The sequence below is a fragment of the Nelumbo lutea genome, chromosome 8 (genome assembly GCF_056320005.1).
Source record: "Nelumbo lutea isolate HS-2025 chromosome 8, American lotus-T2T, whole genome shotgun sequence".
Taxonomy (NCBI): Eukaryota; Viridiplantae; Streptophyta; class Magnoliopsida; order Proteales; family Nelumbonaceae; genus Nelumbo; species Nelumbo lutea.
The window spans coordinates 36,362,683-36,506,861 of NC_142691.1; the positions used below are offsets into that span (position 1 = coordinate 36,362,683).

Sequence of the window (144,179 nt, forward strand, 5' to 3'; positions counted from 1 at the left end):
TATATGACGCCCCTATCATCTTATGAAGCAATCCAACCAACTACATTAGCAAATGGATAGCCCAATTTTATGGTGCATCCCCACCCACCAAAATAGCCAACTTTCATACTAATGTTGGAAGGCCTTTAGAGAATTCATCATATGAAATTTTCTATCACATGCACTTATATTTATTGGAGGGAATGAAAAGAATAACCCCTAAATCTAATTTAGGTCATACCAAAATGGCACCCACTGACTTTCTTAAAGTTAGATTCAAAGTGGGCCCAAAATGGCTAGGGTTCTAGGGTGTTCCTCTTGGGGAGAAACTGAAGTGGGCACCACTGAGAATGGAGAACCATGGTAATGATGTGCATTCAGCCATGATGTTCAAAACATCCACTATTGAATTAACATGGGTTAAGTGCTTATGGCCCATGTACATGGCACATCACATCACATACATCACATGTATGAAAAACCACAATTGATCCATTCAATTAAATAACTGTAAAACCCAAAATTAAAATTTAAAACCTTTTCATCCCATTTAAAGCCCATTATATTATCAAATAATACTATCTAGGTATATGGGCCAAACTGCAAAGAGCAGTTCGGCCCATATAGCATTTATGCTGAATTGGGGTAAAGCAGTTTTAACAAAGTAAAACTGGGTTTTGTAGAGGTGGGCTGAATTGCATCTTTCAATTAGCCATTAAACCCTCGGCCCATTAAGGGAATTTTAGGGCTATGAACAGTCCCATTGAACCAAATATTTGGTCCAACCAGTTTGGACCAATTTGGGTAAAATGGATCAAGGGTTTGGTGTTTAATTCAATATCCAATTCTAGAAGATGATATGAAATTAAATATGGCTAATAATCATAAAATAAATAAAATAGTGGATTGTTCATGTGGATCCAAACTTGCAAGAAAAAGATTAGTCGCAGCTTGCAGATTTGATTTCTGCAAATCGCAAATTGCAGATTTCTCATCTGTGCAAGTCTCTTCTCTTCCATGTGAACCAACTTCTTCTTCCAACGATATAAAATAGAAAAAGCCTAATTTCTCTATTAATTTACATCAGAATCATATCCTATACATTCCGTCTAAAAATAAATAAAAAAAAATTATTTACAAACCAAGAATGAATAGAATACAACAGTTGCGCAAATTCATTGTGCCAATAAAAGATTTTGATCTCCACCGCACGAACAACCCAAAATCTAAGAAATATAAATAGAACAATTGTAAATTTAATGCAGATTAATAAAGATTTAATTTTTCAGATCATTCGCCCAATACTGGGAACCTATTTCCCAGCAAAACAGCAAACTGCGCAAATCGGATAGAATGATTTCTACCGATTTGCGCATATCAGATCTGGTTTATTTTTGGTTCAAAAATTGAACCTGACTCTTATACCACTAAAGGGAAGGGAGATCCATTGAATGGATGGCCGAACCATGCAGAAAGGTCGGGCGAAATTTTAAAAAATTTCTCTCCCCCTTCCCAGGATTCCAATTCCCAGATTTAGAAAACTATATTTTCAAGTTTTGTTCTTGAATCCAAAACCGGACCAGGTCTAAAAGCAAAGAAGGGAAGTGAGGGATGCATCTGATACAAAGTAATAGTAACTCCCAACACAGGTATTCACGCCCAAAGAAAAGACCAAAACCCGCCTCCACTAAAGATGACATAGTGTATAGTAAGGCGGGATCAGTAGGATGTTTCTTTAACAAGAATCGAGCAAGGGCTAGTAAGCACGACTTCAAATTGTTTCTTCTACCAAGAAACAATATCAAGAACCTTTTTTGATTAGATCCACAAGTGAAGATCGAACTGAGTAGGGGCGGCAAAAACAGGGGAAGAATTCTGCAATTCGCTGTTGTGAAAATCTGAGGAATTTGCCCATATATTATAGCCTTCTTGGATTAGTCTCCTAATCTAATTAGGAGAGAATTTCCTAATCGAAATCTTATATTTGGATCATGGCTCTTAAATGGATAAGACTTATCTTATCCTTCAGCTAATTCCAATCAGTTTAAAAATTGAATCCGCCCCCTTTTAATTAACTAACTTAAGCCCAGTTCGAATTGGGCCATAGGCCCATTAAACTTATGTGCTCACTTACTCTTTAATTTGCTGTCAACTTGACTCTCTTTGTATGGCATGGGACCCTAACATTGGTTCAATCCTTCTGCCTTCTTTCTTGCACATTACCAATCTCATAGCAAAGGGACCACTCTTTGAACTTTGACCCTAAAAACCGAATAGCACTGACGGCCAAGAGTTTTTTTAGGAAAGATACCTTTCCAATATCATAGATGGACCCTTTAATTTATCCACTTTAAGTTTTTCACAGAAGTGCTAACTCCTCGGTGACCCGGTTATTTGAGCTTTAGATAGGCTTTCCAGGTACAGTACATGCACGATTTCATGTTATCTATTAATCAAATGATGAGTGGGACCTGTTTGGAATAATATCAAATGGACCCCTAAGTCTGTTCTTCATCCATCCTATCACTACCCACTGCAGAGAACACTTGCATACAGTAGAGATGTCCACATATGCATCAAAACCCGCATTCAGTAGTGGACCTAGCACTAAGACTAAGGTGGAATCATGCCAGCACTAATAAAGTCTTCTAACCTTGTTGATGGGAACACTCTGAATTACCTTGGGTAGAACATCCCCATTAACCTTATTGTTGCTGTCATTACCGAAATTATTCTTGATTGGTGTACGACCATGATCATATCAATATACGCAATGGTTGTACTCTACCTGTTTCAAGAATTTCTATTCGGTATCCCCTCGTCTCCTGATTTGAATATATGCTATTAGTGTGATTACGAAACAGGGAAGCCTTAAAAAAAAATACGATGCGACGGCAAGACGTTGCAGGGAAGCCTGTCGGGTGAAGAAGAAGATGGGAGGCGGGTCAGTTCTGACCCTTTTTCGCAAAATCTAAATATTATGCGGTGGTTGCTATTAATAGCGACTGACATTGTTGTCTGTTGAGAAAGCATGTGATTTAAATAATATTAATGAGCTAATGTTATCAAACCATGCGAATCAAATAATATTTCAATTAATAACGATACAATTGTGAGACCATTAATTAGAAGAGATGAATAATCATTAAATAATATTAACAACCATATAAATTAAATAATACGCACAATATGGCAGATTAGAAGAGATGAATATGAATTTTGGCAACATAAACATCCTTGGCATTATTTACAGGTTATATCAACGATTAGATTTAATCTTCATAATTGATAATATTAAATATTATGTTTAGTAATTAAATACCATAGTATTATAATATCATAACACTAAAAATTATATTGTTTTACACTTTATGTCTTAGTTACTAAATTTAGTTGTTTCAGAAATTAAAATTTTCGGTAATTATAATACTACTGAAAATAGCTACTGAATTCAAAAAATAAGTTACTAAATGCTGAGATTGGAATAATTGTTAAAAAGATAATAAATAAAATATTATTATTATGAAAAATACCATTCAGAATTTCAGAATTAGGGAAGTTCTACATCTATTAAATTCAGTGAAGAGTAAACCTGTTCATGGGCCGGGTCGGGCCGGGCCTTTACTCATCATTAATGGAAATACGCTATGCCCGAGCCCGACCAACGGGCCTATAACTTGGGCCCGAGCCCAGCCCTGATAAAAAGCCCGAAGCCTGACCTAATAAAAAAATTACAATTTTCCCTATTTAAATTAGAATTAAAAATTCAAATGTTTTTTTTTTCTCTATTTAAATGGACAATGGGCCTACAAGATGGTTTTTTTTCACTTTCTTTTATGTTTTAAAACACAGTTTTACATTCTTAAATCAAAAAAAAAAAATTATTCAAATAGACATTAATCACATAACCCTTTTTAAGTCTAATTTTAGGTCTGATCGGGCTATAAACATGTTCAAGCCCATCCAGGAGCTGGGCCGGGCCGGGCTGGCCCATATGAACAGGTCTAGTGAAGAGTCCATTTGATATTATTGTTAGATTAATAAATCCTGTTGTGCAATCGAGCAAAACGGGGATTAATTTGCTTTTATGATGATAATCTAGTGTTTCAAGAGCGCAGAGCACTGGTGCTTCTTGAAGCTAGATGTAAAATGTTTAAAATATTCAAAAAGTAAAAGATTCAATTTAAATCAAGAAAAATGTTAAAAATGAATTAATTAAAAAAAATGCAAACTTTACCTAGAGGAAAATGGTAAGATCCAATTGGACCTTGCTGTTCGGTTTCAAAACATTGTTTTATCTATGTGATTCAGTGGAATTCCTATTTGTCAGATTCTGGAAATCTGCTTTACTTATTTTCTTGCTTATCTTGCTTATTGATATTACGGTCTAGTATTGTTATTTGCTGTTTCAATCTCTGTTGATAATACACCCGACGTTAGTAACTCTATGCCATCACCCGCCTATGACTATAATGAGTGGGTCTAACCCAAACCCGACTTTGACCAATCCAAAATTCAAATGATTAGTTCAATTAACCGGGTTAGTGTAGTTCATTGTTATTTAATATATATTCTTTTTTAATAAACGGGAATTATCGTTATTTTCTTTTGTTGTGATCATTAATAAAAATTATTAATTTCGTTTTGTTAAATATCGAACACGTCCGCACCTTAGCATTTTTTTAAGAGGCATTTATATATATAAAAAAAAAAAAAATTCCCAGACCTTGTTTTCCAGATTTCCGATTTATTTTCCTTTCTCCTTCTCTTGGTTATGAAAATGGTTGGTAACGGGTTTTAGTTGATTTCACCAAACTATAAAAATCTGGTTTTAATCGGTTTTATCCTGTTTGAATGGTTGCTTATTCCAAACGAGCCATCGAAGCACACTATTTGAAAAATGGTATTAAAATCTGGGACATTTGCTATATTCATTTGTAATTTGTAAGCTTGTTTTGCACGCCATCATCATTTCTTGTTTTCTCTTAAAACATATTTTTCTTGGAACCGGAAAATATATGTATTCCGAGCACAACCTTCATCATTTTCTCAATAAAAACTAGCCTCATATGAATTTTGTTCATCATTTTGAACGGTAGCATATTCGACTCCACTCTTTGGTAGGTGTCAACTTACAGTATATTAGACCCGACACCCTAAATATGTAAATTTGGCTCTTGTTGCTTACCCAAAACCGTGTGGGATTTGAAAACATGCTTTGGCATTTTAACAAAGAATTGTTTTCTTTTTTTCTTTTTCTTCTTCTAAAATCATTCCCAAAACACACTATTTTAGCATGGTGTCTCTGTCACATAGTTATTTTCAAAGTATACTTTCAATATTGACTCTTAAAATATATTATTTGGTTTTAAAGTTGTGTCTTATCGTATTTATCAAGAATATGTTTTCAAATAAGACCCTTTTTACTCTGTAGTTAAGATATGACTTTGAATTTTGAAATGAATTTTAAACAAGCGATTACCCATTCATCACATATCTTGCGATTCACTAACAAGCTTCTTGCAGCATTGCATAAAAATCTTGATCAACAACATAGCCCATTCATTGCAGGCCTAGTTTACAAGGCCCGGGCACTACCTCTAGGCTGACACCCTAGTTGTACAAAGCCCCGGACACCCCAGGAAATCTGGCACCCCGGGTACACATACAAAGCCTTGGACACCCTAGGCACCTCAACAATAAGCCCTGGCACCCCAAGCATCCATACAAAGCCTTGGACACCCGAAGCAATCTGGCACCCCGGGCACACATACAAAGCCCTGGACACCCTGGGCACCTCAACGATAAGCCCTGACACCCCAGGCATCCATACAAAGCCCCAGAGACCCCAAGCAATCTGGCACCCCGGGCACCTCAACGATAAGCCCCGGCACCCTAGGCATCCATACAAAGCCCCGGACACCCCAAGCAATTTGTTACCTCGGGCACACATACAAAGCCCTGGACACCTCGGGCATCTCAGTAAACCCCAGCACCCCAGGCATAGATAAAGCCCTAGCAACCCTAGGCACAGAGAAAGACCTAGCAACCCCAGGCACAAATAAAGCCCTAGCAACCCCAGGCACAGAGAAAGACCTGGCAACCCCAGGCATATACAAAATCCTAGCAACCCCAAGCATAACCATACCTCCACGCAATCATTGGGGGGCTTCGTCGATAGCAGGTATGACTCCTATGTAATTTATAAATACAGATACTCTGTCTAACTGCGATGAGCTAAGGGAAGACAAACTCCACCTGTCTCACACAACTGACAACAATACTTTGTTAAGGAACAACACTAATTCCGACCATCGCTACCTCACTCCCACATGAAGGTTCTGGTTTCCCTCTCATACGCTAACCAAAATCTTACCCCGAAAGGCAACCAATGCCTGATGCTCATAATCAACCTTTGGGTTAGTCACTTCCCAAATAGGGTTGCAATGAAACCATAACTTCTGCTAACTATTTATATTTATATTGACTGAACTCCAACTGTATCCCCTGTGGAGGGCCCCCGTTGACAACGTTGTGATATCGAGATAACTCCTCTCTATGAACACATTAAATATTTACTCGTTTATGAAACTTTATCACACATAATGGTATCTCATATATTGGAATAACATTGCTCGATCCGCGATAAAATTCACTATGTCTATGCCAATACTTAATTACGATAGAGTCTAATGGGCTCTTAACCCAGAAATACTTAATCATACCACCTTGACATTTTCTACAAACCCGTGAAGCACTTTCCAACATTAGCGAACGCCCACAACTTTCTTTCTCAACAACGTTTAACACTTGCGTTGAGCCTCCAAACTAAGGAGCACGCACGATTTCTTTTTTAGTTTGCAATTAATTGTTGATTACACTCGTAGTGATGTTTGATTATGATTAACTCTTATAATACTTGCGAAAAATAATTGCAACGGAGTGCACAAAGCGACCAACTTAAAATGATTTGATTACCACTCGACATTTGCAAATCACAACAAAAATTCACATACAACACAACTTTCTCGATAGAAGACATTCTATCAAGATACAAGGGGACTACGCCCACCAAAGCAGCAATGAGATCAACCGTAGCCACTCCCTCCCTTCCTACCAATAGTCAAGGGGACCAAAAATCCAAAAACACCACCCGGCCATTGCCACGAAAAAGGCAATACATATTACAATCCCATATGCTCCCTTGCTTTCCCCTCCCTTGTCAATAGCCATGGGGGGCTGAAACACGGAAACTCAGCACTAGCTTGCTCATTGCTAGGAATGCGCATCTCGCACAGCAATTCCCAATGTCTTTTACTAATTTCCTTCATGTTAATGGTCAGGGGGCTGAAACACACAAATAAAGCATAGCATTGACCATTGGCAAAAAGAAAATCACCAAAAGATAGGGGGCTAAACTATGGAATGTAGGGAGTCCCCATCGCAGACACAAAATGCATCTCACTTACACAAAATCACAAAATAGGGAAAATTCCAAGACCCAACGCATGCAAACCAACTCACACCAAGATCTAAAAACAAATATGAAAGCAAATGCTTATCAATAAGCTCCCACTTACCGATAAGCAAGGGGGCTAATGTAGGCACATAGTAGTCACTAAGAGCCCCCGAGTACAAAAAGTGTCAAACCAACACTACATGGACGCTTACAATGAATCCAGAACCCATAGCACGATTGCAATGAGTGCATCACAAATCTGCGATTGCGATGATCTCATACTTGGGACAGGTCACAATGAACTTCGGATAGCACGAATCTGTGATAAAGCTAAGACACACATGGGTTTGTGATGAACCTGAACACGCATAAAGCTGCGATGAACCCGACACCATTATAGAACCACGGAATTATGGTAAAACAGGAATATACATGCATCGGTTACACTATGTCTTTAAGTTATGCATATAGGTTCAATAAAATACACCCACCAAATGATGATGTCACCCACGCGACGTCAATATAACTGAGTCACATACGGAGAGAATCCGGAAGGGATAGGATTCTCTAATAATGATCCCTTAATAGTCAAACTAAAGGAAATATCTCCTTCCCTAACAAAAAGGATTCCCTTTCCTAACAAGAAAGAATTTCTTCCTTTATAACCTTAACTTTCTCTCTATAAGAGGGAGAGAACAATCCTTCCCTAGAGAGACAACACAATATGCAACTTTGAGCTAGGGTTTCTTATAATGGGATTCTCCCTTCTCTCTTCTCTTCTCCTCTCTTTTCCACTTCTCTTTCTTTCTTGCCGCCACCTCCAAACTTCAGAGACTGACCGACTAATAGGAGTCTGGTTATTGAGAAATCAGGTATAACATGGATGAACTAAGTTTGGTGGCAAACTAAATTTACAAAAATTTTCTAACGCAACCCAAAAACGGATTTCTCAGTAACCAAACAAGATTTAAAACCCACATTAAAACTGATCATACTTGATACAGAGACCACAAAATGCAGCTCCTAGAGTGGTAGTTCACGCCCAATATCAGTCCAAAAATTAGCATCCTATTGAAGATGGCGTGGTGTGTGTGAAGTCAATTCAACAACACAATTTTAGCAAAAACCGGTCTCCAACTTACTTGGATTGAAGTGGGCATGTGAACATGATGTAGCATGATGTTTTTCTTGCAAAAACACAATGGATGACTAGTAAAAATCAGTCTCCATGCTAGATCAAATTAGGGTTTCTGGGAGGTAAGGGAGAAGAGGAGAGAACAAGAGAGTGGAAAGAATTAGCTCAATTGAACTCTCCCATCTTTCTCCTTTATATAAAGCACTCTCCTAATCTAATTAGGAGTTGGTCCAAATCAAATTTGGACTAGGACTCTATCTTTAACTGAAAAGCATCATCCTCTAAAAATGATATGTGCTCCATACCTAGATCCATGCCCATTTCCAACCCAAGTCACATGGCAATTTAAGTTGTCATGTGATCATTTTACTAATCATATAAGTAATGGCCCTTAGTTCCATTTTATCTAATGGTTCACATCCCAATGTGTTGTATGGCCAACTTGGGCCTAAATATTGTATGGTGTGGGACTCAAAAGGTCTCACAGAAGTCCATAAGGGTTTAGCCCTACCTCTAAAAGATGTTAGGTTGAATTCATTGTTCAAGATAGTGAACCCTAGACCCAATCAACTTGAGCTCAGTTTGGGCCCAACATTTATATCTAAATAATCATTGGATTCAACCACCCTATGAAGACCAAAGGATAGTAGACTTATGTAAGAAAAGTCACATCAAGTAATCATCTATATAATGGTCTCTTAAACCTAACCTCTCAACCCATAATCATGATAACACTACCCACAGGGAAGGACCTCTTCCCTGACTACAAAACAGAGTGTCACACTCTACTCGGATCTAAACTTTTTACAAACCTTTTTCATAAAATATAATATAATATATAGTATAATTTGCAAATTAGATTTCAAATAGAGTTGAAATCTACTACCAACAATTTAGGTCTTGTTTGGCAATGTTCTCACTTGTTCCTATTCTTTTAGAAATTCCTATGCTAGAACAAGAATTTTATTTCTTGTTTCTCGGGAACAACAAAAAAATTTGGTAAATTACTTTTGAGAATGTATTTTTGTTCTACAAAAATAGAAATAGTGTTTGGATAATAAAATTATTCCTTAACATCAGTTTTACAAATCCATCCACATTATGCATAAAATTAACCATATAAAACATGTGTCATGTCATTACGATGTCTCCATGTTGTCACCACCTAATCCTTAATTACTTGAGGATCAAAACAAAACATACAATGAAAAAAAAAAACAAAATCCCAACATGCTATGATGTAATATTTGTTTAATTTTTTCTTATTATTTTGAAGATGGGAGTGGATTTTGGAGATGAAGGTGAGGGGATGGAGGCTAGGTGATCTAAATTAGCACTCTAATCACTTCTTGAGACAAGATCTGTGCTGAGTAGGAGATGTTTCACCAAATTGACATATAGTAGCCTGAGTTCATGAAGATAACAACAAAGGAGGATATGCATTTAGAAAGAAAAAACATCACATGGAAAAAGTTTAGGGTGAAAAAACAAATCATACAAAGTTATAAATGCAAACAAAGAAAAAATCTTTACCTGTGTATGAGATTTTGACTAGAAAATGGTCATCAAAGATGATAAACTAGTCATTTGCCATTGGTCCTTGACACATAGTGGGTTTGTAGCGAGAACACTGAGAACAAATGAAGAAAATTGCTTGAGGACTAGGGCTTGCAAGGGTGGAGAGTTTATGCCATCAATGCGAAATGATAGTGTTGCCCCTTCTCTCATGTGGGAAGGGCGAATATGTGTTCGTAAATAAACTAGGAATGTCGATTTGTCACTCCCAAAGAATACGTTTTTTAGGCATTGTCCTCATTGGGAATGACTTGTTTCTCACGTTTTTTTTTTTTTTGGCTAAACATGTTTCTATTCGATGGGAGCACTAGGAATGAGAGAAAAGTTCTTGCAGAATGTTGCCAAACAGGCCCTTAGGAATGGGAGAGTGTAAAGCATGTTATTCAACCACTAGTTGTGTTTGGGGTATAACTCTAGCAGTTGAGACAAACTGCTTCACTAGTTTGGCAACACATAAGTGTCAAGCTTGTCAGGATAAACTCTCTAAGTCTATTTAATGGGTGAGAACATTCTAAACTAACACAAGTATCGTAAGTGTCCAATTTAAGGGGTAATTCACTAAAAACATACCAAACATAGAACAATAATGTACTTTATTCATTCACTAATAATGTTTTATGTACATCAATCTTATTTGAGCTAATGGCATAAACTGCTTAACAGCTCCCACTTGCACTTAGGTCCAATCGGGCATTAACCTCAGTCCCATACTACCCATGTGTCATTCAAACACTTTATGTGTTAGTGGCTTAACTAATGAATCTACAACATTTTCCATTGATGCAACCTTTTGAATCTAGATATCTCCTTTACCAATAATCTCCTGTAGAATATGATACTTCCTTTGGATGTGCTTTGACTTCGAATGGTCTCTTGGCTCTTTAGCTTGAGTAATGGCTCTAATGTTGCATGTTGAATGAATTCCTTCTTGGAGTCCTACATATTGAATCTTTTGATAATCTTGTCAACATAAGTAGAGTGGAACAATCCAATTAATCTCTTTGATCTATCTCTACATAGTCAAAGCCCCAAGATGTAAGAAGGTTCTCCAAGATCTTTCATTGAGAATTATTGTGAAAGCCATCATAATAAACATTAATGTGTTTGATATTTGTTTGTTATACATCTACATTCATTGCAAATCATCTTAGAATGTTAAGAACCTATTGTCCTATAAGCGAGGGCTAATACACAAAGGCCATTAGGACTTAACACCTAATGGTTCTTGTGAAAAGATTATGATGTAGGCGCTTTTGGCAAGCTTATAGCATGTCGACACGTGGCATAGCATAGAGCCAATCAACACATCTGGTTGGCGGAGGTCGGCACCCAGCGCGGGACCAATGGCGCAACCACATGCAGCGAGCTAGGATGACCACCCTATCAGGGCCAGATCACATCCTAACTATTCGCATGTGTCTGCTATTAGGTGACCTCAAGTATTAGGGTATAACTCCCCCAAGGTAAAGGATCTGAAACTAGAGCTGACACTCCCATTCTCCCCATCTCTCATGCTCTCTATCTTTATGGCGACCTTGTTCGCCTTATCTGCTACGCCCTCACTAACTTGGTTGTCGGAGTCCCCGCCTCAGGTTATCACTTGGGGCCTCTGACGTTACCTTCCTCACAAGTACTCGGCCTCAACCGACCTCGGGCAGACTCCACTAGCCCTCGATCGTAGTGCACTTCGAGCTCCTCTAGCCCACGGCCTCGGTACACCCTCGAATCCATCCACTAGCCAGCCTGTCCAAGAAGCTAAGCAAATTTACTATGCTATCCTCGGCCAATCCGAGCATCGATAGCTTCTAACCAATTACTAACATAAGAAGCCTATTGATCCAATGGGTGGAGGTTTTAAGATTGGTGACTATTTTGCAACCTTCAGTCTAGGAGTCAAACCCAACCCTGATGCATTGCATAGTGTATATTAGTTCATGTCATCCATCTTTGTTTTGTCAGTTGTTCCTTTTTTTATTTTCTTTAGAGGGGCCTAAATTAAAATAAAAATTTAATAAAATAGTAGAAAATAAAGTAAAAACAAATTCCAACCCAACCCTAGTTGGCCTTAGGAACCATAATCAATTCAAGACCAAGATGCACACTGAATCTCAGATACAAGCCTAGACCCATATGCAACACCTAGAGTCAGACTTAAACCTAGATCCTAGATGCAAACTTAGATTTAGATCTGGCCCATGACCAAAACTTAGATCCACATCCCATATTCACACCTAAACCTAGATCCATATCCCAGATACCTATACAAATCCAAATCAAAACTCATATCTAGGTTTAAACCCAAACCCATATCCAAACATAGATCCATATCCCAAATGCCTATATAGATCCAAATTCAAACCTAGATCCATATCTAAATCTAAACCCAATTCCAAGCTTAGATCTAGATTCCAAATACCTATTGTTAGATAGTATACGCCCTACCTCTAATTAGATTGATGTACATAAATATTTATCAGTAAAATGAATAAAGTACATTATTATTTTATAATCTTATCGGTGTATTTTCTATGAATTACTCCTTAAATTTGACACTTGTGGGACTTGTATTAGTTTATCATGTTCTCAATCATTGGATAGACTTGGGGAGTTTATCTTGACAAGGAAAATACTAGTGTGCTGTTGAACTGGTGCAACAGTTTGTCTTAGTTGCTAGGGTTAGACCCTAAGCACAACCAATGGTTGTTTAGAAGAAACACTAAACCTAGACCATTTTCTACTTATGCCCTGAACATTGGAGATAGATGGGAAAATTGAAAAGTTGCACTCAACCCCAAACTTGAATATGATACTAAATTGGATAAAGGACTGTGATACCTTTGATGCACCAAGTAGTGAGATCCATTAAGGGTTAAATATCAAGGCATGATGGGCTAGTTTAGGAAGTTATCGGAGTGGGTGATCATAGTGATATGATTGGCTCATTTGTCAAACAAAGTGAATATTAGGGTTTACAATCTCTCTGATGTAAACCTAAATTACTAGTAGCGGATTTCAACTACATATGAAATTTGATTTACAAAATGTATTTATATGCTATATTATTATTTTATGAAAAATGTTTTCAAAAGGTTTTAATCCCATGATCCATCTGAGTAGAGAGTTTGACACTGCATTTTGTAGTCAAGGATGAGACCATTATCCGAGCAGAAAGTGTCATAGGATCCATCGGGTTATATATATATAACCATAGTGTACTCTCTATTTATCTAACCATAGTGTACTAGTGGAGGGGCCTTGCTTCGTAGGGGTTGGAATGCAACCGTCAACCTGTTGATATGATGATTCGGTGCTTGGCCAAAAATCGTTCAACAATTCATTGACTCGAACGGTCAAATCATTGACCCATTGACCAGTAAAATGGTTTTTGGCTATTTTTTATTTTTTAATTGATAATTATCTAGGCAATTGGTTCCGTTTTATCCTAATCTTGGTCCCTAGCAAAAAATCTTTGAATCGGTCAATGGCCCATTGACTCGGGTGGTCGAACCATTGACCCATTCAATGATTTTTTATTGTTTTTTATTTTTTATTTTTAATTTTTGTTGTTAGAACTGGCCATCCGTTCAAACTGAATAGTCAAACAGTTGACCCAAAATCCAATGGCCAGAACAATTCCATTTTCAAGCAAAGTAGAAGACCCAAGGCCGTGTCCAAGTTCAACATCGCCTATCACCACAACCATAGGGAAAAGCGAGTGCCACCCAAGCTGCCTAGGGACCACTTTCGCACCATCCCTCAGACTGAATCATGTAGGAGCCTTGTGAGTCACCCTTGGGGAAATATTCATGGGAACCAACACCCCAACAATCCAAACCATCATTTTGACCCTTACCTGGGCCAAACCTACCAAATAACCAAGTCGAATCAGCCATTAACATACCTTGAGGCCGCCAGGAAAGGACTTATCCCTAGGAAACCCCAATAGAGTAGGCCAACCCAACCATGCTACAAGACTATACACCTCGGCCTTGGACGACAGCAGGTTCGGGAGCAGCAGAAGAACCTTCCTTCTGTAGTAGTGACTCTAAGGGACCAGTCGAAGCCGATCTCCGAGGACGTAGATCGAATTAAGTGGGGGAGAATGTCATGAGTGACTCCTTTGCCACGCCATCAAGCACCTACCATGAGCCATCAGAGTGCCAACCGCGTGCCTTCAAGGTGTCAGCATGTGTGTCATGGGTGGGCTACGCATGTATTTTGTAAGGGGGGACCACCAATGGCGTTATTGTAAATACATAGTATGAATTTTCATTCTTTTGATGTTTCTTACTGTCACTCCCACAAAAGCTTAACGTACTCTTTGAGGGGAGGTAGGTAGTCAAGTGAGTTCATGAGCATGTAAGGTTAAGCACGAGATCCCTTCGACACTGTACTGTGTTTGTGCTTACCTGATTAATGCAATACAAGTTACCTTTCGTCTAATCTGTGTGCATTTTGTTGCCTGGTGTGTGTTGTTGCTTGCTTTCGTAGGCTTTCTCGACCCCATCGAGCGCCGCATGGGGCCTCGTTGATTAACCCTCAAGTCATATGAGTCACACGCTCGAATGACATAACACGTATGGTATTGCTTAATGGACCTTACACACTCATTTTTTTGCCTGTAATTTTTGTTGTCAGAACAGGTCATCTGTTTTTTTATTTTTTAATTGGGAACCACCCAAGCAACCAATTCCATTTTACCCCAATTTCGGTACTTGGCCAAAAACCATTGAATCGTCAACGACCCATTGACCCAAGTGGTCGAACCGTCAACCTGTTGATTTGTTCAATGTTTTTTTGCCTTTTTTATTTTTAAAATTTTTGTTGTCAGAACGGGCCGTCTATTTGAACTGGACTATCGAACCGACGACCCGAAAGCCGGTGTCCAGAACGGGTCCATTTTTGGGTCGTATGAGTCACACGCTCGAATGACATAAGATCATGGTTTTTAAAACGGACCTAAAGACCAAACTGGTCAGGGTCCGGTTACCAGGTCGAACGTCGGACCGTTCGAACTGAATGGTGGACCCGTTTTGACAAAAAAATAAAAAAAATTGGTCCAAGTCGTTTGAACGGTTTGATATCTAGTTATTAACAATATTTATAACATATATATATATATATATATATATATATATTTGTATAATTATATATATCTAATTATCTAACAATATTTATATAATTAATAGGAAATGGGACCCGAGCGGTCGAACCATCGCCCCGTTAACTCGTAAAATGGTTTTTTGCCATTTTTATTTTTTTAATTGGGAACTATCCAGGCAACCGATTTTGTTTTATCCTAATCTCAGTCCTTGGCAAAAAATCGTTGAATCGGTCAATAACCCATTGACCCAAGCAATCAAACCATTGACCTGTTGAGTGGTTTTTGATCATTTTTTTTTATTTTTTTTATTTTTGTTGTCAGAATAGGCCATCCGTTCAAACTGAATAGTCGAACCATTGACCAAAAAACTAGTGGCCATAATGATTATGTTTTCAGGTCGTATGAGTCACACGCTCAAATAACATAACATGTATTTTACTTCTTAATGGACCTCACACACTCAATTTTTACTTGTGATTTTTGTTGTTAGAACGGGTCATCCGTATTTTTAGTTTTTTTTTTTTTTTAATTGGGAACCATCTAGACAACCAGTTCCGTTTTACCCCAATACTAGTTTGATATCTAGTTATTATATATTTATATAATTAGATTCTATTTCCTACACGGAGAGAGTGCCCCAATTCAATTTATATGTGTGTGTGTGTGGGTGGGTGCCATATAGGCGGGGTGCTTTATTGATTTAAATATTTATTTTAAAAATGTTATTTTAAATATTTATTATTTTTTTTTGGTTGGGCATTTCATCAATGTTTCAAGTAATATGTCATAAAATTTACTTTGCACACCTCATAAAAATATGCCACATAACCATTTTAGTTCAAGGGCATTGGGGGAAATGAGAATTTAAAGTTTCCATCGACACCTTATGTACAAAATCCAAGCATTTCTGTTTTTTAGTATTTATTTGATAACATTGAAATCAAACAATGGTTTCATGCACAATGGCGATGTTTTTTCAATAAACCCCCACGAAACCAAATATAGCTAATGTACTTACATGGATAAATAATCAATCGTCTCCTTCTTGATCTCATTGTATAAAACCAAGTTTGTAACATCACTAGTGCTCCTAAACATTGTAGAAACAGAACCACAATAAAAGGAAGCTAACATTTCCATCTTGTAAATCTTTCTCCAATAGTCAAGGGGTATGGTTAAAAGTGAACCTTATTCTATTAAAACCAAAAAAATTGAACCAAAATTTTTGATTTTGGTTTGCTTATTTTGGTCCTTGTTAATTCGATTTGGTTACTTCAGTTTTTGAAAATTTCAATTTCATTTTCGGTGTTCAAAATTAGAAAGTCAGTTAACTCAAAAACTAAATTAATTGAGTTTCATCATATAACATGTAATATATAAGATATAATATAATATATTTATATATATTAAGGTTCCTTTCTCAAGCTTGTTACAAAGTTGTCACTTGTCAGGTCTGCATCATCTAGACCAATTAGGGAGTCACCAGTAGTGGTGTCAATAGGTTGGGTCCAACCCGGTGGACCCAAACCAATTGGGCCAATTCTGGTTTCAAGAATTGGAATCAATGGATTGATTCTAGGTCCTGATTGATTATTATCGGTTAAGAGTTCCACTTAGTCCTGAACTAATTCAGACCCACCCAATGGATCCTTGTTCCGAGGGAAGAAGGGCAAATTAAGGGCAAATTTGGAATTTCAAAATTTTTGTGTGATTTCAGCATTTTCATTTACGGAAAAGTATAGAAACACACGATGTAGAATTCCAACCCCCCATACAACCAGCCCTCTGCCCCTATAAACCACATCTACCCGTGAATTTGGCATCAATTCACAGTGAGGATGCATTCCCTTTCAACATCTCAGGGTGTGCTATGGTGTCAGATATTTCATGTGAGGAACTTAACAGAAATTGTCAGAAACTACAGTGAAGTTATCAGTAATTTACTGCTCATTTCGTATAAAGTCTTTTTTAGAAGCCGTGCAAACCGCAAAGTGTCGAAAAATCCATTGTCGCCTTTGCAGGGATTTTATACCTTGCTCTCTGCAAGTCGGTTCTCGGCAATGGAGCCGTGGATTTGAACCCCCCGGACTTCTTAGTTGTTGTGTCTTGTATCCATGGACTCTCTGCTTCGTGGGGCTATTGTGAGACCGCCTTGCCTTAAATGTACTACGCCTGTCGAGTTGTCAGCATTTCCACAGGGTATGGTTTTTGAAAATCTAAGCCGAGTTTCAATTTCAACCACTCTATTTCATCTGGGCATCTCTTACTTCTGTCAAATTCTTTGGTTTGGATGTTTGGATGAAGTATAACTTACCCGAGCAAATTTGTTTAGTGAGCTGTCCTTCAGTTCTTTCAAGTTTCAAAAATTAATTTTTAATTGTTTAATCTCATTGAAATAAATATCTGCAACAGTTTTACAATTTAGGTGTACTTTTGGTCATTTTCAAATTGGTCTTCTTGAACCTTGTAAAATCGAATATCTGCTACTTTATCCCATTTCATCTTCTTCTTCTTTCCAAGCACGAGCTTTTTGGGATGCTTAAACTAGCATGAAGCCAATATCAACCTTGAACTGTCTGCATGCTTTTTGATGCCTTGTTTATAGATTTGGGTGTTAAACTAATCTCAGTTTTTGCACTTTATACCAATCTCACGAAAATGGATGTTTAAGCTAGGGAAATTGTGGCTCTGTCTGGTTAGGCTGTCTGGGCTTTTGAAAGACATTGAGTCTTAGAAAGATCTTTTATTGTTTGGTTAGGTGTTTTTTGAAAACCAAAAGGCAGTGGAAATTGTAGCACAAGAAAGGCGAAAAACAGAAAGCTTAAATTGAAGCTTCATTCCAATTTCTAGATTTGAGTTCCACTCTAAAACCTGAAAATCATTCTGACTTTGTGAATTGTATTTAAAGTCAACTAGAAGACACCCTTTGGTCATTTTCCTTTATTGCAAGACCAAAGGCGGTGGTTTGGAGAGCAAGGTCATCAAACAGCCTTTCCAAGCTTTTTCTTATCTTTGGAAGCCTTACAGATCTTTTGAGTTTTTGTGCTATGAAAACCTTTCTAGTTTCTACAAAGCCTAACCAAATACCACCTGTAATTATGATGCAGATTCAAGTGGGAATATTATTACTTACTCAGAAATTAATGTTTTTGGTATTTAGACAATAAAATTGAATATTTACTTTTATCTAGTTGTCTTTCTCTTTACAATCATGGCTTTATTTCTCTTTGTTTTTTTTTTGTTGTTCATAGGTAGAAAAGGATGGAGGCACGATATATTAAAAGGAAATCCTACATGTAAGATATATTTTTATTGTTTGCAATTTGTATATTTACTTATTCTTTTCCCGTTTTGTAATTTATGTCCTGAAAATGGTTTAACCATCTAATTCTGGTATAAGAATTTTCTGTTTTCCATGGAAGAACTGGTTTATTTGGAATATTTCTTCTGACTCAATTCTTGATGGATTACAATGGGATGTTTTAACATAATCAGAAATTGCAAACCAATATGCAATTTGAAGAAAAAAGAGAAAATCACTTTAGTAATCAGTAGAAGAATATGGAGAAGAGAATTTATCAAAAAAAAAAAAAAGAATATGGAGAAGAGATAAATCAGTCCTCAAAGTTCAGTTTCTTGTTAACCATCGGAACCTTACAGTCATGTTTCTTGTAAACCATTTAACTTTCTTTAGGAGGTCCCTAAAGCACCAAACAACCGAATCCCAAGCCATCTCTCAAAACCAAGTTGATTTGCTAGTTGAATCCCTTGTATAACAGCTAGTAATTCAACCCTATTAGAATCTCCTATTCCCACTGGGCCCGAGAATAAGGCTATAATGTTGCTGCCCTTATCTCTCAAAACCTCTCATATGGTAGACAAGCCAGGGTTACCTTGACTACTACCATCAAAGTTCAGTTTAACAAAACCTTTAGGAGGATGAACCCAAGCTACAATAGCACTCCTTATGAGATGATCTACTAGCCATTGCTGGCCAAAACCTCTAAGTGTCATTAAAGAAACAGGACTGGAATGAATTTTCAACCAGTGTATTACCGTTGTCAAGATACAGCCCTTGACTTCTTATAGGCTTGTTTACCTTTCTTGGAATATCCTGGAATTCCTTTCCTCCCAGATTGTCCATAGTGAAGCTACTCTAATCTCCATTTTTGTAGGCCATATAAATGCTAATGACTCAAACAATAAACTTACTTCTATTGGTAGATTCCACTTGCACCTAAACAAAACAAAAATCCAATTCCAACTAGCAACAACAAAAGGGCAGGATATTAGCAAGTGATAGCAATCCTCACCATTAGACTTTCAAAGAATGCACCAATTTAGAGATAAGCACAGAAAAGTATTTTCTTCTGCAAATTGTCCGAAGTATTAATTTTCCCATGGAATACTTCCCAGCAAGAGCCGTAGAAGTCTTAAAACTCTACAAAACGTAAATATTAATTACCTAAACTACTCAACTTGGTTGTTGGGTACAACTAAGGAACTAAAATACACCAATTCATCGTCATCATCCAAGCCTTACCCAACTATATGGGGTTGACTACATGAATCCTATTTCACCATTATGTTCTATTTTATTCCTTGTTCGTTGTTAAATAATTAGTGCTTAAATTATTTCTTGCTACTTCAACCCATGAATCCTATTTCTGCATTCTAAGGCTGCATTTGGCATTCCTTATTTTAAGGACTAATCTCTTTTTGCAGTAAAAAACTCGGTGTCCATAGGGGCATTTTAACTGCAAAAAGGTGAGCAACCTAAGTGGTGTTCGCCCATAGATAAGATTCTAGATGCACCCCCCCCCCCTCCCCCCATTTTATCCATCTTGCTCTAATTCTTTGGGCAACAGCCTCCTCAGTCTCTCCCTTGTTGTGAATTGTTGTTGAACCAAGGTACTGGAAAATCAGATCCAGTTATAGAATTCGCTGAAAAGCTGGGATGAAGAGTCCAACAAATATTAAGATCTATAGTGGGAAAGTCGAAGTAGATTTTCACAACCTCTTGTTGTAACCATGCTTTCCTTTTATTAATGAAATCATTTATGCATTGCTGATAAAAAAAAGTTGAAGTAGAAGGTAAGGTGAGGAAGAGGAAAAAAGTGAAGTGGAAAAGCTGAGGATTGATGTGGAGGGTGATAGGGACTTCAGTACAAGAAGGGAAAGGAGGTGACTTCTTGGAAGAGCAAGGAAGAGATTCTTAACAGGTGGGCTGGAAATTTGTTGAGAATGAGGATTATTAGGTGGAATGTAAGGGGGTTGGGTAGTACTAGGAAGAGATCCTTAATAAAGGAGGTGATTGGGAAAGAAAAATCTAATGTAGTTATAATCCAAGAGTCTAAGTTGGCAAACTTACAATAGATGGGCTAGGAGTTTGTGAAGATCTAGGGGGATCAGTTGGGCCCTAACACCTTCTTGGGGATCATTGGGTGGTATTGTGACTCTTTGGAGGAATGATGTGATGGAAGGAGTAGAGGAGCTTATTGGTAAGTTTACAGTGTCCATTAAATTCTGGAAAGTGGAGGATGGTTTTGTATGGGTCTTAACAAACATTTATGGCCCTAATGGATACAAGGAGAGAAATGAAATGTGGGAAAAATTGAATGATATTAGAGGTTTATGGGGAGGGCCTTGGTGCCTTGTTGGTGATTTTAATGTCATGAGGTTTATAGAAGATTCCGACAATCCTAGACAATGGTTAACCACTAATATGAGGAAGCTTAATCATTTCATCAGCTCCTTTGAGCTTAAAGATATTCCTCTTCTCCATGGTAATTTTACTTGGTCCAATCTTTAGAGTAACCCAATTTTCTCCAAGATGGATAGATTCCTTTTTTCATTGGATTGGGAAGACAACTGAGAGTGTTACTGTCGAGAGCTTTACCTAGAGTAACCTTTGACCATTGGACAATTACTCTTTATAAGTATGAGATGGAGGTAGGGGTCCTGCCTCCTTTATGTTTGAGAAAATTTGCCTTTGTCATCCTAGTTTTGTTTAGAAGTTGAAGGGGATTGGTGGCAAGAAAGCAGGTCTAGAGTTAGGTGGAAGGGTATGAAATTTCATAAAAAAGTTGCAATTGTTAAAAAAAAATTAAAGAGTGGAACATTGAACAGTTTGGGAGACTTGAAGTAAGGAAGCAAAAGTGATAAACCAAATTGAAGATTTGGATTTGAAAGAGGGCCAAGTCACTTTTGAGGAAAGAGATAATCGGAAAGATGATTCCCGAGGAAACAACTAGAAGATATTTTGTTTAAAGAGGAGATTAGGTGGAGGCAAAAGTCAAGACATAAATGGGTCAAAGAGGGAGATAGGACCCCTAAGTTTTTCCATGTTTTGGCAAATGGAAGGAGGAAGAACTTTGCCTCTAAACTGTAGCTGGATGGAGTGACTACTACTCAACATGATGAGGTTGCTAAGGCCTTTGTGGATCATTTTAAATATATTTTTAGAAGGCCCATAAATAGTAGGGTATGGCTTAATGGTCTGGCTTGGCCTTGTTTGTCAGATAATCTTAAAGACTATATTGGGAGGAAATTTGATATTGGTCTTCAATAAATTCATTAAGGAGATGAAAAGAACTGGAAAAAAGAACTGGTTTGCAAATTGGATTTGGAGAAGGCTTATGACTTGGTAGACTGGTCCTTTTTGATAGAGGTTTTGAAATGTTGTGGGTTTGGGGACAGGTGGTGTAAGTGGATGATGGGATGTCTAAGTACTTGTCAATAGTACTTTGTGTTGGTGAATGGAACCATGGTGGATTTCCTCCTTGCTATTTGAGGGATCAGATAAGGTAACCCACTCTTTCCCTTTCTTTTTATTCTCATTGCCGATGCTCTTAGTATATTAATTTCTAAGGCAAATTCTAGACAATTAGTGAGAGGTTGGAGAATTGATAGGGATGATGTGCCAATTACTCACCTGCAGTTTGCTGATGATACGATTCTGTTCTATAAGGGAGGAGATTTGAGATGGATAAGGAATCCGAAACTATCTATACAGCTCTTTGAACAAATATCAAATATTCCAATGTCAAAGTGAACTTTGATAAGAGTTCTGTAGCAGGGATCAACTTATTGGAAAGTAAACTATTGGAGTCTACAACTATTTTGGGGTGTGTTGTTTCTCATTTGCCCATGAAATATTTAGAATTACCCCTTGGAGACAACCCAAAAAATCTGAGTTTTTGGAACCCAATGCTGGAGAGATTCTCTAAACGGCTTGCTTGTTGGAAAAAAAGGATATCTCTCGTTAGGTGGCAGGACTACGCTAATCAAATCTATGCTAGGGAATCTCCTAGTTTACTTTTTGTCAGTGTTTAAGGCCCCTGGTAGTGTGGCTAAGAGGTTGGAGAAGATGATGAGGGATTTTTTGTGGGATTTAGTGTGTAAAAGATTTGGTGGGCTTGGCATCAGGAATATTCAGAATAGGAATGGGGGCTCTTTAAGGAAAATGGTTATGGAGAATGCCCTTAGATAGGGATAACTGTATAAGTTGTGGGCAAAATTTGTTTTGAGTATACATGGGCTGTTGACAAATGGTTGGGATGCGAGTCTATCAACAAGAGCAAACCGTGCTTCTCCTTTGAATGCCATTCATGATATTTTGCTATCCTTCATCAATCATGTCTGGTATGACCATTGTTCCGGGGAACACATTAATTTTTGAGAACATATGTGGGTTGGGAACTCCTCCTTCATTGCTCGTTCCAATTCAGTTTTGGGGTTGATTGGAATTTGAGTTTCAAAAGAGGTATTAGGGATAGGGAACTTAATAGTGTTTTATCCTTGCTTGAAATCCTGGATGGATGTGTTTGGACCATGCTAAACATGATACAAGAATTTGGACCCTTTTTTCCTCTGGTTCCTTCTCTTGTGCTTCTTTTTTTTTTGGGCTGTTAGAACTGTTATTAGTTTTGTTATTTGGTACTGTAGGGGCACTGTTGTAGCTTTCTATCTATTTTTTTTTTTTATAATGTTTAGGTCGCCCTAGTATAAATACAATAGCTGGCGCCACCAGCCCAACTTTTTGACCTCCAAACTTGTCTTCTCTCTTCTCTCTCTCTCTCTCTCTCTGTCTCTCTGTCTCTCTTCTTCTCTTCTACTGTTTTTCTTCCAAGATTACATGGTATCAGAGCATTGGTTTTGGCGTTATAGACAGTCCAATCAAAGTTATTTCTTTAAATTTTCTTTTTTTTGGCATCAAACCATGAAAGTAGTGCATCGGCTGATCTGTAAGTAGTTTCTGTCTTTTTTTTTCTTGGTCGTGTGCGAAGAAATCACCTGTAAGAAGGGTGAACAGATGCTGTGAAGTTTCTTTCAGTTCCATGTGGATCATGTGATCCTTTTTGTACCCAGGTTGGTGGGTTGTGTAAGTCTGGATGACCTGTTTCTGTATCTGCAGTAACAACATATTTGGGCATTGTCCTTGATGATAGTAGTAACTATGTGCCCATAGAGGAGGTGTGTTTGATGTTCGTAGAGCCTATCCAGACCTTCTTGATCTGTTTTCTGTCATTGTTTAGTTTCCGAATCAGTTCCAGAGGTGTTTTAGTACCTGTGTTGAGTGTGAACAGTGGTGAATTTTTTTAGGCTGTTTATACAAGGCTGAGTGGTTTGGTGATTGTTACTTCTCCTTTTTGTTTGCTGGATGTGTGGCTGAACTGTAGAAAGTCCTTGTTACCATGTCGTTTGAGGATTCAACCACTTCCGATGTGTCTGCTAGCCATGGTGGAGTGAGTGGGGGCTACATAAATGGAAAAATTAGGGAGTTGGAAGTCTAGGAGTGCAAAACATGATAAATTGAACCAGGAGAATGGCATGGTGATGCCATGGCTTAGAGTTACTGTTAAAAGACTGTTATTTATCTAAGTATAGTACCGCAGGGGTACTCTTGTACTTTCCTCCTTTTATTTTTTATGTTCTGTCACCCTAGTATATATACCAAAAGCTGGTGCCACCAGCAGTACTTTTTGCTCTCAGTCCTCTCTTCTCTCTTCCTCCATTCTTCTCTCCTGCATAACATGGTATCAGAGCAGGACTATCAGATCTGAAAGGAGAAGTCGAGTGAACAGTTTTCTTCGCATCAAATTTCTAGATCTGCCGCCCTCATCTACTGATGGGCTGATTGAAGATCTCATGCACTGAAGTAACTTTTCTCCTTCTCATTTTTTTTTTTTTTTTTCAGGTCGTGTGCCAGAGCAGAACCTGTACTAGGTCTGCTGGTTGGATATAAGGTGATAAGCACTTCTTTCATTCCTTTTTTGTGGGGTCGACTGATCCTTGTAAAAAACTGTAGGTCGTGAAGACCTTTTGTGTGCTGCAATAGTAGCTTTTATGGTGAATTGAAGGTCAGAGAGTGACTTGTACTTGCTGTAACAGCTTTCTTGTTGATGCGTAGGTCAAGAGATGACCTGTATGCATTGTGACAGCACCAGTGTTGATTCTGTAGGTCAAGGGATGACCTGTTAGTGCTGTAACAACACCTGTGTTTTATAGAAAAGAGTTGTGTTTCCTAAGAAAAAGGGGGTTTCCTCTCTCCCTCAGTGTTAGACCTTTTTTTTAAGGTTTTGTACCTACTTTAAGAGTGTTTTTGAATCTGTAATCATGAGTGGTGAAGATTCTGTTACATCCATTGTTTCCTCGATGCTGAATGGAATGAGTGGGGGTGTGGACCTATCTTTTCCCATGGCTATATTCTTGTTGATGGCTTAGATTATTTAGAGTGGTCAAGAGGGATCAATTTGTACATCACTGCAAGGGGAAAGATAAGTTGTATAAATGGGAGAATCAAAGAACCCAATTCTGGGAGTGCTGAATATGACAGCATGGTCATGTCTTGGCTTTTAGTGTCTAAGCAACCTCAAATAAGGAATTTTATGTGGGCTGAAACGACAAATGAGATCTGGGAACAAGCAAAATCAACCTATTTTGAACTGCGTCACTATGCAAAAATCTACCAGTTACAAGCAGAATCGTCCACATGTAAACAGGGGGAGAGGTGTCTATCTGTGTACTACTTAGACTTGACCTCTGTCTGGAAGGAGTTAGATCATTATCAGAGTGTGGATTGGAAGTGTGATGAAGATGCAAAATTGTACAAAAAACTTGTTTCTCAATAGAGAGTGTCTGCTTTCCTACATAGTTTGAACCTTGCATATGAATCTATCAGAGTCCAGATAGGTAACAAGGATCTTCCATCCATCCAAGAAGTTTATGCTCTTGTACAATAAGAAGAAAGAAGAAGAAATTTGATGAACAATTGTAGAGGGGATGCAGTCGTGTTGGTAGTGAAAGGGAGTGTTACTACTGGTGGGTGGTATACCTTTAAGAAGGGGGGTTTTCAAAAAAAGGTGGATCACAAGGACAAACTGTGGTGTATTCATTGCCAGAAACTCCGACACACCCGAAACACATGCTGGGATCTTGATGGAAAAACGAAATGGGATCAAGATCTGAATAAGAAGCAAGGTTCAGATATGAATAAAAAGTCAGGACAGCAAGGTACAAGAAAACACACTATGGAAAATATGGATACTCAGGAGAATCAGCCCCCCATTATTACTGTGACTTAAACACATGCCTCTAGATCTAACACAAGGAAGGATATTATTAATTCCTTCCGTGACCATTTAGAGCTTTATGGTAGAGCAATTTGTCAGATGGATACTCCTCCCTCAACTTCATTTGCATCTACATTAGGTAACTCTGCCACAACTTTCCATGTAGCATCTCATACCCCGGACACTCCTTTGGTCATTGATTCTGGAGCATCTAAACACATGATTGGTAAGTTCTCTTACTTTCAAACCTATCACCTCCTTTATAGAAGAGACAAGGTGAGGCTAGCTGATGGATCATAGTCTACCATAGCTGGCTGGTCAAGGAACCATTTTTCTTCCCTTTCGCCTTACCCTGTATAATGTTTTACATGTCCCAAAATTTCCCATTAATTTGTTCTCTGTTAGTAGTATTACTAATTCTTTAAATTGCTTAGTGACATTTTTCCCTTCTCACTGTGTAATCCAGGATCTGGCCTTGGGAAAGATGATTGGTAGAGGATGTATGGTGGATGGGCTTTACATGCTGGAGAATAAGGCTTGTTTTCAAGTCATAGAGTCAAAGAGTCAGTCTTGTAAGAGTCAGGTCTACTTATGGCACAGTCGTCTTGGTCATTTATCTTTCGAGTATTTAAAAATTGTGTTTCCAAAGTTGTTTAAGTTAGTATCAATGTCAGAATTTACTTTTCAAACTTGTCAGTTGAGTAAGCAATGTAGAACTCATTTTTCTTCAAAGAATAATAAATCTTAATTTCCTTTCCACATTGTTCATTCTGATGTTTGGGGCCTTGCTACTTTACCATCTGAGAGTGGCTACAAGTATTTTCTTATCCTTATTGATGATTACTCCAGATATACATGGGCATATCCCATGCGGACCAGGGATGAAGTACCTAATATTATCCAAGATTTTCAGCGGATGATCTTCACCCAATTTCAAACTGAAATCCAAAATTTCAATCGAGCAATGCCAAAGAATATTTTCATAGTGATCTTACGGATTTTTTTGCTTCGTGTGGCTCACTTCACCGTAGCTTTTGTGCCCGAACACCATGACAAAATGGTGTTGTTGAAAGAAAGAACCGACTTCTTGAAGTGGCCCAGGGGTTACTTTTTCATATGAATGTCCCGAAATGTTTTTGACTTTAGCTGTCCTTTGTGCTATTTATCTCATGAACCGCATGCCCTCTCGTTGGTTAGAGTGCAAAGCCCTACTACAGCTTCTTTTGCCTAAAGCTCCTCTTCTTTCTATTCCTCATGTGTTTGATTGTCATTGTTTTGTTCAAAATTTGTCACCCACTTGTGGAAAATTAGATCCTCGTGCCATTCGTTGCATTTTCTTGGGGTATTCCTTCACTCAGAAGGGATACCGATGCTTTTATCCTGTTTCTCATAAATTTTGTCTCTATGGATGTATCGTTTTTTGAGAGTGAGCCTTTCTTCCCTGTTTTTCCTCAAGGGGAGTGTAGGAATGAGGTGAAACTAGTTCAACTCCCTCCTTCCTGATCCTCCTCCCTTTTGTATTTTCTTTCGTCGTCACAAAGGCCAACCATGTTCAAGAGCAGTGGGGCACCTTGAAGCTGTACCACCAATGCCATCTGACTCTCCGAGGCTGGACCATACTCATTCAGGTACATTGGTTCCTGTTGATGTTCCTGACCTTATTGCTATTGATACTTCTGTTGCTAATGACCTTGACCTTCTTATTGCTCATCGGAAAGGTGTTGAATCTTGTACCACTAAACACCTAATTTCGCACTTTGTTTTCTATGAAGACATTTCACCCTCCTTTCGAGCCTTTTTCTCTTCCATTGACAGTGTCCCTATCCCTAAGAATGTGGCAGAAGCTCTTCTGGTACCTGAATGAACAGATGTTATGAAGGAAGATATTAATGCATTATATAAAAATGGCACATGGGAACTAGTAGATCTTCTTGAGGGAAAGGATCCAGTTGGATGTAAATGGGTTTTCATGGTTAAACACAGGGCTGATCGCACCGTGGAACGGTGTAAAGCTCGTCTAGTGGCAAAAGGGTTTTTATAAGTGTATGGAGTAGATTATGCATAAACTTTTGCACCTGTTGCTAAGATGAAATCCATTAGAGTCCTTTTCTCCCTAGCTGCTAATTTTGACTGGGATTTTCATCAGCTTGACATCAAGAATGCCTTTCTGAATGGTGACCTTGAAGAGGAAGTATACATGGTAAACCTCCTGGTTTTCGGGCTCAAGGTAATGAATAGAAAGTGTGCAGGTTAAATAAATCATTATATGGGTTGAAACAATCACCAAGAGCTTGGTTCAACAGGTTCCATGTAGCAGTACAAAGAGGATACAAGCAGTGTCAGTCTGATTACACATTGTTTGTGAAGAGAAGGGAAGGGAAAATTGCAGCACTGGTAGTATATGTTGATGATATAGTTATCATTGGTGATTGGAAGGATGAAATTCAGAAGTTGAAGAATTTTCTTGCTACCCAGTTTGAAGCGAAAGGTCTAGGTCCTCTAAGGTACTTTCTTGGGATTGAAGTGGCCCACTCACAAAGGGGTATCTTCATTTCCAAAGAAAGTATGTCCTAAATCCAAGATACAAGAAAACTAGGAGTGAAGCCAGTTGATTCCCCTATCGATCCTAACCACAGACTAGGTGACTGTCAAGGTGAACCCATCAAGGATGTGAAATTGTTCTAGAGACTTGTAGGAAGATTGTTATATCTTTCTATTACTCGACCGGACATAGCTTATGCAGTGAGTGTTCTTAGCTAGTTCATGCATGCCCCCAAGACTATCCATCTTGAAGTAGTAGAAAGAGTTCTCAGATATCTTAAGAAGTTCCCAGGTGTAGGCTTGTTGTTCCAAAAACATGGACATTTGAAAGTTGAAGTGTATACTGATGCAGATTGGGCAGGACCCCTGAATGACAGAAAGTCAACCAGTGGCTATTGTGCCTTCATAGGAGGTAACTTAGTTATCTGGAGAAGCAAAAAGCAGAATGTGGTAGCTAGATCTAGTGTTGAAGCTGAATATTGGGCAATGTTTCATGGAGTGGCTAAAAAAATTTGTTGAGTGAGTTGGGTTTTCCAGTTAACGGACCTATGGCACTATTCTGTGATAACAAAGCAGCCATAAACATTGCTGCTAATCCAATGTTGCATGGTAGAACTAAACACATCGAAGTCGACAAACACTTTATCAGAGAAAAGGTTGTCATAGGGGAAGTGTGTACTCCTTATGTTAGCTCTGAAGATCAGCTTGCAAACATCTTTACAAAAGGGTTACACCACACACGACATCATGATTTATGTGACAAGTTGGGCATGATTGACATCTTTGTCCCAACTTGAGGGAGAGTGTTAAAGACTGTTATTTATTTAAGTATAGTACCACAGGGTACTCTTGTACTCTTTTCTTATTTTTTATGTTCTGTCGCCCTAGTATAAATACCAAAAGCTGGCACCGCCACTAATACTTTTTGCTCTCAGTCCTCTCTTCTCTCTTTCTTCTCTCTTCCTCCATTCTTCTTTCCTGCATAACAGTTTCTATGTTGCCACAAGTGAGGAAAAGCTTTATATGGGCAAAGACAACCTGTGAAATTTGGGAGCAAGCTAAATCTACATATTTGGAAGAAAGACATTATGCAAAAATCTACCAATTGAAAGTTTAATCCTCGACTTGTATTACAAGGGGGAGAGGAGTCTCCCAATTTATTACTCAGATTTGACATCTATCCGGATGGTGTTGGGTTACTACCTAAATATGGAATGGAAATGTGATGCGGATGCCAAGGCCTACAAATCTCTAATTTCTCATCATTGAGTTTTTGCTTTCCTCTTAGTGCTGAATCCTATCTATGAATCCATTAGTAGGGTACAAATTTTAGGAAGTAGAGATCTTCCTTTAGTTCAAGAAGTTATGGCTTGGTGTAGTCAGAAGAAAGTATGAGAAATGTGATGAAATCCTCTGAGGGGGATCAAATTGCTTTGGTAGTTAAGGGGGTTACAAATGTAGGTAGTGGAAGTTCCATTAAGAAGGGTATTTCCCAGAAGAGAGTAAACAATAAAGATAAGCTTAGGTGCACCCATTGTTAGCGGTTCAGGCATACTAGAGACACTTGTTGGGGTCTCCATGGGAAGCCTAAGTGGGCTCAGGACTTAAATAAGAAATCAGAACAAAACAAGAAGCCTAACTATCAAGTTTAGAAGAAGTATAATTCAACAAACATGGCCTCTTAAGACCACCAGTCTATAGGTTCACAAGGAAGACATCACCAATTCATTCCATGATTATCTTGAGTTGTATCGTAGATCACTTTGTTAGATGAATTTTGGTACTATCCCCTTGAGTTCATTTGCGTTTACATTAGGTACTTTTGCCACAACTTTCCATGTGTTTTTTCATTCTTTATATTCTCCCTGGATTATAGATTTTGGAGCCTCAAACCATATGACAAGTAAGTTTAGTTGTTTTCAGTCTTATCATCTTCTATCTAGCAGGGATGAGGTGAGACTAACTGATGGATTGCTTTCCACCATAGCTGGTCAATGAACTATATCCCTTCCGTTGGCCTTGCTCTTGTATATCATTTTCCCCCATAGCTGATGGATCATTTTCTAATGTCTTACATGTTCCAAAATTGCATATAATCTTGTTTTCCATTAGTAGTATTACAAATTTGTTAAACTGCTTTGTAACCTTTTTTCCCTCTTGTATAATATAGGATTTGGCCTCGAAGAAGATAATTAGTAGAGGTAGTATGGTGGATGGTCTATGCATGATAGAGAATAAAGTTAGTCTTGTTGTCACAGAGACTAAGAGTCAATCTATCAAGAGTCAAGCCTATTTGTGGCATAGTCGTTTGGGTCACTTATCTTTTGAGTCATTAAAAATCTTATTTCCAAAGTTGTTGAAGTCAATGTTAGTGTTTGAATTCATATGTCAAACTTGTTAATTGAGCAAACATTGTAGAAATCATTTTTCTTCAAGAAATAATAAATCTGGATTTCTTTTTCATATTGTTTATTCTGATGTTTGGGGCCCTATTACCTTACCTTCCGAGATTGGATATAAGTATTTCATTTGACTTATTGATGACTACTCTAGATATACATGGGTGTATCCAATGTGATCTAGAGATGAATTGCCAAAAACCGTATAAGATTTTCAACATATGATATTCACCCAACTTCTGACTAAAATCCAAAATTTTTAATTCAACATTGCTATAGAGTATTTACATAGCAACCTCACAAATTTTTTTTCTTTGTGTGGATCCCTTCATCACAGTTCTTGTGCCAAAACTCCCTAACAAAATGGCATTGCTGAAGCCATCTTCTTGAAGTTGCTCGTGGATTACTACTACATACGAATGTTCCAAAATGCTTTTCGGTGGATGCTATTTTATGTGCTGCATACCTCATTAACCGAATGCCATCCCGATTGTTGGAGTACAAGGCCCCAGGTCACCTCTTGTTTCCAAAAGCTTCCTTCGTTTCTATCCCTATCCTTGTGTTTGATTGTTGTTTTATTGAGTTGTAAAACTAAGGTTTCAAGAGAGAGGAAGAAGAGAAGAGAAGAAGAAGAAGAGGAAGAAGAGAGCAAGTGTTGAGAGGTGTGTTGTTCACTATTCACACCTACAAAAGATTACTTTATAATTTGAGAAAATAATAATTACAAGAGGGCCCCTATATGGGTGCCCAAATACCGAGAGAGTATAAGAAAGGAGAAAAAAACCAAAAACACCCCTGTCTAGCCATTCTCAATATTCCCTCTCAAGTTGAGCATATATGTCAATCATGTCCAGCTTGGCAAGGTTCTTAGCAAACTTTGGATGGTGAACACCTTTAGTGAGGCAATCAGTTAGTTGGCTTTCTGACCTTACAAAAGGAAGGCAAATCTCTCCGCTATCAATTCTCTCTAATAAAGCGTCTATCCGCCTCAATATGTTTTGTACAATCATGTTGGACAAGATTGTAAGCAATATTTATGGCTGCTTGATTGTCACAATATAGTCTCGTTGGAACATTTGCTTGGATGACCATCTCAGTCAATAAGGTCTTCAACCAGAGTAGTTCAGACACTCCTTGAGCCATTTCCCTGTACTCTGCCTCAACAATATAACGAGCAACCATAGATTGTTTCTTACTTCTCCAGGAAACTACATTGCCTCCAATTGAGGCACAATAACCAGATGTCGATCTTCTATCATCGATGGACCCTGCCCAATCAGCATCTATGTAAGCTTCAATCTTTAGATGGCTGTGGTTGGAATATAGCATCCCTTTGCCAGCGCATCCTTTCAGGTAGGCTAAAATTTTGTTAACTGCCTGCATATGAGATGTCTTGGGCTCATGCATATATTAGCTAACCACTCCAACAACATAGGAAATGTCAGGTCTAGTCAAACAAAGATACAAAATGCATCCCACCAATCTCTGATATACCCCCTTGTCTAGAAGAACTCCTTCAGTAGAGTTCAACTTGTGGTTGGGATCATTTGGAGTTTCTACAGGCTTATACCCTAATTTCCCAACCTCGTGAAGCAAATCAAGTACATATTTCCTTTGTTATAGAAAAATTCCCTTCTTGGATCTTGCAACTTCAATGCCAAGAAAGTATCAGAGATCACCAAGATCCTTAATCTCAAATTCAGAAGCAAGGAATGACATTAACTGAGAGATACCTGTGATATAATTACCTGTCACAACAATATCATCAACTGGGAGATACCTGTGATATCATCACCTGTCACAACAATATCATCAACATATACTATCAACATTGTTACTCTACCATCAACTCTTCTAATAAATAAGGTGTGGTCAACCTGAGATTGAGAAAAACCAATCTTTAAGATGGCATTCCTAAACCTGTCAAACCATGCTCTTGGAGATTGTTTTAGCCCATACAAAGACTTTTTCAAGCAGTACACTGTCCCATCACTGTAAGGAAAACTTACCCTAGGTGGTAAGTCCATATACACTTCCTCTATTAAGTCCCCATTAAGGAAGACATTCTTTACATCCATTTGATATAAAGGCCACGAGTAATAGGCGGCAAGAGACATGATCACACGAATAGAGTCCATTTTAGCAACTGGAGCAAAGGTTTCCAGATAATCAATGCCATAAGTCTGAGTGTATCTTTTGGCTACAAGCCAATCTTTGTATCTTTCAATTGAGCCATTTGCCTTGTGCTTAACAGTATAAACCCACTTACACCCAATAGGAATCTTATCTTTGGGGCAAGGAACAACCTCCCAAGTCTAGTTCTTTATTAGGGCCTCAATTTCTTGGTTCATAGCATCCTTCTAGTGGGGGCACTGCATTGCCTTTGTAACACTGCGAGGGATGGAAACAGAAGAGATAGTAGAAATATAGGCACAATAGGAAGGTGAAAGAGCATCATAAGACACATAGTTAGTGATAGGATACTCGCTAGTTGTCCTCTTCCCTTTTTGAATGGCAATAGGAAGATCATGGTTAGAATCAATAATAGGACTGCCAGGAGTTTCAAGATTACCTGAGTCCAGGGAATCAGATTATGATGGGCATTTTGCTTAAGGAGCCACCTTCTTATTGCGCCTGATGAAAAACTACTGCCATCTTCCCTTTTTGAATGGCAATAGGAAGATCATGGTTAGAATCAATAATAGGACTGCCAGGAGTTTCAAGATTACCTGAGTCCAGGGAATCAGATTATGATGGGCATTTTGCTTAAGGAGCCACCTTCTTATTGCGCCTGATGAAAAACTACTGCCATTACTGAGGTCGATTCATAGGAGGAGAAGGAATAGAGGTAGGAAGGGGGAGGAATAGAGGTAGGAACAGGTAGGCAGAAGGGAGTCCGATCTTCACTTGCATTCTCCCCCTGAAGAGAAGGATAGGGTGATTAGAAAAAGGAAGTGAATTCCAGAAAGGTAACATTTTTAGAGACATATCTCTTGCTAGAGAGAGCATTAAAGCATCTATAGCCTTTCTGGACTAGAGAGTAACCAAGGAATATACACTTAACTGATTTAGGATCAAACTTGCGTCGGGAAGGACTCATATCAGGGAAGAGTAGTTGATGAGGAGAATGAAGGTTAAGGACCCTTGATGGAAGTACAACTGTTTCAACAGCATCACCCCAAAAATGAGTTGGAACAATAAGCCTCGAGCAATTTCAACCACATGCCTATTTTTTCTTTCAGCCACCCCATTTTGTTGTGGTGTATGATGACATGAACTTTGGTGAATAATGCCCCTGTCTTCAAGAAATCTATACAAGTGATGTTCAAAGTATTCCTTGGCATTATCAGATCTTATTATCTTAAATTTTTTTTTCAAATTGTCTTATGCGTATTGCTTACAATAGCAAGTGCACTAGCCGATCAAGTAATAAAGTGATGAGTAGAGTATCGTTCCCACGAGGATTTATACAACAATTACTAGTAATAAATCACTCAATTGTTATCTGATAAACCGAAATATTAACCTAATCAAAATCTGAATTCCTAACTAGCAAACTATCCTAATTAATTCGGATCAAACACCTTTCATGCAATCAAGAAAACAAGCTGTATGAGAACACTACAAATTCGGTCCAACAATCAATTCTCAAGGTTATTCAATTGAATTGGGATTCAGCCATGGTTTGGTGAAACCCTAATTACATGAACAACCTCTCTCGAGCGCATGCTCATTCTATCCATGAGTGATGATTCTTATATCTCTATCAATAATCTAATCCCCATGCATGCATTAAGATCAAGAATTCGAAGGGCATCATTTCAGATTTGAATGAACACCAACCGAATCATACAAGTTATCTCTAAATTGTATTAAATTCGGTTCTTGATTAGCAGATTAGATTATCTAAACTCTTTCTCAAGCAATTTAGACATTCCAAGATTCAAGAACAATTCGGCCACAACTATAGCAAATTATCTAAACTCTTTCTCAAGCAATTTAGACAGTCCAAGATTCAAGATCAATTCGGCCAAGCTATTCTAACATTTAAAACCCTAATCAAGAAACATCAAGATTGAATCCAATCAATCGAATAACCCTAGAGAACTAAATATAGATCTGAATTCTCATGAAACATTGTCCAATTACTAACAAGAAAGAGAAATTAATGGAAAAAATTGAATGAAACCTTAGCTGAATTCACTAAGAAATTATGGGATTTTATTAGAGAACTGGCAGACAATAAATTTTTTTGTAGCTGGGGCACATGTAGAACAAAGTCAAGAGAAAGGTTATTAGTGATTTTGACTTCACCCTGACCCGAGATTAGGGTTTGAGACTATTAACAACAGTAATCTTGCCCTTCCATGGGGTTAAATTATATGAGGTAAAATGTGAAGGCATACCAATCATATGGGCATTGGCCCCAGAGTTTACAATCCATGGGCTAAAGGAGGTGGAACAAGCAAGTACAGTACCTGTCTTGGCAATATGAACTAGGTAGATTACTAAGTCTAGAACCGGGTGAGGAGGATGTACCGCCCTTTTCTAGCTGCAACAATATACTCCTGAGTTTGTCCATCATATCAGAGGAGTCAATCACATCCAAGGGCTGAGCATCATTACCAACTGTAGCCAAGTGAGCATTGCCCTTCTTCTTGGTTTTGTACTTCTCCGAGTTTAGATGAGGATTGAGCTTCCAACACTTTTCTTTAGTGTGTCTTGGCTTCTTGCAGTACTCACAAATAATATCCTCGACCTTCTTTGTAATGGGATGTTTGCTAGTGTTTTGCTTGTGTTGTGATGAAAGGCAAAATGATCACTCATAGAGGATTGCATCAAGGTAGTTCTTCAGCTTTCTCCCCTTTGTATAAGAGAGTAAGTAGTAGCAAGAGAGACAACACCTGCACTAAGAATGTGTTGCTTGGTGAAATCAAACTCTGGGTTTAAGCTTGCCAAAAAGTCGAAGACTCTATTCTCCTCTATGTACTTCCGATACTGCTCACCATTTTCAGGGTCCTTCCAAACTAAAGATTTCAAGTGATCCATTTCTTCTTAGATAGACTGTAGAGAAGAGAAATACATAGAAACGGATCTCTCCCCTTTACACATACTACAAGCTTCCCTTCAAAGTTGATACACTTTAACAGTATTGTTAACTTGGGAATAAGTAGCAACCACCTTATCCCAGATATCTTTGGCAGATGGAAGAAATATGTAATTTCGGGCAATATGAGGTTGTATTGACAAATCATCCATGACATAACAAGGGAGTTGTCCTGTTCCCACCTTGCAAATTTCGAGTTTTCAGGACTCGGCTTCACTTCCCTTCCTGTGATGAATTCCAGTTTACCCCTCCCAGTAATGGTAAGTTTAGCAGTTTGAACCACTCTAAAAAATTAATTCTATCCAGTTTAACAATAGTTATCATACCATTGGAACTATCTGCAGTTCTCGAGAGCACACAGGGAACCATATGAAAATCCTTAGATGATTCCATATTCTAACAAGACACCTTTTCTTTTTTTTTGATGAATAATAATAAGTTTATTGATTCAGAAGCAACTTAGAGTGAGTTCATACATCATCCCAGTGAGAGGCGCGAGCTGTAGCCCCTCCTTAAAACTTACAAGTAAACTAGGAAAGAAAAACAAGAATCACAACTGAGCAATAATTCTTCCCTATTTACCCCTTGCTTAGCTAACACATTTGACAAGGTATTTGCTGATCTCCCCACCCACTGTACAATGACCAACATATTCCTTGTCAACCAACTAAATTTCTTCATTTCATTCTTGTATCGCCACATAGCCTCTTCAGAATTTTTCAACCAACCCACCACCACTTTGGAATCCCCCTCGATTATTAGTTGTTGTACCCCCAGCTGGTTTGCAAATTGGACCCCTTGTACAACAGCTAAAAGTTCTGCCCTGATGGAATTCCCAATTCCCAAAGGACTTGAGTAGAGCAACAAAATCTCTCCCTTCTCATTTCTCAAAGCATCCCCACTCCAGATAATCTTGGATTACCCATGTTGCTTCCATCAAAGTTCAACTTAATTGAGCCTTGGAGGAGACCAGCTTGTAATTGATTTGTCCTTTAAAGATGAACACCTTGCTACTGCTGACCAATTTCTCCAAATGTCATTAAAGGAGAAATGATGAAAGATTTCCAAGGTCTTCAGCCAATGTATTGCCCTGTTTAACACAGTCTTTCAAATCTTGGCTGTTCCTTTCCTTATCTTGAAAAATTCTGAGATTCCTCTCTTCCCAAAGAGTCCAAGTCAAGGCAGCACAAGCACATCTCCACATAATTCTCCCTATTTTTGTAGGCCAATAAAAGGTAGAATGGTTGAAGAGCATGTGAACTTCTGCGGGTAGACTCCAACTACCCCCAAACAACGAAAGTAGCCAAGTTCAAAGGTCTGTAGAAAAGGGACAAGATACTAATAGATGGTAACAATCCTCATCGTGAGCTCTACAGAGGATACACCAATTAGGAGAAATACAGAGAAAATGTCTTCTCCTTTGTAGGTTGTCTAAAGTGTTTACTTTCCCATGGAAAACTTCTCAACAAAAAGCCATAATTTTTGGGGGGACTGGCCTTCACCAAATTTCTTTTGACGGAAAGGGTTGGTGAGTAGAAAGATGAGAGATGGACTTGAAAAAAGAAGCACAAGTGAAGGTTCCATTGGGTCTAGGAGTCCAAACCCTCTTATCTGGCTTGGAGGGATCCAAACAAACTTGATTAAGACACCCAAGCAAAAAGGAAAGAGACTCAATTTCAGCATCCCAAAGTCCTCTACGAAAACCAAAATCCCAAGTAGGATCTAAGGGTGTTCCCAAGGGTGAAACAAATTTTGAGACCACTTCTTTTTTGTACAAAGAAATAGAAAAAAGCGAGGGGAACAAATCCTTTAACGGTGAGTCTCCTACCCAAATATCCTCCCAAAAAAGGATAGAGTTTCCAGAACAAACTTCATACCTAATAAAATTGAGGAATTGAGGAAGGGTGTTGTGAATAGCCTTCCAAGGTGCTGCTAGGTTAGCTTGCCTTGATACACCAGCAGCCCATCCATTCTCTGACCTCCCATGAATGCTTCCCACCACCTCATGCCACAATCTCTCTCTTTCCAAAGGCCATCTCCACAACCATTTCCCTAATAGAGCTTGATTCTTTCTAGTTACCCTCCCAATTCCCAAACCCCCCTCTTCTTTAATTCTGCACATAATTTCCCAATTAACCAAGTGATCATTTTTCTCTTGTCCCGGCTCCCGTAAGAAGTCTCTCATCAACTTCTCTAGCTTCCTAGACACCTTTTCACCAACCAAAAAGGACCCCCGACACTTTAATCGAGGTTCCAAACCCAAAAACCAGGTTACCAAACGGTTAAGAACCAAAGGAAGCCCGAAAAAACTAGGTTGGCGGAAAAATAGGAGAGAAAAATCTCCCAAAAATCACATAGTGCTCAGAAAATTATGGGACCACTTCCCATCAATCCCAAATTGAAAAACGACCTAAATGGTCTAGGTTTTACAACAGAAAAATATCATTAAACCTGTTGTACATGGCTTGACTTTAGATATGGAATTTTTGTAATTTTTTCCTTAAAAAATCCACCAAAAATCATAGAAGCTTCATATGATGACAAGAGTCATTCCAAAATTTTTCTAAAATCAGGGAAAATCAAACTGTGCTGGTTTCATAGATTGCCGCCGGCACCTGTACGAACTGCTGACATCATCCGATAGCTTTCTGACGTTAGCAGTTTGCCTTTGGGTAGGAGATCAGTAGAGAGCAACTCCTAGATGCTTCTACCTGCTTTGATACCAAGTTGTAGAAACTAGGGTTTCAAGAGAGAGGAAGAAGAGGAAGAAGAGAAGAGAAGAAGAAGAGGAAGAAGAGAGCAAGTGTCGAGAGGTGTGTGTTATTCACTATTCACACCCTCAAAAGATTACTTTATAATTTGATAAAATAATAATTACAAGAAGGCCCCTATATGGGTGCCCAAATACTAAGGGAGTATAAGAAATGAGAAAAAAACCAAAAACACCCCTATCTAGCCATTCTCAACATATTGCAAGACTTATTTCTCACTCGTCGTAAGCTTGATCCTTGTACTATTCCCTATGCTTTCTTGGGTTACCCTTCTCAAAAGGGTTGCTGTTGTTTTGATCCTTTCTCTAGGAAGTATTATGTCTCAATGGATGTGTCCTTTTTTTGAAAATGAGCCCTTTTTCTCTATTTCTCCTTAGGGGGGTGTAGTGTTGAGGAAAAACAAGTTTAGGATCAGCTCCCTCCTCTCCCTAATCCTCCTTCATTCCGTGCATTCCTTTGTCGTCGAAGGGCCAGCCAAGTTCAAGAGCTATGGAGCAACTTGGAACTGTACCACCAAATTCATCAGATTCACCAGGGATAGGTCCTACCTAACTAGGTACTCTTATTCCCATTGATGTGTCTGATCCGATTACTATTGACTCTTCTATTGCTGATGACCTAGACGTCCTATTGCACAAAGAAATGGAGTTAGTTCCTTCACCACTAAGCACCGTATTTCCCATTTTGTTTCCTATGAGAGCATTTCATCTTTTTGTTCTTTTCTCTCCTTCATTGATGGTATCCTCTCCCCTAAGAATGTGGCAGAAGCTCTTTTAGTACCTGAATGGACAAATGCAATGAAAGAGGAGATCAATGCTTTGGATAAAAATGGTACATGGGAGTTGGTGGGCCTTCTTGAAGGAAAGGGACCCGTAAGGTAACTGGATGTTTACAATGAAAAAAATAGAGCCAATGGTACCATGGAAAGGTATAAAACTTGATTAGTGGAAGAAGGTTTTACTAAAGTATATGTGGTTGATTATGTAGAGACTTTTGTCTTGGTTGGTAAGATGAATTTTATCAAAGTCCTCCTTTCTCTGGCTTTAAACCTTGATTAAAGTCTTCATCAATTGGATTTCAAAAATGCATTCTTGTATGGTGACATTGAAGAAGTGTAGAAGGTATAATCCCTAGGCTTTTGTGCTTGAGGCCGTGAGCAAAAAAGTGTGTAGACTAGAGTAATCCTTGTATGGGCTAAAACAATCACCAAGGGCTTGGTTCAACAAGTTTTATTTAGTTGTGCAACAAATAGGTTACAAAGTACAAATAATGCCAAATAGATCATACTTATTTGTTAAAAAAAGGGGAAGGGAAAATTGCAGCCTGATAGTATATGTTGATGACATAGTAATTATTTGTGACTAGAAAATTGAAATTTAAAAGTTAAAGGAGTTTTTAGCCATTCAGTTTGGGGTGAAAGGTCTAGGTCCCTTGTGGTATTTTCTTGGAATTGAAGTTGCCTATTCACTAAAGGGGATCTTCATTTCTCAAAGAAAATACATTCTAGATCTGTTATAGTATTCAAGAAAGTTAGCGGTGAAGTTAACTGACTCTCCCATTGAGCCAAATCACAAGTTGGGTGACTGTTGTGGTGAGACTATCAAAGATGTGAAGCAATTCCAGAGACTTGTAGGAAAGCTTCTATACTTGTCCATGACTTGACCAGACATTGCATATCCGCAGGTGTTCTTAATTAATTTCTAGGGGCTAGTTTACTGTTCCAGAAACATGGGCATTTGAAAGTTGAGGTGTATATAGATGATGACTAGGCTGGAGAAGTTGATCACAGAAAGTCCACTAGTGGTTGGTTATTGTACCTTGAGGGTTAGTCACATTGAGAAGTAAGAAACAAAATGTTGTGGCTAGGTTCAACGTTGGAGCAAAGTACAGGGCAATGTCCCATGGAGTGGTTGAGGTTATGTGAATTAAAACTTTGTTGGGTGAGTTGGATTTCTCTGTTGATAGCCCCATGTCCTTGTACTGTGATAACAAGGATGCCATCAATATTGTAGCTAATCCAGTTCTCCATGATAGAACTAAACACATTGAAGTGGACAAACACTTTATTAGGGCGAAACTTGTTAGTGAGGAAGTGTGTATCCCTACGTTAGTTCTAAAGAGCAACTAGTTGGGCATGATTTACATCTATGTCCCAACTTGAGGGGGAGTGTAAGAACTATTATTAGTTTTATTGTTCAGTGCTGTAGGGGCACTGTTGTAATTTTCTATTACCTTTTATGATGTTTGGGTTGTCCTAGTATAAAAACAATAGCTTGCGCTGCCAACCCAACTTTTTGACCTCCAAACTTGTTTTCTCTCTTAGGGGTGAGTGAGAAAAAAAAACCAAAAAACTGAATAAAAACGAAAATTCCAGTTAACCGAACTGGTTGGTTTGGTATTTTTAAAAAATCGAAGGTACCGGTTTGGTTTCGGTTAACCAATATAGAAAATTGACGATTAACCTTATCGACTGGTATACATATATTTTTATATATTATATGTATCATAGTGTATATTATACATATTTTTCATATATATTTTATATATTATAAATTAATCAATATGCATTATATAAAAACATATTTTTATAATATATAATATATTATTTATTATTTAAAATATAATATTTTATATATATTCTAGTTTTCCTATTATATATTTATATATATACTATAAATATAAACAAGTAGAAAAACTAACGAATTGAATTGACGGTTAACCGAACCGGTCAGTTGGTTAACCAATCGGCTTCAATTCAATTTCGGTTACCAACTTTCCAGAAACTAGTATTATTGGTTTGGTTAACCAAATTGTGAGCACCCCTATTCTCTCTTCCCTTCCTCTTCTCTCTCTCTCTTTCTCTCTCTTTCTCCTTCTCTTCAGTTGTTTTTCTTCCAAGATTATAAGTGCTTTAACATTGTTTGGATCCAACAATGGTCAACCATTTCTTGTTAAGGAGGTATGGTGTAAGCCTCTTCCTCTAAAGATTGGTGCTTTTGTTGGGAAGCTTTCCGTGGAAGAATTAACACCTATGATTTGCTTTAGAGAAAGAGAACTAATTGGTGTGTATTATGCAAAGCTAATGGTGAGACTATTGAGTTTTGGGCTGATATTACTTGTTTTATTTACATAGCATAGTTAGGGAGTTATTGAGCCTTAGGCCCATTAGTTTATGTTTTAAGTTAAGAGTGCTTATTTAGCTTTTACAAGTAGCCGACTTACTAAGGGCATACTTGTCTTTGTAACCTCTTTTATTTTGTGAGTATATAATTTAATTGAAGGGGCGGCCAGACCTAATTTTGGCTTCTCCCATTCTCTTCTATCTCTGTTCTCTTTCTTTCTTTGCAGAAACCTTATATTCTCTTTCTTTTCTTATTTCTTTTACAGTTTTTATATCAAAACAGGTCTTCCAAACTTTTCTACTTTGTATCAAAGCAAGTTTAATGACTTTTTGAGCTGTTCCGTCATGCAACCCTAGATTAGCCGATTGCATGGTGAAGTAAAGGGCTGATCGAAGACTTTAGGTAAGCTTAGTTTTTGGATTTTTTGGTGGATTTGCAATTCCTTGTAGCTGGTCTAGGGTTTACCACCAAAATCAGGAAAACCTGGAGAAAGGGGTAGAGTCCTAATTTAGTAGGACTCCTCAATTTTGACCTAGGAAGTGGCACTCTAGTTTTCTAGGGATCCTTGAGGTTTTTTGAAGGGGGCGGTTCAAGTCCTAGCCTTTTTGGAGGCCTCTGGAGGGGAGCGGTAACCTCTTCTTTCTCTTCTCTCGCTTCTATAGAAAAGACAATCTTTGGAGGGAGGGGTTTCTAGGGTACTGGGAAGGTGTATGTGGTTTCTAAAGGCGATAAATTCCTTTCTTTTCATCTCAAATTGATTTCCTAGTTTGTTCTGGGAGTTTGGAGGGCTGTGGAGTTGAAAACAAAATTGTAGGTGAAATGGGACTAGGGGGAGGAGGTGTGGAGTTCTCTTTGGGGTTGAGACCATCACTACAGTCATGGTCACAATCTGCAAAGATGGCCATTGGTGCTCGTGGGAAATTTGGATATATCACCGATGAGAAAAGAAACCTGAAGCTAACTACTCCCGGTGGGTACAGGAAAACTACATGGTGATGATTTGGTTGTGCAATTCCATGTTACCCCATATAAGAATTTTTTATGGGCTAACATAGCTAAGGAGATTTGGGATAGAATAGCATAAACTTATTCACAAGATGAGAATGTTGCTAGAGCCTATCAGTTGAGAAGCTAGGTGATTGCTACTAGGCAGGGAGATAAGTCTGTTGCTATTTATTTTTCAGCCCTCAAAACCTTGTAGTAGGAGATGGATCATTTGGAGATTGTGGTTTGGGAAAGTAGCAAAGATGCAACAACTTATAAGAAATTGGTAGAGAAGAATAAGGTTTTTGAGTTTCTAGCAGGACTTAACCCTGAGTATGACATTGCACAGTAGCATATTCTTTCCTGAGACGGTATAACTCTCTCTCGGGCATATGCTTTTGTGTTTGGAGAGGAGAGTAGGAGGAATATGATGATGAGGAACCTAGGCCTTGAGTAGTATCAACTATGGTTAACACAGTAAAGCCTAAGTTGAGTGGGGACAAGGGTGGAAATGAACCGAGGAAGGAGGACAAGAAGGATCTGATCTGTGACTACTTTAAGAAACCTAAACATACCAAAGATACCTACTGGGTGGCAAACAACAAAGAGGAGATAAAGAATAAAATATTCAAAAAAGATAAAAAATGTTATTAAAGTTTTGGTATTTCCAATTAGGATTAAGTGAAGTGATTATCTTAAAAGAAATAAATGATAGTATGTAGTAGGGGCTATACAACTATATGCATATAGACAAATCAGTGTATGATGTCATATATATAACATATATTTCTATATAATATGTACTATAGAGTCGGGTTGCCTGAGGGGTTAACCCTAACCCAACCTGAAGTAAAGTCGGGTTCATAAATTTCAACCCTAACCCTAACTTGAGCATCAACCCGACCCAACCCAACCCAACCCAACCTGACTTTTTCGGGTTGGGTTTAGGCCAACTCGGCCCAAGATGCAGCCTTAATGCAAGAAATCAAAAGGGATATTGTAGTTATGATCCATTCTCTGGGAGCTGGTATGTTACTATGGGTGTCACCTTTTTTGAGTCCACACCTCTTTTCTCGGGAGCTTCCTCTCAGGGGAGAAAGGAATGCAAGAATTTTCATGGATAAGGAGAGAATTAAAGAAGGCATCATTGAAACTATTACAATTAGGGTGGCCCATTGGCTGCAACGTTTGGATTCCTTTTCTTCTTTCTTAATGAATGATATCATTTCAAATTGGAAGGAAGCGGCAAATTCTGCCTTAGTGAAGAATATCCCTGTTCCTAATTGGTCTCCTCTAGTAAGAGGATTTGTTAAACTTAGCTTTGATGGTAGTAGCTTGGCTAACCTAGGATTGTTAGAAATTGGAGGAGTGTTTATGGATGAAGAGGGCAAAATATAGGCTTTTTGTTCTAGCCCAATTGGAGTAGGTGTTTCCTTGAGAGCTGAAATTTTGGCACTAATTAAACGGGTAAAGAGGGCAAGGTCTTTAAACATTGGAAAATTAATTATTAGAAGGGATTCTAAATTGGTTGTGGGATGGCTGTTAAATGAGGAGGCAAACCTGTGGACTTTTAACAATGAAAGGAAGAAATTCAAATGGTTAACACAAAAGTATGAAAGTGAGAGTTCAATGGGTCAAAAGAAGTGCAAATTCTTTTGCTGAAGCTCTTGCTAAGGGGTGGGAAAAAGTCTTGTTGGGTTGGGGAGAGATGAGAGGGTTTATCTCTCTCTGCATTTGTTTCTTCATTATACTCTTGTAACCTGTTTCAATTTTTAATGAATTTTCAGTTATTGATAAGAAAAAGGTACTGGAAAAGGTCACATTGAGTTATCTCTTGGTCTCCAGTCCTAAGTGTACCATGATTTAGATCCTATTATTATTAAAATTGCATATTATATATTATGTTTTAATTCTACTTATCTTAAACCTCTTGTTTCTAAGGTATATGTCCATAAACTTAAATTTGCATTTAATCCTTCATTGGTTTCATCAATAAAAACAATGCCATCAGAAAACAACATGCACCACGAGACCTCCTGAATATGTTTAGTCAATTCATCTATGACGAGTGCAAATAAATAAGGATTGGGTACTGAACCTTGGTGAAGACCCATCCGAACTGTGAAATGTGATGTCCCTCTACTCTCCCACAGGTGTTCTAACATTTGTTGATCAAACTTTATCAGCTAGACTCTTCAAAATACCCTTATATTGAAGAAACAAGAAAAAGACAAAACTGGCCTCAAGTCTCCCTAACTGAAAGAAATTGATATTGGACTTTCTAGGTTCCTTTGAATGATTTCATTTCTCATCCTTTCTAGTTTTTCTACTTATCCATTTCAATATTTGCATTTCTGCCACATTATTATTTGGACATGTTGTTTCCTGACAGCCCAATACCTTGCTTCATTCAACATTGTTGGCCTTACAACTGTTTTACAGTACTTTCCTTTTGTTCTAAGTGGTTTTCACCTATTACTTCAGATGCACCCCTCCATTTTACCCATCCTACTCTATTTCTATAGGTGACATCCTCCTTAATCTTCCTTTCATGGATTATTGAACCAAGGTAATGGAAGAGTCAAGGTTGAGTTACCTTTTGGTCTCCAATCCTAAGCATGTCCTCACTAGCACTCCTCATGATCATATGCCTTGTTCGAACTAGGGGTTGGCTACATGAATCTTGTTTCATCATTCTGTTCTATTTAATGCCATATCCATCGTTAAATTATGGGTGCTTATACCATTTCTTATTACTTCCAACATATTACTAGAAGTTCAGGACTGTTATCAGTCTTGAACCCTAATGAATCTCAGGATCGAAGATAAGCAGAAAGAAAGAGGAGAGAAGAGAAAGAGGGAGAAGAAGCAATAGAACACAAGGGTTGAAAGGAGGAGCAGAAGCTTCATGTTCTGCCGCCGCCACTTTAATTAATATTTATAGGTTATGCTCATTACATGGAAAGGACAGATCTGCCCTTAGTCTTTACATAACAAATAGAGTAAAACAAAGACTGAAATAAATAACAATTGAAACAACTAAATGACCAATAGCTAACCCTAGGCAGACTAGAATATCTTCTACCCTACGAACACAGTGGGACCGTAGCTGTGGGGTCCACATCAGTGTTCTCTACACTCCCCCTCAAGTTGGGAATAAATGTTTATCATTCCCAACTTGGATAGATCTGCCTCTACCTTCTTCCGTGATACAGCTTTAGTGAGGATATCTGCCAGTTGCATATTGGAGGTGATGTATGGGAGACATACTTCTTGTGATGAAACCCTCTCTCGTACAAAGTGTCGATCAACTTCAATATGTTTAGTCCTGTCATGCTGCACTGGGTTGTGTGCTATATTAATAGCCGCTTGATTATCACAATACAACATCAGGGGCTTCTCATACTCAACACCCAACTCCTCAAGTAGTGATCTCAGCCAAAGAATTTCAGCCACTCCATTAGCCATTGACCTATACTCAGCTTCAACACTGGATCGAGAGACAACACTTTGTTTCTTACTCCGCCAAGAAACTAGGTTACCTCCCACAAGAGCGCAATATCCAGAGGTAGACCTTCTGTCATCAACACTCCTAGCCCAATCGGCATCTGTATAGACTTCCACCTTCATGTGGTCATTGTTCTTGAACAATATACCTCTACCCGGGCATCTCTTCAAATATGCTAGTATTCTTTCTGCTACTAGAAGGTGCGTGGTTCTAGGAGAATGCATGTACTGACTGATAACACTAACGGCATAACTGATGTCTGGTCGGGTAAGGCATAGATATAGGAGCTTTCCCACTAACCGCTGGAACATAACTTTGTCTTCAAGCAGCTCCCCACTCTCTGCATTAATCCTGTGGTTTTGTTCAATAGGTGTATCTACAGGTTTGACACCTAGCTTTCCAGTTTCAGCCAAGAGATCTAACACATATTTCCTCTGAGAGACAAAGATCCCCTGCTTAGATCTAGCAACCTCAATACCCAAAAAATACCGTAGTGTACCCAGATCTTTCACCTCAAACTCTTGATGAAGAAGCTGTTTGAGGGACTCAATCTCATGGTTGTCGTTTCCTGTGACCACAATATCATCAACATAAACTGCAAGTAGTGTCAGTGACGACTCCACCCTCTTGATGAATAATGTATGATCTGACTGGGCCTGTACATAACTGAACTTCCCAAGGGCTAGTCTGAATCTGTCGAACCAAGCTCTAGGTGACTGCTTCAAACCATACAAAGCCTTATTGAGTCGACAAACTTTCTTACCTGCCTCTGTATCATAGAATCCAGGAGGCAACTGCATGTAGACCTCTGTATCATAGACATCCATTTGGTACAAAGGTCAAGTGTAGCTTGCTGCAAGAGATAATAGAACCCGAATGGTGGTCATCTTGGCTACTGGGGCAAATGTCTCCAAGTAATCTATACCATAAGTTTGAGTGAACCCCTTTGCAACTAGCCGAGCTTTGTACCTCTCAATGGAACCATCCGCATTATGCTTCACAGTAAATACTCACCTGCATCCAACTGGTTTCTTTCCTTTGGGCAAGTCAACTAGCTCCCAGGTATTATTTTTCAACAGGGCATCCATTTCAACTTGCATTGCACCTCTCCACTCCGGGACTGATAGGGCTTCTTGCACTGTTCTCGGAATAGGGACATCAGCAATAGAGGTGAGATAGGACCTGTAGGAGGGAGATAGGTGATCATAGGACAAAAGCTGGGAGATGCAGTGGGTTGTAGATGTGGTGCAATGCCGTTTTCCTTTACGGAGGGCAATGGGAAGGTCAAGGTCATCTGTAGAGGGTGAGGTAGCAACAATGGAAGGAGTCTCTGTGGGCCCTGTGACTGTAATATCTGGACTTGGAGCCGCAGAAGAGATTGTAGCTGGCTGGGACTGCTGATGACTAGGATCAATCTGCCTGCTTCGCCTATGATAGACTCTCAACTCCCGATCCCTTTGACCACCCTCGCTACTACAACCCTCATCATCAATAACCCTGTCCTCACTGCACTCCTCCTCCCCCTGAAGAAAAAGACCCAAATCTCCACGCTCACTACTCTCCCCCTGAGGAGAGACCCGAGAATAGTAGGGTGTCTCCTCAAAGAAAGTGACATCCATGGATACAAACTTCTTCCCTGAGACAGGATCATAACAACAATAACCCTTTTGAGTTTGTGCATAACCAAGAAAGATGCATTTAGAGGCCTTGGGTTGAAACTTGGAGTGATTGGGACCAAGAAGCTGAACAAAACAGGTACAACCAAATGTCTTGAGGGGAATAGTGAACAACTCCTCATTGGGGTATAGAAGGGAAAAAGGAGGTTTCATATCAAGAACCCGAGAAGGAATCCGATTAATAAGATATACCGCCGTAAGGATAGCATCACCCCAGAAGCGAATAGGGACGTTGGAGGTAAACATAATACTTCTAGCCACCTCCAAGATGTGCCTATTCTTCCTCTCTGCAACCCCATTCTGCTGAGGTGTATGAGGACACGTGCTCTGGTGGATAACCCCATGATTAAGGAGGTACGATGCCAATGGCTTAGCAAAGTATTCCTTTGCATTATCAGATCTAAGTACTTTTATCCTGGCATCAAATTGTGTTAGGATCATTTGGTGGAAGTTTTGGGTCAGGACAGACACCTCATCTCGTGATCGCATAAGATAAACCCATGAAAAACGGGTGTGGTCATCAACAAATAGCAAAAAATACCTGTACCCCCCCATAGAAGGAATGTGATATGGCCCCCAAACATCAGTATGCACAATATCAAAAGAACTATTACTCCTTTTATTACTCAATGAATAAGAGTTTCTACAATGTTTAGCCACTCACAACTTTCACACTTCAACTGAGATGACTCAACAGACTCAAACAAAGTAGGAAACAAACTCTTCATGGACCGAAAAGATAAATGACCCAATTGGTTATGCCACAACCTAACCGGACTCACAACTTGAGAAACAAGTAACTTCTTATCCACTGACTCTTCCCGACGAGAACTCTCCCCGAGCAGATAGATCCCATTCGTCTCACAACCAGTCCCAATCACCTTCTTCGTCTCCATGTCCTGAAAAACACATCGGTCAGGAAAGAAAGTTACTGAGCAGTTCAAATGTTTGGTAATGCTACTGACGGAAAAGAGGTTAGTATCCAGTTTAGGAACATGCAAGACAGAGGACAAGGATATAGTATATGACAGTTTGATGTCACCCTTGCCAGAAATAGGGACAAGAGAGCCATCAGCTATAGATACTTTATCCCTACCAGAAGATAAGTGATAAGTAGTAAACAGAGAGGGCAAGCTGGTCATATGGTCAGATGCACCTGAATCTATTACCCAACACGGTTCAGTAGTACCTGGAGCGGAGGCATAGTAGGCTGAGGCTCGAGTACCTGAGTGTGCAAAAGCCGATGTAGCTGGAGCTGATGATGACTGCGGTAACTGAGCTGAACTGCCAACTTCCTTCTCCAATTGTATTAGAGTTGCCCGAACTGCAGCTAAGGTCTCTAATGGTGTGCCTCTGGTGCCAGATGAGGATGCTGAATCAGTAGTCATAGCCACATGAGCATTACTCCTTTTATTTCTCAACTTTGCCGGGACCAAATGTGGATGCAACTTCCAACATGTTACTTTTGTGTGTTTAGGTTTCATGCAATGCTCACACACCACATCCCTTTTATCTTCCTTCTTTCTGTCCCTCTCTGAATCACCCTCTGTTTTGGGTTTGACAGCTACCAAGGCAGGTGTAAGCGGCTGAGGTTGCATCATGACTTTCCTCCTGGTCTCTTCACTGTGCACTAAGGAGTATGCTTGAGAGAGGGTCACACTATCTCTGGTCAAGGTCTGCTGCCTCACAATATCATATTCTGAATTCAGTCCTGCCAGAAACTCAAACACTCTGTTTGTCTCAATGTGCTTTCTATGTATCTGAGCATCTTTGGGACTCTCCCACTCAAGAGTCTCTAAGTGATCAATCTCATGCCACAGGGACTTCAAGTTAGAGAAATAGACCGACACCGGTTTCTCTCATTGTTTAAGGGCATTCACCTCACATTTCAACTCATATGCTCTGGCAACATTAAGGGGTTGGGAGTAAGTCTCTTTCATCACATTCCATATCTCCTTGGCTGTCTTTGCCCATAAGTAATTTCGGTTGATATGGGGCTGCATTGAATTACAGAGCCATGTCATAACCAAGTAGTTTTCTTGGACCCACTTGGTATACATAGGGTCTCCCTTGGAAGGTTCTGCTACTTCTCCCAAGAGATACCCTACTTTGCCCCTTCCCCCAATAGCCATCATGGCTGATTGGGCCCATTCCAAGTAGTTTGATCCATCAAACTTTACAGTTGTAATCTAAAAACCTGTCTCAGAACCACCACCATAAATACTGTTCCCAAAACTGCCTTCTGCCTGATTCTTAAGCTCCATTTCAGTCAAGAACCAGAAGTATCAAAGATTATGGTTACTACAGTCAAAACCAGCACTAGAAGTCCCAACAACAGTCACAAAATCAGTAGAGAACCAATCTGTGCTCACGATAGATGTGCATGAAATATATATAAGACTGATCTGAAATCAATAACCACACACAACAGCAACAGTCCGAACTGTTTTCACCCCTTCAAAAGTGTTTGAAACCCCAAAAGAAGACTGAAACACAGTTTGAAGGGCAATCTGATATGCTGAAGCCAAATCGAGGTTTTAATCAGTCCTAAGAGCCTTACGGATAAGGTTTGTATTAGGGTTAATATGAAACCCTAAAACTGATCAATGTTGAGGAGAATTCTAGGGTTTGCCGCAGGAATAAGATCACAAGTTTCGGCCTAATACTAGGGTTTGCTGTAGGGATAAGACAAAACCCTAGAGAAACCCTAGAGAATAGAGAGATAAAACCCTAGAGTAGTTCGGCCACCCTTACTGGATAGGTCCAACCTATCTTTTCTGATGTTACTTCTCTCAGAAAGTAAAAAACTTACAGTAGAATGCAGTTCGCTGCCTACCAAGGTTACCCGAACCCTAGCCTTCTCTGATTCTTCCTGATTACCAACTTGCTACAACTGTGATACTTCTTCAAACAGCTACTAATCCTCTGGAGATCTCCAAGAACCAGTCAACAAACTCTGCTTTCTCAGTCTTCCAGCCTTAGATGGTTCTCATGTGGTCGGCTGGACTAGACTCACATGAGAGAACTTGGCTCTGATACCAACTAGAAGTTCAGGACTGTTATCAGTCTTGAACCCTAATGAATCTCAGGATCGAAGATAAGCAGAAAGAAAGAGGAGAGAAGAGAAAGAGGGAGAAGAAGCAGTAGAACACAAGGGTTGAAAGGAGGAGCAGAAGCTTCATGTTCTGCCGCCGCCACTTTAATTAATATTTATAGGTTATGCTCATTACATGGAAAGGACAGATCTGCCCTTAGTCTTTACATAACAAATAGAGTAAAACAAATACTGAAATAAATAACAACTGAAACAACTAAATGACCAATAGCTAACCCTAGGCAGACTAGAATATCTTCTACCCTACGAACACAGTGGGACCTTAGCTGTGGGGCCCACATCAGTGTTCTCTACAATATTTTTTGGTCTGCCCTATCTCTTCTAGCTCCTTCAACTTGTAACTGATCACTTTTTTCTAATAGATGCTGTGGTCTTCTATGCATGACCAAACCATCATAATCTACTTCATTTTTAACCTTGTCCTTTCTATTTTTACCACTCATCCATCTAAGCATTCACATTTCTGCTACACTCATTTTTTGGACATGTTTCTTAACTGCCTAACACTTTGCTCCATACAACACTGCTGGCCTAACAACTGTTTTATAGAGTTTTCCTTTTAGCCAAATTGGTATTTGCCTATCATTATAAGACTTTGGGTGCACCCCTCGGTTTTGCTGATCTTGCTGCAATTCTATGGGTGGCATCCTCCTCAATCTTTCATTTGTTATAAATTATCGATCCAAGGTAGCGGATGATGTCATTTTATCTCTTGGTTTCCAATCTTAAGTGTATCCTGGTTCACACTCCTAATATCATTAAGTTTACATTACATGTATTCTATTTTAGTCCTTGTTTTAAAATTTCTTGTTTCTAAGGCATTTGTTTGTATTTTTGTGAATTAATCTATGAAAGATCTTGAATAAATTGACAATGGTTCCAAATGTGATTAAGTTCTTCATCTACTAGGATATAGGGTTCACTTCTATTCACATTGTTTGTATGGATGCTAAAATCACTTGTATGGATGATGATGTTAGCAGAGCATTTGCTTGGCCAGTGGTGCTCTTTAGTTCTTTGATGGATGTAGTGTTTCCTCATATTGGGTTAATTTGTATAGTAGAGAGAAGAGATAGAGCAAGAGACAGGGAGAAGAGAAAAGGATAGAAGAGATAAATGTTTCTTGGGAATGAATGAGTTGGCTAATTATGCTCAACTCTGTTTATTAAATAGGTGGGTTATGAGTTTTGAGAGAAGACAATAATGCTCTTACAAGTTACAACTTATGCCTTACACTTCTAGTAGATACGAGTCCTTGTAATGGAGCCACCTTTCAATGAGCCCTGTATATGAGATCATGCATAACTAAAAATGGGTTCTTATTATCCAGTATTCTAATCCATTCACATTTCTTGGTCATCAAAAAAATTATGGAAAAGGATGGAGGGAATAAAATCGATGGTTCACATTGTTGTTTTGGCTTTTAGCATGTTAAAAACTGCAAGTGGACCAAACAAATTGTGGCTCTTTGTATTTCTTCCTTTTCTTATTTGTTATCAAGTGGCTGTTTGATGATGGATAAGGTGGATGAACTAAATGAGTTATTGCTTTTAGTGAACAAGTCATTAAGTAGGTTTTTAGCTCTATAATGACTGGATGGGACCTTGGATTAATCTCTATACCTCTAGATAATTTATTATGTGACTATTTTATCCACTTAAAGACAAAGCAATAAATCATTCAGTTTAGCCACTTAAACCATTATCAAGTAGCCCCTAAGTCCTTTTGTTCTATATCCTATATTTTTTTCCAATATACTTTTATTGGGGAACTTATTGAGTATTTTCGTAAGTTTTCATTGTTGCATCTAATACCATTTCTTTCTTGGGCTTTGATAGATTCTCTTGTATCTGCTGAAGATTCAAATTGCAGGTCATTGAACATCATAAAGAAATACAGCATTGTAAGGTCACAAGCATATCATGTGAACCGTTTTGCTGGAAGCTTAAGGCAACAATCAACATTTAGTTGGATACTTGACAAGCAGTTTTCTGTGAGTGCTTCCTCTGAACATCCTTTAGAATCCAAGCCTGAAGCCAAGGGCACTTGGAAGTCCATACAAACATCCTTAGATGCTTTTTACAGGTTTTCTCGACCCCACACAGTTATTGGTACAGTTAAGTACAAATTAAATTACATGATATATTTATTGTATCTACTCTTCTACCACTCTCTAAGTGTGGATTTTATTTACAAGCTAGACGCATTGGAATTATCATAATATCATTAGTCTTTATTTCCATGGAAAAGAAAAACAGGCTTATAGAACTTGTTGATTAGCAGGTAATTGGCATTATCTCAGTTTCTCTACTAGCTATCCAGAGCTTGTCAGATTTGTCTCCATTGTTTTTCATGGGGTTATTGGAGGTATGCTTAAAATGTAATGATCAACTTAACTTATTTATTCACCAGAGATTTATTTTAATATCCTTTTTTGTGCTTTCTGTTTTTACAGGCAATCATTGCTGCAGTTTGTATGAATATTTATATTGTTGGTTTAAATCAATTGTTTGACATAGAGATAGACAAGGTAGCTAAAGTTGTTCCTTTGTTCTACTCATTTATTTATTCTTTCATTTAATATCCTATTTGCTACATTTTGACTAGGGCTGTCAATGGACTTCGAAAGTCCAATACCTGGTTCAATATCTGATCCAATTATCCTGGATTTTGGATGTTAAAACTTGCATTTGATTAATAAATGGATTGGAGCTGATTAAAATCTGAGTCTGATTAAAAATTATTATTATATATATGTAGTATAATTATGTATATATAATTTTATGAAGTTCATAACTAATAAATTTAATATTTTATATTTATATGCATTTATTATCTATGTATTAATTAAAAGTAATTAGTTTTTTTGAACTCTTTTTAATTTTTTTGTCATTTTAAGCATAATAAGGTGAATGCAGATTGAATCTGAATCTGATCTGAGTTCAACATATTGGATTTTTCGGATCCATAAAATTGATAAGCAGATTGGATGTGGACGTAGCTGGATTCGATCTGATCTGGTCACAGCCCTAATTTTGATCACACAGTGAATGAGACATGAAATTCTACTGTTAGGATGGTGAGCCAATAAAATGAGGGTAGGGTGCATTGTACACACGAATGACATTGATACATGGATTGGATCCACCATGTTGTGGTCCCTAAAACTAAAGCTTCCCAAAATCTTGGTTGGTTTTTATTAACTCACCCAACTCTATATGTGGCTTGTCTTTGGGAAATTTTCTTTTGGAGCCGCCTAATGAATCCATTAGATTTTATCATACGTGTCTTTGTTTTATAGGTTATTCTTTTAGGCTAGCTATTTTCATGCATTCAATTCTCATAATTCCTACCTGTTTGTTTTACAATATTCACTGTTTACTTTGCTAATTTGGTATTAAATAAATAATTCATTCTTTCTTTCAGGTTAACAAGCCATATCTTCCGCTTGCATCTGGGGAATATTCTGTTGGAATGGGTGTTGGAATAGTTACATCTTTTGCTCTTATGGTATTTTGGATTCAAAGTTGTTTTATTGAGAAATTTGAGCTGAAAATTAATGCCTCAAATGCACAATTGGTGATATAGTCCTTTAACCTTGTATTACATGGTAGAGCATGCAGAGTGTCCAAGAGTACAAAATAAGCACTCAATACTTTCCTAGAAAGCATTTGAATTTGAATGCACCTAACCACACAAAACCCCCAAAAGAAAATTGTAATAAAAGTTGTAGGCAGAAAAAGAAAAAAACAAAAATTAAAAACCAAATGTGAATAAGTGAACTATTGAAGTGAGCTTTCTCAGTGTTTTCTTACCATTTTCTATAAGCTTTCTTGATAAAAGTACATCAACCTACAGTATTAGAAACCAATTCCTGTTGACATGCAGCATACAGAAGATACAATAATTTATGGGTTAGTTATTTGGGTGTTTACACCAATTGGAAAGTTGAAAGAGTCTGAAGTTTCAATGGAACCGAGAAGCCAAGATACAATCTTCCATTGTTTCAAGCCCTTAGAATCATATTCATATGGATTCTCTGTTGTGCCATCAACATACCCCTGAAGACCATTCCCTTCAAAGAACTGAAAGTGTAACTTCCAGAATGCATAATTAGTTCCATCAAACTTCACTGGAAAAATTGTCTCTTTCTCCAAGGCCATTTCATCAGATAGGTTCGAGATAAGCCAAAGAAATATGAGGGAACAAGGCAGCCACTCTATCAAACAGGTATAAACAAGATCACTTAACACTGAAGGGATCTATACCCAAACACGAAAGCAGCTAGATCAAATGTGATGACAGGTGACAGTCCATAAAAGTTAAGTTTACTGGATTGTCGAACAAAGAAAGGAGGAGAACACCCCTCAAATCCAATCCAAATCAGATCAAGAAATGATATGAGTGATAAGATCTGACCTGGGTGATTTCAGATCTAAAGTTTCAAGCTGATTGATTCAGTCAATCAAGAGAACGAAGAGAAACCTTAGGACCGAATGCAATTTCCCAGAAAAAAGGTGAAAAGTTGTGCTGATCAAAGAAGCCTTCAGCAAGATCCAAACCTGATGTAGATAGGTTGGTCCAAAAGTCTTTCAATCTCCCTCAAACTCAAGAATTAGTTCTCAATCAAGAACAGATTGGAAAGGCCCGCTCTGATACCATGTCAACTGAGTTTGAACCAGAGAAAGACAAATTATGAAAGGGTGTGTTCAGTAGCCCACACACCCTAAGAAAGATATCTTATATATGTTTTCTATACAAGGAGAAAGGACCATGATGTCCCTCTCTTACAAGAAAGAATAAAAAGAATTCAGTGTAAATATGTTACAGCATAAAAAGGTACTCCCAAAAGCTGAAAAGGGAAAGAATAAATAAGACTGAAATATTCAGTCTCTACATTTCTTAGAGAGTGGAGCAGTGTAAGCAGTAAGCATACTTTTCAAGGCTCCAAGGTAAGGGTAGGTGACAGGGGGGTGCCTTGCTTCCTAGGCAATGTTTTTAGGAACTAGGAATCATCTTTTACTTGTAATTTATTAAATAGAAAAAAAACTAAGAGAAGTCAGAGAAGAGAAGAGAGAAGAGAGGAAGAGAAGAGAAGAGATTTGAGAGCCAAAAAGTTGTGCTGGCAGCACAAGCTTTTGTATTTATATTAGGGCGGCCATAAAATAAACAAAAAATACAATAGTACCCCTATGGTATTAAATTGAACATAAAACAGTCTTTTAACACTCCCCCTCAAGTTGGGACATAGATGTCAATCATGCCCAATCTATCACATAAATCATTATGTTGCAAGTGATGTAAGCTCTTTGTGAATATGTCTGCAAATAGATCTTTGGAACTGACATAGGGTGTACATACTTTCCCATTGAAAACTTTCTTTGATAAAGTGCTTGTGTACCTCAATGTGCTCGGTTCTATCATGTAGAATTGGGTTGGTAGTAATGTTGATGGCAGCCTAGTTATCACAACATAGATTCATAGGTCCATCAACAGTAAATCCCAGTTTACTCAACAAATTTTTTAACTACATAATCTCAGCCACTCCATGAGACATTGGCCCTATATTCAGCTTCAGCACTAGACCTATAATCTCTTCCATGTGATTAGATTCCCTCCCAAAACGGTACAATAGCCACTAGTAGATTTCTTGTCATCTAGTGATCTTGCCCATTCTACATCCATATACACTTCAACCATCAAATGCCCATGCTTTTGAAACAACAAATCAGCACCTAGAAATTTCTTAACATATATGAGAATTCTTTTAGCTACACTTCAAGGTGGGTGGTCTTAGGGGCATGCATGAATTGACTAAGAACACTCATAGCATAAGCAATGTTTGGCTGTGTCATAGACAAATATAATAGCCTTCCTACAAGCCTTTGAAACTGCTTCACATCCTTAACAAACTCACTTTGACAATCGCGTAATTTGTGATTTGGATCAATAAGGGAATTGGCTGGTTTCACTCCTAATTTTCCTGCATCTTGTAACAGATCTAGGATATATTTTCTTTGAAATGAAGATTCCCTTTTGTGAGCGGGCATAGATCTTCAAACTAAGTAGCAAAGAACTCCTTCAGCTTTTGAATTTCATCTTTCCAGTCACTAGTGATAACTACATCCTCAACAAATTAGGGTTGCAATTTTACTTCCCCTTTTTTCACAAATAAGGTATGGTCATATTCACACTACTTATAGCTCCTCTACTGTACAACTACACGAACTCTACTGAAATAGGACATTGGTGATTGTTTTAGGCCGTATAAGGACTTCTTCAACCTACACACTTTTTATTCATTGCCTTGAGCATGGAAACCAGGATGTTGTATCATGTACACTTCTTTTTCAAAATCATCATTTAGGAAGACATTCTTGATATCTAGTTGATGAAGATCACAGTCAAAATTAGCAACTAAAGAATAATGGACTTTGATAGGGTTCATCTTAGCAACTGGTGCAAAAGTCTCTACATAATCTACTCCATACACTTGAGTAAACCCTTTTGCCACTAATCAAGCTTTATACCGTTCCACTGTGTTGTCTGCTCTATGTTTTACTGTAAAAATACACTTACATCCAACTAGTTCCTTCCCTTTAGGAAGATCCACCAATTCTCACATGCCATTTTTATGTAAAGCATTGATCTCTTCTTTTATTGCATCTGTACATTCAAGAACTAAAAGAGCTTCTACCACACTTTTAGGAATAGGAACATTGTCAATGAAAGAAAAGCATAGAAAGAAGGTGTGACGTTCTCATAAGAAAAAAAAGTGGGAAGTGAGATGCTTGGTTGTGCAAGACCTAACCCCCTTCCTTTGAGGAATAGGAAGGTCTAGGTGATTAGCAACAGAGGTATCAATAGCAATAGGATCACATCAATGGGAACAAGGGTATCTGGTTGGGTAGGATCCACCCTTGGGGAATCTAATGGCATTGGTGGTACAACTTCTAGATGCTCCACGGCTCTTGAACCTGGTTGGCCCTTGTGGTGGTGAAAGAAAACATGGAAGGGAGGATCGGGAAGAGGAGGGAGCTGAACCTGAACTTGTTTCACCTCATTCCTACACTCCCCTTGAGGAAAAATAGGATATAAAGACTCACCCTCGAAGAGACATCTATAGAAACATAATATTTCTGAGAGACAGGATCAAAACACTGGTACCCCTTTTGAAGCGTGGGGTACCCCTAGAAAATACTTGGAATAGCATGAGGATGTAGTTTACCATGAGTTGGAGACAAGTTTTCAACAAAATAGTGGCAACCAAACACATGCATGAGAATAGGAAATAAGGGAGCATCGAGAAACTAGAGCTGATGTGGGGCTTTGCACTCTAGTCATCGAGATGACATGCAGTTGATAAGATATGTAGCACATAAGACAACCTCTAGCCATAAACGTTTTGGGACATTCATATAAATTACTAATCCCCGAGGCAATTCAAAAAAAGATGACAATTCTTTCTTTCAGCAACTAGGGTGTTTAGGCACATGAGCTATGATGAAGATATCTACATGAAGCAAAGAACTCTGTGAGGTCATTATGAAAATATTCTTTGGCATTACTGGATTGGAAGACTTGGATTTCAGTTTGAAATTGAGTGAAAATCATGCTTTGGAAATCTTCTACAATTTTTGGCACTTCATCTATGATTCACATCCATATGTATTTGGTATAATCATCAATAAGTATAATGAAATACTTGTAGCTAGTCTCAGAGGGTGATGTAATAGGGCCCTAAACATCAGAATGAACAATAGGAAAGGGAAATTCAGATTTATTAAGAAAAATGAATTATACAATGTTTACTCAATTGATAAGTTTGACATATAAACTCTGATACTAACATCGACTTAAAAAACTTTGGAAACAAAATTTTTAAGTACTCAAGATAAATGGCCAAGACGATTGTGCCATAAATAGGCTTTTTTTTTAATCAACAAATAGGACTTTTATTATTAACAGAGAGATATTGAATTACAATAGATATAGGCTGCATCACTGCATTAACCCAATCTACAAACGCATAAAAACGGTTACAGTTTTGCCCAGTACAAGGTAGTTCTATTTGCCCCCTGTTTCGCTAGGGTATCCGCCAACCCATTTGTAGTCCTTTTGACCCAACCAAACTGAGAGTTGAACCTCCTTGCAAGTATGTCAATTTTTCTATAGATAAATTTGAGCTTCCAGGGTGCTGATGTGATGTGTTTAGCCCAAGAAATGACCAGTAGTGAGTCTCCTTCTATTTCCAAATCTGTTGTTCCGAACTTCCAATCTGTTCAGCTAGCTTTAAACCATAGTTGTCTAGGTGGCGCCTAGGCGACAAGGCGCCCTTTGAGGCTTGCCTCAACTAATCGCCTAGCAGTTTTGTACTATGTATTGTAAAATACTTTTTTATTCTTTATTTTTTGACATTATAATTATAAAATAGCTACTATTAAACTAAAATACTCATTTTATGTGTTTATACACTAATTTGTTTTTATTATTTTCTTATTTGTTAGGATTTAATCAATACAAACATTGCTAAATGATGTATTGAACCCTCAAAGACTTTAAAATCTGAACCAATAAGTAAGGAAGAACTTAAAATTTTGTCTAATCAACACATTTTTCTTTTTTTCTTTTTCTATAACAAAAATAAGGGTTCAGACCCTATATTTTTTGAATTTTCTTTTCCTTCTTTTTTTTTTTCTTCTCATGAATATGTTGATTTTCTATACTTTAACATGAACTCTATACTTTTGTTATGAAATTATGAATAATTATTAAGGAAATATGGCTATGGTACCTAGGGAACTACCCTAGGATCTATAAGGCGCCCCCCTAACGCCCAGCCTCGCTTTGGCGCCTTGAAAACTATGCTTTAAACCTTGAAATAGAGCTAGGGATTTAGCATATATTGAGTCACCAATACCTATTGGTCCTGAGAAGAGTGCCACAACTTCTCCTAGATGATTTCTAATCACACCTCCTATGCCTGCCCTTCCCGGGTTACCAAAGGAACTCCCATCAAAGTTTAGTTTTAGTTTGTTCAGTGCAGGTGGCTTCCATTCCGCTCTCACAACTTCTTTGGGTACATCTGTTTGTGCTACTTCAGTCCAGTTTCTTAGAATGTCATTTGTGGAGAGGTTTTTGAATAGTTCGATGGTCATCACCCAATGTGCAGTTCTGATTTTTATGGCTTTAGTGACTTCCTCCTTTGATTTACTTTTTTCATAGAAGAGTCTGGTTTCTTTCCTCCCATATAGTCCATACCACAACAACTCTTGCTGCCTTCCATAAGAACTTTCCTCTTTTCTTCTGTTGCCTTAGGAAGGAGGGGCTGAATAGGCTTACCACATCTTATGGGGGAGCCCATCTGCATCCAAGGAGAGAACAAACAATTTCTCAAATTCAAGAAACAAATGAGCAGGATAAGAGTAAGTGGGGTAGGGTTTCACCACAATCCTTACAAAGGACACACACATGAGAGACATTGTTTGGCCTTCTTTTCTGTAGCACATCACAAGTGTTTACCTTCCCTAGGAACACTTCCCAATAGAAGGCTTGTACTTTAGGAGGGATCGCTTTACAACAGATTTCTCTCACTAGGAAGTTCACCCCCAAAGGATTAGAGTGAGTGAACAAGCTGAAGAAAGAGGCATGTTATTTAGTAGCTTCAGTAGTTCGAACCAGTAGAGAGTGAAGAAGAAAAGAAGAAGAAGAAGAACTGCCCCAGCTTAAGTATGGATTAGGGGTTCTAATTATTGTACAATGACTAAACTGCCCCCACTTAAGTATGGGACATGATGTCTACAAGAGTGATATTAGAACTGCCACATAAGCACATAACTTAAACTGAATGAAATGACTAATCTACCCTTATTTGGCTAACTCTAATGCTCCCCCTCAAGCTAGAGAATATGTCATATAATCCTAGCTTGTTACATATACATGGTTCACTTTCTAGTAAGAACTTTCTTCCTCACAAAGTGGCAATCAATCTCTATGTACTTTGTTCTCTCATGAAAAACAGGATAAGGTGAGATGTGAATTGCATCTTGATTATCACAGTACAATCTCATAGGTCTGTCCATTGAGAATCCAATTTCTTGTAGGAAGGTTCCTCAGCCATACTAATTCACATGTAGTGTGTGCCATGGTTGTGTGTTTGGCTTTAGCACTACTCCTTGCTGTTGGAAAGGGATGATGAGGATTATTCCTTGTGGAATCCGAGTCAGAATCTTTCCTGTTTTTTAGTTATTTATTTTCTTATTTAGGCTATGATTATTTTCCTTTTTTAGGTTGTGATTTAGTTTCCTTTTTTTCTTTAGTCTAAATTAGTGGGTTAGTTTCCTAGAATAGCTCCTAGATTGATTCTTAGAAGTTGTATATATTTGTACAGATCTTCTCAATGAAATTAGAGCAGAAATCTTCAAACATTTGTTTCTGTTTTCATGGTATCAGAGCCTACGACGATGTCTGGAACGAGCCATTCTTCATCAATAGTGGACTCGACAGCAGTAGATTCAACCATGAATGCATTGAGATCCCTTGGAACCTCCTTCACCACCTCTGACATAAGCCATTCTCTGTAGATTACCCAACACAAATTAAATGGGTTCAATTTTCGTGAATGGTTTCAATCCATTTTGTTAGTGATTCGAGGAAAAGGAAAAGTGGGTTACCTTACTGGTGAAATCCCTCCTCTAGCAAGTAGTGATGCGAGTTACAAGACATGGGAAGCTAAAAATTCCATTGTCATGGCGTGGTTAATCAATTCCATGGAGCCGCAAATAGGACCCACGTATCTGTTTTACAAGAATGCTCACAAAATATGGAAAGCTGTTCAGGAGATGTATTAAGATCTTGGAAACACGTCTCAATGTTTTGAAATTCGTTCTCTCCTGCAGAACATGAGGCAGGGATCAATGTCAATAACAGAGTACTACAACAGGTTGATTGATCTATGGCAGGAAATGGATTTGTTTTATACAAATCCATGGAAGTCTACTGATAATGGAGTACTATACAATCAAGTCCTTGAGAAAGATCGAGTATTTGATTTTCTTCAAGGACTCAATAAAGACTTGGATGAAGTACGAGGTCGTATTCTTGGAATCTGTTAGAATGCTCGAGTCAGGGGTATTTTGGTCATTTTGGTGTATCTTATTGAAAGTGAAATGTCTATTGTATCTGAGTTTAAGTTATGTGTCCCATCTTCTATGAGGGACAAAATTGTTTTCTTGTAACTCAAGTTTTTCATGAATAAAAGTCAAGTGGATCGGCTAGGAGAGGTACTTTGTACATCCTCTCTTCTAGTCTGGCCGAACACTCTTCTCTCCTTCTTCTTCTTCTTTTTCTTTTCTTTCTTCTTTCTTCTTCTCTACTTTGACCTAGAAACAACTAGGGTTTATTCACAGGGTATCAGAACGTTAAGGTCTGGTGTTCATTTTCTTGTTGCTGTCTTCTTCCTGGGTTCGCCGCCAGCTTCATAGTAGGTTTCATCATCCTACAGTTGATCCGATTGAAGACTCGATAAAGGGCTGAAAAGGAGTTGTTGTTTTGAGGGCCTGGAGGTGAGAATGCCTCTGGCCGGTGCTGTGGTGGTCGTTGAAGTGGTATACTAGACCCTCTATTCAGTGTACGAAGAGGGCTGGTCGTATACAGGTATGGACACTGCTGTCGTGTGTTCAGAAATGGACTGTGAATGCTGATTTTTTTTTGTGTGCTTCGAAAGTTAGTTGTTATGGTGCTGGGTGAAACTGATACACATATCAATCATGTCTTTTTTTTGTGTTTTCTTGCTCACATGTGTGCTAAAAGAAGAGTGGTAGACTACTAATGTCCACGACAGCAGTGGTGTGGTGTTGATTGTGTTGTGGTGGCTGACATATCTATGTTTTTAAATGCTTAAAAGTGAACCCCTAGACCTTGTGTAATCAGTTCTGTAGTTTGCAGAACAAGTGTTCGATGAAATGACTGAGTAATTTCAGCAGTGGTGTGTTGGTGGTAAATGGTCCTACAGTGTGCAGTCCAAGTGTTTGATGTGTTGACTGAATGATTTCAGCTTTAGAGAGTAGTGTGTAATGTGCAGTTGAAGAAAGTGATTGGTGGAGGGCATGAAGCCGGTGGTTTGTATTACCTTGATGGTGGTGGCCCTCCAGTGGCTTTTCAGTCGTCTCTTACTCTTCTCCAATGGCACTGCAGACTTGGTTATCCCTCTCTCAAGGCTTTGAAGTTGCTAGTTCCTTCCTTGAGTCATCTTTCATCATTAGATTGTGAGTCATGTCAGTTGGGAAAACATCATCGAGTCTCATTTAGTCCAAGAACTGATAGTCGTGTATCAAGTCCTTTTGTTTTAGTTCATTCTGATGTATAGGGTCCAGTTAAAGTGGTGTCATACAATGGGTTTAAGTATTTTGTAATCTTTGTTGATGACTTTTCAAGGATGACATGGATCTATCTTATGAAAGACCCTAGTGAATTGTTCTCTATTTTTCAGAAATTTCATGCTGAAATACACACTCAGTTTGGTGTTCATATGAAAATACTTCGCTCCGATAATGCCAAAGAATACATCTCCTCATTATTTCAGCAATACCTAGAACATCATGGAATAATTCATCAAACTTCTTGTGCCTACACCCCACAACAAAACGGTGTAGCTGAACGGAAAAATAGACATCTTCTTGAAACTGCTCGGTCCTTGATGATCAATATGCATGTCCCAAGGCATTTTTGGAGTGATGCTGTTCTTACATCCTGTTTTTTGATAAATCGGATGCCCATGTCAATCATTGGAAGTCAATCCCCGTTCTCTGTGTTGTTCCCCACTTTGTCTCCCTTTCATCTCACCCCAAGAGTCTTTGGCTGTGTTTGTTTTGTTCAGCACTTGGGGCCTGGATTAGACAAGCTAGATGCTCGGGCTACGAAGTGTATTTTTCTTGGCTACTCAAGGACTCAGAAAGGGTACAAGTGTTATAACCCTAAGTTTCATAAATCGTTTGTGTGCCCTGATGTCACCTTCTTTGAATCAGTTCATTTTTTCTCCAATGCCGGGGTCTCTTCTTCTCCCTCTGTGGTTCCTCTTCCTGTTCCGGTTGTGGACCCCCTTCCTGTAGCTCCCACTTCTACTGCAGATGCACATCATATGCCGGTTACTACAGAGAGGTTGCCAATTACTCAAGTGTATACTCGTAGAAGTGTTTCGGCTCCTCCTCCACTTTATCACCCGTCGACAGATCTTGCTACTGCTCCTTCTCCCTCAGATCTTCATCTCTCTATTGCTTTGCGGAAAGGTAAACGTACTTGTACTTCTCATCCCATTTCAGACTATGTTTACACTGCTCACCTTTCTGCTTCCCATTGCAAATTTATATCATTACTCTCATCGGTTCCCATTCCCAAGACTGTACAGGAAGCCCTTGCCTCTCCAGGGTGGCGGCAAGCCATGGAAGAAGAACTCTCTGCTCTACAACATAATCATATGTGGGAACTCATCACCCTTCCTCCTGGTAAGGACACTGTTGGGTGTAAATGGGTCTATACAGTGAAGCATCTTCCTGATGGCAGTGTAGAACGATTGAAGGCACGGTTAGTGGCCAAGGGCTATTCTTAGTTATATGGTGTGGACTATATGGAGACATTCTCTCCTGTGGCTAAAATTGGTTCAGTTTGGGTGTTGATCTCATTGGCTACTATGTATGATTGGCCTCTCCTACAACTTGACATAAAAAATGCCTTCCTACATGGTGATCTTGTTGAGGAGGTGTATATGGAGCAACCACCAGGGTTTGTTGCTCAGGGGGAGGCTGGTAAGGTGTGCAGGCTCAAAAAGGCAATCTATGGATTGAAACAATCTCATCGTGGATGGTTCGACAAGTTCAGTGAAGTGGTGAAGGCCTTTGGGATGAAACAGTGTCAGGTTGATCATTCCGTGTTTAGCTATAACTCGAAAGATGGAAAAATCTTGCTAGTCGTGTATGTGGATGATATTGTCATAACTGGAAGTGACAGCAATGGAATTGACAGGTTGAAAAAATTCTTACAAGACCACTTCAATACGAAAGATCTGGGGAAGCTAAAGTATTTCTTCGGAATAGAAGTTGCGAGTTCAAAACAGGGGATCAACCTATGTCAGAGGAAATATGTTCTTGATCTATTTGAAGAAACATGGTTGTTAGGTGTTAAACCAGCAAAGACTCCAATGGAACTCAATGCCAAGTTAAGTGTGGATGTAGGTGAAGAGTTTGATGATCCTGGAAGATATAGAAGGTTGGTGGGAAAGTTGAACTACCTGACCATTACCCGACCAGATATATCAATTGTTGTGAGTGTGGTGAGCCAGTTTATGCAACATCCCCGGGTTCCTCACTGGGAAGCTGTTCTAAGAATTGTTAGGTACCTAAAGGGTGCTCCAGGTCATGGTTTGTTATACCAAAAAGGACCTCTTGAGATAGTAGGGTACACAGATGCTGATTGGGTTGGTTCTATATCAGATAGGAGGTCAACTACAGGGTATTGTACCTTCTTGGGTGGCAATCTTGTAACTTGGAAGAGCAAGAAGCAAACAGTGGTGGCAAGAAGTAGTGCGGAAGCAGAGTACAAGGCTATGGCCCATACCACATGTGAAATAGTATGGCTGAAGAACCTATTACAGGAGATGGGTTTCTCAATTGACAAACCCATGAAACTATACTGTGATAACCAAGCTGCTGTTCACATCTCATCCAATCCTATCTTCCATGAAAGAACTAAACATATTGAGGTGGATTGTCACTTTGTGAGAGAAAGTGATAAGTGGGGTAATAACTACATCTCATGTGAGCTCAGGAAATCAGTGGGCAGATATCTTCACAAAAGGATTGTCTCGGGGAAGAATAGATTACATTTGTAACAAGCTGGGACTATATGATATATACTCTCCAACTTGAGGGGGAGTGTTAGAATGCTCGAGTCAGGGGTATTTTGGTCATTTTGTGTATCTTATTGAAAGTGAAATGTCTATTGTGTTTGAGTTTATGTTATGTGTCTCATCTTCTATGAGGGACAAAATTGTCTTTCTTGTAACTCAAGTTTTTCATGAATAAAAGTCAAGTGGGTCGGCTAGGAGAGGTACTTTGTACATCCTCTCTTCTAGTCTGGCCGAATACTCTTCTCCTCTCCTTCTTCTTTCACTTTTCTTTACCTGAAAACAACTAGGGTTTATTCACAGAATCAAACCCCTTCACTTCGTCAGGTGCTCTCTGAGGTTCGACGAGAAGAAAGTAGGAGGAAAGTCATGCTGAACCCATCCACACGGAATCCTAGAGGAACAATCTCAAGGATCTGCACTTGCATCTACTCGGTCTCAATCTCAGAAGAAAAAAGAAAACCACTAGTGGTGTGAACACTGCAAAAAGTCGTATCACACAAAGGAGACTTGTTGGGACATTCATGGAAACCTCCAAATTGGAAACCACGGAATCAGAGGAAAGGCAACCCTTCAGCTCATGTAGCCGAATCTACTGAGACAAAGAAGCCTAACACAACAGCTTTCACACCGGAACAAATGGAGATTTTAAGGTCTCTTCTTCACCAACAACAGATTTCTGAGGCATCAGGTTCTACACCTACAACAACAATTGCACAACGAGGTAATATCTCATCATCTCTATTATCACGAAAAGATGATCTCAATGACTGGATTGTTGACATCGATGCATCAGATCATATGACAGGACATCATACAACTTTTTTGAATTATAAAAAATGTGATGGTGAGATAAAAGTCTCAGTGGCAAATGGGAATACAATAATTGTGGCTGGAGTTGGAGATGTTTTTTACCAAGGACTTTATTTGAAATCTGTTCTTCATGTTCCGAGTTTAAGATATAATCTCCTTTCTGTTAGTAAGTTTACTACGGATCAAAATTGTAAAGTAACATTTCTTTGTGATCGTTGTATTTTTCAGGATTCGTCTTCGGGGAAGATGATTGGCAATGCTGAAGAACGACATGGTCTCTACTATCTCACTGATTCTTCTCCAAGGCCAAAACCACATCTATCTCTTTCTGTGTCTAGTTCGTTGAATTCAGATGTAATTCTATGGCACAAATGCTTAGGACATGCTAGTTTTCAATATTTGAAACATTTGTATCCAAACTTATTTCTTAATAAAGATCCTTCTTTCCATTGTGAGTCATGTATTCTTGCGAAAGTCCAGAAAAAATTATCCTATTCACAATTACAAACCTTCCAAACCGTTCCATCTTGTTCACAGTGATATTTGCGGAGCATCACGGGTTGTGGATTTAACAGGCAAGAGATGGTTCATCACCTTCGTAGATGACCATACTCGTGCTTGCTGGGTCTATCTCTTGAAGAACAAATCTAATGCCAGGTATGTGTTTCAACAGTTCCATAAAATGATAAAGAATGTGTTCCAATGCAACATTCACATACTCCGCACAGATAATGGAAGAGAGTACTTTGCACAGATTCTTGGAGATTACCTCATTCAGAATGGCATATTTCATCAAAGCTCATGTACATCTACCCCACAACAAAATGGGGTTGCAGAACAAAAAAATCGTCATTTGTTGGAGGTAGATCGATCACTCATGCTTGCTAGTGCTGTTCCACATCATTTTTGGGGAGAATTTGTATTAACTGCTGCCTATTTAATCAATAGACTTCCATCAAAACCCCTCAAATTCCGTACACCAGTCAGTTGTCTCCCAAAAGAAACTAATATAACCGAAACTACGTCGGCTGAAATCCCCAAGAAAAGAGCCCGTGATACAGTTAATCCCACGTGTCTGTGGCATTACCGACTTGGCCACATCGGTGTTGACCGAATCACAAGGTTGGTAAAAGATGGTCCTTTGGATTTTCTAACTGTAGAAGATCTTCCTACCTGTGAGCCTTGCCTACAAGGCAAGATGACGAAACGACCATTTAACGGTAAGCCTGAAAGATGTACATGCACACTTGACCTAATACATACTGATGTATGTGGTCCCCTGGGTGTTAGGACACGGAATCAACACGTGTATTTCATCACCTTCATAGATGATTTTTCACGATATGGTTACGTGTACCTAATGAGGCACAAGTCTGAATCCTTTGAAAAGTTCAAAGAGTTTAGACAAGAGGTCGAGAAACAGTTAGAGAGAGAAATTAAAGCCCTTCGATCAGATCGAGGTGGCGAGTATCTCTCTGACGAATTCAGGGACTGCTTAAAGGACAATTGGATAGTATCACAATTAGCTCCTCCTGCTACACCACAATTAATGGTGTTTCAGAGAGGAGGAATAGGACCTTATTGGATATGGTCCGGTTGCTTCTCATACACTCAAAGTTACCCACATCCTTTTGGGGTTATGCATTAGAGACTGCGATTTACGTGCTGAATCGGGTTCCAACCAAATCGGTTCCGAATACTCCATATGAACTTTGGACCGGAAAGAGACCAAGTGTCAGACACTTGAAGATTTGGGGTTGTCCAGCACACGTTAAAAGAACGAGTGCAGACAAGTTGGAATCCCAGACCGTTGCCTGTTTGTGGGCTACCCAAAAGGCTCTGTAGGTTACCTATTCTATGACCCAAGTGTGCAGAAGGTGTTTTGCAGTCGAAATGCACAATTCTTGGAAACCGATTACATCCTGGACACCCATCGTCAGGAAGTTGTTCTTGATAAGGAGAGCTCAGGAGCAGTGGGAGATGTCCCACAAGTTTTAGGTAGTGACCAACCTAGAAGATACACTTGGGTATCCAGGCCACCAGTTCGTTATGGTTATGACCAGGATAGTTACCTGGTGGAAACCTTGACTAGTGAGGAGGATCCCGTGACTTACGCGGAAGCTATGTTGGACATAGATTCCCAGAAGTGGGTGGAGGCCATGAGAGCAGAGATGGACTCAATGGAGACCAATGGAGTCTGGACTCTAGTAGATCCACCCTCCGGGGTAAAAGCAATCGGTTGCAAATGGATTTACAAGAGGAAGAAGGGCCCCGATGGTAGGGTTGAGACCTTCAAAGCTTGTCTAGTGGCGAAAGGGTACACTCAGAAAGAGGGCATCGATTATGAGGAAACCTTTTCACCTGTGGCCATGCTTAAATCCATTAGGATCCTGCTAGCTGTAGTAGCATACCATGATTATGAGATTTGGCAGATGGATGTCAAAACTGCATTCTTGAATGGAGATCTTACTGAAGATATCTATATGCAGCAGCCACAAGGCTTCATTGCTGCAGGTCAGGAAAAGATGGTATGTAAATTTAATAGATCCATTTATGGACTTAAGCAAGGTTCTAGAAGTTGGAACATCCGTTTTGACTCTGCTGTCAAATCGTTTGACTTCAAGCAGAATTCGGATGAACCCCGTGTCTACAGGAAGTATAGTGGAGATAAAGTTACCTTCTTGGTTCTGTATGTAGATGACATTCTACTCATTGGGAATGATGTTGGAATGTTAACTACGGTGAAAGTATGGCTTTCACAGCAATTCTCCATGAAAGATCTTGGAGAAGCCTCCTATATATTGGGTCTTCGACTCTATAGAGATAGATCAAAGCGGATAATAGGATTATCCCAATCTACCTACATTGACAAAATAGTCAATAAAGATAGCATGGAAAACTCCAAGAAAGGAAATGTTCCTTTCATGCACGGAGTCACTCTCTCCAAGAAGATGCCTCCCAAGACTTCTGAGGAGATTGATGGCATGAAAGACGTTCCCTATGTCTCTGTTGTAGGAAGCATCATGTATGCGATGCTGTGCACTTGTCTTGACATTGCTCAGGTAGTGAGTGTAGTAATCAGATTTCAAGCCAACCCAGGGCAGGAGTACTGGACTGCTATGAAAAACATAAGTACTTTCGAAGGACAAAAGAGTTTTGTTTAGTATTCGATGGTAGCTCACTACAGATCCAAGGGTATACAGATGCCGATTTCCAGTCGGATCCAGATGATAGAAAGTCTACATCTGGATATGTTTTCACGATAGGATCGTGTGTTGTTTGCTGGGAAAGCAACAAATAGGGGTCCACTGCAGACTCCACGACTGAGGCCGAGTACATTGCCGCAAGTGAGGCTGCGAAAGAATCCGTGTGGATGAAGAAGTTCGTTCACTAGTTGGGAGTAGTTCCGTCCAGCATATCACCCCATCCCATTGTTGTGTGACAACAATGGAGCCATTGCTCAGGCTAAGGAGGCACGAGCCCACTCGAAGTCGAAGCGCATCGAGAGGAAGTACCACATACTGTGGGAGATTGTTGGTAGAGGGGACGTCCTGATTCAGAAGGTAGCGTCAACGGAAAATGTGGCATACCCATTGACGAAGCCACTATCATAGAAAGTGTTTGAGAAACACGTAGAAAGCATGGGACTCCGGCTTGTACCTGATTGGACCTAAGTGCAAGTGGGAGCTGTTAGACCGTTTTGTATGCCCTTAGCTTCAATCATGATGTACTTTATGAGTTTATTGTAAATGAATAAAAGTGCATATTTGATTCATGTTCCCTTGGTATGTTTCTGTGTAATACCCTTAAACTGGACACTTAATTAGACTCGTGTTAGTTTAGAATGTTCACAGCCAGTGGGTCGATCTGGGGAGACCTATCCTGACATGGCTGACACTGTGGTGCCACCAAGTCGGTTGGGGTGGCCTATCTTAGCTGCCAGGGTGAGACCCTAGGCACATACAGTGTAGGATTAATTGAATCTTTGAACTGGACCAGATTTCCAGTATTGCCTTGGACCTTGGAGATTGATGGGCAAAACTGGAAAGTTATACCCGACCCCTAGACTCGATTATAATACTGCACTAGGTTTCGGATTGGGTTGTCTTTGATATACCAATCAGTGAGATCCTTAGCAGGGGTCAAAACCTGGGTGTGTTGGGACAGTCTGAGAATTCATCTGAGTGGGTGATCATAGTGACAGGATCAGCCCCTTTGTCAGACAAAAGTAATGATCGGGGATGCACTCTCACTGATGGAAACCGAGATTGCCGGCAGCCGATTTCAATCATTGAGATTTGTTTTGCAAAATATATTTTATATGAGATATAAAAGTATATGTATAATGATTTTTCAAAGGTTTGCAAAAGGTTTTAATTCCCGGGATCCATATAAGCAGAAGGTTTGCAAAAGGTTTCAAAGGTTTTCAAAGGTTTGCAAAAGGTTTGCAAAAGGTTTGCAAAAGGTTTTAATTCCCGGGATCCATATAAGTAGAGAGTGCAACACTGTTCCTTGTAGTCGAGGGAGAGGTCCTCTCTTGTTGGGCAGTGTGTGATCATTATGGGCTAAGAAGTTAAGTGTAAGATCATTGAGGATAATACCTGATGGGCTAATCTTGCATCTGCCCACAGTCCCTGGGTGTTACAAGGTGGCTTGGCCTAGGGACCACTTAGGGTAAGTGTTGGGTCCATAGAGCCCATAAGTTTGGTTTCAGGGGGTGCACTGTCCATAACAGTGTATTCGGCCAGGCCTTGTAATAAAGGCTTGGCCGAACCCATGTGGCTGATGTGTAGATCAATGTTTGGGTCCCACGCCATACAAGGAAGCCCAACTGGGCAGCAGTTTGGAAGGCTAAGTGAGTACATAACCTTAAATGGGCCTTAAGCCCATTCGAACTGGGCTGATTTGATCAGTCAATTAAAAAGGGGCGAATTCTGAGATGGATCTGCTGATAGGATTGGGCCCAGACCCTATCCACTTAGAGAGTCCAAGATCTAAATAAGATTTAGATCTAGAAGCCTCCTAATTAGATTAGGAGATGGCTGGTCTGATCTGCAGATAAGATAAGGATTTATCCCTTATCACTTAAAGTGACTTATAATCCAAATATGATTTGGATCAGTAACTCCTAGTGGGATTAGGAGCTGATCCCTTTAAGTCTATAAAAGGAGGAGGGGGCGGTAGCCTTTGGATATGCAACCAACACATTCTTGTCTTCAGAGCTAAAATCACAAGAAGAGAGAATTCTGCACCCTGCGAATACTCTCTTGCCGCTTCCAGCAGTTCGATCTCCTACTCTCTACAGGAGTAATCAAGATTTGATCTTGATATCAATATTTTTGGGAGTTGTATTCACAAGCCATCCTGTTGATTCTTGCGAAGGGTCAAGTTCTTTTGGAAGAACACTGCTGATTCTGCTCCATCCTGCACTGCGTCATCTTTAGTGGGAGCAGATGTTGGATCCTTCCTTGGGCGTGAACACCTCCATTGGGAGATACTGTTTCTCTGTATCAGGTATATTCCCTTCCTACTCCTTTTGGTTCAGATTTGGTTCAGTTTATGGTTCAAGAATGATCTTTGAAAATATGATTTTCTAAATAGGGAATGCGATTCCCAGTTGAAGGTAGAGAAAAATTTTTGAAATTCGCCCCCCTTATTCCGCAATCTTTGGGCGTCCATGTGATGGATATCCTATCCCTTCAAAAACATCCTCTCCTTGGCCCTTAAACTCCATTCTTAGAAGTTAATTAAATGGCACTTACTGTACTAGTCGGCCTACTGGGTCTGTAACTAGTAGTAGGTCTAGATGAAGAATTCTGATTCAGTAAAAGGAACCTCTATAATTACTGTGACAGTCGGCCTATTGGGTCTTGAGACTGATAACAGTAAAATAAAACTGATTCAGCTGTAATAGTCTTGCTGAAACAGCTCTACTGGTTTTCCAGAGAGTAAAGAATAACTTTAAAACGAGGGAGACAAATTTGATTACCTTCCTGAAATAATAACAGTCCTGAATCTCGAGAATTTTTCTCTTAAACCCCAAAAGAAAATATAGAAAGGAGAAAAATTTCTGACTGTACCTCTTAGATCAAGTTATTCTTGTCGCCGATCTTAAGAGAGATTGAAATCTCACCAGGGAAAGAACTTCTGAAATTCTGATTGTCTCTTCCAGTTTTGAAGGCTGATCTCGAACCAAAATTCCTCTGAAATTCTGATGTCGAACCAAAATTCCTCTGAAATTCTGATAGCCACCTCCAGTCTTGACCAAGAACTGATCTTGATTCTCTTATCCTTCTCTGATTCTTCCTGGTTATCAAGGATCGATCCAATCTTTGGACTGCTGTTGTAGATAACCTCCAAGAATCAGCCGAAGAACTGATCTTTCTATTTTTCCAGCCGTAGGCAATTATCATGTGGCTGGCTGGATCAAAACCACATGAGAAGCCCTAGATCTTGCTCTGAAACCAAGTAGTTGTACAAGACTACAAATATCTCTTAGGTTTTGAACAGAAAATAAAGAAAGGAAGAGAGAAGATGAGAAGAAAAAGAAGAGAGATGAAGAGGGAGAACTCGTGGAGAGGTATTAGAAAGAAGAGAGTGGATGGTGTGTATAAAACAGCCGCCCCACTCTTTAATTTTTATACATAGTTTCCTAATTATAAAAGAACTTTAATGCTTACATGGCAATAAAAGATAAGATTAAAATAAAACTAATCCTATTAGGAAAGCTGATCCTAATCAATTTAAATCTATAGTACATCTTTGGGTGTCACACGAATACACTTATTGTGGGGTCCACAGTTTCCTACAAGGTTGCATAGATACCATAGTTGTCAAGGCGACGCTTAGGCGACAAGTTGCCCTTGGATACTCGCCTCGCCCAATTGCCTAGCAGTTTTGTGTATTGTGTTATAAAATACTTTTATATATTTTTTTTATTTTTTGACATTATAATTATAAAAAAGACATTATTAAACTAGAATATTCATTTTATATGTTTATATACTAATTTCTTTTTATTATTTTCTTATTTGCTAGAGTTTAATGAACACAAACATTGCTACCTGTTGTATTGAATCCATGGTTCAAAGTATCGATACACCTCTGTGTATCGGCAGAGGTGTATTGGTACTTATAATGATACTCCTTTTTTTTTGATTTATGGTTTTCAATTTCATTTTTAAATATAATTTATATTATTTAAAATATGGGTTTCTGAAAAACACCTATAAATAGGTGTATCAGGACCCCCAAAGATACAATATAATACGCCCGATACGGGGCATATCGTATCAAAATTTTGATCCTTGATTGAACCCTCGAAGATTTCAAAACCTGAACCAATAAGTAAGGGAAAAACTTAAAATTTTGTCTAATCGACACATTTTCTTTTTCCACCTTTTCTTTTCTTTTCCTATAACAAAAATAGGGGTTCAACCCCTATATTTTTCGAATTTTCTTTCCTTTATTCTTTTTCTTCTCATAAAATGTTGATTTTTCTAGACTTGAACATTAAATTTATACTTCCCTATGAAAATTATGGATAATTATTAAGGAAAGATGGTTATGGAACCTAGGGAACTACCTGGGATATATGGTTTTACTCAAAAAAATCCATCGCCTAGGCGACGAGGCGACAAGGCGCCCCCCTGTCACCTAGCCTCACCTTGGTGCCTTGAAAACTATGAACACCAAAAGCCATGACATTTCCATGCTGTTTTCCCGGTTCCATCTGTCATGTTCTGCACTCCCAAAATTAGGTTCTTTAATTTTCCCATTTATATTCCTATATTTCCTCTTGCACTAATGTACAATGTGGTCCCCCTTGACCACTCTAGTTAATTGAGTCCATCTAGAGGTATGACAGCCATAGGAAAGGATAAATCTATAGCCCTACTCATCCCATTCTGCATTGAGGAGACACTAGAGGTGGCAAAGTGTTCAATGCTCATGATAATTGCTTCAGGTCACACCTAAACAGCCAATGTACTACACAAAAAGATTGATTTTTCTCAGTCCACACACATACACAAAAAGGTTGATTTCTCCCTTTCACACAATGTACTACTGCTGGAAATTATAGTACTGCACCAAGGAACTGTGGAACAACCACCTCTTGGACCTAGCAAACCCCTACAGTCACTGAACTTTTCATTTTACTGCTGTTACGGAACATACAAGTAATCACCGACCTACAAGCACACAAGGATCACATGATCCACAAAAAGGGAGAAAACAAGTGTTGATCACCTCACATCAGTCACAGCAACCTGTTAGAGGTTCTGTTCTGTCTTGGCACACAACCAAGAGAAAAAAAAAGGTGAAAAACCCTTCTGAGATCAGTTTGATACTATTCTCTGGCTTCTCCAAGAAAAGACAGCAACTGGTGAAGAAAAGAAACCATCAAAATCTTTCTTTTAGATATAATAGACATGCTCTGGTACCATATTAAACTGAGAAGGATGAAGAGAGGAGAAGAGAAGAGAGGAAGAGAAGAGAGAAGAGAGGAAGAGAAGAGAAGAGATTTGAGAGCCAAAAAGTTGAGCTGGTGGTGCCAGATTTTGTATTTATGTTAGGGCGACCATAAAATAAACTGAAGTTACAATAGAACCCCTGCATTGCTAAACTGAACATAAAACAGTCTTTTAACATAATTATTGGCAATCTCATAAAAAAGTATAGTTTTCATATTAAAACATGGAAAATCAACAAATTCATTGAGGAGAAAATTCAGAAAATATAGGGGCTGAACCCCTGTTTTTGTCCTAGAAAAATCATGGTAATAAATGAAACTAAAAAGATCAAAATATTTATATATTAATGAAATGAACTGAAAATGACTGAGATTGTATACCATGAAAAAATTGAATTGAAAATAACTTTTATATGAAGCTTGGGTCTAAGACTAATAAAAATTGAATTGGTAGCCATTTGTCCAAATTTTACTTGGATTGAATATGGATCCACCATATTTGGACAAATGGATGGCATTTTTTGTACTGTCTTTATAATGACCATAGGAATATTTGGATTTAATAAATTCTATAAATAAATAACGGTTCCAATTTTATCTTTGTCATATAAATCATTTTGGTTAGAAGCAAATTAAGCAAGGACTACAAACAAATTAATGAAAAAGCTACCATAGGAAGAAAGAAATTGGTTTTAATTTTAATAGTGTCTTAGTGTGACAAGCAAGCTGAATTAGATTCTTGATGGCTTCAAGATGCCACATTTTTCCAGTCTTCATATTATTATCTGTTATTATTTTTGTTTTAAAATTGTTATGTGCAACACACACACGCACACCCATAAAGTAAAGAGTTGGTCTACTATTGGGAGGGATAGTCTGAATTGAGAGGGCAGGAGGAACTGTAGAAGAAAAAGTTGGAAAGAAGGTAGTCTACCTATTTGATGGGTTTAAATCTGTGACACTTCACGTAAAGTAAAGAGTTGGTCTACTATTGGAAAGAAGAACAAAACAACAATATACTGTTATTAATGCTAGGTGATTGAATGTTATTATTGGTGAGATTATAGCTTGTTCTTCTGAGTATAGATTGAATGTTATTATTTACAATATTATATTTGCTTTTTTCCTTTCCTCTGTTTTCTTTTTTGTTTTTTTTTTTTCGCACAATAAGATGTGAATATTGTTGTCAAGGTGTTGCCTAGGTGGCTATGCACTCTTGGCTGGTCTAGGCAACTAAGCGCCTGCTTAGGTGACAAAAATGATTAGGTCGGCTCCTTATTATAATATCATTTGTATTGATAAATCTTAGTAATGTGTGTGAATACATTTTATTATATACTACTTATGATTTATACTTTTGTTTTAATGTTTTTCCATGGAAGTTTAAATTATCAAAAGGTTTTGAGGAGAGAAGAAGAAAGAAAGAAAAAAAGAAAGAAAGCAATAATAGAAGTATAGAATTTTTTTTCTATTCTCCCTCTCTTTATCTTCAATTAAATAAAACAACAACTGCATCTTTTTTTTTCTATTTTACTTTCCATCTTTAATTTTTATCATATAAAGTTAATAACCTTCTTTAATTGCTAATTCATATGAAATTATTCTATTAAATACTCATTATAGTAGTGTTTTTCTGAAAATAATGAAATTAATATATTTAAAATATTTTTTATCTTTTAGATATATAGATGTTTGCCACATGTTTAGAGGAAATGTCTATAAAGAAAATTCCTATTTTTTCAATTAATATGCATCTGTGATATATAAAACTAGGGAACTAGCAAAAATCTACTTTATATTATAATATTCTTATCATGTAGGTGTGTGACTAGGAGACTTGGCATCCAAGTGTCACCCAGAATCACTCACCTACACACCTTGACAACAACTATGGTTTTGAAGTTTAGTTTGTTAAAGGGAATCTAGCAAATTGGCTCTGGATTGAATATGCATTGACATTATATTGCATGTCATACACGTTTTAGAGTGTGTAGGGCTAATTAACTACAAGGAATGAGGAGTGTTTAGTTTATAATATTTTGAAATGGTCACAACAGGGCTGATGTAGGGCTAATTAATGTTCTCTTGTAGAGTTTTTTCCTTGGATGGATTGTGGGTTCGTGGCCATTATTTTTCGCCCTCTTTGTCAGCTTTATACTTGGCACTGCATATTCAATCAATGTAAGATTATTTTCTTTCCTTGGGTAAAAGTTGTTATATGTATACATTTCATTCATTTATTACTCTCAATTACATTTTTATTTATTTTAAAGTTTTGTTGGTGAGATGACTCCAATTATGGCTTTTTGTTTGCAATAAACAACAATATGATTATTCAACTAAAAGAGTTCCTGGAGAAACGGGTAAAAACTGCTGTTCAAAATCTGCTCCAAGGAGAAAATAATTTATTCTTCTCAATAGCAATTGTTCCCCTATTCTAGGGATGTTTTCATTAGGACTGGAACACTTCTAGGCAGAAAAAGATCCATTTGCCTCAATAAATTCAATCTATAAGAACAGAAGAGTACATCTATGAACGTCCATCCTTCTAAAAGATATGGTAGGGTCGCCATCACTAAAATGCTTATTACATCTACTGCAGTGTGTAAGGCTATTTTCTCTTGTCCCAGGTATTCAACATCAGAGGAAGACTGTATGAGGTGGTTAGTGAGTTGTGATAGCTTGCTTGAAGCAAGTTTCTCTGTTAAGGGTTTGTTTGAAAGGATTGGATATGCATTTGTTTTAAAAACTATTAATGGGGAACACTTTTCTGTTCTTGAATCTGGCAAGAAATTAGAAATTGAGCGTGCTGATCTTACCAATGTACAGAGAACCAGATTGGGTATCGACTTGGAAAGGGAGAGTTTTGGTCAGTTTTACCCAATTTGGTTTTGGGGAATGACTGAATTGGCTAGGGCCTAGGTCACGATTCAACTGGTCCGACTAGCCAGTTTGGTCTGGTTTTCTAAACATTGGATCTTACTAGTCTTTGTCTTGCTGAATTAGGAGGTAATCTGAGAGTTGTTCAAGAAAAAAACTGAAGTTGAAGCAAAGGTGGATGTTCTTGATGCTAGCCATTGGCCTACCAATTAAAGGGAAACTATAGAGAAGCAATATAGAAGTCTGAAGTAGTTTGTTATTTCATGTTTTGTGTTTGTATATGTTGTTTTCTGTCCTAGTCTTCTTTGTATTAGTAGAAATGACTGATTGCAGTTTTAGATGAATTCCTTGTGAAGAGAAAGAAGAAGAAGATGAAGAGTTTCAGCAGTAGAGAGAAGAGAGGAGAAGAAAAGGAGTGGGATGTCAACCAGAATTGAATTAGTTCTGGCCGCCAACCCCTCTTTGTATTATATACTCAAATTAAAAGAATAAGAGATTACAAGAATGCCCTTAGTAGGGCGGCTACTTAAGTAGCTAAACAGTCACAACTTAAAAAAACATAAACTAATGGGCCTAAAGCCCAATAACTTCCTAACTTAACAACTTAAAAATAAAAGACAAATAACTGGGCCCAATAACTAGAAATCGGCCACACACCCCCTCAAGTTGGGAGTAAATGTCACACATTCTCAACTTGCATAGGTCATGCTCCAGCTTGTTCCTTGCAACACCTTTTGTGAGAACATCAGCAAGTTGAAAATTAGAAGCAATGTATGGGAGACAAACTTCCCTAGAATTCACCCTTTCTCTGATTAAATGTCTATCCACTTCAATGTGCTTTGTCCGATCATGCTGAACTGGGTTATGGGCAATGTTAATTGCTGCCTAATTATCACAGTACAACATCATAGGTTCTTCTGCCTTTACATCAATCTCTCTAACAAGGAACGAATCCAGAGAAGTTTTGATACTCCATGTGACATGGCCCTGTATTAAGCTTTTGCACTTGATCTTGCCACCACTGTTTGTTTCTTACTTTTCCACGAGACTAGGTTACCCCCAAAAAGGGTGTAGACTTTTGAAGTAGATCTCCTGTTGTCAAGGCATCCTGCCTAATCAACATCTGTATAAACCTCTAGCTTCAACTATCCATGATCAACAAATAGTATGCCTCTGCCTGGGTGTCCCTTCAGATAAGCAAGAATCCTGCCAACAGCCTCCCAATGCTGGACTCGTGGGGCATGCATGTATTGACTCACCACACTCACTGCATAGGAGATGTCTAGTCTTGTCATACACAAATACAACAACTACCTCACAAGTCTCTAATATTTTCCAATGTCCTTTACCAGCTCACCTTCTGATGCATTAATTCTGTGATTTTGATAAATAGGAGTACTAACTGCCTTTGTTCCAAGCTTCCCTGTTTCTTGTAGAAGATCTATAACATACTTCCTTTGAGAAATAAAGATTCCATGTTTTGATCTTCCAACTTCAATGCCCAAGAAGTACTTAAGCTCTCCAAGATCTTTAATTTCAAATTCCCTGTGTAGATTCTTCTTCAAACTGTCAATCTCACTTAGGTCATTTCCTGTGACAACAATATCATCCACATAAACAATTAGGATTGACACCAAGGATCCCTTCTGCTTCACAAACAAGGTATGGTCAGGTTGAGTCTGAGTGTAGCCAAAAGCAACCAAGGCCTTCCTAAACCTGTCAAACCATGCTCTCGGAGACTGCTTTAAACCATAAAGTGACTTCTTAAGTCTGCATACCTTCCCCTTTTTAGCATCACTGTAGAAACCAGCAGGAAGATCCATATACATTTCCTCTTGCAGATCTCCATTTAGAAAAACATTTTTCACATCAAGTTGAAATAGGGGCCAAGAGTATGCGGTAGCAACAGAAAGAAGTATCCGAACAGATGTCATTTTTACAACTGGTGCAAAGGTCTCTAAGTAATCAATGCCATAGGTTTGTGTGTACCCTTTTGCAACAAGTCTGGCTTTATACCTTTCTATACTTCTATTTGCCTTATATTTAACTTTGCAAACACATCTGCATCCAACAGTCTCTTTGCCCTCTGGTAGATCCACAATCTCGCATGTTTGATTCTTAAGGCTTCCATCTCTTCCTGCATAGCTGTCTTCCACTCAGGTTTGGAGAGAGCCTCACTGACACCCTTGGGTATAGACACAGAGTCAAGAGAGGAAAGGAAAGCACGGTAGGAAGGAGAAAGTCCATTGTAGGATAGATATTGTGAAATACAATGAGCAGTACACTTTCTCTTCCCTTTTCTGAGAGCAATAGGAAGGTCCAAGTTATTTGTAATGGGATTAATAGAATCATTGGGAACCAAAATAGTAGAGGATCAAGAGGAATACTTGAGTTCGTGTCAGTAGAATCTGGAGCCTCCAAGGAACCGATAGGAAGTGATGTGAGTTGTTCTTTTGCAGTGGAATCAACCTCCCTGTGTCATGAGTAACACTGAGAAGCAGGACGCAAAGGAGGTGGTAAGGAGTGGAAACAGGAATTAGAACTAGAAGAGGAATAGACTGTTCACTCACTTCCCCAAAACACTCCCCTTGAGAAGGATTCTTCGAGAAGAAGGATGTGGACTCAAAAAAGGTGACATCCATAGTAACATACCAACTCCTAGAAACTGGATCATGGCAGCAATACCCTTCCTGATTTTCTGCATATCCAAGGAAGACACACTTCTTTTCCTTAGGATCAAGCTTCGAGCGGTGAGGACCAAGAATATGTGCAAAGTAAACACACCCAAACACCCTGAGAGGAATATGGAACATCTCCCCCTCAGGAAAAAGGAGACTGAATGGTGTGCTGAATCCAAGTATTCGGGAGAGCACCCTATTTATCAAAATGACTGCTGTGAGAACTGCACCACCCCAAAACCGAACTAAAACAATAGTGTGATCATCATGCTTCTTGCAATCTCAACAATGTGTTTGTTCTTCCTCTTTGCAATACCATTTTGTTGTGGACTGTAGGAACAACTACTCTGGTGGACAACACCATATTCTACCAGATACGAAGCAAGGTGCTTTTTTGCCAAACCAAGGGTGGTACCTCATCTCGAGATCTCATTAAGTAAATCCAAGAATATTGAGAAAAATCATCTACAAATAATAGAAAATATCGATAGCCACCCATACAAGGAACATGATATGGTCCCCACACTTAGAATGAATAACATCAAAAGGAGATGAACATCTTTTATTACTAGTTTTAAAGGAATGTCTACAATGTTTTCCAAGTTGACAACCTTCACACTCTAGACTGGGCAAATTAGCATGCTAAAAAATTTTTGGAAATAAGAAACTCAAGACCGGAATGATTATGCCAAAGCATAATCTGACTCACAGACCCTGACTCACTATCCCTACTGACATGACACTGATGATGAGGAAGATTCCATTCAGGAGGAAGCACATCCAGGAGGTAGATTCCATTCACTTCACGGCCACTCCCAATCGTCCTCTTTGAATCTAGATCCTGCAAGACACAATGACCAGGAGAAAAAATTACTGAGCAATTCAGGTTCTTAGTTAAACTACTAACAGATAACAAGTTAGTACTTACTTTGGGAGCATAAAGGACAGAGGGAAGGGAAATGAAATCATTAATCTTGACAAACCCTTTCCCAGCAATGGGAACATGAGATCCATTAGCTGTGGAGACTCTGTCATTGCTAGAACAGAGCTGCTAAAAAGAAAAAATAGTGGAACTATGGGTCATGTGCTCTGAGGCTCCAGAATCTATAATCCAAGGAGGTCCCCTCTTACTTGTAATATAAACATAATTTGCATTGGCATGTGAACTACCTATGTGAGCAAAGGAAGTAGAGTATGCTTCAGCAGAACCACCTATGCCTAGTTGTCCACCTGTTATTGAATTAGGATTGACTGTATCCCTTTGATTCAGGAACTGCCCATATCTCAAGTTCGGCCCTCACTGTGGTAGCTGCAACAGACTCCAGAGTAGCTGCAGTAGGAGGGGCCGGTATGTCACCAGTGATTGCCATGTGAGCATTTCCCTTCTTGTTTTTGAGTCTATTCGGCACAAGATGAGGATGAAGCTTTCAGCAGGTATCTTTTGTGTGTTTAGGCTTCTTACAATAGTCACAAATCAAATCCTTTTTGTCTTCCTTCCTGATTTCACTACCACCCCGGTCTCCACCTTGTTTAGGTTTCATTGTGCTAACCATGGCTGATTGATCAAAAACAAAATTTCTCATCATCACATTTCTCCTGCTCTCTTCCCTTGATACAAAGGCATATATGCCTAGGAGAGAGTAACACTGTCCCTGGAAAGAATATGCTTTCTTGCAATATCATACTTGGGATTAAGGCCAGCAAAAAAGTCAAAAACCCTATACTTCTCTAGGAGCTTCTGGTAGGCAGTTGCATCCTTAGTGGTTTCCAAAACAACTGTCTCCAGATGGTCAATCTCCCGTCATAGGGTTTTAAGGGCTGAAAAGTAAACAGCAATAGGTTTATCTCCCTGCCTTGTAGCAATAATCTGATTCCTTAACTAATAGGTCCTAGCAACTTTCTCATTTTGTGAGTAGGTTTCTGCAACCCCATCCCATATTTCTTTAGCTGTATTTGCCCACAAAAATTCTTACTTACATGGGGCAGCATCGAATTACATAGCCAAGTCATCAACATATAATTTTCCTGTACCCACTGGGAGCTGTTAGTTTCGGGTTTCACTTCCTCACAGTGATATACCCTAACTTCCCACGAGCACCAATGGCCATCTTTGTAGATTGTGACCATTCTAAGTAATTTGAACCATCCAACTTAACTGTAGTAATGGTCCTAGCCCTGAAAATGTCTTTGACACCTCCCACTGGTCCCATTTCACTCTCGGGTTTGTTTTCAACTCCGTTACCCTCCATAATTCTCAAAAAGGGGTTAAAAGGTTATTGTAAGATGAAAAAATATCAAATAAATCACTTCTGGTACCACTGACACCCTTCTGGTGCCCTAGATGATCTTCCCACAAAAGATTCCTTTTATGTGGGACGGGAGAAAAGAAAGAAGAGGCAACTGCTCTCTCCAGAGACCTCCAAAACAGGTAGGACTTGAACCGCCCCCTTCAGAAAACTCTAAGGAACCCTAAAAAATTAGGGCACCACTTCCTAGGTCAAAATCGAAGAGTCCAATAGAAACAAGACTCTCCCCCTTTCTCCAGTTTTTCCAGAATTTGATGGGAAACCCTAGACCAGCTACAGGGAAAAACGGATCCACCAAAAAATCCCAAAACTGGGCTTACCTGAGATCTTTGATCAGCCTCTCAAATCACCATGCAGTTGGTCGATCTAGGGTTGGATGATAGAACAACTCAAGGAACCTTCGACCTGCTTTGATACCAAGTAGAAATCACTAATTGCAGTTTTAGATGAATTCCTTGTGAAGAGAAAGAAGAAGATGAAGAGTTTCAGCAGTAGAGAGAAGAGAGGAGAAGAAAAGGAGTGGGATGTCAACCAGAATTGAATTAGTTCTGGCTGCCAACCCCTCTTTGTATTATATACACAAATTAAAAGAATAAGAGATTATAAGAATGCCCATAGTAGGGCGGCTACTTAAGTAGCTGAACAGTCACAACTTAAAAAAAACATAAACTAATGGGCCTAAAGCCCAATAACTTCCTAACTTAGCAACTTAAAAATAAAAGACAAATAACTGGGCCTAATAACTAGAAATTGGCCCAACTCAACAGTATTGTCACTTTGTACCTTATATATATGTATATATGTATATATATATATAGTTTGTAATTTTTCTAACATTTTCTTTGCAAGACATGTTTCTTTTCTTCTACAAGGCATAAAGTCTTTGTCTCTACAAGGCCTAGGACCATTTTTTTTTGAGACATTGAACCTTTGTATTTGCAAGGCACGAGGCATGGGGCCTTTTTCAAATGCGAGGCATATAACCTTTGTATTTGTGATGCATGGGACCTTTTTCAACTCCGAAGCATATAACCTTTGTATTCGTGATTTTCCAGGATCATCAAACTCCTCACCTGCATTAACACTCAACTTGACATTCAGTTCCATAGGAGTCTCTATTGGTTTAGCACCTAACAATCCTGTTTCTTCAAATAGATCAAGAACATATTTTCTTTGACATAAATTAATTCCATGTCTTGATCTTGCAACCTCTATTCCTAGGAAGTACTTCAGCTTGCCCAATTCTTTCGTATTGAAGCGGTCTTGTAGAAATTTCTTCAACCTGTCAATCCCATTACTGTCACTCCCAATTATGACAATATCATCCACATACACCACTAGCAAGATTTTCCCATCTTTTGAGTCATGGCTGAACAATGGTCTATCTAACACTGTTTCATCCCAAAGTTTTTTACTACTTCGCTGAACTTGTCAAACCATGCTCGTGGAGATCGTTTCAGTCCATAAATTGCCTTTTTGAGTCTACAAACCTTACCATCCTCCCCCCTGAGCAACAAACCTTGGTGGTTGCTCCATGTACACCTCCTCAATGAGATCACCATGCAGGAAGGCATTTTTAATGTCAAGTTGCAAAAGAGGCCAATCATATATAGCAGCTAATGAAATCAATAACCGAACTGAACCAATTTTAGCCACAGGAGAAAATGTCTCCATATAGTCCACACCATACAACTGAGAATAGCCCTTGGCCACTAATCCGGCTTTCAATTGTTCCACATTGCCATCTGGAAGATACTTCACTGTGTAGACCCACTTACGCCTAACAACATGCTTACCAGGAGGAAGAGTAGTGGGTTCCCATGTGTGGTTGTGTTGTAGAGCAGATAGTTCCTCTTCCATTGCTTGCCGCCACCCTAGGGAGGTAAGGGCTTCCTAGACAGTCTTGGGAATGGAAACAGATGATAGCAATGATATAAAGTTGCGATGAGAAGTAGAAAGGTGAGCAACTGAAGCATAGTGTGAAATATGATGAGAAGTACAAGTGCGTTTACCTTTCCGTAGGGCAATAAGAAGATCAAGGTTCGAGGGAGAAGAAGCAACCATAGGATCTGTCGACGAGGGCTGAATTGGAGGAGGGGCCGGTACGCTTCTGTGAGTATACACTTGTCTGATTGGTGGCCTCTCAGTAGTAACTGGCACAGGAGGAAGAGCTAGAGGGGAATCTACAACTGGAATGGGGACCACGGGAAGAGGATCCTCAACAGGGACAGGAAGGGGAACTACAGGGGAAGGAGAAGGAACCACAGTGTTCGGGAAAAAAGGAGCTGATTCAAAGAACATTGGAGCACACAAATGGCTTATGGGAGTTAGGGTTATAACACTTATACCCTTTCTAAGTCCTGGAGTATCCAAAGAAGATACACTTGGTAACTTGTCTAAACTAGGCCCAAATTTTGAACAAAGCAAACACACCCAAAGACTCTACGGGTGAGAGGAAATGGAGACAAGGTGTGAAACAACACTAAGAAGGGGGATTGACTTCTAAGGATGGACATGGGCATCCGATTGATGAGAAAACATGATGTAAGGACAACACCACTCCAAAAACGCTTTGGGACATTCATATTACGCATCATAGACTGAGCAGTTTCAAGGAGATGTCAGTTTTTCCGTTCATCTACACCGTTCTGTTGTGGGGTGGGGTGTAGGAACAAGAGGTTTGATGAATTATCCCATGGTGCTCTAAGTATTGCTGAAATGATGTTGAGGTGTACTCTTTTGTAGTATCGGAGCGAAGAATTTTAATATGAACACCAAATTGCGTACGTATTTCAGCATAAAATTTTTGAAAAATAGAGAATAATTCATTGCGATCTTTCATAAGATAAATCCATGTCATCCTTGAAAAGTCATCAACAAAAGTTGCAAAATAGTTATAGCCATTGTATGGCATCACTTTGATTGGACCAAAACACAACTATCACTCTTAGACTGAAAGAGACTCTATGAATTTCCCAAGCTAACATGATTCACAATCCAATGATGAAAGATGACTCAAAGAAGGAACCAGCAAATTCAGAGCTTTGAGAGAAGGATGACCAAGTCTGCAATGCCATAGAAGAGGAGTAAGAGATGATTGAAAACCTACTAGAAGGCCACCACCATCAAGGTAATACAATCCACCTGCCTCATGCCCTCCACCAATCTTCATCCCTGTCTTGAGATCCTGAAATACACAAGAAGAGCGATAAAAGGTTATGGAACAATTAAGTGACTTGGTTGATCTACTAATAGACATAAGGTTAAAAGGGAACTTAGGGACATATAAAACAGATGATAGAGATAAGGAGAGATCAACATCGCCAACATCACAAATGGGAGATGTAGAACCATTAGCAAGAGTAACTGTTTGAGATGTGGAGGATAGAGAAAGAGAAGAAAATATATTTAGAGTCCTAGACATATGGTCCGAGTCTCCAAAGTCAATGATCTAGTGTGAAGGTTTGGATGCCAAGCAAGCTAAGCCATACCTGAATGGGCAAGGGTAGCTGTGTTTTGCTGAGAAGATGTCTGAAGGAACCGCTCATACACTGCACGGGGTACACTCACCATCTCCTTCTCAGAAGCACTAGCAGAGGTGGAAGGGATCGGGTGAATTTGCTGACATTCACTAGTTGTACCACTGCCCTTAGTCACAGCATGGTTAGCCCAAGTGTTGGGTGGACCATGTAAATCACAGCAGAAATTAACCGTGTGCCCCTCTAATCCACAGTATGTGCACTTCCTAGGGGCACTATTTCTTCCTTTACCACGACCTCCCCCTGAGTCCCAACCTCCACTCCGGCCACCGGCATGATTAAACATGGGACCACCACGGTTACATGGGAGTCCACGGCCACCACCACCACCACCACCACCTCTATTTCCACGGCCTCCACCTCTAGTCACCACCAAACCAGATCTGTTTGAGAATGAAGAATGCTCTGTAGACTCAATAGATGTCCTCCTAAGACGGGCAAACACTTTAAGTGAGGAAAGGGTAGACCCCCAGTATTTGTGTACGGATAGGTTCATATTCAACCTTCAAACCCACTAGAAATCTCGTCACATCAAGTTGTTCACGTTGTTGTTGCTGAACCTGAACATCCGGTGTTAGAGGATGATACACATTAAGCTCATTATGGATATTCCTCAAACTTGCATAGTATTCTTCCAAGCTCTGGCTGCCTTGCTTCAGATTAAAGTACTCTTGATACAACTGATACACCCTAGTTGTATTGTCTTGCTCGGAATACAGTTTCTTAGCATGATCCCAGATCTCTTTAGCTGTAACTAGCAACATAAAGTTCATACCAAGGTTCAAAGTATCGTTACGTATCGGCCCGTATCGGCTGATACGTATCGTTCCGCGACCCTTCTGATACGCCCCTACAGTGGGTGTATCGGGGGTCTGATTGGTTCAGGGGATGGAGGGGTCCTAGACTGGATCCCCTGAACCAGTTTTGAAAGAAAATTATAAAAACTAGTAAAAAACAAGTACTGAAACGCCCAATACGCCCCTATCGGCGTATCGATACTTTGAACCTTGGTTCATACTGATTTTTGGTTCCATGCTATTCCACAACCATGTCATAATTTGAGCATCCTTCTGCTCCCAGTCACTAAACCCTAGAGAGTCAGAGGAAGGTTTTTCCTCTCTCACATGCTTCTTCTTCTTAGCCTTTAAGAACACCTCCACCGACTTGGCCCAAGGCAAATAGTTCTCACCATTCAGCTTAATGGATGTCATTTGAACATTTAGGTAATCTGGAGAAATCATAACCCCAGTTTTGTTGTCACTACCATCTCCTGTTGATGACATTTTCCACTAAATCTGCTCACCTCACAAGGAAGTATGAAAACCACCACAGAAATCAGTATGAACACCACACGACACAAGGGTTTACTTTCAACTATTCAGAATCATCCACACACCATTCAACACAGTACAAACGCTAACACACCACTGCTGTCGTGAACTTCAGCAGCCAAAAAACTCTACTTTCAATGCACATACGAGGTATAAACAGAGGAAAACAAGGCTGATATGCATACTAATCAGTTCACACCACCACAGAAAAATATTTCAAACCAAAACACAGCATCAGTTCACTACTTGGGCGAAAAAAAAACTGTTCATACCTTTCCACAAACAGCTCTCTTTGTTCCACAGAATAGAGGGTATCTAGTACATCACTTTAACGACCACCACCACAGTAACTGGAGGCATACTCACCTCCAAAACCTCCAAAACCACAAACGGCCCTCTTTATTCAGTTCTAGCTTCCACTCAGGCTACAAGGAAATCAAAGAAAGCTGAAATGGCTGGCAGCGAACCCAGGAAGAAGAAAGATGATGAGGAAAGAAGAAAAAAGAAGAAAAGAGAACTAGGATTTATTGCTCTGATACCATGTAAAATCCCTATTCAGTTCTAGGTTAAAGTAGAGAAGAAGAGGAAGAAGAAGAAGAGAAGGAGAAGAAGGGTTCAGCCAGATGAGGAAAATCTGTCATCTCTAGTCGACCCACTTGTATTTATCTCAAAATAAACTTGGTTACAAGAAAGACCATATTGCCCCTCATAAGTGATGGGACACACAACGTAAACCTGAATAAAACAGACCTTTCACTCTCAAACAGATACACCCAAATGACCAAAATACCCCTGTTCTGTGAACTCTAACAATTCTAAACTAACACAAGTCTCGTAAATGTCCAGTTTAAGGGGTAATTTCACAGAAAAATACCAATATCAACATGAAACAATAATGTACTTTTATTCATTTACAATAAATGCATCTGTACATTAATCTGATTGGAGCTAAGGGCATATACTGTCTAACATTGACGTCAAAGTAGATCATGATAAACATTTGTTATACAAGTTGATAATCTAAGAGAAATGCCAATATAGTAATCTGTTGGTCATTGGGATCTTGTTTTAGTTGCCATTATTGAGGTGGAAAAGATTTGCTTTGATTGCGGCAATGTGCATTCTGGCTATACGAGCTGTGGTTGTCCAGCTTGCGTTTTTTCTACACATTCAGGTTTGTTTCCAAGAGGTCTCACTTTCTTTATGTATGAACCAATATTCATATTTTTAACTTTTCATTCTTGTTAGTTTGTATTTATGATATTTCCTTTGCATATAATTATTTCCAGACCTTTGTTTATAGAAGGCCTCCCATTCTTACATGGCCTTTGGTGTTCACAACTGCATTTATGAGCTTCTTCTCAATTGTTATAGCATTGTTCAAGGTAAATCTCTTAAAACCTTTGTATTTACTATGAGATTGTTTATATGGGTGCCTGAAACTTGTCAAATCTCTGCTACTGTTTTCCTAATATTTCTGACTTGTCAAATTCTTAAAACGTCCTAATGGTGAAATTTATTAATTCAAGAAGGCTGCATTCTGGAACACTGAAGGAATGGGATTTAAATTTCCTTGGACATGTAAAGAGTTTGTGAGTGAACATAATATCATATATAATAAACCATGCTTGAAAAAATGTGCCACAACTTAAGGATTGCAATGTCATATAGAGTAGAATGTTGCACAGTCAAGAAACAAATGTTCACAACTGTGGCAGAGATTATGTTGAGATGGATGAGTGGAAAAATTAGAAGGATATGATAAAAAGTGAACTTATTCAAAGGAACCTAGGAATAGCTTCAATACATGGTAAAATGAGGAGAAGTAGACTAGGATGGCTTGGGCAGGTGCAGAGAAGACCATATACAATACCAGTAAGAAGTGAACTGTCAGAAATTGATGGGCTAGAGAGCTAGGGGAACAACAAAAAGGACATTGGTTGAAGTAGTGAGGAATTATATAAGGGCCCATTGTTTAATAATGAATATGAAACTGAATAGAATGGAGCGGTGAGACATGATTTGTGTTGCCAAGCCCTTACAGTTGGCACAAGGCTTAGATGACAATGATGATCTGTATGACGTTTCAATAATTGAGCTGTAATAACTTTATCTCTAAACTTCTCATAATGAATTTTCCAAATTGCAATATAAATAAGTTGAAATTTGAGATATCCATTGGGTAGTAGTCAATTGTAGAGACTTGTATGGGGTGGGCTACTAATATACGTATTTCTAACTCCACCCCTTCGTGGTTCCATAGACACAAGGAAAATTGTAGCTGTGTTGGAAGAATGTGAAATTGTACAACTATGCTGGTCTTGGAATGTACAATTATTTTGCATAATACATTTCCTTGAACCAGATTTGTTGTTCTTGCCAACATGTCAAAATATGTTAAGCAAATCTATGTACCAGGTTTCTTCTCAGAGAAAAGTTAAGAGATTTGCTATTTACTGCCAATATATCTCTTAGGTGTTCATTAAGAGTGTAGATTCACAATATTAACCTCCCCTTCCCTCCCCTCTCTTCTCCGCTATTGGAAAAAAATAGAAGAAAAGAAAAAAAAAGTTCAATATTATTACACCTATTTATCATACGATCTTGTTACCAAGCTTTTTCTTTCTTCTTCTGTAGGATATACCTGACATTGATGGCGACAAAATATTTGGCATCAGGTCTTTTAGTGTACGCCTAGGTCAAAAGCGGGTATAAACAAAGCACTTTTTGTTCATTTATTTATTTTTTACAGTGAGAAACCTACAAAATAGTTCTGTGATGGTAGATTCTCCATTTTTCCTTTACCTACATAAGCTTTTCTGCAAACAGGTATTCTGGATTTGTATTTACCTTCTTGAGATTGCTTATGCTGTGGCTATGGTGGTTGGAGCAGCCTCTTCCTGCCTTTGGAGCAAGTTTATAACGGTAGTACTTGCATTTTTGTTTGATTTCTTCAACTTGAGAAATATTACTAACATGAAACCTGCTTCTTAATGTTAACTAAGTTGAGTAATTGTTCAGCAAGAAAAAAAATATGTTAAGTAATGTTCTAGTCAAAATCCGCACTTGTATGCGCATGCAATCCACTGCTTGTGATGGCAGAATGTTCCTCTTGCAGAAACACCCAAATTGTTGTCTTCCTTCCAATTGTAAAGGTTTTACTTTGTGATTTTAGGAATCAAATGAGAAAGAAGATTGAGAGAGAGTGAGAGGAATAAAAGAGAAGAAAAAGAACAGAGAATAGGTGTGTGAAAGAATGGCCTTCAATAGGCCTAATTAACCATCTGATTGCATTATATAGTAACGAATGGAATTTCAGAAATGCCCCTGAATGGTAAAGTTGGGATTCTGAAAATCCCCCCTCAAGTTCAGCATAGTATTAATCATGCCAAGATTGCTAAGTGTGCCCGATATTTTGGATTTAACTATCTTCATTGTGAATACATTACCTATATGATTTTCTAACTACAGAAAGAGGATAACCCAGTGCATTAGGCTCTTGCCAATGCGGGGCCTGGGGGGGAACAGAAGTACACAGCCTTACCCCTGCACATACAGAAAGTGCTTCCAAGATTTTCTAACTTAGACAAACTTCCCCAATAGCTACCTTCTTTCTGATAAAATGATAATCCGCCTTGATGTATTTGGTCTTAACATTCTGAAATAGATTGTGAGGGATATTAATTGCTGCTGTTTATCACATTATTCAACCACCAGATTCTTATCTCACAAGAGTCTTCATCCATTATGTATCTGAAATTCCATGAGACATTGCTTTTTGTTCAACTTCAAAATTTGGACTTGCAAGTGCAACCACAAACAATTTCTTGTTTCTCCTAGATACAAAGGTGGATATTGTTAGTGCAGTTCATACAAGAGAGAACATAGCAGATTTAGGGTGTGTCCAATGTGTTGACCACACCAAGAAGAAGCTATTTATATAATGAATGTAAAAGGACACTTCTGTCTTACAATACAATAAGTAATGTACAAGGTAAAATAATAGAAAATGAATGATACAACAAGAAAGCAAAATTACAATTCAACCCTCACTATCTTTGTCTCTGCACTCTCCCTCAAACCGATGTAGGGGCACTACCATCAGTTTGTCCATTAGAAGGGAATGTTGGGCCCTAATCCTGGCCTTTGTGAAAATATCTGCCAGTTGAAGAGTAGAGGATATATGTGGCGATGAAATACTGCCAACAGTAACTCTTATAAAATGACAATCTACTTCAATGTGCTTCGTCCTTTCATTGAAGACAGGATTAGAAACAATCTTGATTGCACTTAGATTGTCATCCAATAAAGGAACGGGAGAGGACTGAAAAATATTAAGATAATGTAGGACTGAACAATATTAAGATAATGCAGGAAATGGTAAAACATTGCTTTTACTTAAACAAATCATTCAAGTTCTATCCATATTCTTGGAAACAAAAGAAGATAATGGTAAACATCCAGATGAAATAAGTAAATCAAGTTTCTTTGCAAAAGGATGACCTAATCAATGATGCCAAATATTCCGGCCATTATTACAAGATAAAGTAGTAGAAAATAAACAAGAAGAACTAGTTTCTAGAGAAGCAAGTCTCTTCTCAAATTCTAGAGTGAATAGCCGTACCAATCTACGCCTCTTCCCCTTCACCTCCCCAGTGTGTTGGTCCTATATCAAAGAACCATCAAGTGAGAAGGTGACAGTATGAGCATGTTCAACAAGTTGACCAACTGATATTAAATTTGTTGCAAGTCTAGGAACAAGTAATGCTTATGATAACTTGAAAGGGGAAAGATCAAGAGGTAGATTAGGTGAGATCATTACAGCCTACAATATCAAGTTTCTCACCATTGGCTATAACAATGTTTTTGCTAGAAGGGAGAGGATAGGATGACTGACTGCATGTAGCTCCTGTCATATGATTGGAAGCATCAGAGTTTATTATCAGTAGTCGATCAAGACTACAATCAGCCTTGAATCCTAACAGATTTCAGATTTAGGAAAGGTAGAAGAAAAGTAGGAGAAGGAGGAAAAAGAGAAGAACCAGAAGTACACAAAGGTTTGAAAGGAGGAATTGATTCAATCAATCTGCCGCCACCACTCTCTTAATATTTATAGGTTATGTTCAGTACATAGGGGAAAGGACAGGACAACCCTTAATACTTACATGGCAAGAAAAAACAAATAAAAGACTGAAATAAATAGCACACTGAAATAACAAGCTGACTACCAACTAACATTGACATGACTAATAATAGTTGCACATGCTGTCCTACGAACGGGGTGGGGACCACAGCTGTGGGGCCCACATCAGTTTTCTCTACACTCCCCCTCAAATTGGGAATAGATATTTGTCATTCCCAACTTGCATAGGTCTGCCTCTAACTTCTTCCTTGGTATAGCCTTGGTGAGGAGATCTGCAAGCTGCATGTTGGAGGTGATATACGAGAGACACACTTTCTTTGATGAGACCCTCTCTCGGACAAAATGTCGATCAACCTTGATATGCTTAGTTCTGTCATGCTGCACCGAATTGTGGGCTATATTAATAGTCGCCTGATTATCACAATACAACATCAAGGACTTTTCATAATCAACACCCAACTCTTCAAGTAGTGATTTCAGCCACTCCGTTAGCCATTACTTGTATTCAGCTTCGGCACTAGAGTGGGAAACAACACTTTGTTTCTTACTCCTCCAAGAAACAAGGTTACCTCCCATAAGGGCACAATATCCAGAGGTAGACCTCCTGTCGTCAGCACTCCCAGCCCAATCAGCATCTGTATAGACCTCCACCTTTATGTGATTATTGTTCTTCAGCAGTATACCTCCCCACCCTCTGCACTGATCTTGTGATTCTGTTCAATGGGTGTATCGGCAGGCTTGACACCTAACTTTCCAGTTTCCGCCAACAAATCTAGAACATATTTTGTCTGAGAGATAAAGATTCCCTATTTAGATCTAGCAACCTCAATACCCAAAAAGTACCATAGTGCACCAAGATCTTTCACCACAAACTCTTGATGAAGGAGCTGTTTGAGGGACGCGATCTCACTACTATTATTCCCTGTCACTACAATATCATCCACATATACAGCAAGCCGGGTCAAAGAAGAGTCCACCCTTTTAATGAATAGTGTATGATCTGACTGGGCCTGTACATAACCAAATTTTCTAAGGGCTAGTCTGAATCTATCAAACCAAGCTCTAGGGGACTGCTTTAATCCATACAATGCATTATTTAGTCGGCAAACCTTCTTACCTGTCTCTGTATCATAGAATCCAGGAGTCAACTGCATGTAGACCTCTTCCTGTAAGTCTCCATTCAGAAAAGCATTTTTAACATCCATCTGGAACAAGGGCCAAGAATAACTTGCTGCAAGGGCTAATAGAACTCGGATGGTGGTCATCTTGGCTACTGAGGCAAAGGTCTCCAAGTAGTCTATACCATAAGTCTGAGTGAACCCCTTTGCAACCAACTGGGCTATGTACCTTTCAATGGGGCCATCAGCATTATGCTTCGCAGTAAATACCCATCTACATCCAACTGGTTTCTTTCCTTTGGGTAGATCAACTAGCTGCCAAGTGCTATTTTTCAACAGAGCATCCATTTCAACTTTCATTGCATCTTTCCACTCTGGAACTGATAAGGCTTCTTGCACTGTTCTGGGGATAGGGATATCGGCAATGGAAGTGAGATAGGACCTGTAAGAGGGAGATAGGCAATCATAGGATAGAAACTAGGAAATGCAGTGAGTTGTAGATGTGGTGCAATGCCGTTTCTCTTTACGGACGACAATAGGTTGGTTAAGGTCATTCGTAGGAAGGGAAGTAGCAACAGTGGAAGGTATCTCAGTGGGCCCTGGGACTGTAATACCTGGATCTGGAGCCGTAGAAGGAACTGGAGCTGGCCTGGACTGCTGATGACTGGGATCAACTTGCCTGCATCGCCTGTGATAGACTTTCAACTCCTAATCCCTCTGACCACCCTCACCATTACAGCCTTTATCACTCAATGGAATGGGTAAAGGAACAACCTTAGATGTGTTAACCCCACTCTCACTGCACTCCCCTTGAGGAAAAAGACCCAAATCCCCACTCTCACTGCAATCCCCTGAGGAGAAACCCTAGGATAAGGTGACATCCATCGAGACAAACTTCCTCCCTGAAACAGGATCATAGCAGCAATAACCCTTTTGAGTTTGTGCATAACCGAGAAAAATGCATTTGGAGGCCTTAGGGTCAAACTTGGAATGAAAGGGCCCGAGAAGCTGAACGAAACAAGTACAATCAAAGGTTTTAAGAGGAACAGTAAACAACTCCTCGTTTAGGTATAGAAGGGTAAAAGGAGGTTTCATATCAAGGACCCGGGAAGGAACCCGATTAATGAGATATACTGCCGTGAGGATAGCATCACCCTAGAAACGGATAGGTACATTGGAGGTAAACATAATGCTTCTAGCCACCTCCAAGATGTGCCTATTCTTCCTCTCGGCAACCCCATTCTGCTGTGGTGTATGAGGACAAGTGCTCTGGTGAATAACCCCATGATTAAGTAGGTAAGAAGTCAAAGGCTGAGCAAAGTATTTCTTTGCATTATCAGATCTGATGACTTTGATTTTGACCCCAAACTGGGTTAGAATCATCTGATGAAAGTTTTGGGTCAAAGCAGGAACTTCATTTCGAGAACGCATAAGATATGAAAGATGAAGTGCTGTAGTCAAAGTAGCAGAAGAGAGAAGAAGACCAAGAGATGCTGAGACTGTCGAACTGAATAACCCAGTCGATAGTACTATTATTTATATTAGAGTATAGTACAGTGTTACAGAGAAAGACCGGAATGCCCCTGATTAGTGATGGGACACCCAGACAACTTAAAACACTAAACAAACTTAGGCCCATTAACACAGGCCCAGTACATAATAACTTAAACTCAAATACATGCTAATAAGAACTCTTATTAGTCGAACCATCAATACATAAAAAACCTTCAACCTAACACTCCCCCTCAAGCTAAGCATGGATGTCAATCATGTTTAGCTTGCCAAGAAGGTTATAAACTTTGCTGCAGCCAACCATTTAGTCAGTGCATCTGCAATTTGCATCTCAGATGGAGTGTAAGGAATGCAAAGTTCTCCTGAGACTATTCTCTCTCTAACAAAATGTTGATCAATCTCAATATGTTTTGTCCTGTCATGTTGAATAGGGTTATTTGCAATGTTGATGGCAGCCTTGTTGTCACAATATAGTCTGAGAGGACCCTCAGCTTTAATACCAAGCTCATTAAGAAGGGTCCTAAGCCATAGGAGTTCAGCAACCCTGTGAGCCATAGCTCGATATTCTGCTTCCGCACTTGATCTAGCAACTACATTCTGCTTCTTACTGCGCCATGTGATCAGGTTCCCTCCCACAAATGTACAATATCCTGAAGTTGATTTTCTATCTCCAACAGAACCAGCCCAATCTGCATCAGTAGAAGCTTCAATTTCAATTCTGTTGTTTTTCCTGAATAGAATTCCCTTTCCTGGGCAAGTCTTCAAGTACTTGAGAATCCTTTCAACTGCTTTCATATGAGGGATCTTTGGAGAGTGCATGAATTGACTGACAACATGCACAATATAAGCAATATGTAGCCAAGTGAGGGATAAGTATATCAGCTTTCCTACCAATTTTTGGCATCTCTCTCTATCACAGTAGTCCTCCCCTACTGATTCTTGTAGGCCATGATTCTGTTCTATTGGAGTATCTGTTGGCCTACACCCCATCATGCATGTTTCCTCTAGGAGGTCAAGAACATACTTTCGCTGACATATGTAGATTCCCTCTCTTGACCTAACAACTTCAATCCCAAGAAAATATCTCAAATGGCCCAAGTCTTTGATCTCAAATTCCGAAACTAGAAACTCCTTTAGTCTTTTTATCTCTTCCAAGTCATTCCCGGTAATTACCATATCATCCACATAAACAATGAGTGCAGTAAGTTTGCTATCCTGTCTCCTAATGAACAAGGTATGGTCTGCACCACTCTGAGTGTACCCCACTTTCTTCATGACCCCACAAAGCCTCTCAAACCATGCACGGGAAGATTGCTTCAACCCATATAATGCTTTCCTCAGTTTGTACATCTTTCTACCAAAGTCATAGCCTGGTGGGGGTTCCATAAATACCTCTTCATGAAGGTCACCATTTAGGAAGGCATTCTTCACATCCAGATGAAGTTCCTATGAAAAAGTTGTTGCTAGTGACAGTAGAACCCGAATTGTGTTGAGCTTTGCTACTGGGGCAAAGGTTTCTTTGTAGTCAATCCCTTCTTTTTGAGTAAACCCCTTTGCCACAAGTCTGGCCTTGTACCTTTCAATGGACCCGTCCTCCCTGTGCTTTACAGTGAACACCCACTTGCACCGAATAGTGCTCTTCCCCTCTGGCAGATCCACTAATTCCCAAGTTCCTGCTTTCATTAGGGCTTTCATCTCTTCATTCATAGCTTCTTTCCACCTTGGATCAAACACAGCCTCTGAGTACCTAGAAGGAACATGCACAGAGGAAAGAGCAGACACAAAGGAGTGATAGGCAGGAGATAAATGTGAGTAAGAAACAAAATCAGCAATGGGGTGCCGGGTGGTGCAAGAGCGGATAGGCTTACGGAGAGCAATAGGAAGATCCAAATAAGAAGTATGTGAGTTGGAATTACCTTGGATTGTAGAGATAGATTGATCCGAGTCCAACTGATTGCTGTCACGAGGTTGGGGGCCCCTTTTTCTTCTGTTGTATGTGAGTATCTCTTTCTGTTGCCCACTGGAGCCTTCAGGAACATCTACAGCATCAGGAGAGGTAACCGGCACAATGGGAGCCTCACTGGGTTGACCCAGAATGCCACGACAAGGAGTAGAAGAAGAGGATGGAAAACCCGAGGCAGATAGGGGAACAAAAAAGGAGGGAGAATGAGAATCCTTTTCCATCCCACTAGTCTCCCCTTGAAGAGGATTCTGAGAAGACTGAAAATAGGGTTGAGACTCAAAGAAGACCACATCTCTGGTGACATACTTTCTCTTGGAGACAGGGTCATAACACTTGTAACCCTTTTGTGTAGGAGAGTACCCCAAGAATATTCCCTTTGTAGCCTTAGGATCCAGTTTAGTCTTCTTTGGATCCTTCACATGTATGAAACATATATAGCCAAAGACCCGAGGAGGAAGGGGAAAGTCTGGAAGAGTGGGACACAAAACAGAGAAAGGGGTTTTCATACCCAACACCTTAGATGGCATCCAATTTATCAGATATGATGCAGTAAGTACAGCTTGAGACCAGTATTGCTTGGGGACCTTGTGCTGGAATAGTAAGGCTCGAGCTGTCTCCAATAGATGTCTATTCTTGCGCTCAGCAACCCCATTCTGCTGAGGGGTATTAGCACAGGATGACTGATGTAATATGCCAGCATCTTCCATGAATAAGTTCAAGGATTTTTCAAAGTATTCAACAGCATTATCTGACCTGAATTGCTTAATCTTCTTATTAAACTGTGTTTCAATCATCTTGCAAAATGCCATAGTTATCCGTGGTACTTCATCCCGTCCTTTTAACAGGTAGATCCATGTGCATCGAGAATAGTGGTCAATAAAACTGATAAAGTACCAGAAGCCATCAATAGAAACAATGGGTGAAGGGCTCCAGACATCAGAATGAACCAAATCAAAAGGAGCACAAATTTCATTACTGGAAATCGGATAAACAGTTTTACATTGTTTTGACATTTGAAATACTTCACAGATTAAACTCTGACTTGAAATGCCCTTAAACAATTTGGGAAACAACATTTCTAATGAAGAGAAAGACACATGACTTAGCCTAGCATGCCAAAGATGCAACCTAGCTATTGACTCCACACTCTCCAGACTACTAGCAGCAGATGGTTGTAAGGCTGAACCGATGTCTGCAACAAAATAGTAGAGGCCTCCATATTCATAACTGCTCATAATCGTTCTCCTCGTCAATTTGTCCTGGAAGACACAATGAGTAGGAAAAAAAGTTATACTTCAGTTCAAAATTTTGGTTAGTTTTGAAACAGACAAGATTTGAGGTAAGATTGGGAACATGTAAAACTGATTTAAGAGAGAGGTCCTTGCTTAGGTCAACCACCCCCTTTCCAGAGATGGTGGAGAAAGACCCGTCAGCAACTCTCATCTTATCCTGACCAGACAACAAATGATATGAAGAGAATAGGGAGGACATATGTGTCATGTGGTCAGTAGCACCGGAATCAATAACCCAAGAAGTAGAGTCAATAGAGCTAGTGGCACTGAAGGCAGAGACTGTACCTGATCTGGCAAGAGATGTGGAAGCAAAAGAATTATTCCTTAGACGGGCTAATGCCCTGCTAAGGACCTCTACCTCTCTAGCAGTGAAGCCCAAAGCACTAGTTCCAGAGGAATCAGCAACCTATCTCATAGGAGAAGAAGACATTGTTGGTATATTCTATGAGTTGTCACCATTGTTGCTAGTGACAAGATTCCCACTTTCCGCATGACCCTTCTGTTGTTTCTTGTCCTTTCTTAATGCAGCTGGCTTCAGGTGAGGGTATAGGACCCAACACTTTTCTTTTACATGTCTCACCACCACAATGAGTACACTTGAGGTGCTTCTTGTCTGGATGTCTGTTTCCCTTAGTAGAAACCAGGGCTAAATGTTCTCCAAATTGTTCAGTTGGTTGAGTCTGGGAGTCAACTTGCATTTCTTTTCTCCTGACTTCTTCATTCCTCACCAAATAATAAACATGGTGTAACTCGGGCAATTCATCTCTCCCCAGAATTTGTGACCTTATACCCTCATACACTGGGTCTAGACCAGCCAAGAACTTGAAGGCTCTGATCTCTTCAATCTGCTTATCATGTCTCTCCTTGTCCCTGGCATTTTCCCAATCTAATATCAAGTGATGGTCAGGTTCTTCCCAAAGACCTTCCAGAGTTGCAAAGTATGTGGCAACTGTCATATCACCTTGCCTTAAGGCAGCAATGTCTGTAGATTCTAGCATTGTTTTTCTTCTGTCCATAGGTCTTAGACACCTTTTCCCAAATCTTGGCTGCTGTAGGAAAGTGATGAACAGTCCTGGCAACTCGAGGAGTCATAGAGGCAAGCAACCAGGACATAATTGTGGCATTCTCCTTGCGCCACACAGCATACTCTATACTGCCAACTTCAGGTTCCTTCTTGCTCCCATCTAGGTAGCCTGTGAGATCACAGGAAGTAATAAACAGCATTGCGGAAACTGACCACTCCCTGAAGTTGTATTCATCCAACAGCACACTTGTAATCTTATATCTGTGCAGATTAGGGTTTTCTAGATTTGAAGACCTTGCCGCAGTTCTGTTATCCCTAGAAGAAATCTCTCCGGATATTGAAGACATCTTGACTGCAGCCTTTGTGTAGATGACACTGATTAAGACTAGCCAAAGCAGTTCTGAAGGTTCTGAACCAGTTCTGGAGCAGGTTCTGATTAGCCGAAGTGACCACAGCAGGTTCTGAAGCAGTTCTGGAGCAGGTTCTGATTAGCCGAAGTGTTCACAACAGGTTCTGACAGTTCTCAACACAGTTTCAGACTTGCCGAGACTGTCACAGCTCTGATGCAGTTCAGTTACAGCAGCAAGTGAGGAGTTCTGGGCTGATAACCGACCTGGAACTAAGGGCTCTCCACTATTGTGCTATGCAGACTTCACTTGAACTTCGAGTACTGCAACTGTAAAGAGAGTGCCCCTCCTTACGGCCAATACTAGGACTGCTGAAATCAGTCCTCAACTAGGTCTATCCTATACAGACCTCTCTTAGCAGTCGAATAGCTGCTAACTACTAGAAACAGTCTAGTAGGACATCAGCTTCTGGGTCTTACTTCCCTTGCGCCCTACAACCAAGGGAAACCCTAGGTTCGAAGTTTGTGTTGTTCTCCTGCAACCCTAGGGTTTCACAGCAGCAGCCAAGATGAAAAAAAGAAGAAGAAAGGCAGCAGGAGAGAGGAGATGGCGTCGGCTGTAACCAGGAAGGTGCTCAATGCTCTGATACCATGAAAGCTGAAGTGCTGTAGTCAAAGTAGCAAAAGAGAGAAGAAGACCAAGAGATGCTGAGACTGTCGAACTGAATAACCCAGTTGACAGTACTATTATTTATATTAGAGTATAGTACAATGTTATAGAAAAAGACTGGAATGCCCCTGATTAGTGATGGGACACCCAGACAACTTAAAACACTAAACAAACTTAGGCCCATTAACACAGGCCCAGTACATAATAACTTAAACTCAAATACATGCTAATAAGAACTCTTATCAGCCGAACCATCAATACATAGAAAACCTTCAACCTAACAAGATAGTCCCAAGAAAAACGGGTATGGTCATCAACAAACAACAAAAAATATATGTACCCACCCATAGAAGGGATGTGATATGGCCCCCAAACATCAATATGCACAGTATCAAAAGAATTATTATTTCTTTTATTACTCAAAGAATAAGATGTTCTACAATGTTTGGCAAGCTCACAACTCTCACATCTCAACTTTGACATCTCAACAGACTCAAATAAAGTAGGAAACAGACTCTTCAATGACTGGAAAGATAAATGACCTAATCGATTATGCCAGAGCATAACCAGACTCACAAACTGAGAAACAAAAGACTTCTTATCAACACTAGCTCTTTCCAACGAGAACTCTCTCCGAGCAGATAGATCCCATTCGTCTCACGGCAAATCCCAATCACCTTCCTCGTCTCCAAGTCCTGAAAAACACATCGGTCAGGGAAAAAAGTTACTGAACAATTCATATGTTTGGTAATACTACTGACTGAAAGCAGATTAGTATCAAGTTTAGGATAAAGAGATAGTATCAGATAACTTGATGTCACCCTTGCTAGAAATGGAAAGAAGAGAGCCATCAGCAATGGATACTTTATCTCTACCAGAGGATAAGTGATATGTAGTGAACAATGATGGCAAGCTAGTCATATGGTCGGATGCATCTGAGTCTATTACCCAACAGTGTTCAGTATTACCTGGAGCTGAAGCATGGTAGGCTGAGGCTCGAGTACCTGAATGAGCAAATGCAGATGTGGCAGGGGTTGATGGTGACTGAGATGACTGAGCTGAACTCCCAACTTCCTTTTCCAACTGTATAAGGGCAGCCCGAACAGCGGCTAAGGTCTCTAGGGGTGTGCCTTTTGTGCCTGACGAGGATGCAGAATCAGTATTCACAGCCACATGAGCATTACCCTTCTTATTTCTCAGTTTTGCTGGGACTAAATGAGGGTGCAGCTTCCAACAAGTATCTCTCGTATGCTTGGGTTTCTTGCAATGTTCACATACCAGATCCCGTTTATCTTCCTTCTTCCTGTCCCTTTCTGTATCACCTCCTGACTTAGGTTTAACAGTTGCCAGGGTTGGGGAAAAAGGCTGATGTTGCATCATAACTTTCCTCCTAGTCTCTTCACTATGCACCAGGGAGTATGCTTGAGAGAGGGTCACACCATCTCTGGTTAGTATCTGTTGCCTCACAATGTCATAATCTGTATTCAGGCCAGCCAGAAATTCAAACACCCTATTGGTCTTGACTTGCTTTCTATAAGTCTGTGCATCTTTGGGACTTTCCCACTTGAGTTTCTAGATGGTCAATTTCATGCCATAGGGATTTCAAGGTAGAGAAGTAGACAGAGACTGGTTTCTCTCATTGTTTAAGACTATTCACTTCACACTTCAGCTCATAGGCTCTAGCAACGTTAAGGGGTTGGGAATAGGTCTCTTTCATGACATCCCATATCTCCTTGGCTGTCTTTTCCCACAAGTAATTTCGGCTGATATGTGGCTGCATAGAGTTGCACAGCCATGTCATAACCAAATAGTTCTCTTGAACCCACTTGGTATACATTGGATCCTCCTTGGAGAGTTCTTTCACATCTCCCAAGAGGTAGCTAAGTTTTCCCTTTCCCCCAATATCCATGATGGCTGATTGGGCCCATTCCAAGTAATTGGACCCGTCAAATCTCACAGTTGTAATCTGAAACCCAGTCTCAGATGTACTACCATGACCGCTGTTCCCAAAAACACTTTCTCCCTGATTTTTAAACTCCATTCTTGGTCAAGAATCAGTAGTTAAGAACTATTAGGGTTATTACAATAGAAAACAGCACTTGAACAGTCGATCACAATCAGAAATCAGTATGAAACCAGTGCAGGTTTGATCTGAAACCAATCGGCAATCACAGTATATGTAGTCCGTACAACAGGTCTGATCTGAAACCAATCGGCAATCACAGTGTATGTAGTCCGTACAAGTTCTCACCCCACCAAAAAAAAAAAATGAAGCCAAGAAACAGGTCTGAAACCAACTTAGAGAGCAATCTGTACTGCTGAAACAGAATTAGGGTTTTGAGAGAAAACCCTAAAACGAGCAGTTTCCAAGAAAATAGGAGAGTTCGGCCCAACAGTTAGGTCTTGCCGTAGGGTTAAGGTCAAACCCTAAAAACATATCACCTCTGAGAGAAAACCCTAAAACGAACACTTTCCAAGAAAATAGGAGAGTTCGGCCGCTCCTCCTAGATAGGTTGGATAGGTCCAACCTATCTTGACTGATAGCAATCTCAGGAGAAACAAAAACAAGACTTACCCAGAGAATTCTGATCGCCACCTTCCAATGTTGCCTGAAAGAAACTGATCTTGAACAGAAATCCTTTGAAATTCTGATCGCCGCCTTAGTACTGATCAAGGACTGATCTTGATCCTTTTCTCTTCCTCTGATTCTTCCTGGTTATCAAAGATTCGATCTAATCTTTGGACTGCTGCTGTAGATAACCTCCAAAAATCAGCCGAAGAGAACTTTTTCTCTATTCTTCCAGCCCTAGGCGATTCTCATGTGGTACCGAGTAGTCGATCAAGACTACAATCGGCTTTGAATCCTAACAGATTTCAGATTTAGGAAAGGTAGAAGAAAAGTAGGAGGAAAAAGAGGAGAAGAACAAGAAGTACACAACGGTTTGAAAGGAGGAATAGATTCAATCAATCTGCCGCCACCACTCTCTTAATATTTATAGGTTATGTTCAGTACATAGGGGAAAGGACAGGACTGCCCTTAATACTTACATGGCAAGAAAAAACAAATAAAAGACTGAAATAAATAACACACTGAAATAACAAGCTGACTACCAACTAACACTGACATGACTAATAATAGTTGCACATGCTGTCCTACGAACAGGGTGGGGACCACATCCGTGGGGCCCACATCAGTTTTCTCTACATTATCCAAGATGACTACGAGAAACACAATAGCAGAAAATGCACGAGGAGATTGTCGAGGACATCAACTGCCGAATCTTTTTTTCACTCATAACATTTGTAGTGTCATTCTTGATCTGAGATGCGGAGGATGATGCATCATCTGATCCTTCAACCAAAGTTTGATATGCCATGTGATGACTCTTTTCCCATTAGATCAATTTCCTTAGGTGGTTTTGTGCGGTATTCAGTAATAATATGACCAAATTTCTTGCAGTAAGTACAAGTATTTTCTTCCTATAATGGGATATCACATGACCAAATTCCTTACACTCGTAACACTACACCCTGGATAAGCCTTTGGTTTGAATTTATCTATTGCTAGAAATGTAGCCTCTATTGTATCATTCTTGGCATTCATGGCTGATTGAATGATTATCCTGGTTTCTTCTCAGAGTAATTCACCCAAAATACTATCAAGAGATGGTACAATGGTTCTACATAATATGTTTGATCTTATTACCTCATACTCAGGTCGGAGATGTATCAAAAAGAGCATTACTTTCCCTCTGTCAAAATGTTCCTTCAAAGTTTTGATACAGCAAGTTGAGGACACTTCACCCATGTGAATAAGCTCATACTCTTTCCAAAAATTGATAAACCCTGCATAGTATTCCCGATTTTTTTTTTCAAGATGGCTGTGGGAAAATATCTCAGTTTCAATCTGGTACTGCCGTGAGATGTTGGACTAGTGATGGGAAAAGAAACATCAATAGTGAGATGTAGGAAAATATCTCAGTTTCATATATCTCCTTGGTTGTCTAGAGACCCCTCATAGGAATAGCAACATCAGTAGTGACTGAATTCAGAATCCAGGATGCAATTTAGGCATTATTAATCTTCCAAGTCTGCAGTCCTTTTGCATCAGTCACTTTAGGCATAATGGTGGATCCATCAATATAGCCCAATAACCCCTTACCTTCAACATAAAACTGAAAATGGAACCGCCATAAGGCATAGTGGGTTCCATCGAACTTAATAGGATGGACATCACATCTTTCAGATACCATAGCAAGGGAAAGGATGAAGAAAGTAGTCTCTAACTGGCCGAAAACAGCAAAGAAATATGTTTGCAGTCCAAAAAACGAAGGTTCACAGATGAATCTAGCAAAGGGAGGGATCAAAACCCTAGCAAACAAACTCCAAACTTCACCAAATTTCCAGGGCTGTAGGAACAGCCTAGGGCAACACCGGATCTAAATTTTTAGAGCAAACAGATCAGTTACTTGAAAGAAAACCCTGAAAAACTGACCCGAGTTGTGTCCCAATCCAGAATCCAGATTTCTTGTCTTGATCAGGACAGTCCAAGAAAGAAGGATATGCCAGTCCGAATAGGTTGAGAAATAGACCCAACTTGATGCTGAATATGAGTGAACAAAGTCTGAGATCAAAGCCGGGTAAAATGAACCTGCTTTGATACCATGTCAGTGCAGTTCGTACAAGATTAAACACAGCAGATTTGGGGTGTGCCTAGTGTGTCGACCACACCAAGAAGAAGCTATTTATATCATTGAATGTAAAAGGACGCTTCTGTCCTATAATAGAATAAGTAATGTACAAGGTAAAAAGAGTAGAAGATGAATGGTACAACAAGAAAGCAAAGTTACAATTCAGCCCTCACTATCTCTGTCTCTACAGATTTTCTATTAGCAATAGATCTAGCTTAATTTGCACTTGTGATGCCTTCAACAATGAGATAGCCATGGGTAGCATGGGGAATTATCTTGTACTAAAGATCCTTCAAATAACACATTAATTACTTGGAGACCTTTGCTCCAATTGAGTTCTATTAGAGCATTATTATTGCTTGTTACATCTTATTCTTGCTTCCTTTCTAAGTTTGGTATGAAGAATGCTTTTCTAAATGGATATTTATGGAAGAAATCTAGATCAAGTTACCTCTAGGCTATAAGAAGGAAGCTGGAAATTAAAGCCTGCAGGTTAGGAGATTATTGTATGGACTGAAGAAGTCACCTAGGGCTTGGTTTGACAAATTCATGTGTCCTTTAGAGATTTGGATATATTTAGTCATAGTCGGATCACACTCTTTTCCTGAAAAGGAGTGGTGCTTTTTTGACCATTTTTGTCATGGATGTGGATGATATGGTGACTTGTAGATTGAACCAGCATTAAATCTTGAATATTTATGAAAATAAATAAAGAAAAACTGGTCTGTACCAAGAGACGATTAACAGGGATAAAGTGAAGAGAAGAATTTAGAAAGAAGATCACTAATCAGGCTTTACTGCTGCCCCACTCTATTTAAAGTTTTCAATCCTATTGATTTCTTAGTAGGTGACAGGGGACAGCACAATAAAGACAAAAGCAAATAATATATGTGGCCCAACATGCCATTACGAATCAACCCAAATAAGAAATCAATAGGACAAGGCCTATATTTCAAAAATCCCCCTCAAGCTATGGACGGATGCCAATCATTCCCAACTTTCCAAGTGCTGAATAGAGTGGACTTTGGAATCATTTCTGTAAATATATTTGCCAGCTGTTGGTCTGTCTTCACAAATAGAAAACATGCATCACCACCAGGAACCTTCTCTCTCATGATATGTTGATCCACTTCTATATGTTTTATGCTATCATGTAATACTGGGTTGTGGACAATGGTAATTTCTGTTTTTTGTTAGAATATAGGAGAAAAGGTTTCTATATATGTATCTGACTATCTGTAACTCATTAGGTACAGAACATAGCCACATAGCCTTTTGACACCCCATGGCCCATAGCTTTATACTTGTCTTATGCACTAAAATGTGCATCAAAGCATCAACAGTTGGCTTCTTACTCTTCTAGGTCACCAGGTTACCTCATACAAAGGCATGGTATCCTGATGTTGATCTGCTGTCATCTAGAGAACCAGCCCAGTTTGCATCTGTAAAGACCTTAATGCTTATAGCAGAATGCTATGAATATAGTATCCCCTTTCCAAGATTCTTTCAGATATGCAAGAATCCTCTTTGTAGCTGACAACATAAGCAATATCAAGCTTAGTCATGCAGAGGTAGGGTAGCTTAACCACCGGCCTCAGATACAATAGAGATACGAACAGGCTTAACCTCTGGCTTTCCAGTCTCTTTGAGAAGATCCATAACATACTTTTTTTATGAAATATAGACATGTTGTCTTTATTCCAAGAAAATGTCTGATTCCCCTGGATCTTTAATGTCAAATTCAGCTTCTAGGAAGTCCTTAAGCTGTGAAAACCTTGGAATATAAATTGGAGAAATAAAATCCATAGATTTTGTCACAAATCTGGGAATATAAATTGAAGAAATAGATGCCAAAATGGAAACATATGCAGGAGATAAACAACTATATGAGAAGTGAGATGAGATATTATGATTAGTGGAACAATACACATGCTTTTTCCCTTTCAAAGTGCTATAATGAGAGCAAGATCAGATAAGGGAGCAGTATCAGTACCTGGATAGTCATTCTTAGAGGTAATCAGGAGTGGCTATGATGAGATGGGTGGTGACATAACTTCTTCCCTTCTCTGGCATACCTGTAGTTGCTTTTCCAAACTCTGTGAAGTTTTAGAAACCTCCCTAGAATCCTGAGTAGGGCATTACTCTTAGAAACACAAAATGCTCTTGGGAACAGGAATAAGAGTTTCATCATGACACTCAAAACCATTCTCTCCCCTTCTCCCCCTAAAATAATGAGTAGACTCAAAGAAAGTGACTTCCATGGAAACATTCTTCGTCTTGGTAACAATGTTATAACAACAATATCCCTTTTGATTTTGTGCATATCCTAAGAAGATGCAATTCATAGCCTTCTGATCAAATTTCAACTTGAGGGGACCAAGAAAATGAACAAAGCATGTACATCCAAACACTTGTAAGGGTATAATAAAGAAGTCACCATTGGAATATAATAAGCTGAAAGGTGTTTAAAAACCTAGAACTTTAGTTAGAATTCTATTAATGAGAAATCCAAGTGTACAAACTCTATCCCTTATTATTAAATAGTAACATGAGAGCTAGACATAATACCTCTTGAGACTTCCAATATGTGTCGACTTTTAGGTTAAATACTATTAAGCAGTGGCAAATGATGTCAAACTCCACTGAATTAAATTAAAACTCCTTTAATTCATCCTTGATTGTGAATGTTTGACCATTATTCACAGTGGTTCCACAAGTCATTGATTCTTTGATTTGTTCAATTCTTCCAAAGTACTCAATGTTCCAAGCCTTCATTTTTCTCCTTTAAATTCTCTAGTTTCAAACAGAATCTCCCAATTTTCTTTCTTCCCCCGGTTCTCCCCACTAGATTTTTACCCTCTCTTTAAAGAAGGGATCCTCAAACTACATATTTTCAAATTGGAAAGATAAGGACCTCCAGACAGGACTTCCCTCTAAATACAGATACAACAATGATCAGAAGTCACTCTAGGCAAGGCTGTTGAAGTTGAAGTCCCACACAATTCCTCCTGGTCTATGGAGAGCAGAAATGTATCTAGTTTAGAGAAAATCATGGTATTGAATATGTTGTTTTCTATACTTAATGTGAAGTTTATACCTTTAAAAGTTATAGATAATTGTTAAGGAAATATGATTATGGAACCTAGAAAACTACCCTAGGATATATGTTTTTTACTTAAAAAAATCCAGTCACCTAGGCGACAAGGCGCTCCCCTGTAGCCTAGCCTCGCCTTGACACCTTGAAAACTATGCCTTTCTATTGGTGCAGAAGATTCTGTCATTTCAGCCTCCAATAGATGGCTATCTAATCACATGATATGTTTCTGAATGGAGATCACAGATTCTGTTGTTCCAGTGGATTTCTAATGAGTCATTTTCATTCATTTTCTGCAATGTCAGATCAACTCCTTTCTAAAAGGATCTCCTATAAAATTAACCAAGAGAAATCAAATAGGAATGTTCAAGTATTAGTAGAGCAGACTCAGATGTCTGGCAAAAATCAAACAGCATTGGTTGTCCTTAAAATGTTTCTATAATTATTTATTTCATGTAGTTAGTCCTTACCAACTTTCTGGAATTTTTCAAGACTCAATAAGCTGTTTGGCAGACTTTGAAGTGTCTAAAATTTCTAGCCTTTGAAACAATAATTTGACAAATATGATGTAATCCTTTCTTTGTCTTGCTGCAGGTTTTGGGCCATGGCATCTTAGCTTTAATTCTGTGGAACCAGGCTAAATCTCTTGATCTTAAGAATAAAGTTTCAATAACGTCCTTTTATATGTTTATTTGGAAGGTAAACCCAAAGTAAGCTGTATTTCTATTTTCTATTATAGGAGCAACGTGTTCAGATGCATTTTATTTAAACAGCTCATTTTCATTGTCTTTAGACCCAGCCTATATATAAAATATAAACAAATACGGTATTATCCCTGTCTCTCACAGAAGAGATGCCCCATGCAAATTATGGACAAAAATGGAGGAATTTATTATTCATTCCATCTCTCATGTTTAGATGGTTGAGGAAAAGATTCCTGCATCAAATTTTCATAAAACGGGGTTTGCTTAGCTTGGAGTAATCAACAATCAGAAGATGGCAATATTCTGGTTTTTAAAGCTAGTCGCATCCTTTTCTGTCTTATAACTTTTTGCTTTCTGTTTTCCAGCTGTTTTATGCAGAGTATCTGCTCGTTCCACTGGTGAGGTGAAGGGGGAATGGAGAAAGTGCATGAAAATAATGAACTGATTCGAATGGTTCTTGCCAGGAGGTTATAATTCCTTCTAGATGATGTTAGGAGTTCTTATTATCTATTATGCATTTTGAAAAGTTGAATATCTATATCAACAATGAGATAACAATAGGAACCTCTCTCACTTGTTGCTTGCTTGTTGGTTGTAGTCTTGTTTTAGTGGGCTTAATGATAAGCAAGTATTTCTTACCAGATGACTTTCATAATTACAGGATGCAGCAATCAGCCTGAGTGGAGAATACTAGGTAGGCCGGCTTGGCTTTTAGCCAGGTCCAGTGCACTCTGGACCAGGCTACGTGGCTAGTCTACATCATTATGATTGATAAAATGTTAGACAAAATAGAAAACAAGGAAAAGCAAAATAACATTCCACCGTTATACTTTTAGCCTCTTCATCTTCGCAGAACAATAGTTATACTGTTTGTTACCATGGCTAGTGGGGTATAGAGAACTACTTTGGCAAATCATTACCTATTTGTTTGCTTGAAGAAATTCACCATTTTACTTTTAAAAAGCGGTTCGTTCTTTCTTTGTTTTCTGGGATGGAAGTTGGGTGTGTTTTAATATGTGGGAGAAAGGACAGACCATATTCCATGTAATAGGTTGTTTTAGACATTTAGAATGAAACAAAGTATTTGTTAGTTTCACACCTCATTAATCATGTGAATGTGATAATGAATTGAAGATAGGGATGCAATCGGATTGCATTTGAATCAGGGTATATTTGAATCTGAGATCCTATCGGATCTTTGGATCTGATTTGATTCGATTTGTTTTCTTTAAAAAATAATAAATTATTAAAAGGAAATATAAAATATACCAATTTAAATAAGGAAAAACAAAAAATACAATTATTTTTTAATTATTTTCATCATATATATATACATGTTTTTTATAAAAAATAAATAATATAACAAACTTATAAAAATACAATATAAATAATATATTTATAAATAAAGAAATAACATATATATATATATATATATATATATATATATAACACATCAGATTGGAAGATCCGAAGATCCAACCAGGGGTGATTCAAATTCGACCAAATAGAATCAGATCGGATCATGATCCGATCCTTGCACTCCTAATTAAAGAACCCTTTGTATACCCCAAGAAGCAATATGTCCCTATTACCTGTTTCCAAATTAATTTGTTAGGATTCTCTCTTAAGTAGGAAGGGTGATTAGAGATTTTCAAGCATATTATAGGTCTTGAGTGGGAGATTAAGACGCGGACTGGACTAAAAACTTGAATGCCCAATTGGTATTGGTTTTAATGGTTAACTGGGCAGTTGGCCCATTCAGCCCATGAAATATCGTGAAAACCATTATGTAATCAAGACCTGGAAAGGCCACCAGTTCTAGTTATGATGCGATGGGTTCTTTCGCTGCAATTTTTAAACAATGTGAGATAACAATATGAGATGTATTCATGGACCGATAGAGATTTATATTGGTTCACTCTTTTCCACTAAAAGGCAAGGCAGCCGTAGGCCAATGGCAGAGCGCCCAAGCATAACCGCATGGAGTACCAAAGTTCTTGTACGAGCTCTAGGCAATGCTTTAGTTCTTTACGGCAAGGTTGCCCTTGGCACGCACTAGGCAATGCTTTAGGTTACTAAGCAATGCCTTGGCTTGCACAAGGCTAGACGGGCCACGACATGCCACTAGGCGAAGTCCTGCAGCAACAGGCCTTCCAGACTTCCCTACCCAAGTGGGTTAAGGTTGATTGGACAAGGGTTTTGAAGGCATGCCTTGAGAAGATTTAGGTGAGTTGGAGTGTTGGACTATGGATTTTTTGATGCATCTATTGAGCAGTTTTAGTTAGATTGGACTAGAGATTTATGAAACATGTCTTTTGTAATTTTAGGCTGATTGGACTGGGTATTTTTTGAGGCATGTGTTGGGTAGTTTCAAATGGACTGGGCTAGGAATTCCTAGCTCAGTCCATTTGAAACATGTCTTTGGTGCTTTTGTAAAAGTTCTTTCATAAATGTATTTTTATAAAAGGGAAAATCTATGATACGGAAAATATATGCAATGGAAAGAGTTTTGACCAATCAAAACCCACCCATATTTTGATAAATAACACCTGATTTGTTAGTATGTTTATGATTCCAGTTTATTGGTCAGTTGTTTTTGGATATCATATATTTTCCATATCATAGTCGAATATTTCGTAAAAATGCTTTTGTTAAAGTACTTTCATAAAAGTATTCGTAAAAGTCCTTTTATAAAAGTGCTTTCCATAAAATTAATTGCTTATTTTAATAGTCACAAGTGCTTATTTGAAGTGCTTATTAGAGAAAAAGACTACCAAACGCCTACTATGAAATAGATGCTTATTTTTTAAAATAAGCACTAAAAAAAGTTGGGTGCCAAATGCAAATAAGTGCTTATTCGAATAAAGCACTTATTTTTAACATAAGCACTCCCAAATATGGCATAAGACGCATATTTTATTTATCAACATTCAAAAATGTCCAACACTTAAACCCTTAATTATTAATTTATGAGATTTATTAGAGATTCCTTAATGTGTGGTATGCATGGTTTTCGAACCGCTGTTAACCCAGATGGTCAGACCGTTCGGCCTGGGAACCATTAGGCAACCGGTTCCGTTTTACCTCAAACCCGGTCCCTGGCCAACCATTTTTATTTTTAGTTTTTTTTTTTTAATTTTTATCAGAATGGGCCATCCATTCGAACCGTTGACCCAGAAACCGGTGGTTAGAATGATTCTATTTCCGGGTCATTTTTTAAAAACATGGTGGTATGTCAACGCCTTTCCGTCATATCCATGCATATTGAAAATGTACATTAGAGTTAATACCCGTAAAAGTGTTGCAGACCCATACTTGACCTTTACAAACCCATACTACCTGCCTACTTCAAATTTGAATTACCTTTTAATTAATACTGCTAAAATTATTATATCAGAGAGAGAGAAATGTAATTGTTAAGACTCAAACAAATAAAAAGTCACCTAAAGAATAGGGAAAGATTTTTCCACGAGGCTATTACCACAATTCATGAAAATAATCTCTTTTCTATGTTTTAGTTTTTTTAAACCATTTTATTAACGTTTTTCTTATTAATGTTATATCAAGAAAAAATTAAAAAAGATGCAAAATAATTAAATTCATAAATACAATTTTGCAACGTTTCCTTTATACGTCCCGGTAATTCAAAATTGACATAAAGCAAGGTTTAAATTTTTCATACACCCCGGTATGGTGCAAGGGGTGTATCTTTGAACCTTGCGGCAACCAAATTTTCATTTTTTTTTTTTTCTAAAATAGGTCATTGATACGCAAAACTAAAAAAAAAATGTGGCCCAAGGTTCAAAATACTGATACACCCCCTTGCGCTGTATTGGGGTATATCAAAATTTTAAACTTTGGTCAGGGTAGGTCTTAGGCTAGTCTATCCACTAAAATAGGTCAAAAGCCCAAAAATACACGTGTATATTGTGTGTGTATACATGGTTTTAAAAAATGATCCGGAAATGAAATCATTTTAGTCACCGGTTTTTGGGTTGATGGTTCAATTGTCTGGATCGAACAGATGGTTCATTCTAAAAATAAAATTAAAAAAATATAATAATTAAAAATAAAAAACACCCAAAAACCATTGAACAAGTCGAAAACATGTATTTTTGGATTTATTTAAGCCTCCTCAATGTATCCATGCATGTCGAAAGCAATTTTTTATGACTCTTAAAATCAACTTTCTAATACTTTGTATTTCTGATTCAGTGATTCTTTTAAATTGTTGCCCTACATTAAATATCTAATATGTTATAAGATTTTTCCAAAAGAACGGTCACTAGTTATTTTATTTCTTTTATGCTTGAGAAACTATTGTTGAGTTTTATGTCTTTTTTATTAAATAATTTATTTATGATGTCACAGACTCAAAGGTCACATGGTCATTTCTAGTTAGATCGGTTGAACCATGGTCCAGTGCCTTTTACCTGTTGATTAACGACCCGAGCTTCTTAACATTTCTTTCAGATGTTTGAATAGCCTCATAATTCATAAACTAGTACACTTTTATTCTTTGAATTCCCATATACACAAGATATATCTGATTGAATATCACATGATTCAGTTTTTAAGCCTATCCTACTTACAGATTCAAACATTTTACTTGGCTATAAAAAAGCAAAAATAATTTTTACTGACGTGGTAATTGCTTTTATTTTCAAAAACAAAATCAACCATATTCAGAACACCTTCTAAATAATAAATACATCACATGAATTAATGAATTGGTGTAATAAACCCAACTCAAATCCAATCATCTGTCGCTGAAATTCTTGCTGGTTTATAATTACCTTCCTATATGGGTGCATTAAAGTTGCATTTGGCATTCCTTATTTTAAGGACTTATTTTCCTTTTGCTATTAAAAACTCGGGGCATTTTAACTAAAACAAATAAAAAAGACAAGTCCTTGAAATAAGGAATGACAAATGCAGCCTATATTAAATACCGATGGCCCGGTATTTAAATCATCACCCTTTAACAGATATATGGTGTTTTCAGGGACCATCTAACTTGTCAAACTTGAGTTTGATACTTATGACCATGTTACATAGAAATAATTGTTTATAGGGAAACTAAGGCCCTGTTTGGTTTGCAGGAATAGGGGTCTGGATTTGGAATTGGAATAGCCATTCTCTGCCTCTCCCTTGGGAATGAAATCCCATTCCTGCTGATTTTAATTCTATTCTCATTCCTGTTTAAACCAAACAGACTATAGGAATGAACCATTCCGATTGCAATTTCAGAGGATATCGATTTTGATTCCGATTCCAATTTCAATTACAAACCAAACAGACCCTAATATCTAGCCCAAACTTCAAGAAAAGATAGGCTCCTATCTGATTCTATTAAAGATTTCCTGGTGAGAGATTATGTCACTGGATGTATTAAAAAGAAAAAAAAAATGCAAACAAAAATAAATAAATAGCCATTCAAGATTTTCTTATATTTTGGCTGAAATTTAGACTATGAAACAAGTTTCTGTAGGGATTAAAATTCTTGTTTCAACTCAGCCAGCAGACCTCTAACGTATATGATGAAAAACAGATGATCGTAAATTGCGTTAAACTTAGAGCTGATTAACCAAAACTGTTTGTCTATATTTTACTATATCAACTTCCTATTATTTCTGTCAAAACTACTTCTAAAATCTTGGATCATGTAAGTTTTTTTCTTTTGTAAACTTGAATATCTATTATGAGTTTGGCTGTAAACTCTAGATGAATCAATTTCAGTCTCCAGCTATTCTGAATGACTTATTACTTTGCTTTTTAGTGAATAAGTCATTATATGAGTTACGAGTTCCTTATGACTCAATGGTATATTGGGACTTGAAAAAGAGAAATTATGTTGGGATCATTGTATCTTCAAATATTTTATTTATCAGATTATTTTATCACTAATGACAAAGCAATGTATAAATAATTCAATTCATCCAGTTTTTTCTTTTGTTTTTTTTATGGGGTTATTTATTAGAACACCCACTAAAATTTCACAGATTTATTTAAACCTGATTTATAGTTTTTATTTTACTATAACATTCCCTATAGTTTGCAATCTATTTACTTAATTGACCTTCATTAAGAGACGCTTGTTTTCCATCTAAAAATAGTAACATTATCACTTTAGAAAAAATGTTTGTGAACATGGGCCCATGCTTGTTTATTCCAAACATACCCCTAACACAGAAAAGAAAAAAAAAAACCATAGAGTGCCAAAACAATGGTTTCTTGTGACTAGAGACAAAAATGATACTTTTATTTTTATTTTCTTTTTTATTAAATTTATTCAATTGGACATTAGAGTCAAAACTATCATTTTCTACTGTAATATAATATAATAGAAGGTTGATTAATTAAATTGATTGTAAACTATAAAGGGTGTTTTAATAAAATATATAAGAGAGATTTTAATAAATGACCCTTTTTTCAATTCAATTCAATTAATTCAGAAGTCAACAAATTCAAAATATGTTTTGGAGAGATCCCAAGTCCTCGACAATTCCTTCCCATCAACTCCACCAGATAGTCTCATCATGTGCAATTTTCTCGGTCAATTTCTCGAATAAAGGCACCGTTGAGAAGACGCAACGTACAAACCAGTGAATAGAAACCCACCAATGTTGGATTATCATTACAGATGGAACTGACAGCCATCTTATTGTGTTAATGCTTTGTGAAAAGATTTCAAACTTCGAATTTTCTCTTGGAGGTTAGCTTCGGGACCATTGCATTTATTGTTTGTTTTGACAAAAATAAGTTAATTTGGAGAAGCGGTCTCAGAAGTACGGTGAGATGTTAATTTGCATGCTTGGGCATCTTTGAAATATATAGCATTAATTCTGAACTTTAGACAGTAAATGAATGTGTAAACATCTTGTACAACAAACAGCCAGAGACAATCAGTTGTAACTTTATTTCTCAAAGACAATTTCCCCATCAAATAATTGTTCGTCCTCTCAAGATTTTGTCCTTTCGTAATGCAAACCGGAACCAGATACAAATTTTGTATTAGTTTTTTTTTTTTTTTACTGTAACGCACTCTCTCCTTTTTTTTTTGTCTCACTATATACATGCTTTACATGTAGTAATTTGAAATGATAATAACAAATTTTGTATACTAGTAATTTAATTATTGCCTTTTATTGCCTTTCAACCTAAAGACTTTGTTCCAAATCTTCTTACTTTGTAGTTTATATCAATGTTTTCAAACTTGTGGTGGTAGTTGAACTATTGGTTGACCACGAATTGCTTTAGATAAAAAAATTGTTGGCTCAATCAACAACATAGTGATAACCTAGCTAATCAAACTATTGAACCATTTGATCTAGTTAGTGGGGTTATGGAATAGACATTAATTCTCTTTTTTCCTAATTTTTGTTTATATACATCACATTTATTTTTTAATATGATGAATATAAAATGTTAGGGATATGCCTATATTTTTTTAAACTTATTATATTTTTATCATTTTTTTTAATTTTTATTATTTAAATATGACATCATGGGTTAACCCATTTGACTTAGATGGTTGAACTATTCATCTGCCTCCACCTAGATAGAAAATTTCTATTACTTTTGGGTTGAGTTTAAATTTGGTATTCTATTTCCATCATTAGTAAAAGTAGTTCTTACCTTTTTACACTTATTTTTGTTTAACATGGTGAATATATAATATTAACTGTGTCAAGATATTTTTTCTACAAAATCACTTTAGTTTTTTTGTAGTTTTTATTGCTATTATTTTAAATAAATATTATTTAAATATGACATCATGGGTTGATGCATTTGATATAGAAGATAGGACAGACCTGCCACCAAGACAAGGAAATGACTTTATTCTTAGATTGGTTTAATTTATATTTTAATTTGTATTTCTTTTACACTATTGATAAACACAATTCTTGTTTATCACACTTGTTTTTGTTTAATATGATAAATATACAATATTAGAGATGTTTCTAAATTTTTTCTATTTATTGTATTTTGCATTATTCCTTATATTTTTTATTTTTAAAAATTTATCATTAAACTGTATATAGCATCATGGATTGAAGCATTTGACCTAAATGGTGAACCACTAAATTACCACTCAAATAGTAAGGTCATTTCATTGTTGAGTGAACGATAAATTTTGTATTCCATTTTTATCATTAATAAAAAATTTTCTTATTTATCATAATTATTTTCATTTGTATTCTATTTCCTATTTTGTATATTTTAATCTATTTTTAAAATTTTTTTATTTATTATGACATCATGAATTTTCTTTTCTAAATCAAATATAGTTGAATTGCTAAATTACCACCTAAAAAATAGATTTGATTTGTGACTACGTGCAACATACAACCGCTTTCTGTTTGGGGAAGAATGTAGAGGATGGAACCGATCAGCAGTGCGTTGTGTTAGTTGAAGACACTGGAGTGTTGGCTGCGTGGATCATTCTCTAGCTCGGCTTAATTGCATATTTGGACAAGGTTGGGTGCGTTCATATCACTTCATGCAACAGTTATGACAGTCTTGGTCCCCAGTTTTTGCAAGTTGAGGGTGAGGACGTATTTTGTATGCCATAGAATGGTTTTACATGTATACACTCTATTTTTTGTCATTCAGTCTTTTTGCAGTATTTTGAGTTTCAATTATCTTTCAACTAATTTTTTAGTCAATTCGGGGGTATTTTTGGAATTTTATAAAATCAAGGCCTCAAGGATTTAGACCACAGGTACGTAGAGACTAAAAAACCAAACCCAATAGTACTAAGATCACTCAAATCCGACACTGTTTATCCCTTCATCTTAAGACCCAAAGTCAAAATCGATTTTGATCGTTTGATCAAAGTCATTTTGATCATAAACCTCATTTTCACACCAAATGAGAATCCAAAATCATTGGTATGTAGAGCCCAAAAATCCAAATCCAATGACAACAAGATCACCCAAATTCAATACCGTTTATCCCCTTATCCTAAGAATCGAAATTGATTCAGATTATTTGGTCGGAGTCATTTTGATTAGGGGTGCTCACGGTTTGGTTAGGGATAAAATTTTGGACTGAACCTGTATGTTTGGGTTTTACATTTAATCGAACCAAAACTGAACAGATGCAATCGGTTAATCGGATGACCGGTTATCTGGTGGATCAGTTAATTGTGGTTTGGTTTTTTGGTTTTTTCATGCCCTTAAAATTAAAAAAAAAGAAGGAAAAACAGTCGAAGAGAACTGGGATGCCACTTCACTAGTGTCGCCGAGATACAATAGAGCCTCTATAACCCGCAACCAAGCATTCGGTGTCGCTGAAGAGGGGAGAGAGAGAGAGCTTAGAGAGAGAGAGAGAGAGAGTTTAGAGAGGCAAGACTCGAGAGAGACAATTCGACAGTACGCGGCGGGTGTCAGAGTCAAACGATTCTAACTGTCAGACAGGTTGTTCACCAGTCTGGCAGCCAAACAGTCTAACTATCAGTAGTCAGTTTGGCAGTATAAAACTTTAAATGTGTTTATTAGATTTAAAAAATATATATAATATATATAAAATATTATATAAAATATATATATATATATATATATATATATATATTGGTCGGTTCGATTAACCGCCGATTTTTTAAATGATTAACCGAAACCGAATCGAAACTATTGGTTTTCTAGAAATATTGAACCGAAACTGAACCGACCGGTTTGGTTAACCGATTTTTTGGTTCGGTTTTGGTTGATTTGATTTTTCAGTTTTTTTTACTCACCCCTAATTTTGATCATAAACCACATTTCACATCAAATATGAAATCTGAGATCATAGGTACGTAGAGCCCAAAAATCTAAATCCAATGACACTAATATCACTTGAGTCCAACACCGCTTACCCCTTTTATAGAGGGTAGGGATCTTGAGACAAATGTCGTGTGTGGGCTCTCAGGTCTCTCCCTTTTATAGAGGAGCTCTCGAAACCATAAGGATAAACATCCAAATAGGGACCTTTCATCGATAAGAAAGAGGATCAAGATTTGATTTTGATTAGAAAAATCGTATTGGGGTTTCACCACATGTCCAATGATAATGTTCTAGGACTAAGAATTCCTCTCCCTTAGAATTCTCACATGGTACGTTTTGGCTGCAACCCTTTATGGGCTTTTCGGTGGCCATGTGATAAGAACGAAGTTTTTTAGAAGTATTGACTTGTCTTGGTGACATAATAGTCATGATGGAGTGAATCATTTATAGCTCATCGCAGAGAGTAGGGGTACATGCTTCATTCCCCTAGCTCTATTTGGTTGTTGGGTGAGTATTCAACTCATAGCCGGTGTGGGTGACTTGCACTTGCATTTGCTTCCTAGATCGTCCATCGGTCATTTAGAGGGTTTATGGCATGGTTTTCAAAATTGGATCGGATTGGACGGTTAGACCGAAAAAATTAGGAATTAATCAGGTGATTGGTTCTGTTTTTCTCCAAATTGGATTTTTGTCAAAAAAAATAATTTGATCAACAAATCGCTAATTCGTGTGGTTAAACCACTTAAACTGTTCGAACTATTTAACAGTTTTGACCATTTTTTATTTTTTGTTAAAACGAGCCGACTATTCGATCAAACGGTCGGATCGTTCAACCCAAAAACCGAACCCCTAACCGGTTCATTGTTCTGGTCGATTTTAAGAACCTTGGTACATGATGACTCAATATTATCATATTGCTGGTGGGCTATTTATGGCAGATGCTCTGTGGCAGTGTTTTGTGCCATTACAGTTCTCATCGCGACTTGGACTCCCTCTATGCTTGCAATTCAAGGTTCTTATCGCAATCTTTACGATACCAAGCTACATGTAATTAAACTTCCCGTATGCACAACATGATTCAATTTTCTAGCTTATCCCACTTATTCAAACTTTGCACTTGACTATAAAAATCGAAAATAATTTTTTTATGATGTGATAATTGTTTTTGTTTTCAAAAACAAATCATCAATTCAAATCCAATCATCTGTCGCTGAAATTCTTGGTGGTTTACAATTACCTTCCAATAAGGGTGCATTAAATTAAATACCGATGGCTCAGCATTGAAATCATGAATCTTATCAGATTTGGGGAGTTTTCAGGGACCGTCTAACTTGTCAAAATTGAGCTTGATGCTTATGACAAATAATTGTTTATATCACTGGATGTAAAAAGAAAAAAAAATGCAAACAAAAATAAATAAAATAGCCATTCTTATATTTTGGCTGAAATTTAGACTATGAAACAAGTTTCTGTAGGGGTTAAAATTCTTGTTTCAACTCAGCCAGCAGAGCAGATATGATGAAAAATTGATGATCATAAATTGCATTAAACCTAGAGCTAATGTCCATTTTACCATATCAATTTCTCCTTATTAATTCATGTGGGTTTTTTTCTTTTGTAAACTTTAATATCTATTGTGTCCACAGCGATTTTTCAAAGTCAAAACGCACGAAATATATGGACCTACTTTTGTGTGGTATATGTTCCAACAATTCTAATCCAGTCTCGTTAAAAAAAGAACACTAGATCACAATGAAGAACCATTTTAATATTGGCTGAAAGGGCTAATAGTGAATAAGCCATTAAATTTTAATGGGTTATGAATTCTTTATCAAAATGAATTGAAATCTGCTCCTCACACCGATCACACAGCTACATCCCTATTGGTAATATTGGGCTTTTAAATGACAAAGAAATGTATAAATAATTCAATTCAGCCACTTTTTTGTTTTTTTTTTTTTTCTTTTCTCAACTCAATACAGTTAATTCAAAATATCTTTTTCTCAACTGCAATGTATTTCGGTTAATTATTCGAATAAAGGCACCGTTGAGTAGACGCAACTCACAACCAGTGAATTGAGACAAGCAATTAATGTTGGAGTACCATTACAGACGGAACTGACCGAATTGATCCATCTTCTTGTGTTAATTAATGCTTTTTGAGAAGCTTTCATACTTGAAATTTTCTTTTGGAGGTTAGCTTCGGGAGCTTTGCATTTATTATTGTTTGTTTTGACTATAATAAGTTGGAGAAGCGGTCTCAGAAGTACGTCCAAGATGTTTGCATGCTTGGGCACATTTGAAATATATAGCACTAATACTACTACAATTTCTCCATCAAATAATTAGTATGTTTCTTTTGGTAACGACATCAGGTAAATACCGTAAGTGTTCGTCCTCTCAAGATTTTATAATTTTGGCTCAGTTTGGAAGGAATATAAAATATAAATTTGTATAATACAAATATATATAAAATAATATAAAATACATAGTTTTATAAAGGGATGGTGGATGGTTGAATCTTGTAGGAAGGTTGGACAAAATTTCAAAATTTCTTTCCTCTCATTTGGGAATCGTATTCCCAATTTAGAAAACTGCATTTTCAAGTACGTTCTTGTAGCTAAACCGACCAAATCTGAAACCAGGAATATGGAGGGATATACTTGATATGGAATCCACGCAAAAAGCTCCTCTCAACGTAGGTGTTCATACCCAAAGAGTATACCAAATCCTCCCTCCACTAAAGATAACAAAACTTACGATGAGGTAGGACCAACAGGTAGTTCTTGACTAAGAACTTGTCATTCTTCAGCAAGAATTGAATGGGGTAGTGAGTACAGCTTCAAAATTGTTTCTTCTAGCAAGAAACAATATCGAGATCAAATCTTAAACAAATCCAAAAATTGGAGATCGAACAAGGTAGGGTGGCAAGTGCAAGGAGAAAAATAACTGAAGGCAAAAATCAGTCAAACTGAGTTGTCTTCTGTAATGTCTGTGTCTTTTTCAGATCCGCCCTACTTTCTATTTATAGCCTCAAAGAGACAACCTCTTAATCTAATTACGAGTCTCCAGATCCAATCTTTATTTGGACCTGAACTCTTTAAGTGATAAGGATAATCCCCTATCTTATCTGCAGTTCAATATCAGCTTATTCCTAATCAAATTAGGATTTCCCTGTTCGAAATATTTTTTGGATCTGGACTCTTTAAGTGGATAAGAGTTATCCTCTTATCCTTATCTGTTGATCCAAACCCAGACTTGCCCCTATTTAATTAACACAATTAACCCAGTTCGAAATGGACTTTAGTTCCATTAAGCTTTCAGGCTCACTTCCTTTTAATGTTGGCTAGGTTGGCTCTCTTTGTATGGTGTAGGACTCTAACATTGATCTACACATAAGCCAGATGGGTTCAGCCTAGCCTCTGTTACAAGACCTAGCCGAATTCACTACTAAATACAGTGAACCCCTAAGTCCATCACTATGGTTTCTTAATGGGCCCACGTTTACACTAAATGGTCATTGGGTCCAGTCATCTTATGAAGACCCATTGACTGTGGGCAGATGCAAGATTAGCCCATCAGGTATAACCCTCAATGGTCTTACACTTGACCTCTCAGCCCTTAATGATTAAACACTACCCGACAAGAGAGGACCTCTCTCAGATTCAAGATACAATGCTGCACTCTCTACTCACATGGATCCCTGGAATTAAAACATTTTACAAACATTTTGAAACCATAATATATATAAGTATATCTATATATAAATATATTTTGCAAAACCAAATTTCAAACACATTTGAAATCCATTGCTGGTAGTTTAGGCTTCCATCAAAGAGAGTGCAATTCCTCGATCATTCACTTTATCTGATAAAGGGGCTAATCCTGTCACTATGATCACCCACTCAGGTGAATTCTCGGACTGTCCCAACATACCTATGTTTTGACCCCCTTCTAAGGATCTCACTGATTGGCATATTAAAGACAGCCAATCCGACAAGTAGTGCAGAATCATAACCAATTCTAGAGGTCAAGTGAAACATTCTAGTTTTGCCAATCTATCTCCAAGGTCCAGGGCAATACTATAATTTTGGTCCAGTTCAGGGTTTTAAGAAAACCCATACTACATGTACCTCATGTCTCACCCTGGTAGCTGAGATAAGCCACCACAACCAACTTGGCAGTACATCAGTATCAGCCTTGGTAGGATAAATCTCCCCAGATCCATCCAATGGCGGTGAAGATTCTAAACTAACACGAGTCTCATATGTGTCAAGTTTAAGGGTATTACACATAAACACACCATAATAACATAAATCAAATATGTACTTTATTCATTTACAATAAATGTCGTAATGCACATCATGTTGGTTGGAGCTAAGGGCATACACTATCTAACAGATCCCACTTACACTTAGGTCCAATCGGGTACAAGCCAAAGTTCCATACTTTCCACGTGTTTCTCAAACATTTTCTGTGTTAATGGCTTAGTCAACGGGTCTGCTACATTTTTCACTGATGCTACCTTCTGAATTAATATGTCCCCTCTTCCAATTATCTCTCGTAGTACATGGTATTTCTTCTCGATGTGCTTTGACTTCGAGTGGGCTCATGGCTCCTTAACCTGAGCAATGGCTCCAGTGTTTTCACACAACAATGGAATGGGTGATGTGATAGATGGAACTACTCCTAATTTCTGAATGAACTTCTTTATCCATACGGCTTCCTTGGCACCTTCACTTGCGGCAATGTACTCGGCCTCGGTTGTGGAATCTATAGTGGACCCTTATTTGTTGCTTTTTCCAACTAATTGCACAGGACCCCATCACAAAGATGTATCTAGATGTAGACTTTCTATCATTTGGGTCTGCTAGGAAATTGGCATCGGTATACCCAAGGATCTGTAGTGAACTACCATCGAATACCAGACAAAACTCTTTTGTCCTTCAAAGGTATTTCAGTATGTTTTTCACAACAGTCCAATGCTCTTGTCCTGGGTTAGATTGATATCTACATACCACACTTACAGCCTGAGCAATGTTTGGTCGAGTGCACAGCATGGCATACAGGGTGCTCCCTACGGCAGAGGCATAGGAAACTTCCTTCATGCCCTCAATCTCCTCAGGTGTCTTGGGAGAAATATCCTTGGAGAGAGTGACTCCATGCCTGAAAGAAACATTTCCTTTCTTAGAGTTCTCCATACTGTATCTCCTGACTATCTTGTCAATGTAAGTAGACTGGGATAATCCTATTATCCATTTCGATCTATCTCTATAGAGTTGAAGTCCCAAGATATAAGAGGCTTCTCTAAGATATTTCACGGAGAATTATTGTGAAAGCCATACTTTCACTATAGTCAACATTCCTACATCATTCTCAATGAGTAGAATGTCGTCTACATACAGAACCAAGAATATAACCTTATCTCCACTAGTCTTCCTATAAACACAGTGCTCATCTGAATTCTGCTCAAAGTTAAACTGTTTGACAATAGAGTCAAATCGGATGTTCTAACTCCTAAAAACTTGCTTAAGTCCATATATGGATCGGTTGAGTTTATGTACCATGTGTTCCTATAAACACAATGATCATCTCATAGTCATGGTATGCTACTACAGCTAGTAGGATCCTAATGGATTATAGCATGGCCACGAGTGAAAAGGTTTCCTCATAACCGATTCTCTCTTTCTAAGTGTACCCTTTTGCCACAAGATGAGCCTTGTAGGTCTCAACCTTACCATCAGGACCCTTCTTCCTCTTATAAATCCATTTGCAACCAATTGCTTTTTCCCTAGGGGGTGGATCTACTAGAGTCCAGACTCCATTGATCTCCATTGAGTCCATATCAACTCTCATGGCATCTACCCACTTCAAGGAATCTATGTGCAACTTACCTTCTATATAAGTCACGGGATCCTCCTCACTGGTCGTGACTTCTACCAAGTAACTTTCTTGGTCATAGACATAATGAATTGGAGGCTTGGATGCATGGGTAGATCTCCTAGGCTGGTTATTAATTAGAGCTTGTGGGACATCTCCCACTACCCTTGAGCTCTCTTCATCAAGAACAACTTCCTGACGATGATTGTTCAGGATGTAATCTTCCTCTAAGAAATGGGCATTTCGACTACAGAACACCTTCTGCTCTCCTAGTTCATAGAATAAATACCCTACAAAGTATTTTGGGTAACCTATAAATAGGCAACAGTTGATCTTAGATTTCAGTTTGTCAGCACTTGTTCTTTTAACATGTGTCGAACAATCCCAAATCTTCAAGTGTCTTACACTTGGTTTCTTACTGGTCCAAAGCTCATAGTGAGTCTTTGGAATGGATTTGGTTGGAACCCGATTCAACACGTATATCGTAGTCTCTAATGCATAACCCCGAAAGGATGTAGGTAATTCCGAGTGTACGAGAAGTGATTGGACCATATCCAATAAAGTCCAGTTCCTCCTTTCTGATACACTGTTTAATTGTAGTGTAGCAGGAGGAGCTAGTTGTGATACTATCCCATTTTCCTTTAAGTAGTCACTGAATTTGTTAGAGTGATATTCGCCTCGTCGATCTGATCGAAGAGCCTTAATGTGTCTCCCTAACTGTTTCTTGACCTCTTGCCTGAGATCTTTGAACTTTTCAAAGGATTCAAACATTATAGTGAAAGTAATCTATAAATCAAAAGCCTCACAAATACTTAAATATAGCAAATAGAAATCAAACTAGCCCAATGTAAAAGATAGCACCATGAAGATCCTAAGCTTCAATGGACTTCTCAAGTGCTAGCAAATCCTTTATAAGTATTGGTTTTCCAAGGCACGTATGAGTGTTTTCCTTTTAGTGAAACTTCATAGTGATGGAGGGTGATTTGACCCGACCCGTGGTTTAAACGTGCCTCTCATAGTGGCACCCGTGGTCGCTCCGCTCCCTTCCACGGTGGGAGCAACCTTTGTTGAACCTTTTGCTGTATCGCCAGTGGCCAACCCAAACCAGTTGGAAGACTTAATGCAATGCATGCAAGCCATGCAAGCTCAAATTCAATAGTTCCAGTAGTTCCAACTTTACCAACAACAAGTGTTGCATCAGGTCTCTTAGTACCAATACCAGCAACAGTTTCCCTCCTTGCCTCAAGCCTAGCCGCCGCTTCCCCCTTGGCACCCGGCCATGAAGCAGACCAAACTCTCCCGCCGGAGCGAACGACCTCGCCAGGGAGAGGCCTCCTAGGCCCAGGATCCCATCAAGAGCCAAACCTCTTCTCATGGTAGGAAGGAGAGGCCAGCCACCCCCGCCTCGCAGCCTGTGGGCAGGTCGGGGGGCCTCCTAACCAATCAAGCCCGCCTCGCCCCAACGTTCACAGTTCGAGCTCCTGCTCGCAGAGAACCCATTTGAGGTCCTAGACACAGACTACAGGCAGGGCCCTTTAGTTCAGAGCCACTACCAATAGTCCGAGCCCATCGAGCTCGGTGACACTAAAGCATCGAGCACAACCACCGAGCCAGCAAAGTAGTAGTGAAGACGTCGGCGAGCTCGTCGGACTGCTTCCCGGGTCTCTCCCGAGCTCAGAGAAAAACATGAGGTAAGATTAGGTGAAGTGAAAGCTACCCCTCTCCTCTCAGTTTCTTCCCCACTGTCTCCAGAACTCCTTGTTGTCCCCATGCCAAGGGACTTCAAGCTCCTTCCACTGGACAAGTATGGTGGATCCTTTGATCTGGATGATCATGTGTATGCCTTTCAGTCCCAGATGCACCTGGCAAGAGCCAGCGAGTCTTGCATGTGTGTGGCCTGTTCCACCACCTTCAAAGAGGTAGTGCGCACCTGGTATCGAAACCTCACGTTCGGTTCGATAAGAAGCTGGGCGTAGTTCATGCAAGTTTTCACCTCCCACTTCGTTACTAGCAAGAGGTGCCCAAGAACTCAGGAAAGCCTCCTCGACATAGTTCAAAAGGAAGGTGAGTCCATTCGGAGTTACATCAAGTGGTTCAACGACGCTTGTTTGCAGATACCCGACCTGGATTTTGCAGTTTGCCTCATCGCAGCCAAGCTAGGTATCACCCACAAAGAGTTCAAGTGGCACGTAGTTGTCAATCAGCCTAAAACCGTGACCGAGTTCCTCAAGCTTGCGGATCAGTTCATAGGGATGGAGGAAGAGATCCACCGGAAGGGCGAGCAGGCCTTGAGAAAAGAAAGAGGGAACCAGAGCCCCCAGCAAGAAGAAGAAGGACCAAGCTCAGGGGGCAAAGGCAAATCAGTCTTTCCAAGCTCCAACAGCGGAAAGGGACTACACACCCCTCAACACAAAGCGGGCCGAGATCCTCATGGCGATCAAGGATGCCCCGTATGTGAAGTGGCCACCTCGGCTGAAGGCCGACCCTAATGCTAGAAATAAAAATCTGTATTGTAGTTTTCATAAAGCTTACGGTCACATTACCAAGAACTATAAAGCAGGTCGACAAGGGGAGCAGAGTAGAGACGCTCCCGAGTCCAGCAGGCAAGCGGAACAGCCACAGAAGCAGCCCCCTGAAGAGAGACCAGTTTGGGGGACCATCCACGTCATAGTTGGTGGTTCGATTGTGGCAGGTTGCACCTCAGCTGTAGCTTGCGCATCAGCTCGCGAAACCACCAAGGAAGAACAAATCCCCCCAAAGCGGCCAAGGATGGAAGACCCCATCTTCTTCACAGAAGACGGTGCACACAGGGTCCACTGCCCCCATGATGACACGCTCATCATAAAGGTGAAGATCATTGACTTTGAAGTCAAGTGCATCCTCGTCGACTCAGGCAGCTTAGCGGACATCCTCTTCAAAGCAGCCTTCGACCAACTTCAGCTCCAAGAGAGTGACCTAAAGCCCGCGAACACTCCCCTAGTAGGCTTCAGCAGAGAGGAAGTCAGGCCCCTGGGAAGGATTGCAGTACCCATGGAGGTCGGCATTTGTCCTAGCATAGTGAGGCTCAACCACGATTTCTTAGTAGTCGCAACCTGCTCCCCGTATAACGCCATAGTAGGTCGGCCGATTACCCATGCCTTACGGGTTGTGGTGTCCACTTACTACTTGGCCATGAAGTTCCCCACGGACTTTGGAATCGGGATAGCACGAGGTGACCAGTTGAGTCTTGCAAGTTCTACGTCGCCGCCCTCAAAGGGAAAGCCAAGGTGGCCGATGAACTCAAGCTGGAGCAACCTACGGAGCAGAGCAATGAGCGAGCTGCGCCCACCGAAGAGACCGTCTCCATCCCAGCCTCGACGGAGGACCTAACCCGAACGCTTCAGATCGGTGCTTCCCTTGAGGAGCCTCTCTGATCTAAACTGGTACACTTTTTACTTAAAAATTTAGATGTTTTCGCATGGTCAGCGGCAGAAATGCCCGGCATAAACCCTAGCATTATAACTCATAAGCTTAATACCGATCCTGTAGTTAGGCCCGTTAGACAGAAGAAACGCAACCTAGCCCCAAAGCGATGGAGGGTAGTCAATGAGGTGGTCGGGAAGCTCCTTGCAGCCGATTTCATTAGGGAAGTCCATTACCCGAGCTGGGTGGCCAACCCCGTTCTGGTGAAAAAGGCTAACGGTAAATGGCGCATGTGCGTTGACTACACCGACCTGAACCGAGCTTGCCCAAAGGACTGCTTCCCACTTCCCAAGATTGACCGTTTGGTGGATGCGACCTCGGGGCATTAATTGTTGAGCTTTCTAGACGCCTACTCGGGCTACAACCAGATTAGGATGGACCCGACAGATGAAGAAAAGACTGCCTTCATAACCGAGCTTGGCTTGTACTGCTACAAGGTCATGCCCTTTGGGCTAAAAAATGCCAGGGCAACCTTTCAAAGACTTGTAAATAAACTGTTTGAGCCATTGATTGGCCAAAAAGTAGAATGGTATGTAGATGACATGGTCGTCAAAACCCAATTTTCATGCAATTTAATACAAGACTTGCATTTTGTCTTTGAAATTATGCATAGATTTAATATGAAGTTGAACCCGAATAAGTGTGTCTTTGGTGTCACCTCGAGTAAATTCCTAGGAGACATTGTAAACTGGCGCTGCATTGAGGCCAACCCGGACAAAATAAAGCCATCCTAGACATGAGACCATCCCGAAAAATGAAGGAGGTTCAGAGGTTGAATGGTAGAATAGCTGCTCTGAGCCACTTCATGTCGAAGTCGGCAGACCGCTACCTACCTTTCTTCAAGGGAATTAAAAGCAAAGGGTTGGAATGAACCCAAGATTGTCAGCTTGCATTTGATGAGCTCAAAAAGTACCTTGCTAGCATACCGGTCTTAACACAGCCTGAAGTGGGTGGTGTTTTAGAGTTGTACCTCTCAGCAAGTGACAAAGTGGTCAGCTCGGTACTAATAAAAGAAGTATATCACGTCCAACGATCTATCTACTATGTTAGTAAAGTGTTGTAGGGACCAGAGGCAAGATACCCAGAGAGAGAAAAACTAGCCTATGCACTGGTTATTGCAGCCTAAAAGCTCCGTCCGTACTTTCAAGCTCATACTGTTATCGTCCTCACCAAGAAACCTCTGAGGCAAGTCCTACTCAAGCCCGAGGTCTCTGGTCGACTGACGAAGTGGGCCGTTGAGCTCAGCGAGTACGGCCTCCAATACAAGCCGCGAATTGCTATCAAGGCCCAAGCCTTAGCAGCTTCGTCGTAGAGTGCACTTTCAACTCTGAAGTCCCCAAGCTGGTTGAGCATGAGGCCCCTAGTTCGACTGAGCTCGGAGCTTCCAGGCCGGTTGAGCCTGAGCACCGTGAGGTAGAAACCAGTGCAGCATCTCTCCTAGTTATGCCAAGTGCGAACTGGGATGAGGAGCCCTGGATCCTTCACGTAGTAGCTCCTCAAACCAGTAGGACAACGGAGCCAGAATAGTTCTACACGGCCTAAGTGGCACAAAACTGGAGTACGCACTACGGTTCGAGTTTGCGGCATCCAACAATGAAGTGGAGTACGAAGCATTGATAGCTGGACTAGCTCTACCCAACGAAGTGAAAGCCAAGCATATCGTCATCTGCAACGATTCTCAGCTCGTGGTCAATCAAATCACAGGCGAATACGAAGCTTGCGAACCAACTATGATAGCCTGCTTAGCCAAAGTAAGATAGGCTCTGCTCAACTTCCAGTCACACTTCATTAGACAAGTCTTGAGGTCGGAGAACGCTGAGGCTGACGCCTTGTCCCGGTTAGCCAGCACCAGTGATAACATCATTAGAACCGTGTACATAGAGAACCTGCCTCAGCCTAGCATTCTCGGGGGTGGGGGGCAGAGGAGGTCGTTCTTGTCAGTCAAGCAGAGCCAAGCTAGATTGACCCTCTCACGAGCTTCCTACTACACGAGACCCTCCCTGCAGATCGCAATGCCACGAGAAGCATAGAGCGTCAGGCGGCCAAATACGTGATGATAGACGAATGGTTGTACCGAAGATCCTACACGCTCCCCTACCTGCGCTGCTTGTGACCTTCCGAAGCTGAGCTCATACTCCGTGACACTCATGAGGGTCTGTGCGGCAGACACTTGGGGGGTAGGGCCCTTGCCCAAAAAGCACTACGATAGGGGTACTACTGACCAACAATGAAAGCAGATGCTATTGAGCTCATCAAAAAGTGTGGCAAGTGCCAGAAGCATGCCAATATCCACCATCAGTCCACTGCTGACCTCAAGTATCACACCAGCCTGTGGCCTTTCGCACAATGGGTCATTGATATACTTGGACAGTTTCCACCAGCATCAGGATAGAGAAAGTTCCTAGTAGTAGCAGTGGATTATTTCACCAAGTGGGTAGAAGCTGAACCTCTCGTGATGATCACAGCTTGAAACATCCAGAACTTCTTGTGGAAGAACATAGTGTGTCGCTTTGGGTTACCTCAGTTACTGATTTCTGATGACGGTAAGCAGTTCGAGGACATTAAATTCCAGATGTAGTGCCAAGACATGGGGATCCGACAGAACTTCACTTCAGTCGCACACCCTCAAGCAAACGGTCAAGCAGAAGTCACGAATAGAGCCATCCTCCATGGAAGGCACGGCTAGACCGAGCTAAAGAACTATGGGCAGACGAGCTACCCAGTGTCCTATGGGCTTACCGAACCATAGAGAAGACCGCCACAGGAGAGACCCTCTTCAACCTCATCTATAGCACCGAAGCAGTCATCCCAGCTGAGATCGAGGTTCCCTCTCTACGACTGGAAGCATATGACGATAAGTCAAATGAAGATGAGCTATGTACCAACCTCGACCTACTTGACAAAGTAAGGGACCTCGCATATATCAGGACCGTAGCTTACCAGCAAAGAGTAGCTCGGTACTATAACGCCAAGGTCAAGAAGTGGAACCTCCGCGTCGACGACCTGGTCCTTCGTAAAGTTATGGTACCTGAGCCCGGCGTGGGCAAGCTCGGACCGAATTGGAAAAGACCGTACCAAGTTAAACGAGTGCTCGGGGAAGGAACATATGAGCTCAAGACCCTTGAAGGGAAACAAGTACCTTGGGCATGGAATATTGTCAACTTAAGTCAGTATTACCTGTAACTACTGAGTAGACCATGAGTCACTCTCAAAGCCTAAGGGCCAAAAATGCCAAGCTAACAATGTCCTCGGCGCGATAAGACCCAGTCGCCTCTATGGCATGGGCAAACTACTGAGTAGACCACGAGTCATTCTCGGAGCCTAAGAGCCAAAATTCCGATCTAACACGACCTCGGTGCAATGAGACTCAGTCGCCTCCATGGCATGGATGAACTCCAAGAGTGGACTATAAGTCACTCCCTCAACCTAAGGGCTAAAACATCGAGCTAACTAAGACCTTGGCACGATGGAAGACTTAGTCACTTCACCAAAGTATTAAGTAGAGGCGTAAGCAGCTCGGGTTCGAACCCTATGAAGCATAGCTCATCTCAGTATAATGGCTGAACCTGACAAGGAACAACCTACGAACATACAGTTCGGGCATACACGGTAATTACTTTGGGGTATACCATAAAAATACCTCAAGCATTAAGGGATAGCTTGGGGTAACAACTACCAAAAAATCTTACTTCGGGTATGTAGCTCTAACAGCTCGAGTGACAAAGTTGCTTCAGCAAAAAATAAAAAGCATACCATATTCAGTGAAAAAAGAAAAATTCCATTACTAATTCATAAATAAAAACCGAGCTTAAATAGCCCGGGAAGAGTTCAACTGCCCGAGAAAGAGATTTAAAAAACTAGGTTCTGGCACCCAGGAACCACCAGAATTCAGTCAAAAGAAAATAATAGAAGAGCCACCAGCCTCAAGAATCCACCTCCTCCACCTCATCGTCCTCCGGGGAGCCAGACTCCTCCTCCTCCGCCTGGTCCACTGTCTCAGGATCCAGGCCCTTCATTGTTATGCCATCAAGGTTGAGCCCAGAGAAATTCTTTCATACCAACCAATGGCAGAGCTTGAATCCGGAGCGGTAGGAGCTCAAGCCATACTCCTAGGAGTCCTTGAAGTCCTAGATCGCTTTAGCCCGCTCGGCCTCCTCCATGGCGTCGAAGTTTCGAGTTCGGTCCTAAAGAGTGGACTCCAAGTCTCGAACCTGCTGGCGAAGAAGCTCCCTCTCCGTCGCCACCCTCAACTCCTCCTAGTAGTGAGTGCTCTCCTCAGAAACCCTAGCGATCTGCACCTCCTGGTCCCGAACGAGCAGCTCCTAGGCCTTGCTCCCCTTTTGAGCCTGAAGGACTTCACCTTGGGCCTGATCGAGCTCGCCCCGGAGCTTTTGCATGGTTGACCTCTGATTACGAGCACTGCTAGAGTAGATGTTGGTCTGGAGGGCCATGGTGTGGATGGCGGAGTTCACCTGCCAACAGGAGACTAAAGTCAGAAAAGAGAAAAGGAGTAAAAAAGGAAAGAAGGAAGAGAAATAACACTTACTACTATGCAGTGGGCGGAGACAAACTTGGCGAGCTCCTTTGGGTCCATCTCTCCCTAGCTAGTGACCTCCTCGTGGTAGATCGCCCTTTGGCTCTTTCGTGCAGCCACGATGTAGTCATTAACACCCTCCCAGTTCCCGATAGGGAATTGAGGGAAGGGAAAGGGGCGGGATGGCCCAGATGAAGAAAACTGCCCTAGCGCCGAGAGCTCGGGCCCTTCTACGCCACCTTCCATGGTGACTCCCTCGAATGGGAAAGGTGGAACCTCAGGTGGTGGAGAAGCGAAGGCTGGGTTAGCAGACTCAAACTCAGCACCCCCAGAAGTGGAGGCTTGGTTAGGATGCGACCTCTTGGCCTTGCGCTTCTGGTTGCTGGACAGATGGCGGCGTGCATCAACACCAGATATGATGGTTGCCAAAAAACCACAAGGTATTAGTCTAGTAAAAAAAGAGGAGAAAATATATTTTTACAAGGCACTACGCGACTTAAAAGGCAACCTACCTAGACTCAGGCCTGCCTGCACAAGCTTTTCCTAGTCAAGTAGTCCGAATAGTGAAGGCCTACTACTGCCCAAGATTGCAGCGTTTTTTGAACTTCAGGGTCCAACTCAACCCCTGAATCCTGGATGGCAGCCCTCCAGGTAGTTGGGAAGGGCCACCCCTCAGGGTTATGGACCACGAAATAGTCTCGCTTCCAGGCCAGGAACCTGTTCGGTGGCTCATGCAAGAGCTTGAAGCCGCGGTGGGGAGAAAAATAGTAGGAACGCCTTTCTGGAGGCTCTCCGGGAGAAGCATTCTTGATGCAGAGAATGGTAGAAAAGATGTCAAGGTTGAGGGGATGACAATACTCATAACACAGAGAAATAGTCCCAACTACATTCCGAATGGAGTTGGGGTGAAGCTGGTCAAGACCATACCCGTCAAATTGTGCCACATCTCCGAGCTGATGACGCAGTCCTTGCCAATTCAACAGACTGCACCCACGTCTCTCGACAGATGGTGGCGTGCCTGTCCTCCCGGGACGTGTCACTTAGTCGATTGGGTAGTACCTTGCAACGGTTACCTGCGCAGCCCTAGCAGATAACGGCTGTGGTAGAAGCCCAGTGGTGGTTATGCCTGATTTGACAAGAGCGACTATATAAGAGCCCCTTAGTAGAAGGAGAGGGGATCTGATCTGATTTTGGATCTTGAATCATCTTACCTTACTCAAGCTTGCTCTCGAGCTGATCTGGAGAACTTAGTGATCTAGCGCGACCTACACTCTTAGCCTCTTTACAGTCTTTACTATTTTCCCTAGCGTTCTAACTTAAGCATTAGGTGTCATCTGTTGCTAGGTAGGAGCCAGTCAGCAGCCATCTAGGCATGCCCAGATTACGCAACATCAATCAGTGTCTACGAAATCTAAAGTGATAGATCTTCAAGGTCTCTACCAAACCCAGATTGGACTTATAGGTCCCAATCAAACCTTAAATGGTGTTCAACCCTAGAGCACATTCCACGAATAGGCAAATAAACCTTAAATGGTGTTCAACCCTAGAGCACATTCCACTGAATAGGCAAATAAACCTTAAATGGTGTTCAACCTAGGCACACATATAGTAGAAAAAGGCCTCTAGGCAAATAAACTAGATAACAACCCAAACTTATTCAGTTAAAAAAGATTAAACAACAGATGCTTAGTAAACTAAAGAGATTCACAACAATTTGGTTAGATTGTACAAGCACAAGGGCTTCTCAACTTTTCTCAAACTTAGAACTATTGAAGCTTAGAAATCTCTTTAGAATGAAAAAGTCACAAATAACTATATAGTATGTACAATCTATGCATAGGTTGTTTTCTTGCTTGTTGCTTGATTCAAGACAAAGCCTCTTATTTATTGTGGATGGAGAGAAAGTAACCATTTTCTAGCCATTAGTGGACTTTTTCCATTCATGTAAATGATTCAAAGTGTCTTCAACACGATAAAATGCATGCTAAAAACAGAAGTAGCCGTTTATGTCTTCAAACAGTCAAAAAATGTCAAAGTAGTTGACTATAATACCTTGGCAGTCATCTACTAGATGAAGGGAGAATCTTTTTTTATCCTCCAATTGACTAATAGGAATTTTCAAACTTTTCCTTTCAGGGTAGTCGACTATACATTTTTAGCTAGTCAACTACTCTAAAATGCCAGTGCATTTCATGCCACAACTATCAAGGGTAGTTGACTATATATTTTTTAGTAGAGGACTAAAACATAGTATCAAGAAATTTCATGCCTTGGTTGTCAAGGGTAGTCAACTATACTATTTTAGGTAGTCAACTACTACTTAATAGTGGCCTCTGTTGTCAAAGGTAGTCAACTCTATGATTTTGGATAGGCCACTACTTACAACAACACTTAGAAACCTTGGAAAATTAATATAATGGCCTGGGGATCATTCCCTTGGCTTCATAAATGATTTTTGAGATTCAAAAACAAGTTTTAAGTCTAGGAAAGCCTAGAAACCAAGCATATTCTATCCATTGGTCTCTAAGATTGATTTCACCAAGTTTGGTTGTGTTGAGCATCATATGTTGTGCATCTCAAGCAACTGATTGTAGAAAAAATATTCTTAAGCTACTTGCAAGCCTTCTTAGTCTTTGTAGCCCATTGTGGTTCTTTCATTCTTTGAGATCCTTGGAGCATTCCTTAGCTTTGGAGAGAATAGTGATGGCGTTGATAATGTTTAGCGCATTTAGCTAAATCACGTAATGTTTTCACTTCTTTAGTAAGATGCTTGTAACAAATGTAGCTCAAAGAACTTTACTTGGATTAGTTGCATATGTAAAAACACCATTAGTACTCTCAATGAGTTTAATACCATCAAAACACATGGAGTCTACAAGAATGTCTTCATTGCATCATGTGCTTTAATTATTCTACCTTGCCTCATGTAAATAATTGTTTCTTCAACTTTATTAACCTTAGCGAGGATTTTTTTTTTTGTACCCGCGCACTTACCTTTTAAACAATTAGAATTCTCAATGTGTTTGTTATAATCAAAACACAAGGCCATATATTTATTAGAAACTCTAGAGGTACTTAATAATTTCCTAGAAAAAAGTCACTAATTTGTAAAGCTTTTTCTAGCTTGTCCTACAACTGCTACCTTGCCTTCTCTTGGTCTTGAACAGAATTGTCTTTGGATTTTATCAATCCTTTTGAGGGTATGTTCATCAAGACATCCATTAGAATAAAGGAATCTCATTTTATTGCTGCACAAGGTTATACAATGTGGGGTAGCCCATCCCTAACACCCATAACCCCTAACCTAGGTTTAGGTGGGATTTGATCACAAGTCTTTGCTACAACTAGAAAGAGACCTTACCAATTGGCTAGTTGGTACCTTGAAAATAGAGAAATCACATTCAAAAATGATTTGAACAATCGAAACACAATGCATTTTTCTTTGTTTATCGATATTGGGATGCTTATGGTCATACAAATCACTTTTTAAAGCCTATTTGGCTTTTTTTTTTTAAGAAAAAAAAGTTTTTGAAATGGATACCTTGGTATGAGTCGCTTTCAAACATCTGGAGATTGGGCACAAACTGCTATAAACCAATGGGAAAGCTAACCCAAAACCATAATTAGAATTGTGGGGGCACACTCAAAATCCACATTTTAAAATCATTGTTATTCTAATAAGAGAACAAAAGAATTTTGATCAATAGTGACAATTGAACTTAGTTTTAGAGATGATCAAATAACAACGACTTTATTCAATATTAATTAGAAGAGAGTGAAATACATCCAGCTAAGTACATCATGTAATTTTAGTTACAACTCATTAAAGTTCCATGATTTTTACAGGTGCCTAATCAGACATGTGAGTTATCAAATATTCTGAACTCATTTAAAACAATCAACAAAATATCTGATTTGTCCTCAAGATCAAATCTGAAAGCATTAACACAATGGAACAAAATTTGTCCAACTAAAATTCCAAAAATTTTCAAGGGCTATTCATACTTTTCAAATTAGTATTGATAGATACAGTTATAGATATAGAGTTACACTCAAATAAACTTGTACCAATTTCCTCCTACCTTGTTTCTCCCTCATATTACCACATTAATTTTCTTTCTACCTTACTCCTCCCAAACAAATAACTTTCCTACCACCACTCTCTCTCTCTAGAAGGCATACCTTCATTTTGTTCATATAAAGGGGAACCATATTATTTTACTTCTTACAAACAAAAAATCAAATTTAAAACAAAAGTAAACTGGGATTTGCACTCAACCCATTTGCACTTCTATTCATTTATACTAGTGCAAGCAATGAAAGGTAAATCCTATTCATTTATGAGAAATAGTACATTATCTTATTTTATTAGTATATCAATTGATTCCTCTCCCAAGTTTGTGTATCAATTATCCCATCCCATTATTTCTTCTCTTCAATTCCAAACTCCAACCTTCTCTATGCCTTTTATAGTGGCTAATTATTTTACTACATAAAATTTTAAACGGAAAAATATAATATTATGGGCGAAATGTGAGGTGATACATGTATTGGAAATATACTCCATCCTTTCCTATAATCTAATGTGATTGAATATGTTTCAAATATCATTCCCAAGGAAAGAACTCACATAACTGTTAATCCCACTTACTTGTGACATTTTAGACTTGGCTACATCAATAAAGAAGAATCACAATACTACTAGAAGATTATTCGTTAGATTTTATAACTATAGATAATCTACCAGATTGTGAATATAAGGCCATGAAGGTAATGGTCTATATTGAAAATCTAAGGAATTGGCTAGTTGAAACAACAGAGAGAAAGGGGAAAGAAGAGCTGGTTAGATCCCAGAGGGTATGTCTATATACCCTCTGACAATGGATTAGGCCAACGTAGTTCGTCAAAGATGAAATTCTGGCAACGAAGGAGGAAATTGTTGGTTACAAGAGAAAAAGAAAGAAGAGAGGAGAGGGAAGGAAAGAAAGGAGATGGATCTCAATGGAAGCATTAGGTTGAAAAGTCCCTAAAATTGGTATGGAACCCCCTATAGAGTTTGAGTGGGTTGCATTCCGGAAGTTTCTTTGACTAGAACTGTCTTACTATTTTATTTTCCAATTTTACCCATTTAATCTAGAATGTTCGCATATTTCCTTATTTTATGCACATGTTTAGTTATCCTTCTAAAATATTCATAGCTTAGTTTGAATGCTTTGCTCTTCTAGAATTTCCATATTTTGATTAGAATACATGTTTGTTCATTAACATTCAAGAACATCCAACACTTGGGCCATTATTTAATTGGTTTGAAAATGGACTGATTTGACCTAGGTTTAGCCTAAGTCAATTGGGTCTACATACTATGTAGTGCTATTCTCTTACAGTGAGCCTTGTGCAGGTGATGTGGTGAGGCTGGTTATGGTGGTCTCCTTGAAGGGTGAAGAAAGGCTAGGAGCAAGAGTAGGCTGTGAGCTTCTATTGATAGAGCTGCATTCTGCATTTTTATAAGTAGAGAAATTGAGGTCCTAAAGGGAAGGAGCCAAAAGGGGATTGACTCCTATTTGGAAAGGGGATTTTCGATTTAGTATTGACTGATAGGAGGACTCATGGGATCTTTCTAAGATGAAGTTTCCTTTTGTCCGAGGATTCTTATACTACATGTGTGTTACTTCCCTTCGCGGGTCTCCTATAGTGATGTGGCACTAGTGGCATTAGAACGAATATGATGTGTTCATGTTTGGTCCTACTACAAATGAATTTGGTTTGATGGTGTATTCATCCATTGTAGGACTGCGATTGCTTAGAATTCATCGCAGTTCCATGGCGAGTTATAGACTCGTCAAGGGCTTGCGTTTCACCATTGTTGTTTCTATATGTAAGTTTGGTACCTTCGTTGTAATCACAGTAAGGATAAACATGTGCTTACACCTTGCTTGCAAGGAAAGATGCATAATAGGCTATTAATTGGAAAAGCGCAAAGATCCCTAGATACATTAAATTTGATATGCATAGATGTATGTGATCCCATGAACATAAGGGCACAAGGTGGATATGTATACTTCATTACATTTACTGATTACTTCTCACAATATGGTTATATGTACCTATACAACACAAGTTCAATTCTTTTGAAAATTTTAAAGAATTTAGGCACAAGGTTGAGAAATAGTGAGGTAGAGATATTAAAGCAATTTGATCAGGTTGTGGTGGTAAGTATCTCTTAGATGTGTTTTGAGACTACTTTGGAGAAAATGAACTTTTTATTTTGTAGTTAACACCTCCTACACTACACTAGAATGGTGTGTTAGAGGAGAAATCAAACTTATTAGAGATAGTGTGCCATTCTCATTCATTCAAAACCACCCATACCATTTTGGGATTATACACTAGAAACTATTATATATATGTTGAATTGGTTCCCAACCAAATTAATTCCAAATATTCCATATGAGCTTTGGATTAGAAAGAAATTAAGTATATGACATTTGAAAATTTAAGATTGTAGTGGAAATGCTTATTTATATACTACCCAAAGAGTTGATAGGGTATTAATTTTATAATCGATAATAGCAAAATGAGCTTATATAAAAGATACATACTTTATAAAAGAAGACTATATATTCAGTGATCACCCTTATCAAGAAATAATTTCTGAAGAGGAAAATACTATTGTAGTGGAAGAGTCCCAATAAGAATCAAGTTTTATAGATCCCACACATCAAGTAAGAAGGTCTATCTTAGTATCTAGGTCTCCTATTTATATTATGGATACAATAAAAAAAAACATTCTTGATAGAAGTTAATGACAATGGGGAGTATCCTTTAACTTATACAAAAGGTATGTTAGATATAGACTCCTAAAAGTTGGTAAAAGCCATGAGAGCTAAATGATCTCATTTAAAACCAATAAAGCCTAGATTCTTGAAGATCAACGGGTAGTTGATTGTAAATAGATTTTCAAAAAGTGGAAGGGCTCTAATAGAAAAGTTGAGACCTATAAGGTTCGTCTTGTGGCAAAAGGTTATACTTAGAAAGAAGGTATGGATTGTTAGGAAACTTTCTCACCTATGGCCATGTTGAAGTCTATTAGCATATTATTGTCTATTGATAAACATTATGATTATCAAACATAGCAAATGGATGTAAAGGCAAAATTCTTAAACGAAGATCTTATAGAAGATATTTGTATTTGTCTTGTTGTAAAGGTCAAGGAAAGATTCTAAATATTGATAAAAGTAGATACATTGGTTGGGGCATATTGGCCTTGGGTGCTTTTCTTAAAGGGTGAATTACAAAGACCCCCCTGTACTATGGGGTTTGTGACAAAGACCCCTTGTACTTTGTTCTGCGATAAAGGCCCCCTTGTGCTATGACCTTGAGACAAAGACCCCCTTTCGTTAGCTTTCGTTAGCTTTCGTTGAAATATTTTTTAATCCCATACTAGCCTTGTAATAACTATTCCTACAACTTGAGTGAAAAACACTGTTCATCTTCCTCGAACTCACAATACATGAACAACAGCAGCGGAAATCCTTTTACCTCAGATTCCTTCACATTTTTTTCTCTCCCTCCCCCGATCTCTCTTATTCTCCTTCCCCCTTCTCTCCTCTATTTTCTTCTTGTTTTCCTCTGTTCTGTCCAAACTGTCTAGTTTTCAGACTCTCCTTGGTCTTCTCTCTCCACCGCATAGGTTTAATTGTAATCGGATTACCTTCAAATGTTCAGCTGTCGATGCCCCTGAAGAAGTTAATTCTATTCCGAGCAAGTAAAAAGAGGAAGAGGTAGAAGATTGGACCGTCATGCTTGTGCTGGATGGTAGCCTCTGCATAGGCAGAAATTTCATTCCACGTAGCACGAGGAGCTCTCATCACTCTCCACCAGCTTTCATCAAGACAATAAATGAACAACGGAGATAATAAGGCCCACGCCATCATCGTTAAAGTGAATCTTAACCTTTATAATAAGCCTGATAAAAGAACAACAATGTTGTAGCCTATAGGTTTGATCAACTCTTTGTCAGGTTAAATCATAGCAACCAATGTGGCCGATTCTGAGAAAGCAAGGCCAGAAGACCTGGCACCACAACCACCAATAGCATAAAGCTAGAAACATGATTTGGTCTTTGTTCTATTTGGAATCTTTGGTGTTTTTATCACTAGACTTTGGTGTTCTTCATGATGGGTCTAGTGTTCTTCGGTATAGACAAAATACTATCTTGAGAGGTTAATCGTTATGGTGGTCAACCTAATAGAGGCCTAACCATTAATCGTTTTAGTCCTAACTCCTAAGAACTCGGTAGCACAGAACCAAGCTTCCTAATCCGAACAAAATAATTTACAGTAATAAGACCTAATGAGTTATGAGCCCAGGACTTCTAGATACAGAAAAACGGGTTACTTTACCAAGTTTTGAATTTTCTCATGGCGGGATTGCAGAACCATCAGCTTATCTCAAGCGGTGGAGAGAGAAGATCAAGGAGAGTCTGAAGACTAGACAATTTGAACAGAACAGATAGAACAGAGGAAAGCGGGAAGAAGAAAGGGGAGGAGAGAAAGGGAAAGGGGAAGAAGAGAGATCGGGGGAGAGAGAGAGAGAGAAATGTGAAGGAATTTGAGGTAGAAGGGATTATTGCTGCTACTGTTCATGTATTGTGAGGTTGGGGAAGATGAATAATATTTTTTTCCCAATCATTCGAATAGTTATTACAAGGGTAGTATGGGAATTAAAAAATATTACAACGACAGATTTCAATGAAAAACTAACAGAGGGGGGTCTTTGTGTCATGGTCATAGTACAGGGGGATCTTTGTAATTCACCTTTTTTTAAACCAGTTCAAGGGGTTAGTTTAAGGCTTCTTTATTCCATAAACCATGTCAGACCTCGAAACACCTACTGTAGGGGTGTATTAGGATATAGACACAATACACATCAGTTGATATTGCCTCAATAAGTTCTGAAATTTAAATCCTCGGGTCAAGGAACACATGGTGTACAGGTTTAATAGATTAATATAAGGACTAAATCAAGCTTCAAAAAGTTGAAACATTTAGTTTGATTGCAGTCAAATAATTTGATTTTGAACAAAACCCAAATAAAACTTGTGTGTACAGGAGGCAATGAGAGAAAATGTAAAATTTTTCTAGTATTTTATATAGACAACACTCTATTAAATGGAAATAATGTATAATGTAGGAATGTTAACAAATGTGCATGTGTGAATTTAATAGAAATATGTATTTATAGATATGTCATGGGATTAGTCACTTTCTCAATATCTGCTTGCATATTCTCATTGACAAAAACTATAAACTGGCAATAATGGATTTCAAATAGTTTCAGAATCGGTTTTGTAAAACAAATATTATGTTAATAACTATTTTGTTTTTGAGAACTTCTTTGCAAATTGTTTTCCAAGGATCTGTCATGGCAGAGAGAGTGTGATACTGAGAATTTCAAAATGAGGAGAACAAATCCTATCCCAACTCCTAATGTTAGATATTAATGGTTGAAAGATTACATTGAAATGTATGATTAGGCCCAAACCTGGTGGACATAATTCAGTTGGAACCAATGGGTTTAGAATGATGTGGTCTTTAAGTGTAAGAGCAAATTAACCATGGTGGGTCCCACATTTCCTCCATGAAGGGTGAGAATCTTTATTGGTTGGTCTGATTTTATGTGGATCCCATGCCATAACTAGTTTCCTCTCTTTAGACAAATTGGAAAAAGAAAATAGGCTAGGATTGGTCAAACTCTAAAGGAGAAACGGTTCTAATTAGATTAGAACATGACTAGTTTTACTAGTTAACATCCTAACTGAATTTGGAAACTCTCGTATGATTAAATCAAGGGTCTGTTTGGTTTATGGTTGGAATCGGAATCAAAATCCTTAGAATCATACCATTTCCATAGTCTGTTTGGTTCAGATAGGAATGAGAATAGGAATAGGAATCGGTAGGAATGGGATTTAATTCCCAAGGGAGGGGTAGAGAATGACCATTCCCTCAAATGGGAGAATGCCATTCCATCAGGGGAATAGGATTCCGATTCTGACCAACCAAACAGTTGGAATCGGAATAGCCCATTCTGAATCCTATTCCAGACCCCTATTCTTGCAAATCAAATGGGGCCTTAATTGGATTATAAAACCAATTGGACTGCTGCTTTCGTTAGGACTCTCTAAAGGTAATAAAGTTTTGGGATTGTCCAACCTTAGACATGGTACTTCCATTGGACTCTTGAGACACTAATTTAGTATTCTAAGGACTAGACAATTCTACTAGATTTGAATTGGGGTTGTTGTCTTCCACTTTTCTGCACGACTATGACTAGTCAGGATCCATCTTTTGATGCTATTTTGGATTGAGGAACAACCAAACCGAGTTTCAATTCACAATAGTAGTTGATAGAATTTGCAGACAGTTGGTCGATTAGTGGTTGCGCCATTTTCAGCTACTAGGGTTGAGGTTTGATTTTATAGTTGGAGGCTTTTACATCAGGTATGAGGTTTGGTTTTCTAGTGGTTTTCTAGTGGTTTGAGTCTTCACCATCGTGATCAAATTTTAGAAATCGATTCCTTAACAGTGATTTTTATCTTACCAGTTTTGAAATCCATGCACATTATTTTGTTGCAATTTTGCACTGCCATTAGATGGTTAAACTTTCAATTGGGCTGGATGCTGCAAATCCCAGCCATAGAGCATTCAAAGGTGTATCAAGAATGATGCAGTGGTTTCTCTCTCCTTACAGTAAGGCTGTGTTTGATTTGAAGGAAAAAGTGGGGAAAGGAAGGGAAAGGTAAGGAAACTTTTACAAAACTTGTATAGGTTTCCCTACCTTTTCTTTCCTTTCCCTATTTTTTCCTTCAAACCAAACATAGCCTAAGCTAATTGTTTTTTGGAAAGAAATCTAGAGAGCATTCTGAGCCTCCCCCCAAGGCCTTCTTTGCGTGCATCAATAAATATTTCAGTGGCAGCCCCTCCACTGGAAATAACTTTTGAGAGCCATTTTG

General features: G+C 39.0%; 1 protein-coding gene across 6 annotated transcripts; it reads left to right on the forward strand.

The window, feature by feature from the left end:
* The first annotated feature begins 17,023 nt into the window (after window positions 1-17,023).
* On the forward strand, window positions 17,024-110,621 carry LOC148843829 (putative homogentisate phytyltransferase 1, chloroplastic). Of its 6 annotated transcripts, none has more exons than XR_016103066.1 (14): window positions 17,024-17,451; window positions 18,504-18,548; window positions 52,888-53,165; window positions 53,333-53,416; window positions 53,505-53,579; window positions 54,476-54,559; window positions 77,326-77,415; window positions 89,041-89,142; window positions 89,258-89,353; window positions 90,606-90,677; window positions 90,798-90,893; window positions 109,416-109,520; window positions 109,891-109,992; window positions 110,187-110,621. XR_016103066.1 is itself a non-coding variant. In XM_088957056.1 (13 exons), exons 1-13 carry the CDS (start codon window positions 17,367-17,369, stop codon window positions 109,930-109,932), a joined length of 1,254 nt encoding a protein of 417 aa, XP_088813182.1. In that variant the 5' UTR covers window positions 17,024-17,366; the 3' UTR covers window positions 109,933-110,166. The 6 variants fall into 6 exon arrangements, 3 of the variants coding, with proteins under 3 accessions (XP_088813182.1, XP_088813183.1, XP_088813184.1); XR_016103067.1 differs by having other exon boundaries at window positions 17,211-17,451; window positions 52,909-53,165; XR_016103068.1 differs by having other exon boundaries at window positions 17,239-17,451; window positions 52,922-53,165.
* Window positions 110,622-144,179: the final 33,558 nt, after the last annotated feature.

What these genes read in the sequence shown, in the direction of transcription:
- LOC148843829 (XM_088957056.1), top strand. Translation starts at nt 17,367, where the DNA reads ATGGACTCTCTGCTTCGTGGGGCTATTGTGAGACCGCCTTGCCTTAAA. An exon ending in TTGACATAGAGATAGACAAG is followed by an intron (nt 53,580 to 54,475) that starts GTAGCTAAAGTT and finishes TCTTTCTTTCAG; the next exon opens with GTTAACAAGCCATATCTTCC. An exon ending in TTGTTATAGCATTGTTCAAG is followed by an intron (nt 89,354 to 90,605) that starts GTAAATCTCTTA and finishes CTTCTTCTGTAG; the next exon opens with GATATACCTGACATTGATGG.